General features: G+C 46.3%; 2 protein-coding genes across 4 annotated transcripts; one reads left to right on the top strand and one right to left on the bottom strand.

Annotated features, from left to right (window-relative positions):
• Positions 1–49,167: 49,167 nt before the first annotated feature.
• Positions 49,168–95,968, bottom strand: LOC142584812 (centrosomal protein 43-like). 2 transcript variants are annotated; one of them, XM_075695088.1, is made up of 8 exons: positions 95,841–95,968; positions 82,300–82,491; positions 65,645–65,755; positions 61,768–61,871; positions 55,521–55,597; positions 54,349–54,385; positions 51,069–51,159; positions 49,168–49,551 (listed from the first exon to the last, which is right to left on the bottom strand). In XM_075695088.1, the coding sequence occupies exons 1-8, from the start codon at positions 95,901–95,903 to the stop codon at positions 49,471–49,473; spliced, it is 756 nt and encodes a 251-aa protein (XP_075551203.1). In that variant the 5' UTR covers positions 95,904–95,968; the 3' UTR covers positions 49,168–49,470. The 2 variants fall into 2 exon arrangements, with proteins under 2 accessions (XP_075551203.1, XP_075551202.1); XM_075695087.1 differs by lacking the exon at positions 95,841–95,968 and adding an exon at positions 86,956–87,076.
• Positions 95,969–96,444: 476 nt separating this feature from the next.
• LOC142584811 (uncharacterized) lies at positions 96,445–132,298 on the top strand. 2 transcript variants are annotated; one of them, XM_075695085.1, is made up of 10 exons: positions 96,445–96,693; positions 97,281–97,450; positions 99,678–99,872; positions 102,130–102,357; positions 111,739–112,108; positions 114,012–114,179; positions 114,418–115,784; positions 124,817–125,008; positions 127,896–128,162; positions 129,387–132,298. In XM_075695085.1, the coding sequence occupies exons 2-10, from the start codon at positions 97,355–97,357 to the stop codon at positions 129,513–129,515; spliced, it is 3,012 nt and encodes a 1,003-aa protein (XP_075551200.1). In that variant the 5' UTR covers positions 96,445–96,693; positions 97,281–97,354; the 3' UTR covers positions 129,516–132,298. The 2 variants fall into 2 exon arrangements, with proteins under 2 accessions (XP_075551200.1, XP_075551201.1); XM_075695086.1 differs by lacking the exon at positions 102,130–102,357.
• Positions 132,299–142,918: the final 10,620 nt, after the last annotated feature.

Raw genomic sequence — 142,918 nt, 5'->3', positions numbered from 1 at the left:
GATCCTTCATGCCATGTCACGCCAACGGTGGCGCCAGCTTTTTCAGTGGTGAAACTCGCCCCCAATATTATGGTGAATTCAACCAGGTTTATTAAATGTTTGACGCGAAGAGATGCAGATGACCAATGCATTTCTACGTAAATTTAAGGGTACATAAACATACAGGGTGTTTTTTTTTTGCTGCACCAAATTTTTTGAGATCGGCTATGGCAGATAGCACAGTCCTCACCCTTGATCTAAATTACTCGATGAGGCGGCCATTACTTTTACGAGAAATAAAAAATGTTCAATTGAAAAATTAACGTAATTATGCTAATTAGCTTTTTATTTAAACACATTAGGTCACATATTTCAATCTACGAATTGTAGCCGCTGAGTTCGCACGGCGTACCCACTTGGAAGGAATTCTCTGGACAGCACGCACGTACCACTTGCGAGATATTAATTTTCTAAGTGTCCGATGAAATGCATTCGCGTTCAAAGATCCTTGACTGCTTCTCAAGCATCCCGACAATTGCAGCGTATGTAACCGTAATGTTTACCGGAAAACGCTGGCGGCGAACGCTATGCACGAAGGCTGGCTTTCTCTTAGAAACGCGGTCAGGCCCCGCACACTCTCAAGTTCAACAAATGGCCACAGAGGGCGAAAAATCAATCGAGGCGCGTTTCAGCGTAAGCGCGCAAGTGGAGCTACTGTAATTTGGTCGAATACTTTAATTTGTGCTTTCTCTGCTAGGGGCGCTGAACATGCTGAATGTTTTACTTTACACAAACCATTGACATAAACAATCGAGGTGTCTAAGGATGCTTTTTTACCTCAGGCAAATAGGCAGTTGATTTTTTTTTAAATTTGATTGTTGAAGCTGCTTTTTAGTCATAGCGTCAAGGTTTTTGTACTTGATTAACCACCGACAGCCGACAGCCTATTGGTATCGATGTGTTTTCCTGGCCGTTGGCGTTCGAATACTACGGCGGTAAAACATTTTCGAAAGCATGCTGGTTTCGTCTGCGAGTCACTACATAGACTTGCTGTAAAGAGGTCTACTCTTGGCAAAAAATAGTACCTCATTTTGTTTAGGCGTTGATTATCATAATGAATGCGGCGGAGGTGGAGGGAGTACGCTTGAAGGTACGTTTTTATGCCGTTGATCTCCATAACACCGTAAGTACGCAAACCGATGTCACAGAACACTCGATGCATCATTGTGTGTTCTCCGTCATCGCTTGTTTGCTGTACGCCTACTAATTCTTCATTTCTTCTTCAAGTGTTGTATTCTCCTTTTGTCCTTGTTCTCTTGTGCTTTACTTACAGTATGTCGTTCCGTCAGCTGTAATGCGCATTTGCAAAACCAATACCTTTGATAAGACGCAGTGGTTATCATAATTTCACTTCACATGTATTAAGCTGGCACATATGGTTCAGATACAGATACCTGTATGCGGACTTGCACGACGTTGATGCGGAGATTAGGATAATTATGACACCCGTAAGGAAGAGGCAGCTGACGGCCGTAAGCTGTTGCGTTCTTTCCGCCAAACTACCCGGCCTGGTAGTGCTGTAAAGATGCTGTATAAAAGTGACACGCGGTGACAGGGAAATTATTATACTTAGCAGCCGACCATACGTTTTGTAGCTTAGGTCTTCTTTCTTGTGCGTTTGTGCTACCCTTATTAATGAGCCATTTCTTGACTATGTTCTTGACTATGTAACCGCGTTTGTGTGGATGCGTAGACGTGTGCTTTTTGTTGTACTTGTAAACTGCAAATAAAATATTTTCAGGCTTACTCAATCTTTGGTGTCGTGAGCGTTTATTCCAGTCGAGGCCATCGTGCCACCTGGAAACCGCATTCTGTCAGTAGCCCTACACGAAATGCAACAGCTGGAGCGCGGCGGCACAACTCGGGGTAACGGCGGCGTAATAAACGAAAAACCGCTCGGGATGCCCTTAAAAGTCAGTTGAGGGTGTGCCTTAACTCGATATGACTCAGTGCTACATGTATTCTGCTGCGCCTCGATCATGCTCCCGCCAGTTTGGTTGCTGTGTGGCAAACGTAGCGCCTACATGCATATGTAGGCGTTACGTTTGCCACACAGCAACTAAACTCGCGGGAGCACGATCAAGGCGCAGCAGCCAGAAACCCAGTGAAGCCACAGAACACCTGGTAAACTGTGCAAAACCCCGTTTCCGTTTCCTGTTGTACAGCGCCACCCGTGGTCGCATACTTTAGTTCACGACGCCACCGCTACGCTTATTTCCGTAGCACTGTGGAAGGTACAGTTTCCCTTCTCTAAGTTTGTATAGGTGTTCTGTGACGCGGTCTCTTGCGTGGGCCGCGATGGATGGATGGATGTTATGGGCGCCCCCTTTGGAACGGGGCGGTGGGTTGCGCCACCAAGCTCTTGCTATTATACTGGCTAATGTCCTACCTAGGTTAAACAATAAAAAAACAGGATGAACTCCCACAACCAAATTTTCTTATCCCCTATTGCGAACTGTGCTTTCTTTTGTACGTCTCCGTTTTTTTTTTGTCGTTTCCCTACTTTTATTCCACCAATCCTCCAATCGCCTTTTACTAATCCCTATTGCGGAGATGTTTACTTTTCCTCTGCTGTCGCTGAAACCAAGGGCTTCAAGGAGGCCAGTGGTGCCTAAATCGACCGCAGGGTAGACGTCTGCACATTCTAATAAAACACGCTCCATAGTTTCCCTAGCTTTACCGCAGCAAGCACATGCTTCTTCTTCCTTCTTATATCTAAGGCTTCCAGATCTCGCTTCGAAAAGGAATGATCGAACTTCCCTTTCAGTTATCATAAATTATTTCTATCCTGATTCCGTTTTTCCCTCTTAAGTAGTTACTCATGGCAGGTTTCTTTTCCATTGCCGCCACCCATGAGATTATTTCAGCCTCTCTGACTTTCCGCTTGACTTTCTTTGTTGCTGTGTTGCCCACCCTACAGGCCGCATACTTGCTGGTAAGCTTCCTAGTTCTCTTCCTCCACTGTGAATCAATGTTTTTCCTATACACATACCTCAACACTCTCCCAACCCATTTACTTTCTTCCATATTCCTCTGTCGTTCTTCATACTCAATTTTACTGCGAGCTTACCTCACTTCAAAACTAGTCCAGTCCATATCACCCTGCATAGCTTCATTTGTAGTCTTCCCGTGAGCTCCCAATGCGAGGCGACCCCCTGACCTTTGGTTCCCATCGAGTCCCGATTGTACCCCTGATTTAAAGCAAACAACCACATTTCCAAAAGTAAGTCGTGGAACCATTACACCTTTCCACATACCTCAGAGCACCTCGTACCTATTGTATCCCTATAGTGCTCTGTCAATGGCTCTGTGCTTCATTATGGCTGCCATTTCTCTTCCCCTTCACTGTTATTGTTTTTTTCCTGTGTTTCCATATATCTATTGCTTTCGTTTATCCATATACTAAGGTATTTATATTCTGTTATCCGAGGTATTTCTTGACCCTGTATCACCACTGTCTGTCCACTGTTTTCATTGAATACCATAACATCTGATTTTCTAACACTAAATTTCGAACCTAAATTGTTGCCTTCCTGTCCGCAGATATTAGCCGCACGTTACAAATCACTTTGCTTGTTAGCTAGCAACACAATGTCGTTCGCATAAAATAAACCTGGTAGCTGCTGCTCTACTACTGTACCTGCCTTTTTGTATGAGAGATTAAAGCCGATATTACTTCTAGCACCCTCTCCATCCTCACCATGTACATAATACACAGCAGTGAGTATAAAGGGCACCCCTGCCTCAGTCCCTTGGGCCAAGCCAAAATTGACCACTGGCAGGCAGACGCAATTCGCCGTAATAAACCTGTATGAGGTACTGTGATCCCGTGTGTAAGGAGGACGTCTTGCATAGGAGTCGCGATGTAGTGACCGTCGGGCACTGGTGGGGATGACACCACGTCAACGTAAGTCAGTGCCGAAGGTTGCAAGCGAACGAAGTCGACGGAACTGAGGCGAGTGGGGTGTGGTTCAGTGGGATCCAGAACAGGCAGGGCAAGGCGGAGAGTACTGGCGGAACAATCGATGAGAGCAGAATGTGCGGAGAGGAAGTCTAAGCCGAGGATGATGTCGTGGGGACAGTGGGCGATGACTGTGAATAGCACGATAGTGGAGCGATCGGCGAAGGAGACGCGGGCGGCATATATACCAATTACGAGGGCTGTTCCGCCATCGGCAACACGGACAACAGGCGTAGTGGCGGGCGTGATTATTTTCTTCACCCGGTTACGAAGGTCAGCGCTCATTACCGACAAATGCGCCCCAGTGTCTATAAAAGCAGACACAGAAACACCGTCGACTTGCACGTCAAGAAGGTTCAGATCAGTGGGCAACGTCAGTAGAGGATTTGGCGGCGTAGTGTAGAGTCACTGGAAAAAAGCGTAGGGAGCAATGCAGCGTCACCTCGAGGCGCTGCATCGTCTAGTTTTCCGGCTGGGAGCGGCGTCCGAAGGGAGTCGGCGAATAGGAGCGACGGGGCTGGGGAGAGCGAGATTGTCGTCGTGGCGAAGGCGAACGAGAATAGGGGCGGTTCGGCGCAGGAGAATCAGTGGCGGCATTATCGGAGCGTGCGGTATAGGGACGAGAAGGGCCACCTGGGGGGGGGGGGCGAAAGTAGGCAGTATAAGTAGACCGGGTCGGGGAACTCCAGCGACTGCGACAGTGCCGAGAAATGTGCCCGATTTGACGGCAGTGAAAACAAATGGGCTTGTCGTCAGCAGTGCGCCATTCAGATGGGTTGCTGAAACGTGGTGGGTAATAAGATGCGGGACGGGGCTGAAATGAAGAAGCCGGGTGGGTATCAGCGCGATGGGCCGAGCAGATGGTGTGAAGACCCATGCTTGCTAACTCCTGGCGGACAACTGCCTGGATCGGTGAGACCGTGACTGCAGATGTGTTGGTGGGACTGGAGTCGAAGGCAGCCGGATAGGCGGCCTCGATCTCACGCCGGACGATCCTGGTAACATCGGCAGTGTTGTTGGGACGAGGAGCGTCGGCACAGGAAGATGTCGCTGGGGTGTTGGGCAGACGGGCAAACTGCTGGTCAATACGTCGGCTTTTGGCGAGTTCCAGGCGGCGGCACTCTTTTATAACAGCATCCACCGTCGCTACGTTGTTGCAAACGAGCAAGTTGAAGGCGTCATCGGCAATGCCTTTGAGGATGTGGGAAACCTTGTCTGACTCAGTCATGTGGGCGTCAACTTTGCGGCACAGAGCCAAGACGTCCTGAATGTACGTGACATAGGGCTCTGTTGACGTCTGCACACGGCCGGAAAGCGCCTTCTGCGCGGCAAGTAGGTGACCGTAGGGGTTGCCGAACAAGTCTCGAAGCTGTGTCTTAAGTGAATCCCAACTGGTGAGCTCATCTTCGTGCGTGCGATACCAAACTCTAGGTGTGCCACCGAGGTAAAAGACTACGTTGGCGAGCATAATAGTAGGGTCCCACCGGTTATTGCGGCTGACGTGTTCATACAGGCTGATCCAGTCATCGACGTCTTCCCCATCTTTGCCTGAGAATACGCCAGGATCACGGGGAGCGGGGAGAGTGATGTAGGTCGTCGAAGTGGCAGCAGGTGTCGGAGCCGGCGGAGTCGGGTTGTCGTCGCCGGGAGCCATGAAGGAAGGCTCGACGTACCGTCCACTGCGAAGCTCCGTGACGAGGTACAGGGGACGTCCACCTCCACCAGATATGTTACGTAGGAAGACACCGACGAGAAGCTATTTACAAGTATATTTACAAGGCAATACGCTTCGCTTGGCCAAGAGGCAACAGCCCGCGCTAGCTTCTAATCGTCGTCGTCGTCTTCACACTGCTCGCCTTTCGTGGTCGCACATATTGTGCCGTAGCAATATGACGGTAGTCTACACAGAAGCGCCATGTGCCGTCCTTCTTAACCAACACCACAGGTAACGCCCAGGGACTTGAAGAAGGCTCCATGATGTTTTTCTCTAGCATTTTGTTCACTTCACTTTGAATTACTCGGCGTTCCGACGCAGAAACTCGATACGGTCGTCGGTGAATAGGCGTAGCATCGCCAGTAAGAATCCGATGCTTGACCACCAGCGTCCGGCCTAAAGGGCGATCGTCGAAGTCGAAAATATCTCGGTAGGACGATAATACTTGGCAAAGCTCTTCAGCCTGCGCAGAGGACAGGTCCGTCGCAACCATTTTCTTTATGTTGGGATCGGTGCCCGAGGCTGGCGCGAGGGGCCTGCGAAGCTCGCAAGAACCATCGGTTGATAACGCTGCCACATGTTGGTCGCCGAGACAATCAACGTTGGCAAGACAAATACCTTGCGGTAGAATTTGCTTTGCCAATCCAAAGTTAAAGACAGGTATGCGAGTGCGGTTCGCAGTAATATTAAGTATAGTGTGAGGCACGGTAACGTCATAATGTAGTGAAATGTCGGGCCGAGGAGTGACGACGTACGTACTCGCCATCAGGAACTGGTGGGGAAGACGACAGTTCAATAAAGGCTAGTGATTTTGGCGGCAGGCGAAGAAAGCCGGTGGGGCCTAAGCGGCACTGGGATGCGCCAGAAGGTTCTGCGAGAATCGGCAACTCAAGGCGAAGGGTACTGGAAGAGCAGTCAATAAGAGCAGAATGCGCGGAGAGAAAGTCGAGGCCGAGAGTTAGGTCGTGGGGGCAATGAGTAATCACGGTGAAGAGGACAGGGGTGTGGCGGCCGGCAGTGCTGCCTCGTGCCGTACACATGCCGATGATAGGCACAGTACCGCCATCCGCAACGCGGACGACGCGTGCCGAAGCTGGGGTGAGGAGCGTTTTGAGTCGTCGTCGGAAGGCAGCACTCATAATAGAAAGATGTGCGCCTGTATCGATGAGTGCAGTGACAGGATAGCCGTCAACGTCTAGAAGGTTTCGGTTAGTAGGTAACGTGAGCAGAGGATTTGAGGGCAGGGTCGACAACGCAGCTTCACCTCCAGAAGCTGCAGTGCCTAGTTTTCCGGCTGGGTCCGGGAGGCGATAGGCGGCGAAAAGAAGCGGCGGGGTTGGGGCGAACGAGACTGATGGCGTCGAGGTGAGGGCGAGCGGCTGTAGCGAATGTTCGGAGCAGGGGCATCAGTAACAGTGGGTTCATGGCGGGTGGCATAGGGAACAGAAGGTCCAAAAGTGCGGAAATAAGTGGCGGCGTATGTCCGAAGAGGTGGTGGCCATCGGTTGCGGCAGTGACGAGCGACGTGGCCGATGCGACAGCAGTGGAAGCAGATTGGCCTGTCATCAGGGGTACGCCATTCGGACGGGTTGCGGCGAGATGTGGCAGAAAAAAACTGCCGCGGACGAGGAGGGCCGCTAGATAACTGGGGAACGTTGGGTTGAGACGTTGAACACACGGAGTTCAGACCATTGTTCTCAAATTCCTGTCTGACTACGGCCTGAATCATCGCAATCGTGGTTGCTGGCGGATCGGGAGGCGTCGCGGCGAAAGCTGGCGAACAGGCGGCCTCGAGCTCGCGGCGAACAATACGGGTGACGTCGTCCCAGGTAGTAGCCTGACGTGGTCGACCCTCACATGTCGACGTAGCAGCAGTGTTGGGTAGCCGCGTGATGTGGTGTGTGATACGGCGGCTCTTAGCCTGTTCAAGGCGACGGTATTCTTTAATGATGGCGTCGATTGTCGAGACGCTCCCGAAAACAAGCAAATTTAAAGCGTCGTCGGCGATGCCTTTTAGGACATGTGACACTTTATCAGCTTCAGACATTGCGTCGTCAGCTTTTCGGCATAGTGCCAAGACGTCGAGGATGTATGAAACGTACGGCTCTGTAGATGTCTGGACACGAGACGGAAGAGCCTTTCTCGCGGCCACCTCGCGGCCAATGGGGTCGCCGAACAGTTCCCTGAGCTTTTCTTTGAAATTGTCCCAACTGGTTATCTCGTCGTCATGCGTCTGGTGCCACACGCGTGGGGTGCCGCCGAGATAAAAGATGACATTGGCGAGCATAATGGTTGGGTCCCACCTGTTATTAGCGCTGGCATGTTCGTATAGCTTGATCCATTCGTCAACGTCCTGTCCCTCCAGGCCAGAGAACACACCAGGGTCGCGATGTTGGGCAACCGTGACGACGGGAGCAGTTGGACAAGCCGAAGCCGTTGCCGAGGTGGTCTCGTCACCGGGAGGCATGGTGACAAGCTCGATGTACCGACCACTCCGGAGTTCCGTGGCGAGGACGGGGATCGCTCACCTCTACCAGAATGTTACGTGTAGAATGACACAGACGGAAGAGGCTATTTACAAGCTATTTACACTGGACTGGAGCCAGAGCGCCAGGCCGACATTTTCTCGCGCCAAGGGCACAGACCCACTTCGTCGTCGTTCTCACGGCGGCTCGTCTTTCGGGTATCTACGGATAATGTCGTAATAATATAAATAATCGCGCATTGCTGGAAGTAGTAGAGCGATGTTATGCGTGAGAAAAGACGTGCCGTCCTATTTAATACAGTCGAGCCATTTAGACATACCGGAGTTCGTAGCATGCAAGATATCTTTTTAGAAACACGAGTGTCTCAGTGATCAGTCTTTATCTACAATGTTCTAACAAAATATCAGTAGACAGCTTGGTGAATGTGTTTGGTATCGCAAACTCGCACGTGCTGGTTTGTGGGGACTTCAACGCACATAACGTCATCTGGGGCAGTGAATATAATGATTCTCGCGGAAGCGTTATAGAGTCTGCTGCAGAAAAAGGTAATCTAATCGTGTTAAATGACAGCTCTCCCAACGTTCTTCCGGGGGTTTCGTTACTCAAGCTGTATAGGTGTTACGCTCTGCTCACAAAACCTTCTTGATGGCGTTGAATGGTCAACAGACATATAAACGCGCGGTAGTAATCATTTTCCGATCCTGGTAAAACATCGTCTCATACGGAGTGAAGGGACCCGGCGCTACTCAATATATACTAATTGGCAAAGTTTTCGTCACTAAGTAACTCATTGGGCGAAAATCCGAACTTTCAAAGTTTTGCAAGTATATTCTGTAAGTCTTACAAGATCTGCACAAAGCAAGTCATTGTTCCAAATGAATACGCTGCAGTTGACGGGGAATATGAATGTCTAAGAGCAATTAGAAGACGCGCAGAACGTGCTTACCACCGCAGTGGAAAGCTGGATGACTACAAGATGGCACAGAAAGTCCAGTCAACTTCGCGCAGACAATTACAAAAATTAGGTACGAGAAAATGTCGAGAATATACTGCCCGTCGTTTTCTCCGTTTGCTCCAGTTCCTAGAATATGGTCAGTTGTCCGACGTTTTAGTGGTGCAGTTACCAAGAGCCAATTCTGTCAACTTATATCCAGACCAGGAATTCCGTTTACTTGCCTACAATTTACAAGTTCGACAACACTAGCAGAACAGAAGGTTCGTGTGTGCTTTATGCCACATCTTTAACTTGACTCTGAGTTTAGTTTAAATGAATTGAAATGTGCTCTTTCGTCATGACGTACAAAGACAACCGCAGGCCCAGATGGTGTTACGTATGTGATGTTAAAGAACCTTGGTCCAGCAGGAAGAATGGCTCTTTTGGAGATATTTAATGATATCTGGATAAGAGAGACTCTTCCGGATTCATGGAACTTCGCTCGGGTAATTCTAGTAATGAAGCCAGGAAAGACTCCCCTTTGTCTAGACTCCTACTGACCGGTGTCTCAAAAGCTATTTTTTCAAACTAATGGAGAAGATGATAGGCAGTCGACTGCAATGGTTATGTGAACACACAAATGTCTTTTCCAGCTACATGACCGGTTTTCGACAAAATCGGCGTACAATGGCTGCAGTATTAGACATTGCCACATGCGTAGAACATGAACGAATTTGTGGAAATCTGACAGTAGCAGCATTCTTAGACATTCAAAGAGCATTCGATACTGTAAGTCACATACACGTCCTTGCTGATATGTTAGAGCTTGGTCTACACGGTCGAACACTGCGAGGGGTATCAACTTTCTTGAAAGATAGACAAATATTTATGGAAGCAATCGAAGGAAAGGGTAATTATCACAGCATCACGCACGGCGTTCCACAGGGTAGTGTTCTCAGTCCGTTTTTATTCAACTGTATCATGGCAGCCTTGCCACAGAAACTCCCGTCTGGTCTACAGCATTCCCTGTACGCAGATATGACATCTGCATATGGGCCTCTGGATCTCATATACAAGACATTCAAACAAAGCTGCAAGAGAGTCTTGATAGTATCGACACCTTTTTAAAAGAAAGAGGCATGAGTCTTTCATACGCAAAGAGAGCCGTACTTACTTTCACTAGACGACAGCTGAATAATTTTTAACTTACGCTTTATGGGCAAACTTTGATGTTTGTGAAAGAGCATAAATTTCTTTGAGTTATTCTTGACCGCCGGCTGACATATTCATCACACATCCGTGCAATTGAAAAGCAGACCAATGCTGTAATAAACGTACCTCGGTGACTCGCTGGCACAACGTGCGGGGCATCAGTCTCTTCACTGCTACAAGTTCATAACGCACTCATAAAACAAAAAATTGCTTACTCGGCACCTATTCTCCATGGCTTATCGCAAACTTCTGAATAACGTCTTTAACGTTTACTGGCAAGGGGGCTGCGAGTGTGTCTTGGGGTTCCGTAGGCTACCTCGAGTCCTTTGGTAATTGCTGAAGCTCGTCACCCACCATTTCCAGTCATTTGAACGGTTGAAACATGCCGACATATTTATCGCATCTTAACCCAACACGAGAAGCATCCGTTAAACCTCGCGCTTACCGAAACAAAAGCAAAATTCACGATGTTGTTCGAGTTGTTGAATCGTATTGTTGTCGCCGCCGTCGTCCCCTCTGTCTTCTCCGAATAGCCGGGGTTAACCATTGTATATCTTCCGCGCATCATTTTCAACACAGGTGCGCCGCTCGTAGCTTCATAGCACGTATCACGGAACTTCTACGTAGGCCTCTTTTGCGTGACGTAGCTCAAGGGGAGAGGGTCAGCCAGAGGGCATTAAGTTCTCTAGAGGGTGTTGGCTGCGCTCCCAGCCGGAGAGTGACGTCGACCGCGCAAGTGCGCTACGTACATCGCCATGCTGTGACGTCACTTGCAGTGACACGTATCTTCGAGAATTAATCAATGGAAACGTCAGTTATTTGTTTGATATGTTACTTCAATAGACGAATTAAAGTTCAGAGAAATAATGAGACATACGAACCGAATGCCTACGAGCTCGAGTTCAGGAGCGAAACGCCATAGCCACTAAATAAACCACCGCGCCGGCTTTTCTTCCTTTAAGCGTGGATTGAAAAAAAAAATATTGAACACTGCTTACGCGCCAACGATCAGAATATGGAATATGTAAACAAGACTCTTTTTGGCGTTCGAGACCCCAACCGAGACCCCGTACCAATTAATCCGCATTATGTGTATACGCGAGGAAGCCGCAAACATGAACGGAATGTTGCGCTGTGTTTTCTTTTTCTGTAAGTGTACTTTACATAACTCTGAGAACAGGGCGCCGTATGGGGCAGATATGTTTTATTTGTTTAAAGTGGCAAGCAGCGAGCTTACAGTTCTTTCTTTTTTGTCCTCTATTTGTTTCACATTTTTAAAATTTTTGTTCTCCAACGTAAAACATTTGTTCTCCAAAGAGAGAGAAACGAAGAGGGAAAGGTAGGGAGGTTAACCAAGAACATGCCCGGTTGACTATCCTACACTTGGAAAGGGGAGAAGGGAAGAACACATAAGGAAAAAAAATAAAAAAAATAATAGTCATTCACAGTCAGTCGCAAAGGAATCTTCACTGTCACAAGCGTTCATACAATGCGGTGTCCTTCAAGAAACGCAGAAGGGCCTTTTGTAGCCTTTTTCTCCAAGGGAATTACAATAAGATAGTAGATTGAAAGCCGACACTGCGGCCGCAATGACCGCGTAATCACCGCGCGGCATAAGAAAACAAGAAATGCATTTATTCTTAATACATAAATACAAGTCATATGGAATATCATTTGAGTGGTTCGATCGCTAATACCAGCCCGCGATGTAGTACGAACGACTCCGCCGAGCAGTACCGCCAGCAGTTTTCAACGGTGCGACCTTGATGTGGCAAAATGATGACGATGGCAATGAGTTATTGGCATCCCCTTTGAAACGGGATGGTGAAAAATAGTCGCCTAGCCTGCGTGACTTAAGCAGGTGCTATGCAAGTTTTTCAGTCTAGCGTTTTTGCATACATATCCTTAATATATCTTTTTTTTCGTCCTGAAAACTTTTCCATCTACTTTGTACCGCTACCTATGCCTGTAACGTATCCGGTCGTATCAATCTCTTCCCTGCCCTTTTTCCACAAATACCCTCAACGTTTCTTGCTCATTTCGATTGCTGACCGGTTGATGCTTCCGTCCAATTTATATCCAAGCGCTTCTGTAAGGTGCACGTTACCTTAAACGTGCCTCACTGGTTGTATCCCTTCACATTCCATTGGGATGTGCTGAATGGTCTACGTTTTTTCGCTGTAGCATACACGTGTCTCATCTTCTTGCGAATATTTGCTTCGGTATGTTTTTTATCCTTCAGCAACCAGCTCGAGCCTCAAATAGCAAGGCAGTGCCCTTTGTGTTATCGTACAGATTTTTCATTCTAATTTATTTATTTATTTTCGTGTAAACATCCATTGTCTAGATCCTTTGTTTCCATTGCTTGCATCCGATTCGCTGTCTCTGTTTTTCTCACTATATTTTTGATGACTCCAAGTTGTTTATTTCCACTTTCAATTACCCTGTACTTGGTTGTCAACTTTCTTTACCTCTCTTCCATCAGAAAGAAAAAAAAACTTCCACAAAGCTTCTTGAATTATTAAACAGAAAATCAGATATCCACCCTGATATTCCCTTCATTAATTACTTCTCTCCACCTTGCGGGTCTTTACAGAACTATTACGTCTAACTCTTGCCTTTGCTTCGAGTTGTTGACAAATTCGACTTCGCCCTACCATCTGCTAGCCACCTGGTTAGCGCAGATGCCCAGGTAGCACACAAAGTCTTGAAAACGTCGTATTAAGGGATTCAACGTCTGAAACGGGTTTTTGACCAAAATCGACGCATCAAAGACGTTCCAAACAAGATAGCTTAAAAACGAGGGGTGAATACGTTTTGATAACGTTGGAAGCCAGACAGCTTAAAAACGAGGGGTGAATACGTTTTGCAAACGACTCAAAACGCCACCGCCACGCCACGGCGCGTCAGCCTCTTTAGCGGCTTCTACAATATTCAACAACCCATCAACGCGATCCAACCTTGCGCAAGGTGGCGATACCGTCGTCAAATCATGTGACCAAGGTGGCCACGTGATTCGTGATGCCGAGCAGCCGGGCGAGCCGGGGCATAGTCGCGTCGTCATGGCGTCGTCACGTCACCGCACTCGCATTGCGCTGTGGTGTGTTTGCGGCTGTTCTGAACGTGCTGCCACTGCCCTTTGCTATGTAAGTGTTGCAGTGTTTTGCTGTCAAGGAAACGATATTCTGTGATCAGTTTGGGTTGTACGATATGTTTGTGTGGTTTTAATTTGGAAATCAGTAGTGTTTTCAATTGTTATGTGATCAAGGCGGCCACGTTATTCGTGAAGCCGGGCATAGTTACGTTATCGCACTCGCATGGCACTATGGTCTGTTTGCGACTGTTCTGAATGTGCTGCCGCTGCCCTTTGTCATGTAAGTGTTGCAGGGTTTTGCCGTCAAGAAAACGACGTTCTGTGATTAGTTTGGTTTGTGCGATCTGTTTGTGTAGTTTAATTTGGAAATCAGTAGTGTTTTCAATTGGAGGGCGCGGAGTGGAGGGCACTAATCAGCTCTTCAAGTTCATTGTCATGTTATGTGAGGCGCCTTTTCACTGACGCTGTAATTAAGGCGTTAAGGGCAGTGTAAGGACGAAAGTTAGAGGGACGAAATCGTGCCTGTGTGTCCCTAGCGTCGGGGTCGGCCGCTATGCGTGATCCTAACAAGAAAGCATTTTGCAGAATGCGAAGAAAGGCGGCAAAATTTCTGTCTGTGCGCACCTTGCCGATCTCCGCAATAGAGCCATCATCGTGGTATTTTAGTCTCCCGTTTAGCAAGAGTGTTGCAGACAAGGGAACTGGTTCAAACAGGCTTTTTTTTAATGATTCACTACTAGTGCGGTATCCCAAAAGGTGAGGTCAAGTGCTCACCCTATTTTCTTCCCTCGCGCTACAGCGCACTGACAGAATTTTGCGTGCACCATACCGTGCTTTTATCGTTTGCGCTTCAGGTTCTCGATTGTGTTTTCGCCCCCTTTACCCACGTGATGGGTATTTCATGGTATTACCGTGTACCACATGTGTCCATATATTGTGTCCAATATATGAAACGGCCAAATTCGATTTTATTTGACGCCTCAAATGGTAGTAATGTATTGAGTCCCTTGTAGCTTTGTGCTTGTTATCAATTTTACTATTTGGCGAATGGATACAGCATGTACGCTGCATAACTCGCTTGTGCATACTGCATACGTGAGTCGAGTACGCCCTTGGTATAAAATAACTTGTATGCTTTAGGTAGTACGATTGTTTGCAGTTTGGGACATGTGTCGGAATGTACGCTGTGCGCCCTTCGCGCTTTACGGCGGCCTGCCGAGTTCGTGCGGGTGCCATGTGTGCGCATGGAGTTGGCGAAGCGCTCTCGCAGTTTTTTTTGTATATATATACATGTGTTCTGTTCGCGCGCTTCGCACAACAGGGCATGTCGCAGTTCTTTGTCCTTGTGCAACACATTTTCCTAGCGTACGTCTGTGCATTATTTGGTACCGGTTTCACACGGGGCTCTTTTAGCCGCTATCCAGTCCGTTACAAATCGAATTTCTCGGTCGTGATGGCTCCTCTGCGCAAGCTACGAGAGTGAGCCAGTCGCATCGATAATTTCGATCCGGATCGGGCTTGATCGCGATCGAGAGTGGTCGTGTGACACCGGTTTTACACATGGCTCCCACATAGGGAACACTTTAAGTTCAACGCTACTGAGTGAAGAGCAAGTGCATATATATGCCAGTGGTGGTATGTGGGCAAGTCTTTCTGGTGAAGTCAATACTTGTGCATTCAAAACATTTCAATTACCAGCGTAGTGCATCAATGTGTCTACTTCGACAAAATGGAGCACCAGTGCAGATATCTGAGCATACCTGTCCAGGGCAGCAAGTGTGTCTACATTGAAACCACTACCAGCATGTGCGGCCGTTCTATTTCCAGCAGCGGGACTGCACAATAATCAGTAGGGTGCTCTCAAGCTGTTTATCTATGAAGCTCTGCCTGGACTGTGTGCCAAATATTTTTGGACGTGAAAGTGGGGGTGAATTGGTAAACATCAGTGGAACTGTGCCTGGACTTTGTGGCAAATGTTTTTGAATGTGAAAGTGTGAGTGAACTGGCAAAGAATTTGCTCTGGGCTACATGTGTTAAACGTTTTTCTCATTCAGAGTGCTTTTTTTTACTTTAGGAGACTGGAGATATGCGCAAAGTGTGACATGTCAGTGTGCTAATTAATGTATTTGCTGGTTTGCAAATTATTCGTTGCAACTTTATTTTTGCCAGAGAGGTACAACTTTGCCTCTTGTAAAGGGCTTTTTAGATAAAACACTTACTATTTATTATGACCATTGCTTCCTTTGTTACACAAATGCAGCTTCCAGTGCATTCCAGTTTATTTCCATGTTTATGTAAGTTTCTAATATGAGGCTTGCATATTCATTTCTCACATTCTGGAGTGGCAAGATGCAGCATTACTGTCTCATCGTTCGCTGTACTACAGTAGTGTTCACTTGTTACACTGAATCCCCCGTTTAAGTATTCTGTACTAATTTCACTTTATTGCTTTTTTGTTGTATGGTTATTTTTTCTCACCATTACCTTCTTTAATATATCCTAAAGGCAATATTTCCAATTTTGCATTGTTCCCATTTTTTTTTATTTCTGTCACAGGATTGTTTTATGATGGTATGCGGTGGTATTTCTTTTTGTGCTCTTTTCAAGCTTCTAGATGATTGGTAACATTGCTTGGAGGCAGTTACCATCCTATTCATACTCTTGCATTTTTCAGTCTACTTCTTCCATTCGCTCCGATGTCACTTCTGCATAACTCTAGTCCATCTAATAGCACGTGCACTTTACTATGATAAATTAGACACTTTAGTACACTCCAGGTTTTTCTGTTCATTTTTGTATGTGTACTTGGAATTTTGTTTATGTGCTAGTGAATGTTCACTTTCGAGTTCATTACGAATCCTTTCTGCGACTTTTGTCATTGTTAATGTACTTTTATTTCTATTTGCATTTCTCACACAGTTTGTTCGAACCTTGCATAAGCATTACATTTTAATAAAGGGTTCTTGCTTTGTCACAATGTTCTCATTTCATGCACTCTTGGCATGAAGGGCTTGGTCTGGCCACCTGCCAAGACGTGGCCATTTGTTCTTTGCAGGATGTCATTCCAATTGTAGTTGTAAGCATCGTAGCTTACTAAAGGCGGTATTAAGGATTTATTATACCTAACATGCTCATTTTCGTGCGACTTGGTAGAGGATGCGCCGGCCATGCGGGGAACAGTGCTTGGCACTGCGCCATGGCTCTTACAGTCAACACCGACGCTTCTACTCATCTGGGGCGCGATTGGAGATCGTTGTTCGAAACGTCCGATCAGTTTCACCTCACGCGATTGGCCTAGGCCGTGCCAACGGGTGCGGCTGACGACGTCTGCGCGGCATAGGCCAGTCGCGTGAGGCGAAACTAAACGCGTGTTTTGAACAACGATGTCTCATCGCGCCCGTCACCCGCGAAAATTAGCTTCAGATGATCGTAAACCTTTCAAGACCGCTTCTAGACCAGCTTTTTGATAACGTCCTAAAAACGTTTAGAAATTGGTTACGAATAGTTTTGGCAAAGGGATTACTTGTGTCTTTCCCGATCCTATTTCTAGACCAGCTTTTCGAATACGTCTTGCAGACCTGTTCTAGATCGTCTCAAGAAAGTAATTAAGCCGGACATTAGCAGAGATATCCGACGTTTTCCCGCCGAAGTTCTCTCATTCGTGTCTTCTTTAACCCGTTTTTATCGTCTTGGATAAACGCTACGAAAACGTTACGTATCTCTTTTGTGCTACCTGGGTGGTAGAACGGCTGCCCTGGAAAGGCGGTGGTCCCGGGTTCGAGTCCCGGACCAGGACGACTTTTCTTCAACTGCGAGGCTTTTCTTTCGAGGAACCCGCATGGGTTTCCTTTGTAGCCATTGCTACGAACGGGTGGATGTCTGATTTTACCTTTATTAATTACCTCTCCGCCTTGGGGGTTTTCGGAGAACTATTACGTCAGAGCTTCTTGAAGTGACTTGAAAAGCGTGTAGACAACTTGGTGTATTATGAAATGTTGGATAAATATTGTATTTGTGGCAAGAGGTTTTTTTTAAAACGTTTTCAAGACGTACACCTCGAAGAGAATATATTTGAAGATTGTCATTTTTGACCGTGAATACATTCTTGCACATTGCATTGTGTATTTAAGCTTATATAATTTGTAAACAGGTTCAGGAAGGTTAATTTGGCTTCTAAAAGGATGTATTGCTTTGATTCTCCACACAGAGCTAAGCGCACGCATTTAAATGTCAAAGTAGAATTCAGGAATTGCATGAATATGGCCAGCTATAGGAGGTGAAAATAAGGGAAACAAATGACGTGTAATTACGGCAGGGAAAGAAATTCTACGTTTTCCATGCTATGATGTGGCCGTACAAAGAACAGAGCGCTTTTGACATTCTTCTTGTTGATATATGTGTAGAGGCTGGTCATTTTCTGACAATCATTGTAACATATATGTACCTGAGCAGAACAAACTGATGGACCATTGCTGATTTTGCATTGCGAGATGTGTAGTGTAAGAGCGGCCCGCAAGCGTCAAGCAAGTCCGGGAAGCCGGGACATCTACTGCGGCGAAGCCAACCCTGGTGCGAGGCGATCGGCGTAACTCTATGGGAAGCATTTTTTTTTAATTGATTGCTGAGCAATGCTTCGTCTTTCGCAAATTGAACTTTAAGCACTTAATCTTGACAAAGTTTTGGCGTTATATGCTGCGTCTAGTTTAATTCCGCTGGCTGGATTTCTTTCCTGGGACTAATTTGTAGACCCGCTTAAAATGCAGGTGGCGATTTTCAAAATGATGATTCCAGCGCAAGAATTAATCCGCTAATTGCACTCTAAAGGAATATGCTGTATATATCCGGGTACATCTGAGTCGAACTTGTTTTTATTTAGCTGGCTGACGTTTTTTCCCTGGAGTGCTTTTGTTCGTCTACTATGCGGAGAAGTAGCACTACAGGGGCAAAAGATTCGTCCATCGTTGAATTGTCGGGAAAGGGTTTGTCTAACGTGTTAAAACTCATAGCCTTGAAAGTGCTGCTATGATGAACATTTGCGTCCTGACGCATAAGGACAACTGACACTGTCAGGTTCTGCAAGAATCAGCGGAAGGAATGGCTTTTGGAGCGGCATTGAAGCATTAAGCCCGGCTGCGCGCGCCATTTATTCTAAAGTTTCGGCACATGGTAAAATGTTTTATTTGGTATTTAGAAAGATAAACATAACGTTCCAGCTTAACCCAAGAAACATCAGTAATTGCACATAATTAATAAGCAATTAACTGAGTCATCACGTAATACAGCTAACTAGTGATTATCACTAGTGATTATCAGTATTTCTATGCTGTCTGCTATACAGCCATAAAAAGAAAACTTTAAAATGACACCCATTCATAGAAGTGACAATCAGTGAATAAAGACAACCACTGTCACACTAAACAAAACGATCCGGGATCACTAGTGACTCACTCCTACCATCTCTTAGTTATCACATCTTATTCGCCATTTTTATGACTTTTCACTTGATACCTATGACGCTACCCCGTATAAAAGTGTGAGGACATTAAACGGAACGTATCATTAGTGCTTACCAATGACTCGGCATCATCAATCATCAATTGCGGTAACCAAAAATACTCATTTAATGACTGTATGATTGATATTGATGACGACGTGCACGAAAGAAGGCTACCACTGATACTAAACAAAGTGATTCGTGATCACCCGTGACTAAATACTATCATCTCCGAGTTATAATTCAATCACTGTTTATGAGACTTTTGATTTGACATCCAATACACTATACTGTACAAAAAAACCCGAGAACATCCAAGCGGGCGTATCACTAGTTATCACTAATGAATGGGTGTTATTAGTTAGTGGTAACAAAATGAATACATGTGTAATCACCTTTTGATTGATACCATTGATGAGGTGTACGAATGAAGGCGACCAATGTCATACTGAACAAAGCGATGACGACCACTACTTTATTCAACCTTACCATCTCCTAGTCATTATAAACGAATGATCGTTTGCACCTCTTTTCATATGATATCCATGACTATGAGCTGTGAAACTACAAGAACATCGAACTGAGCGTGTCACTTGTGATGGCTAATGACTCTGCGTAATCAGTCAGCAGCGGTAACCGAAGAAATACTCAGCACAATGCGTTGGCGGGCTAGTTGGTGCGAATCCATAAATACTTTGTTCAGCGCAAAACGACAGGCACAAGAAAGACGACAGGACAAGGCGCCTTGTCCTGTCGTCTTTCTTGTGGCTGTCGTTTTGCGCTGAACAAAGTATTCATGAAGAAATACTCATTTAATAAATTTTTTATTGACATCAATGACGACTTGTACTGAGAGTTACCATGGTACCAGTAAAATAAATGATTAATTTCACTCTGACTTAATCATACCAGTTCTCAGTAAACATAGTTTGATCACTCGCTTTATGAAATTTCATTTGATATGCATGACATTAGGGTGTGGAAAACAGAGAGAACTTAGAATAGTATGTCAGCAACTAGTGATCACTAGTGACTATAGCCAAATAAATTAGCTCTCTGGTGCAGTTGCTCAGTTAATGACTCAATAATTGACAGTGTGATTACTGACGGGTTTTCATGACAACGCTCTCGATTGGTGGGTACATATAGCCTAGTGGGATAAGTTATTTCTACTCGCTGATGACCAAAGGCTGCTTAACGAGTGCGTAGTGATCACTGAATCACTAACATGTTTCGGTTGAGAGCCACGACGACATCGGGCATGCGTCATTCTCTCTGTTGGGAATCTCATGCTAACATTTTCTCGTAATTGTTTACTCGAATTGGCATCTGTCTGCCCCTCTCTCTCAGACACAGAAAATATAAAGAAAGACCGAAAAAAAAAGCTCCGAACGTTGTCCTTAATCACCCGGGAGGAAATCTACTGCTCTTCCATCTTGCTCTTTATTTTTTAACAAAGGGTGCCAATTGCAAACGTTCTAACAAAACCTTGCGTGCCTCGGAATTCGCATGTTCTTCAAGGGTGTTCTGCTATGATTAAAATCACTGGAGCTGGGAATAAATCGGCTGGCGTATAGATCAATTTGAGTGGGAAAACCTGTAGCTTGCATAAGCCAAACGAAGTGCAGTTGCAAAATCCCCCCTCAGTAATACAGCCATGTGAAAGTGATTCACATGGTTGCGCAAACGTCTGCGATTTCGTTTCAAGGGTTTACCCTGAAGGCATTCATACTACTAACAGTAGCAACTACACCTAGATGTTGTTAATCACAATGATTGAGGGGAAATTAAAAGCTGCAGAAAATCTGAGAACTGTCTGTTAATGCGTAAGCATTGTTTCGCTTGGCTGTGACTTCGTTTTTGTTTAGTTTTGCTCACTCGCTTTGCCGAGCTTATGCGCGCCACCTTTGGCCTTTGGGGCGGCAAAGCATGCTCACCCGTTAGTAGGCAATTGTCCAGTTTTCTCGCCGCATCCAACCCCTTCAATGCAATTGTGCCAATTGAGCCGGAACGTCAGGCACGAGCGCGCCTCGACGGAGCATCAGCTGTCGGGGAACACCAGCTGTCGCAGTAGCGCATGAGGCGTGGCGTGAAGGGAGATTGCATCGCCGCGAAGCCACGCCACCCTGAGCACGGCCGCGCGACCAGCTACGTCGCGCCGCGGACAATAGACGGGCGTGTCTCGGCCGAGTTTACAGTTGCGACCGCTTTTCTTGGTGAGGGCGCCACTGCTCGGGGATGCTTTCGCGACTTCGCGCCGGGGCTAAGCGGGCATTGGTTCTCGCGTCAGAACGTGTTTGCCTCGTGCGATATACATTAGTCTTGTGCTTTTTCGCGTGCGCGTGTCTGAGCAAGTTTGCCTGTGCTTGCTGTGCTTTGTTAAGGCTCTTCGGTGTGCGTGTGTGCCGTAGCCAGCCTCGTTCATGTGGCGCGATGCCGCGCAATTGTTGTGTGCCACTCTGCGAGACAAATGCCAAAAAGGACCCAACTGTGAAATGTCGCGAGTTCCCCTGCGACTTGGAGCGTCGAGAAGCGTGGCTAAAAAATATCGCTCGCCATGGAGTGTCGGGAAAAAGAAGCAAGTGGGAATCGCGCGATAGGTCTCTGGTACGTTCCCTGCACTTTACAGAAAGTTACTATAAAAAAGACACGAAACTTAGGGTCCTGCTTCCGAATGCGGTATCAGCCGTGTTTTGCAAATATCCACAGTACCTGCAAAAAGACAATGTGCACCCCAAAAACCCCATCGAAGAAACTCTACTGATCACACAGTAGTTGAGGCAAGCGATAATTGCGGCAGCTCAGGAGACGGCCCCAACATCGAAAGTGCCTTGCAGTTTCTCAGCGACGAGGTGGGAGCTCTAGTTCCAGAGACTGCCTTAGAATCATGCTCTGAGCGTAGTTTTTCTGTTGACCAGGCCTGCCAAACTACATTAAATATTGTGGACGTCCTAGAACAGTCAAAGCAAGCAGTCAAGAGACTGAAAAAAAAAAAAGTTGCCCGTCAAGGAGAAGAGTTGAAAAAATTGCAGTCCGAACGGGACGAAATGAAAAACCGCCTCTTAGTTTATGAAAATAACGAAATTCAGCCCTTTGCTCAAGTAGTACAAAGAGAGGAAAAAGGAGACAAAGCTGCTGTTTTTATCAGCAACCAAGTGGCCCCTTCAGGGGAAAAAAACCTGCCTACAATGAGAGAATCCTGCGGGAATGTGTTTTATAGAAAGCGTGCTCAAACAAAGGGTATGAGCATGTTCGAAGCAGAGGCCTTTTGAAGCTTCGTTAAAAGGGGCGCACTCCTCAGATAACCTCTAGCATCACTCAATATGCTTCGTTTTCGTGAGAAACAATCTGATTGATGATTATTTGCAATGATAGGCGTTTTTATTTCATCTAAGTTAGTTTGCATTACTTAGGAAACTCGGTACAAGTTCTCCCTATGTAAAGTCGCGTACGTGTTCACGAAAAGTGAATAAGAGTACTGATAGATTTCTTCAAGCAGAACCTATCGATGGAAGTGTATCACGCGGTCGTGCATCGTACGGGCAACCGTCACGGATAGCGTTGAGGCGTATTCTAGAACAGATTTCCACCCCTGTGATAATCTGTTGGCGTTTGTGGTGTAATCAGCACTTCCAATGACGACTTAAAAGATTTTGTCTGCCATTTCCAAATATAAAACGCGTTATTTACGCCTTGACTGGAGTGGAAACCGCGCGTGCCGACGCAGCTGCGAAGGCGCTCTCTATCTGCAGCCATCCCCGAGCAGTGGCGCCGCAGCGGGCGCACGGAGAACTATGCCCGAGACGCCGTTCAGGCGCGACGCAGCGGGCCGCACCCAGTGCCTTCGGATAGAGCGGCCGTGGCCCGAGTATCGGCCTCGCAAGCCTACGTTATGCGCGCGTTCCTTGTCCGCACAAGCTCTCACCGGCGTTCGGCCTTGTCATGCGTCTCGACGCGTTCGCTTGCCCGCGAGGTGTTCATGTCTCTGAAGGACGCTCAGCAACGTTCAAGTGAACATTGGGCCCCACCCAAAAATCTAAAGTTAGCCCACACCCAAATTTAAGTAGGTCCACCCCCGAATTTCAATTTGGCCAAACTCCACATTTCAGCGGTGCCAACCCCAAATTTCAAGTAGGCCCACCCCGAAACTCAAGTTGACCCACCCCTAAATTTCAGCTGGGCCACCCCCCACCCAAAAACTTCAAGTTGACCCACCCCTAAATTGAAGTTGGCCCACATGCAGTTTCAAGTTGGCCCACCCCAAATTTGAGTTACCCACCTCCATATTTCAAGTTGGCCCACATCCAAACTTCAGTTGGCCGACCTCAAAATTTCAAATTAACTAAACCCCAAATTTTAAGTTGACCGACCCCCAGATTTTATTTGGCCCACCCCTACTATAAAGTTTCCCCATGCATGTTCCAAGGACTCCTATGTATCTCTATGAGACCAATCCCATTCTTCTTTTTTTCATTTTTTGCTTTAAATTGTTCCTTATCGCTTAAAAGCCACCAATAAACTCCATTTACACTATCACAATAATGAAATGTATTTGCAAATTACGGATTTTTTGCGCGGATACAAGGCACTGCACTTTTTGCGCAACAGGGCTGGGGAGCTCGCCAAAGTATGCTTACGCATTAAAAGGCACTACCATTAAAAGGCGAGAGGGAACAACTTTTCTCGCGCCGTAACGCAGCAAGTGCTTCAAGCAATGACAGTGCAGTCTGCAGCATGCGACCAGCCGAATAACGGGCGGCGGCGGAGGGGGGTGGTCTTACTTGGACGTGGCGAGAGGCGCACGCCGTATCGTTTTTATCGCCTGTGTTTTGCTTTATGCCACAAGCTTGTTTATTCACGTGAATGCTTCCGAAAGTTTTTAAAGTAAACAGCTCTGTTAGCCTATAGCTTTATCTCATTTGGTGAAGTCACGGCGGAAGTTAGCCTGCCGATTTGATGCGTTATTAGCTGCGATTATAGTTCACGTTAAAGATCGACTATTTGTGCAAATGTGTGCCGAAAATTTGATAAATTTCAAAACGATAGCTGTCGCCTTGTGTATCCTATGAGTACATTGCTATGCTGTTGCTTCTGCGAAGGGTAGCGAAACCCAATGGGGGCTGCCGTTGCAATGCGAGGGTTATTGAGTACGACGGAGATTGGCGCCGAAAATTTAATGGACGCTTAATTTTACATTGATAGCAGTGTACTACGACGTCACCAAACTCGGCGAATTTTAACGTTTGCATTTCGAAAGCCATTACAGCGAAGGTTTACTTCAAAGACTCGTATGGCGGGTAGAGGCGCCGGCGGGTTTTAAAGCGCCCTGTCGCGGCCCATACGCAATAACTGTTGCAGACGACAACGGTCCGTCCGCGCGGCACGGAGTAAAAAAAGCTCGCCCGCTTTCAGTGCGATTCGCGCAGACCCGGTGCGCGGCATTCCGTCATCCTCAGAGATCCTGCAGATAAGTTATTGCGTGGCGATGATGATGAGCGTATATACTGCTCCAGTGCACAACATAATGCAAGACCGCTGCTCCGGCCGAAGCGTTCTAAAGTGCCTAGTAAGCATGCGCTACTGACTGTTGCAATGGTGGGAACGCGCCTTTGCCGATACCGATGGCACAAGAGCTGAAGATTATGCGGTTTTACGAGCCAAAACCACTATCTGATTATGAGGAACGCCGTAGAGGCGGGCTCCGCGGAATAATTTGGACCGCCCGGGGTTGCTATTGCTATTATGGCGCCGAGGCTTTTGTTACTATAATGACTGGCAGAATAAGCAATGCAGTTGTTTGAGTGCAACGCTTCTACGTCGCAAATTTTTTGCTTCCCCCATTTTCACCAGATGATACACGAAACGGGAGGGCGGTCGCCCGGGTTGTAGACGTCACATACGTATATAACGCTTAACGAGCGGGCCAACGATCACTTGCTGCATGAGTTAGCAGTATTAAATGCGCTATAGAAATTCAAAAGGTAACTTCGCCGTCACATGTGGCCCGCCAATAAGTGAGTTTATTTGTATGCATCAGGTTTGCGAAAACGCAAGGAGCTCTTGTCTCGGTCGTAGGACTTGCACATAGATCTTAACAAAGGTTAAAAATGACACAGATATGTGGATTTAGTGCAAATCGTCGTTATACGCTTACGGATGTGTGGCGCTGTTTTGTTTTATATGAAGTTAATTACTCTTACGAATAGGTAGCTCGCAGCAAGCGTAAAAAATGTGTCGGCTAACTTTACCTAAAGCAAAGCACAATGACGGTGAGGAAGAAAGGTCATCTTGCTTGTATATTCGAAATTTTAGCTGAGCTGCGCCAGGTTGTTTCGCATTCTTAAACTGTTTCTGCTTAACAGAGGCATCTCTTGGACTCCTGGAAGCAGGGCTAAATACAGAGGGATGAATGGCGCCTCTTAGCTGATTGAATAACTGTTTACCTGGATTTCACGTAGCCTAGCCTCTAAGGCCATTGGCCTGGGTGAAATTAGCCACGCCAGTTGATATAGATTATTCTGGAATTGCCAATACATGCAGCTTGTATTCTAATGGTGCAGTATGAATTTGGTGTTGGTATGAATTTGGTATTGTTGTTGGGCTGCTAAGCACGAGGTCGCGGGATCGAATCCCGGCCACGGCTGCCGCATTTCGATGGGGGCGAAATGCGAAAACACCCGTGTACTTAGATTTAGGTGCACGTTAATGATACCCAGGTGGTCTAAATTTCCAGAGTCCCCCACTACGGCGTGCCTCATAATCAGAAAGTGGTTTTGGCACGTAAAACCTCAAGAAAAAAAATATGAATTTTATGGGTAAAAATGAAAAGTCGGAAACTTTCCATATTTGAGCCCCAGTGCGACATGGTATAAGCGACATCAGCCGCACCCGTATTAAGTACCTAATTATGATGTGTGTATTGACTTGCATATTGTATTGACTTGACTTATATATTTCCCGAAGTAAAATATCGGTGGTAGTTGTTGGCTGATTTTACCGATCCGACTATGCACAGCGGGCAATCGGGGATGCTGTATAGTCGAGGGCACGGAATAATTTTGATCTGGGGTTTCTTAACGTTCATTACACCGTAAAGATACAAGTGCCTGTAGGTTTCCTTAAAAGATAAGAAAAAAAACGACCGTAGTAGCCGGTTTTCAACCCACGACCTCATACAAAGCAGCAAACCACGTAGCCACCTTGTCAACGCGGTTTGTTTCGCGAGTTTTAAATTGGTCGGGTGCATCTACAGGGCGTCCAGCAAACTTTAGCCAGAGTTTAAAATATGCCGATGCACTCTGAGACGACGCGATTAAATCCATGCTGGAGCACGTCGCACTATATTAAAGCGAAGCTTTCTTTGCCACTTCCTTCGACTTTCCCACGGCTGCTACTGCTGTGGGCTGCTGTGGGCTACTGCTGTCGCGCACACTGCTTCGGGGGGTGGTTCAGATGACAGGCGTGAATAAGAGAGGAAAGGCGAAAGGAGAAACTCGTTTTCAGTCCACCGCGTCGAATATGCGCAATGCCCTCTGGAGCTCCCTGGCCGTCGCCACGTTAGCCGATTGACAGCTCTAATTATTCGTGACTCCCCTCAGAAGCATTGCAGAAACTGCAATGCTTCCCTTTATACTAAGGTGCGAGTCCAGACATAGAAGGGGCGTAGGCAGAACTGTAGAGAGGAGGTAGGAGAAGAGGCAGTTTCTATACAAGGGAGGGAGGGGGAGGTGACGTGAGAAGACAAGAAAATCCTACTACAGCGATAGCGGGGAAACAGGATAAGCTTAAGTTCAAGGTACGGTACAGTACGTTGCTGCTATTTCTGAAAAATAAACGCCATGCAAATGTGCCAAGTGAGCAACTTACGCCGGGCGTGCAGAAGCATAGCCGCATTAATTAAAGCGCACCGCAGCGTCCAGGAGACACTCCGGAAGCGGTCGACCGTCAAATCAACACTACTGTGCCCGCCGCGTTAGCTATGCGGCTATGCAATTGCTAGAGGTCGTGGATTTGATCCCAAACGCGGCAGCCGCATTTAGACGGGGGCGAAATAGAAAACGCGCGTGCACTTAGATTTTGGGACACGTTAAAGAACATCACGGTGTCAAAATTAATCTGGAGTCCGCCACTACGGTTCGCCTCATAATCCGATTGTGGTTTTGGCACGTACAGCCCCATAATACAATTCAAGTTTAATACTTCTGCCACAATGCGATGTGCCATGTGAGGAAATGGCAACACTCAACCCTCTCAGAGGTTATAAAATATGGCGCACAACAACGCCTCAAGCAAACACCTCTCCCTGTGTGTATTGTGTACTACGCAGACAAACAGCAGTGGTGCACGCGAGGTAACGTTTACCATCAACTCGCCACTCTCGTGTTAGACGAAACGTTCAAGAAATCATGCTTTAGCCGTCAGCATTACCGCTAATTATCGTCAATCAAAGCATCCAGCACAGAAAGCTTCACTTACATAAATTCCCACAGTGCGTGGGATCTGCATAATGTTTTAGTATTCTGTTTGATTGCATAATTAGTCAAGGTCAATTTACGAACTTCTGAAGCAAGAAAATTAGGCAAACGTTCAAATTAGAAAGTTGTACAGAGGTTTGCAAAACGTCCCATCAAACAGTTTCCAACTTTCTATCTATTAAATATTAGTTGTTTTACGCTTACTATGGTTACCCGCGAAATCAAAAGAAAGAAATACAACCGCACATTCCCTCTTGTGCGCCGTGCTCCCAAACGCTCCGCGTGCAAGCGAACATAGCAATGTGTGTCACAGCTATGCGTCGCATGAAAATCCGGCTCTGAAACCATGTTGATATGGGGATAAAAAGTTTTAGATGGCTCATATCAGGTTGGCGTAAATGATATGCTCTAAAGATTTACGACACACGCTTGTCAGTGAAATGGGTCTATAGTACGAGGTCAAGTTTTTCTCCGCTTTTACAGATGGGTATAACATTCACGCACATCCACTCAGAAGGCAATGCACCTTGTTCAAAGGACGTTGTAAATAGTGTAGTTAAAAAGGGGGCAATAGAGGTAGTGCAGCTCTTTAGGATGAAGTTGGAGATACTATCTGGACCAGAGGCTGAGTGGGCATAATGAAATTATTCTCGAGTATGTTTCCCCAGAGAAATCGGTTATTCTTATACTTTAAACCTTCATGTAGTGTCGTGCTCACATGTGCATCCACTCAATAAGCAGCTTGTATATTATAAACCGTTGCTGTCAGTTATCCCACAAAAAAAAGGAAAATGTGCCGCATTAAAACTCTCGGAGAAGTAAAAGAAGAGGCGAACAAAACGGCATAGGCGTGGAGAAAGATTATCTACATCGACGGAGAACAGACGAGCTTCAGGATAGACACTGGAGCAGATGTAAATGCAGTGCCGCCTGGAATAGTGACTTCTTTGAAAACTGTTACGCCAACCACGATAAAACTGTATGGCGCCGGGGGACATCCGTGTTAAGAACGGCCCAGCTGAGGTGCAAGTTTTGCCAGCCAGTTGCGACAGCGGCGGCAACCTTTTCTTGGAACGCCATCGTTACGCTCTAGCCACGTCGCCATTGTGACTGAATGCGTTCGGCGGACCAACTATTGTTACCGAACCCACCAACGCCGATCTGTTCTGCTATGAGCGGGGGAGTTGCCGCGGGAACGTCGACGAAGGCCCCTTCCCACGCGCCGTCCAAGACGCAAGACAATGGGCACTGGCGGTGCGCTGCGGGAGCCAGCTCGGGGAATTAAAGGCGCCTTTCCTGACACAAGCCCTGAGTTCTACGAAGTCCGTCTGACGTCGGCTCCGGACCGTGAACCTGGCGCAAGGAAGTGTGTGTGTGAGTGTGCGTGTGTAAACCGTCCCGCAGAGAGGCGACTTGTTTACGATGAGTGGACGAACGTTTCCGTCACCTTGGGATCGAGGGGGGACCGAGTGTTTATAAACCGCTCTTGTGCGGCTGCTCAGTGTACTTTTTTAAGCAGTCATGTTAGATTGATGCACTTTCTCAAGCAGTCATGTTAGACTGATGTACTTTCTCTCGCAGTCAAGCTAGACTGATGAACTGCATGTAGATACTGACACGTGTACTTATCTTTATCGGGCGACCACGTTTCGCCGCTTAACAAATGTAATCGCACAGCGAGGGAAGCGCCTGCATGTATCCGACGTTTCTGGAAAGTTATCGATGCTTCTACCCGGATGTCTGTTGTCGCCGAACCTTGTGTTATCTGATTCCATCGCGTAACGCGAATGGTGTAGAACATTGTGGAAGGCACGCGGGTCCGAACGATTAGTCTGGAACATTCGACGACTGCTCTATAAAAGCCGACGCGCTTGACCCGCTGATCAGATTTCCGACGATCGCCGACCGTGTTCGCCGCTATCGTTGTGCTATAAGTGTAGCCTGTTTTGTGGGCACAGGTTCGCCCAATAAAAGCTAGTTTTGTATTCCACCGTACTGCTTCTTTCTTCACCGTCACTACCACGTGACAATACTGTAAATAAACCCATATTCCTCGTTCTCGATGAGAAGCAGTCCTTCCCTTCATTAACGTCCTCAGCGTGGATAAGTTGGACGACGGCATGGGCCAGCTACCTTCTAATTCATGCCGGACTTCATTCTTGACAACGGGTTACGAGTGATGGGATTGAGCCCCCAATCCTGACAGCCGCTAAAAGTACTAGGTAATCTAAACGCTGTGCTTAGTTGTGGCGAAACCAGCTTCCGTGGTGACAATGTGGAAGGCACGCCTTGGACGCCGAGCAAGTTTGGGTTTGAAGCTTGTGCAACTTCTACAACCGGTCACTGAAGATCGACGAGAGTGTGTGTAGAGCGATGTTCCCTGAACTATTCACTGGTCTTGGCGAAATGCAGGGAGGATACCAGATCAAACTTAATGCTGATACCAGTCCTGTATCCGTCGGTGCCTATAGGCGGAGTGTTCTTATTTTCCCGAGGGAGGGGGCCAGACCAGCTATATATATATATATATATATATATATATATATTCGGTAATTGCAATTCATTACCTAACTCGAGAAGTACTGTCCTAATTTTCAAAGTGTCAATGTCAATGAGGCATTTGTAGGCACCCCAATTCCGAACCAGACATTGAGCGACCACTGGTACTGGTGCCGATTGCTCTTTACCCAGTGTAGATTGAGTTTCTTTGTGTGCGTGTGCGTGTGCGCGTGTGCGCGTGTGTGCGTGCGTGTGCGTGCGTGTGTGCGTGCGTGCGTATGCGTGCGTGTGTATGCGTGCGTGCGTAAGCGCGCGTGTGCGTGTGCGTTTCTTGCACTTGAAGAAACTTCACGTGACCTCGAAGAACTGAGCGCGGAAGTGATGTCGTTATGTGAGTATATACAACACCTCATAGTAGGAGACAGATCCATTTCACAGCCTGAGTCCTTTCGCTGGTGTAATCTTCCGCATATTTCGTCCGTCCTTACGGTGGTGTAATTCCGCAATTGTCGCATATACTTGGCTATCACGAATGCAGCTTGGCCTTTTCGGTGAAACTGCAGCTTCTCTCTCTCTGTCTCATTGCGAGTCGGAGTATAACCCAGGTAGCACACAATGTCTTGAAAACGTCGTATTGAGGGATTCAACGTCTGAAACGGATTTTTGACCAAAATCGACGCATCAAAGACGTTCCAAACAAGATAGCTTAAAAACGAGGGGTGAATACGTTTTGATAACGTTGGAATCCAGGCAGCTTAAAAACAAGGGGTGAATACGTTTTGAAAACGACTCAAGGCGCCACCGCCACGCCACGGCGCGTCAGCCTCTTTAGCGGCTTCTACAATATTCAGCAATCCATCAACACGATCCAACCTTACGCAAGGTGGCGACACCGTCGTCAAATCATGTGACCAAGGTGGCCACGTGATTCGTGGTGCCGGGCAGCCGGGCGAGCCGGGCATAGTCGCGTCGTCATGGCGTCGTCGCGTTACCGCACTCGCATTGCGCTGTGATGTGTTTGCGGCTGTTCTGAATGTGCTGCCGCTGCCCTTTGCTATGTAAGTGTTGCAGTGTTTTGCTGTCAAGAAAACAATATTCTGTGATCAGTTTGGGTTGTGCGATATGTTTGTGTGGTTTTAATTTGGAACTCAGTAGTGTTTTCAATTGTTATGTGACCAAGGCGGCCACGTTATTCGTGAAGCCGGGCATAGTTGCGTTATCGCACTCGCATGGCACTATGGTCTGTTTGCGACTGTTCTGAATGTGCTGCCGCTGCCCTTTGTCATGTAAGTGTTGCAGTGCTTTGCTGTCAAGAAAACGACATTCTGTGATTAGTTTGGGTTGTGCGATGTGTTTGAGCCGGGCATAATAGCGTTATCGCACTTGCATTGCGCTGTGGTATGATAGCGGCTGTTCTGAATGTGCTGCCGCTGCCCTTTGTCATGTAAGTGTTGCAGGGTTTTGCCGTCAAGAAAACGACGTTCTGTGATTAGTTTGGGTTGTGCGATCTGTTTGTGTAGTTTAATTTGGAAATCAGTAGTGTTTTCAATTGGAGGGCGCGGAGTGGAGGGCACGTACTAATCAGCTCTTCAAGTTCATTGTCATGTTATGTGAGGCGCCTTTTCACTGACGCTGTAATTAAGGCGTTAAGGGCAGTATAAGGACGAAAGTTAGAGGGACGAAATAGTGCCTGTGTGTCCCTAGCGTCGGAGTCGGCCGCTATGCGTGATCCTAACAAGAAAGCATTTTGCAGAATGCGAAGAAAGGCGGCAAAATTTCTGTCTGTGCGCACCTTGCCGATCTCCGCAATAGAGCCGTCATCGTGGTATTTTAGTCTCCCGTTTAGCAAGAGTGTTGCAGACAAGGGAACTGGTTCAAACAGGCTTTTTTTTAATTATTCAGTACTAGTGCGGTATCCCAAAAGGTGAGGTCAAATGCTCGCCCTATTTTCTTCCCTCGCGCTACAGCGCACTGACAGAATTTTGCGTGCACCATACCGTGCTATTATCGTTTGCGCTTCAGGTTCTCGATTGTGTTTTCGCCCCCTTTACCCACGTGATGGGTATTTCATGGTCTTACCCGGTACCACATGTGTCCATATATTGTGTCCAATATATGAAACGGTGAAATTCGATTTTATTTGACGCCTCAAATGGTAGTAATGTATTGAGTCCCATGTAGCTTTGTGCTTGTTATCAATTTTACTATTTGGCGAATGGATACAGCATGTACGCTGCATAACTCGCTTGTGGATACTGCATACGTGAGTCCAGTATGCCCTTGGTATAAAATAACTTGTATGCTTTAGGTAGTACGATTGTTTGCAGTTTGGGACATGTACGCTGTGCGCCCTTCGCGCTTTACGGCTGCCTGCCGAGTTCGTGCGGGTGCCATGTGTGCGCATGGAGTTCGCGAAGCGCTCTCGCAGTTTTTTTTTTATGTATATATACATGTGTTCTGTTCGCGCGCTTCGCACAACAGGGCATGTCGCAGTTCTTTGTCCTTGTGCAACACATTTTCCTAGCGTACGTCTGTGCATTATTTGATACCGGTTTCACACGGGGCTCTTTTAGCCGCTATCCAGTCCGTTACAAATCGAATTTCTCGGTCGTGATTGGCTCCTCTGCGCAAGCTACGAGAGTGAGCCAGTCGCATCGATAATTTCGATCTGGATCGGGCTTGATCGCGATCGAGAGTGGTCGTGTGACACCGGTTTTACACATGGCTCCCACATAGGGAACACTTTTAAGTTCAATGCTACTGAGTGAAGAGCAAGTGCATATATATGCCAGTGGTGGTATGTGGGCAAGTCTTTCTGGTGAAGCCAATACTTGTGCATTCAAAACATTTCAATTACCAGCGTAGTGCATCAATATGTCTACTTCGACTAAATGGAGCACCGGTGCAGATATCTGAGCATACCTGTCCAGGGCAGCAAGTGTGTCTACATTGAAACCACTACCAGCATGTGCGGCAGTTATATTTCCAGCAGCGGGACTGCACAATTATCAGTAGGGTGCTCTCAAGCTGTTTATCTATATGAAGCTCTGCCTGGACTGTGGGCCAAATATTTTTGGACGTGAAAGTGGGGGTGAATTGGTAAACATCAGTGTAACTGTGCCTGGACTTTGTGGCAAATGTTTTTGGATGTGAAAGTGTGAGTGAACTGGCAAAGAATTTGTTCTGGGCTACATGTGTTAAACGTTTTTCTCATTCAGAGTGCGTTTTTTTACTTTAGGAGACTGGAGATGTGCTCAAAGTGTGACATGTCAGTGTGCTAATTAATGTATTTGCTGGTTTGCAAATTATTCGTTGCAACTTTGTTTTTGCCAGAGAGGTACAACTTTGCCTCTTGTAAAGGGCTTTTTAGATAAAACACTTACTATTTATTATGACCATTGCTTCCTTTGTTACACAAATGCAGCTTCTAGTGCATTCCAGTTTATTTCCATGTTTATGTAAGTTTCTAATATGAGGCTTGCATATTCATTTCTCACGTTCTGGAGTGGCAAGATGCAGCATTACTGTCTCATCGTTCGCTGTACTACAGTAGTGTTCACTTGTTACACTGAATTTCCCGTTTAAGTATTTTATACTAATTTCACTTTATTGCATTTTTGTTGTATGGTTATTTTTTCTTGCCATTACTTTCTCTGGTATATCCTAAAGGCAATATTTCAAATTTTGCATTGTTCCCATTTTTTTTATTTCTGTCACAGGATTGTTTTAGGATGGTATGCGGTGGTATTTCTTTTTGTGCTCTTTTCAAGCTTCTAGCTGATTGGTAACATTGCTTGGAGGCAGTTACCATCCGATTCATACTCTTGCATTTTTCAGTCTACTTCTTCCATTCGCTCCGATGTCACTTCTGCATAACTCTAGTCCATCTAATAGCACGTGCTCTTTACTATGATAAATTAGACTCTTTAGTTCACTCCAGGTTTTTCTGTTCATTTTGTATGTGTACTTGGAATTTTGTTCATGTGCTAGTGAATGTTCACTTTCGAGTTCATTACGATTCCTTTCTGCGACTTTTGTCATTGTTGATGTACTTTTACTTCGATTTGCATTTCTCACACAGTTTGTTCGAACCTTGCATAAGCATTACATTTTAATAAAGTGTTTTTGCTTTGTCACAATGTTCTCATTTCATGCACTCTTGGCATGAAAGGCTTGGTCTGGCCACCTGCCAAGACGTGGCCATTTGTTCTTTGCAGGATGTCATTCCCATTGTGGTTGTAAGCATCGTAGCTTACTAAAGGCGGTATAAAGGATTTATTATTCCTAACAGGCTCATTTTCGTGCGACTTGGTAGAGGATCCGCCGGCCATGCGGGGAACAGTGCTTGGCACTGCGCCATGGCTCTTACAGTCACACCGACGCTTCTACTTACTCATCTGGGGCGTGATTGGAGATCGTTGTTCGAAACGCCCGATCAATTTCACCTCACGCGATTGGCCTAGGCCGTGCCAACGGGTGCGGCTGACGACGTCTGCGCGGCATAGGCCAGTCGCGCGAGGCGAAACTAAACGCGTGTTTTGAACAACGATGTCTGATCGCGCCCGTCACCCGCGAAATTTAGCTTCAGATGATCGTAAACCTTTCAAGACCGCTTCTAGACTAGCTTTTTGATAACGTCCTAAAAACGTTTAGAACTTGGTTACGAATAGTTTTGGCAAAGGGATTACTTGTGTCTTTCCCAATCCTATTTCTAGTCCAGCTTTTCGAATAGGTCTTGCAGACCTGTTCTAGATCGTCTCAAGAAAGTAATTAAGCCGGACATTAGCAGAGATATATGACGTTTTCCCGCCGAAGTTCTCATTCGTGTCTTCTTTAACCCGTTTTTATCGTCTTGGATAAACGCTACGAAAACGTTACGTATCTCTTTTGTGCTACCTGGGTATGATCATACAAGAGAAACAAATTCACGAAAAGTATAGTCCAATGACAGTTTAAAATTCTGGTAAACAAACACAAGCGTCCAGACGCGAAATCCATTCAGGGACGGGATCATATGTAGCCACTACACTCCGGACTTGAGCAGTCTCTTCTCGGAAGATAGACCTTGTCGAGCGAGGTGGCTCGGCATGAATTCGAGCGTTCAATGTGGGACAAAAACGCCTCTAGTAAATGCGGAGTTGCCTTACAAACGTGTCGCAGAAAGCTATACTGCTGTGTATATCGGTAATTGTGAGCATGTAAATTACAGAAGTCGCAGTTAAACGCGTAGCGAAGTACGTTTCCGCTACATTTTTTCTGCATTTTCCGCACACGCAGAGCCATCTTGCGGCAAACACAGAAGACCCCCTCCTCTCAATGTACGGCGCTGCCCCGACAGGTCGCGCACCACGCGCGTATTGGGGCTGTGCGGGGATCGGTGCGAGGCGCGTCGCGGCCTGGACTCCCTCTCCCCTGCCGACGCTTCGCCGTGCTCCCTCACGGGTTGCAGAATCAAGCGTCCTTCCTTTCTTTAGATCACTATCTCTCTCTGCCCGCGTCGATCACGACGTTTGGATGGCATAGATCGTTTTCCACTCCGAGACACCGAGTTCTTTGGTTCGTTCCGCTTGCTCAGGCGCATGTTTCGTTGCCGCGCCGAACGCTGCGTTGCTCGACGCTCACCGCGTGATTGGTGGGTGCAAAGTCCGATGCGGGGCGCCTCGTAAGTGATCGCTGCGCCGTAGCGCATTGTCTTAAACCCCTTGGCGGGTCGACGGGAACGCTGTCGCGTTCCACTCTTGAAGGCGGAGCTTAAGCGTCCTCCAATTTTTGCTTTGACTTTTGAAGCGACGGTTTCTTTGCGAACTCTCCCAGACATTGCTGACCGTGGCTTCCGCTGCAGAGTGCTGCTTCTAGAGCCTTGCACGAATAGGTAAAACAAGGGCAGCCGGTATATTATGAATCTAACCTTACAGATGTACCGGTTACTGGCACCGTTCTCCTTAGAACTACGCACCTAAACGACAGACGGTGGCTAAACATTCTCGCTACAAGTACACGTTCACAACTGCATAAATCCTTCAGTGGGCCAATCCTGGATATAGTGTAGTGCTAATAACTTCGCCGATCCCGGAGATGGCGTAAGGAAAGATAATAATCCACGTTCGTATGAGTGACGTGTAAGGGTGTCTTGGCGTCTTTATTGCCGGGCAAGAAACGTAACTGTAGTATGTGCTACATGTCGCCGGCGGTGGTCGCAGCGGCCGAAGCAACGACACGAATTAAAGGCTGCCCAAACAACAAATGCTGTGGCGGCTGTCATTATAGCCACCAGTCAAACAATCAAACAAAAGAAACAAGTGCGATTGCACCTCGTAACGGCACGAAGCGACACGCTTGCACTGTTAACTTTTAGAGCGCACTCCTGGCGCACGATCCTGCGGCGAGCGTCGGCGCAAACGAGAGAATGAGCACAGCGAAGGATGAAAGAGCGAACGCGGAGCGTAGCTGGGGTATGAAAGGCGAGGAGGAACGTGCAGCGGAACCACGAGGCTCAAAGCGAAGCAGGCGGGTATGGCGAAAGAGCGAAAAGAAAAGCATAGTGCGACGACGATGGCTACGAGATGGCGCCAGAGCAGCGCGCATGGTCTGGTAGGCCTGTCTGCAATGGCTGCCGGAAATCGCGCCCACGCGTCGCCCACGCGCTGCCTCTCGCGATCTCCCGATTAGCGAGGTAGTATCGCCATACTTCGCCTCGTTTGCAACGTGCCGTACGAGACAGATTGTCCGCGCCAGACAATATATTGCGAAATGAAAACACGTATAGAGCTGCGCTCAAACTTAGCATTACGCAGTATCGTAATCACCGGTGATATTTTTCTGTTATATTCGCATTGCAGCACTATAGGCTGCAAAAATCGCTGCAGAAGCTGAGATGTCTTATAGGATTTCAATAATTGCTTAACGAAAGGTTCGCTCCACATCAATTCCAGCATGTGCGTGAAATGTGCTTTTCCCCACCTGCTGTAGAGCTGTTAGCGCGCACGGTAGCTTTCTGTCCAGAAGAGCAGTCTCCCGTGCGCGATTAGTGGTGTGCAAGGTTTGTCATATGTATTTCTCGAGTAAACAATGAAGAAGTCTATTGATCGTTACAAGAGTGCATGATTTGGCTTCTTGTAACTGCATGGCAATGAGCACTATGGTGTGCAATTTGCTTCTTTTGCCTATCAGTTGCTTGTTAAAGAACCTGTTTAGCGCAAGCATTGCATAGTGTATCATGCATATAGGCACCTATTACAGGAGGATCGGGTGCCGATGCAACAGACTGCTGCCTTTGTAAAAAAAAAATTTACGCAAACATTCCATAGCTTTACGAGCGTATTTTACGAACCGCACATGCAGGAAGTTTGCCCAATGTACCGAAGGAACCCAACGTGCTACAAAGTAGATATTCTGAAGGAATTGGGGTGTATCGTATATGTGATGCGCGGTGTAAGAGTTGAGGAGGACGTCGGGATCAAAACTTGGGAGGTTTATTTACATTATTTACGGTGAGAGTCAATTAACAGTCTTAAAGTCATTACAGGCCGGCAGCAACTCGGACGCTGCGGCCCGTGGCAAGAAGCTCGAAAGAGATGAATCAAGGAATGCTCTAGGAATGCTCTCTTGCTGCTCCCGGTCTGTGTCTTTTAAGCCCTTCGGTGTCTCGAAGACACGTCACGTTCGGCCAATGGGAGAGCCCGCTCAGGTGGCACCATTTTCGGCCAATCGGCGAGCCCGTTCAGTTGTCGTCATTTTCGGCCAATGGTAGGCGCTCGTGCGATTGTGTCACACCCGGCGAAGAGAGTCGCTGCTTGGTCCCCAATCGTCCGAGGGCTTACTTCTCCCTGCGGTCTTGCCTTGCTGAATTGCAATGTGCCGTCACAATAGGCGGATGGGGGCGACGCTGCCAGGTTTTCACGGTGTATTACAGCCGTCTTGCTTCGGGACCCACTTTACCTGCAACAGTGCCAGGCTCTCGCTTCACTTTCGGGAAGAGTCAAGCAGTGAATAGCTACACCTGCGGCACACGAGATGGGGGCCGCCAACTTGTTTGCACGTGCCGCGCCTCTGGAATGTGGTATATGTGCTTCTGCGCTTCTTAATTAGCTGCGGCGCGATTCGATGTGGTCTGGTGAACTCGAAGTAGGCTCAGGAAACGGTCCCGTATCTAACAGCGGGCAACGTTTCAAGAGCATCAGTAAAATACAGCACTCATAAAAAAATTACTTCAGAAAGTGCTCGGAAGCGCTTTTTATGTGCCTATATCAGCTGTTCCCCAGTCTCCCGAGAGCGTTAAGCGTCACACAGAGTACACGTTCGATGAAAATGAAAGCATGTTATGTGTAATTTGTGATGACAATTTAATGTTTGTTGCTTAATTGTGAGCTTCGGACATAGCGAATCCTGGTTTTCTCCCTACTTTCATGCGTTAAAATTCACTGTCGGTTACCTCAATTTATTTAATGAACAAGGAACATTGTTTGTTTTGTGAAGACAAGGCAAATTTTTTGCAACAGAACTGCTTGTTGGCCTGGTTGGTGCTTGCTAAAAGACGTGTTTTTTTGCCGTAAGTTAAAACACGCAAAAAAGCCGCCTGTGTTGTCCTTATGTGTCTTCCTTTTGTGTATGTTTTAACTTGTGGCAAAAAACATGTCTTTTAAGGAAAATGTTGTGGGTAATGTGTAGGCAAAGTGCAAAGTATGTGGGTTATTTACAGCCTTTGCAGTAAATTACATTTTCAAGCACTCCGCAGTGTTTTTACGAACGACACAGAATTTAGCGCACTGTCCTGAGAGAACTGTAATTGCCACTGAGATGGAATGTGGTAAAAATGGGGCAACAGTACAGCCAATGAGAAATGGAAATGAACTACGCTATTAAATTATAGCATCTGTAAGAAAAAAAAGTTTATTAAAAGGAAGCTTTAACTCGAGCCAAACTCCGTTTCTTACTGTTCAAATATATGTAAAATGCAGTAATGCTTTTCTGAGATAAGCCATGGGGCGAATTTAATGAAATTCGTTGCACTTAACAAAACAAAGTTAGGTTCTAGCTATTGTTGGAAGCGAGATTTTAATTCAAGGCCCGACTTTTTGCCGAAATTATCCAACATAGGCAAGATTGAAACAAATAGAATTGCGAAGTTTACGAACCAGTAAGTCTGCACCAAAAACAGATATCACAGTTTTATAAGCTGCATCCGCTAGAAAGGTATTGCAAAAGTCCATATCAATTTCGTGAACTTTAAACATACTATTAAGATCAATTGACAAAACTGTGTTATCATTTTTCATTGCCGAGTTACATAGCTGTAAACTTGATAGTTTCGTTTTCAGAAAATTTTCATTTTCAACAATTTTAAAGAAAACCATGGCCTAAATGAAAGATGTGCCTGAAACAGTCATTATATACGAACTTTTTTTCCTTTAAATGCAACAAACCTTATCAAATTTGGTGCAGTGGGTGCCGAGAAAAACAATTTCTTCTTTCTCGGAGAGGGAAATGAGTAAAAACGAAAGGAAGCAAAGGAAAGGAGCAGCAGCCTCTGCCAGGCCTCGAGCCTTTTGCTCTTGTCACCGTTTGAGTAAACATATACAGAAGAAATAAAATCTTTCTTTCTTTCTTCCATGCATTTAGATGGGAGACGCCAAGCTAATGCTTCCTCTTAAAGTGAACACTGTGGCATAGAAGTTACATAAACAGCGATAAAGTGCCTTAGAAAGGCTGGGCAACGTTTCGATAGGTATACCTATCTTTGTTAAAGGCAGCTTTGTCATTCTCGGCTGGTTACTTTCAAAGAATTAGTAGACTGACATCACGTGCGGCCGTTGTCGGCGGCAGTTGGCTGTTAGGGAAGAGACTGAAAAGTAAATGAGCGCCGTCATCTGTTGTTTCTAGGCATTGTTGTGGGAAGGACGATGTTGGAAGATGAGGGAAAGAGCTCGAGGAGGGGTGAAGCGGAGCAGAAATAAAGGGGGCCAGAGAGAGCGGGGCGGGTGTTATTGAGGTGAGGGAGAGTGTTGCAACTTAACGCATTTTCGAAGTGCGCGCACCTTTTATCGCCTCATCTGGCGATCCTTCGGGTTCGGACTATCTCTACTAACACGTGCTCCTTTCTATCTTCCTGCCACTCGGCTACTTATAAATACGCTCTACACCTTTGAATAAACGTTCATTTTGTTCTACTGACTACGCTGAGGCTTCACTGGTCTGGCGTTATTGCGAGCACGCCATGGCTATGCTACAGTGGCGACGAGGATGGACATCGCCCATGCAGTGAAAGTCGACGCTGAACCGGAACCCACGCAGAACCGAGAAACCAAGGTCATCATGGCTCACCAACTTCCCGACTTCGAAGGAGGCAAAGATAAGTGGAAGCCGTACCTTATTAAAGTAGAAGCATACTTCGAAGCGAATGCGATTGAAGACTCGACTAAGAAAAGAGCATTGCTTGTTGCTGCGTTAAATACGCATACGATCCAAGTGCTGGCAGGGAAGGTGGCTCCACGCAAGCCAAATGCATTGACGTATGAAGAAGTCGTCGAAGTTTTGAGTGAGCACTACAGTCCCAAAAGACACGAAATCACCGAAAGCTACAAGTTCTTCAGTCGTTGTCAAGCGGAGGGCGAGCCTGTTAATGAATTCCTGGTAGACATTCGCCGAATAGCTGACAATTGCAATTTTGGCAGTGCTTTGGATCGCATGCTTCGAGATCGCATTGTTTGTGGAATACGGTCAGGTGCCCTGCAGAAGCAGCTACTGGCACAGCGAGAATTAACGCTACAAGACGCTGAAGCGATGGCCCTTGCAGCTGAGGCTGCGGATAGTGATGTAAAAGAGATGATCGGACCGGCAACGACACCCGTGTTAAAAGTACAGGCGTATCGGAAAGAAACTCTAGTGGATGAGAGGAGGGCTGCCACACGTCAAGAATGCGCAAGGTGCGGTAGTACAAAACATAATGACGCGTGTTGCTCCTGGTCTAACGCTCGCTGTTACCGCTGTGGACGACGTAGTCACCTTGCAAGGAAATGTCGAAGTCGCGGGGCTAGAGAACAAGGCACGGCAAGGACAGCCCAAACTAACACCCTCTTGGGGACGGAAGCCTCAGCCGACAAGGAATCCGAAGCCACCCACATTTGGACTTTGGTATCCCAACGAAAAAGCTGTCTGGAACCGCCGATCCGCCGAACGTTTGATTGGTGCGGTGTGCAGCTGAGCATGGAAGTTGATACCGGGTCGCCCGTTTGTGTCATCCCGCGTGAACTATATTATAAGCACCGTGAGCAATGGCCGAAACTGAAACCGTCCAGTTTCAATTTATCTTGCTACACAGGACGCCTTCCAGTACTTGGGGAGCTTGCGCTCCAGGTTTGTCATAAAGGGGTGACAGTGGAGTGTGCGCTGACAGTCTTGGACTGTGCGGGACCAAGCCTCTGCGGTCGCGATTTAATCCAGCGGCTGAACAGCGCAGGCGCTCCAGTGGTTAGTTTTGTAGAGAACTCGGCGGCAACAAATGACTCGAGCGAATCCAGCGTGAACAGCATATTCAATGACTACAACGACGTGTTCTCCGAGGAACTGGGGCTAATCAAGGGTCCTCCAGCCAGCCTGCACATGAAGGAAGGCGCCGTACCCAAGTTCTGCAAGGCCAGACCCATTCCATACGCGCTACGCGAGCGTCACTCGAGCTAGACCGTTTAGTTTCTGTGGGCGTGCTGTCGCCGGTGGCACACTCTGAATGGGCAACGCCCATAGTCGTAGTGCTTAAGAAAGACGGCGCAGTAAGAATCTGCGGCGATTTCAAGGCCACAGTAAATCCAGCGTGTGCAACTGAGCAATACCCATTGCCAATCATTGAGGATATGTTTGCCCGATTACACGATGGGGACTATTTCAGCACTTTGGATTTACGGGATGCATACAATCAAGTGGCGCTAAACGATAACGCGAAGAAAGTTTGCGTCATTAATACGCCAAAAGGGCTATTTTGCTACAATCGACTTCCTTTCGGTATAGCCTCAGCGCCCGCAATATTCCAAAGGAAAATGGATGAGGTATTGGCTGGCCTTCCAGGAGCACAGGCTTATCTTGACGATGTGCTCATTTCCGAAAAAGCGAGTGACGGCGGCGAAAGGCTGACAAACGTCTTACAGCGCTTCCGAGAGCGCGGTGTAAAGCTAAGGTTCGATAAATGCAACTTGCGCAGCCCAGCAGTAACTTATCTAGGCCATCGGATCGATCGTGATGGGCTTCATCCGACAGAAAAAAACCTTGACGCTATCATGAAGGCACCGAGCCCCTGTAATGTCAGTGAGCTTCGTTCATTCTTGGGTATGATTACTTTTTACGCGCGGTTTCTGCCGAACATGTCAACCACACTTGGCCCATTGTATCAACTGCTTGAAAAGAACGCACGCTGGCAATGGAAACAGCCGCAAGAGCACGCGTTTGATCTTGCCAAGCAAAGCCTTAAAACAGCCAAGGTTCTAGTTCATTTCGACCCTTCGAAGGAACTTAAACTTGAGTGTGACGCGTCTCCGTACGGTGTGGGAGCTGTCTTGTTTCACACGACCGGTAACGTTCACAGGCCCATTGGGTTCCGCTCGCGAACATTAACGCAGGCGGAGCGCAACTATTCGCAGCTCGAGCGAGAGGCACTGGCACTGGTATTCGGCGTCACGAAATTCCGCGACTACCTTCTAGGTCGGGAATTTACCTTAGTGACTGACCACCAGCCATTGTTGGGCCTGCTGAAATCGGACAAGCAGACGCCCACAATGGCCGCCGCACGGATACAACGTTGGGCACTCCACCTGGGGGCCTACCGCTACCGGCTACAGTATGCACCAGGACGACAGATGCTGAACGCTGACGCCCTCAGCCGACTTCCGCAAAGATCTTCGGAATCTGACGATGACGGTGAGCCGCCCGAATATGTGCTGTCGCTAAACCAGCTGAACAATGGCACCATAACAACGCGTGAGCTGAAAGCATTAACGGCTTTTGACCCTGTCCTGGTCGAGGTCAAACGGTACATATTACATGGGTGGCCCAGAAACGCAAACGGAATGGCCCGGGCCGTACTGCCGTTTTTTGACCGCAAGCTCGAATTATCCGTAGCACATGAACTGGTGTACTGGGGTAATAGGGTCATAATACCGACTGAAGCTAGGGAGCGAGTGCTGCATCTTCTACATGAAACGCACCAGGGTTCACCGGCAAGAAATCTGTCGCTCGTTCTTTGTTCTGGTGGCCAGGCCTCGACAAAAATATTGAAGAAGTGTCTGCACAATGCCAGTACTGTGTGCAAAATCTGCCGATGCCAACTGCAGCTCCCGTCGTTAACTGGCCTGAAACAGGCGAAAGGTGGTCCCGTATTCACATTGACTACGCGGGTCCGATCTGCGGAAAAATGATACTCGTAGTAGTAGACGCACACACCAAATGGCTCGAAGCAATACCTTTGTCACATGCCTCAACGCAGACTACCATTGACTGTCTGCGTGGCATTTTCAGCAGGTTTGGAATACCGCGCACGATCGTTTCTGACAACGGGACCCCATTTGCCAGTCAAGACTTCGCGTTGTTCGTGGCAAACAACAACATTGTGCACCTTCGATGCGCTCCATACCATCCCCAGTCTAATGGTGCGGCGGAAAGGGCAGTGCGAACGATAAAAGATGGTCTTCGAAAAATGACGAAAGGAAAACTGGAAGAGAACCTAGTACGGTTGCTATTTAACTACCGGAGGACTCCGCGAAAATCGGGTAAATCCCCAGCAGAGCTCCTTTTGGGCTATCAAATACGCTCACGCTTGGACACATGCTTTCCTCCAGCACTTGCAGGGCCAAAAGAGGACCAAGATGACTGGCTGCCGCTACCTGCAAGTGAAGTGTATACCCGCAATTACGGTGTGGGGAGCAAGTGGACGCCCGGTCATGTGAAGGCGACGTCGGGAGCGAGAATGGTGACCGTGGAAACATCAGACGGAGTCATCCAGCGGCACGTGGACCAGGTCCGCCCTCGACAGGAAGTACCAGGCGTCAAACCGACAGTAACTACAACCACCACACATCGCAGTGAGCCGGACCAAGCAACACAACTACAGCATCCGGAAACGGTGAATCCGGATGAAGGCATAACCGCTCGGCGCATTCCAAATGGCACCCGTTCTCCAGACTTTGCGGCACCAGATATTCCAGTGGCCCCGTTGCATACAGGTGTCGCCCAACAAACTCTGAGACTCTCAACGAGAGAACGCAAGCCAGTGCAACGCTTTCATTTCTGAGGATGAAGGAATGTTGCAACTTAACGCATTTTCGAAGTGCGCGCACCTTTTATCGCCTCATCTGGCGATCCTTCGGGTTCGGACTATCTCTACTAACACGTGCTCCTTTCTATCTTCCTGCCACTCGGCTACTTATAAATACGCTCTACACCTTTGAATAAACGTTCGTTTTGTTCTACTGACTACGCTGAGGCTTCACTGGTCTGGTGTTATTGCGAGCACGCCATGGCTATGCTACAGAGAGCATGGGAAGCTATCAGAGAATTGGACAGACGTACGCCGCCTACGACATCTACGGTTTCTGCCCAGTTCTCGGAACGCTTACCATCCTCTCTCTCCTTTCAAAAACCTTTGTGCCCCGCTCTCACAGTCCTTTTTTCCTCATGTTGCTTCCCACCTCCCCACTCTCTCTCCCTCGTCTTCCAACACCGTCCTTCCTGCAACGACGCATAACGGCTACCAAAATTTCAAACACCACAACGGATCTTGCTTGACTTCTCAGACATGACATGCTCGCGCTATGTCGCAATTTCGCAACAAACATGGCAGCCATGAACAAAGAGTTGTCACCCGTCTCCTTGATGTCATGCGATTTTAAAGCGAACTTTAATCTTTGGAACATCTAACAGGTTTTGATATTGCATTGGTTGGACTGTGGAAATCGGTTCGCTGATGGTGTCAGCCCACTGAGGTGGTCACTATAAGCCGCGGCAGAGTGGACGCGAAAGCTCCGCTTCACACCGGCGGTGTGAAGGTATTGCCGATACGGCACGAAACCGTATCTTTGGTTGCCAATTTCTAAATTGAACAAAACCTTCAATTTTTTTTATTTGCAATTTATTTTTTCCAACAGCCCGATAATCCGGAAATTTTCACGGTCCTTTTTGTGTAAGTAAAATCGGTCAGCAGCTGTAGGTACTTATTTGCTTAAAGGGACGAATTTCCTTAGAACAAAATTTCATTATGAAGGAGTAAAGTATCGATCTTGCCGACTTGATTGAGGTGTAACTGTATATCCATTATGCTGCCAGTCTTGGGTGAACGAAACTTCGTTGCTTTTTCAGCAGCTGCATTTACATCAATACAACAATGACATACTGCATTGCAGGCGGTAGCTAGAAATTTATTTCGGAGGGGGGGGGGGGGGGGAGGTGTTCTCCGCGGACTACCACTCCGCCCCCTCCTTCATCTCGTTCTCTATGTGTGCGTGTGTGCACGTGCATATGCGTGTGGAGGTTGTACACCATGCAAACTCCTAGTACTCCCCGGACAAGAATGCTTTAACAAGGAAGCAAGTTTTTGCGTTGCCGAAACAACACTTCGCTTAACTTCTGATGAAAGTTTTTCATTGCCAAGGCATGCAGCCACTTCGCATCACATTATGCTATCATCGTTATGCCATTTTAAAAATGGTGATATTAAAAAAAAAAGAATTTCGTTTATGAATTGATGCATTTATATAATACAGGATGTCTTTTTTTAGCTGCACCAATTTTTTTTAAAGATTGCCTATGACAGATAGCACAATTCTAACCCTTGATCTAAATTACTCAATGAGGCGGCCATTACTTCTACGAGAAATCGAAATGATCAATTGAATAGTTAACGTAATTACTCATTAAATTTTTAATTATTTACATCACATATCTCAATCTACGAATTATAGCCACTGAGTTCTCATGGCATAGCCACTTCATAAGAGTCCTCTGGACCCCCAGCACCAGTTCCGATATATTAATTTTCAATGTGTCCGACGAAATGCACTGGCGTTCCAGTTACTTTTAAAAGAAACCGCGGTTTTATGCATTGCAGCACAAAAGGAACTGAAACACCAATGCATTTCGATGGACACTGAAAATTATCATCTCGGAACTGGTGCCGTCCAAAGAATTCGTTTCAAGTGGATACTCCGTGTGAACCCAGTGCCTATACTGATTTGTAGATTGAAATATGTGGTGTCAAGTAAGTAATTAAACAGTTAATTAGTACAATTACAATAATTATTCAATTGAACATTTTGATTTCTTGTAGAAGTAATGGTCGCTTCATCAAGTAATTTAGATCAAGGGTTCGAGTTATGCTATCTGCCATAGGTAATCTTTAGCCTATCACTCAATCACGCTTTCAGTGTGGTGGGCACAATATATTATTCTAGATTTAAAAATACAGGAATGAAGCTTTGCGCTAGAACTTTGATAGTATCATATGATGCAAGTTTCGCTCTTTCGGTCACCTGCTGTCCGACTTGTTTGAAGAGATGTTTGGAAGTAACTTGCAATCATGGTATTGTAGCCATCACACGACACATGCTATCTGATCACACCCAGGAATTGATGAGGCAGACAGTCCGAAGCAAAATAAGAAAATTAAGTGTCAGTAGCTCCGAGAGATCTGAAAGTGTCAAGTTTCCTGACACCTGTCCATTCTGAAAATTGCCGAGATGTTTAGTTAGGATGGGCTCTCCGCAACAGGCAGCACATGTTACAAGAAGGAAGGTGAGCCGCAGCTAAGCGACTGGCCATGGCCATCTGTGTTGAGCAATCGGACAGTGACGAGATGCTCTCCCTATGTCCATAATTATCCGCCAACTTCTTTCTTGGCCCTTTTATCACCCCATTCCTCATATCCATCACACCACTCCCCTTCCTAAAATACTTTTCCGTTAGTCACCGTCATACTCTTCACCATTCACCAGGTTGTTGAACGGCGCGGCACCCCCTAACATTCCTATATATCTGTTTCTGCGTGCACTTTGAGGTCACTCACCTACCTGTCCTCCCAGCTGTTTGTTGTGGTGGTTTCTCAGCTTCCCCGATTCAGCACCACCATCCTTGATATAATTTGCTGTGCACAAATCAGCATTCGGTAGGTATTTCTTTCTTGTCCCATTTTTTCTGCCCGTTTCCATTCTTACCAGCGTGTACAAACTAGCCTAACCATGAGCACTGCAAGCCTTTCTCAAGTTTATTAACATAATGAAAGGCAGAGACAAGGGAAAGAAAAAGAAGAAACAAAAGTATGGGGGGGGGGGGCAGGTGGTGCTTATTATGCATTTTCTAGACAAGCAAATGGCAATGTTTTCGGAATGCTTTTCTTCTGTACAGCGTGGTCGATGACTCAGTCAAATACCAGAAATAAGCTCTTCAATGACATGAACGCCTTGTTGGAAGCAGCAATGTATCCAAGTTTTATGCACATGCTCGTCCCATCTTTATCTGTATGCGGAATTTTTAGCACTGATCCTCCCAGTGTTCTCTGCATGGGAGAGGGGATAACCACAACACCCCCCCTCATTTCGGACTGCCACTAGCCTCTCCTTGCTCTCACATTCAAGCTTTCCCTTTCATCCATGTTCCTCTTTCGGAGCCCACCTCCTGAAACTTTCTGTTCCGTGGGAAAGGGAAAGAGAGGGAGGCTCGACCCCCCCTCCTTTGATTATGCCAATGATCGCAGGCTTGCATGTTTTTACATGGGCTGTGGCTTAGCCCAATGTAAATGCTCAACAATTGGGAGCCTGAAGTTGCTTGCCAAACAAACCAAACTTCGTATGTACACTGAAATGCAAACTGTGAGATAAAAAGATTTTGTCATCTGTGCCAAAAAATATTCATACTGGAACTGGATACTGGAAATATTCATACTGGGAGTCGTCTAAGTATGTGTAAGCATTGTGCTATTTGCTCATCTCCATGCAGCCTGGTGTCATTATCATTGTTATAAAACTTGATCCGACCAGCATAAACGTTTATCAACCCTATTGGACTAGATCCGGCTCCTATGAACCTTAATTGGTTGTTATCAACCTTACCGGATCGACCTAAGCCTTATCAACCTTTATTGATCAGTACCAACCTTACTGCAATCTATCCGTTCTATATCAACCTTTATGTGTCCTTAACAGCCTTATTGGACATGATCTGACCCTTATCAACTCTTACAAGCCTTTATCAACCTTATTGGACTTGATCCGACCCTTATCACTCCTTATCGCTGCTTATTAACCTTATAAGAATTGCTCCGACCTTTATAAGCCTTTAGTGCTCTTTAGCACTTTATCCATCTGCGTCGAACCATTATCAACCGTCATGAGACCCATGTAACCCCTCATGACTTCTTATTACCCTTATCAATTTATTGACTGCTCATCTGTGTGTGTAGCGCAATGTCAAGCGCATAAGCCCTCAGAGGTCGGTGGCATTTCAGACGGTGAAGGAATGCCCCAACAGAAGGCACATCCTGTGACCACCGAAACACATAGAGGATGTGGCGTGTTTGGCATCAAATTTTCGCAAAATTGAAATTTTCCTGATGTCTACAATGCTCCAAGTCGGCTCTACATGTGGTCCTATAGATGGCTTCTATTCCACCATCACCAAATCTTTCAACAAAGCCTTCATAGAAACTGTTCTCCTTTGACATTTGTTTTGTACCACTGGTACAACACATTCATATGGTTCAGGTGTATTCACGTTCTACAAGAGTGGGTGTTTAGCCCAATGAGTAAGACACTTGGCTTCTGAGCGTGGGGTTGTGGGTTCGAAAATGACCACCGCCAAGATTTTTCCTTTCGAATTTATTTTGTCTTATACATTCATTTCTTTATAGCGATTCATCTTGTATGAGGGAGGGATTGGTTTCCTCATTGGGTAGGTATAGATATGCTTACGCATATCCGGAGTCAGTCTACCAGCACTACAGTGCGCCAATTAGGAAGCACAGAGCAGTTGTTCTGGATTCCTTCTCGTCCTGTATTCATCCATAGGTATCATGTATAACTGCCGCACAGCACAAATTGACACAGCCACCATGAAATATATACAGGTTACAGCATAGGCGTAACAAGCACCACTGCCAATGGCAGAAATTTTGTGTGTGATATGCAAAGCAAGTGACACTTTGCTCAAGTATTAAGTGGATGACTTGATCATATACAGCGTCACCCAAACTTGCAGCATGACTGACGGTAGTGCAACAGGACACTCCTCATGCAATAAATTGAAACTATTTAATCAGCACCAGCTTCAAGCACAAGCAGCTTCTTGAAATGGTGCAGACACAAACTGGTTGCTGCAAAGGCAATTGGTCGGTTGACGAAAGTCCTAGCGATGTAAGACCACTGCGGCCAAGTGTGAAATCTTGCAACTTTTTTATGCAACACAGAGCATGTACGTTCCTACAAAATAGTTTTTCATGGTGCTCATGGAGAGGAGAAAAAGCATGAAACTTGGATGCAACCCGTGAGGACCAAACACTGCTCTCTCGCAAGCAAGCTGCAGTCCCAACCAGCGCCGTCAGTGGGCTGGCTCAGCGTAGTCACAGCCCTCCACGTCGCTTGCCCGGGAAACTGTCAGATCGAATGTGCGATCATCAGCCTGCAAATAAACATGTGGCTCCTTATGCAATTTCAGGAAAGCACCACGAAGTACAGTTAAACCCGAACTTGCCAACAAATTATTCTCTATATCAACCGTGCAAAATTCACCGATGTAAAGTAACTCCTTCATAAAGAACTGGACATTGGATATATCAAACTTGGGGTGTTCAAGACTGTTTTTATGGCATGGATGCAGCGATGAGAGGATGAATTTTTACTGTTTTTTTTTGCCATGCCTATTTTCCAAGCATGCTAGCAAGAATATGTGTATGCGGCAAGGAGAAGCAGTCTAAGGGGGGATGCTAGGCTGAAGGGCCAGCTTTTGAACTGTTTAACCGATCTTAATGAAATTTTAAGGATGATTTACCTTCTTGTCATTAGAACAAATAATAAATTCATCCCCATGGTGCAAACAGAATAGTAGTTGTAGTTATCATATTGAGCTCCACTGTTTAGTGTACACTGTCAGCTTAAGAAAACTGTAATTTCAAAAATAATAGACATGTTCATTTTGTTTGAATACGTCTCGGTGGCCTATAGTGCAGGATAAGGGTAGCGATTTGCTTTTTCTATGCCACTTCAGCAAAAATCCCATCACTTGAAAACCAAGTTTGTTCTTTTGTGTTGTTGCCACATGTCAAATGATGTATCTGATATTTTCATTGCGATAGCAAAATGTAGAAACCTAAAAAGTACCTTTATTTTGTTTCTCACAAAAAATTTACTACAGGAAGCACATAAAAAGCAACTTTGGCAAAGCCATTCAGCTTCTTTCATGCTATGCAGCTGTATTTTGACACCAGTCTTCACAAGTGCTTCCAATAGTTGAGCGTCTGCCTCGTATAAGGGAAGCACTAGGATTGAATCCCAGTGCTGCTGGGAACCCAACGGTCTTTTTCTAATGGATAGAGATGTCACCTAGCCCAACGCTCTGATTTTTCATAAGGGCTCCTAAATTCAAAAGGGGGCCCTATTGAGATTTGAAAGGTCTCTGGGTGGCCCTTGTCCTACCAATAATGCTGAAACAGTCAACCATCCGTCGCTGCTGTGGGAGGCAGACTACTGCTGCTGCTGTGTAGGCACTGGTAAAAATGGTATAAACACGCTTCCAGCCCCGTCCTTGGTGAATGGGAGAACTCCACGCTTGGGAAGGTAACCCACCTTATGAGAAATTGCCGGAATGAAATCGGCAGCAATCCTTTTAAGTTCTTTGGTCTTTTGTTTTGTCTTGGTTCTTTGCACAGCAAGCACAGTGGTCTGCGCGAACCTCTTCCAAGCAAAGCCGTGGAAAGCCGTGTGCCTGGCTGGGGGCCCCTCGTACCCCTCTTACAAAAACCGGTGGACGTCTGGCGGAGGGGATCGAACCCCGCACCTCCCACAGCCGAGCCGGGCGACCAACCCCTAGCTCTGGCCGCCAGCCACTCCACAGCCATCCACCACGTGTGAAATAGCCGCACCGTCTGCCCTTCCGTGCTTGTGGCCCCCTGCAATGCTGATTTGGAATTTTATCCTTACCGTGGTGGACAGGCTGCTGTCGTCCATGCGAGAGAGCTCCTCCTCGACACTCTCCTCCGAACCACTGTGGTCAGTCTTTCGGGAGGCCGTACTGCACACGCAAGCGCCACAGCTCTATGAATGGGAGTGCAGTCGAATGAAAGGTGAGCGGTAAAAGCATGGAGGAGCTTGCTTCTGGTAACCATTGTTGTTAGCAGCCACACTGTATTAACCAATGCCAACTTTACCTTGCCTTGAGCACTCAGGTAAAATATCCAATATACAGGAGGGTGATAGCTAATCATGACAGTTTATTGCGCTAAGACAGAGGCTGACATGAAACAAGAGGACAGCAAATTGACACGTTCAGGAGGATGTCAGTTTCATTTAGCTCTGCTTTATTTAAACAATCCTAATGAGAAAAAAATTTAATTTCACTCTATACAGAAAAAGTTGAAGAAGGTACTCAAAAAACACAGTTTCATGCTAAGAATGCTACAGCAAAAATTTCATACTGCATTTGTTGAACCAGCATGAGAAAAATGGGTAGGTATGGGTTTACCTAACACTTGGCATAGCTTTGTTAGAGGGGCAATGACCATGACTACCTTACTATTCTCAGTTGATTATTTTAACTGAGTAGGTGGTACAATATGGGTATACACACGAAAAAAAAAACTGGCTTTTCATTGCACATTTGAACTGTGCTTGAAATTCATTCACTTGCACGCTAAAAAGCAGCAGCAAACTGCTGAGATGCACATGCGAAAATGAAACAACGCATGGTGACCATGCCATATTTCCGGCTCTCGCCAACCACTTCCGATGCTTGCAGTCATAAAAGCATGGCATACAAGCAGCATTAAGCAAGCAAGCAGCATTACGTGATGGGCTTTTGTTACTCCAAGGGAGCCATCTTCAGGGGTGCAACTCATTTTGTCGCCGCTCACTATTGTCTGAGTACTGTACAGTTTAACTGCAATATAAAATAAATTCAAAAAGGAATTTAGGTTACATGCAGAGCCTCATATTAGCCAAAGAAGTGGATGGTAGGAAAGATAAGAGTAAAACTTCAATGCATAGTTACCGTATTTACTCACATAATAGATGCACTTGTGTAATGAACGCAGCCCCCACTTTTCCAATGAAGAAGTGTGTTTAATTATTTTTCTCACATAATGATAGCACCCTGAACTTGCTGCCATGAAGTAGGTGACACACAGTACCATTCGGCGTCTGATATGGCATTCGGCGGGTGATGTTGCGTCTGATGCCTTGTCGGATGCCGAATTGTATTGTGTCTCCTACTTTTATTGCAATGGTAATTATGTGGACACTCCAGGCGCATTTTTGCCGTCGTCGCCGAGCGCCGCTTAGTGTAGGTGTGAGTGAAAGCACGTGAGGGAAGCCGACGATCCCGGCTCTATCTCGCGCGCCACCTTTTGCCGCCTAAAAGGGGGGGCAGTGGTGTTGTACTCTGGCAACAACTGTGTACAGCACACAACTGCGCCTGAGGGCCACTGGCGTGCAACAATGGAAAGCAGGAAGGAAACACGCTGCTTTCTGTCGTGCGCATGGCACCGGAGGGAGGGGAGGGAGTGAAAGGATGCACGGCGCTTTACTCCGGCAGCCAGCAACTGCGCATTATTCGGCTGCGGCGCACCCTATCTTCAAGGCAATCTGCGTCGGGGGCTGAGTTGATGGCGGCTCATACCTTTGTGCGTGCTGCATTCTCGCCAATCAGTTAGCGTTGAAGCGAATGTTAGTATGCTTATACGGCGGATAAAACTACTATCCTTACTTTGTGTAGCTGTCTACACATTTGCTATCGCAATCAATGGTTCGCATCTCGGGCAAAACTGACTTTTTTGGAGGTTGGCGTGGAAAAAAAAGATACCGCTTAAAATTTTACCCCGCATAATGAACGCACACCCCAACTTTGCGCATATATTTCGGGAACAAAAGTGCGTTCATTACACGAGTAAATGCGGTATGTATTCGCAGTGAGTAGTTATGTGTCAATATATAGCGTCCACCAATTTTGGCACTGCCATAAATAATGAGCAGCAAGAGAGATCATTTTCTTTTCAATCGCCTATTTTAAATAAGTCAGAACAGTCGTTGCAAGAACAGCTTTGATTGTTTACACAAAGTGTTTTACCTGTGGCTAAACCTACCGGCGGGTAAAAAAAAGTTTTCCCCCCTTACTCAACATCAAGTCGCCGAATGAAAAAAGGTAAGTAGTTTTACAGAAGCACTTGTCAGTTATCACTCAATAACTTACTCTGCTATGACCACTTACTGTTTCTTGTACTATGCTCAACTGTGTGTAAATTTGCCCCAAGGTAGAATGCTATGTGCAAGCTGCCCATGTTCACATAGTATATTGCTAACTAAATCAGAGAACCAAAAGAGCCCTGTCACAGCTAAAGGAGCGTTCGTGCGAAACATATGAATATATAAATTCAAGGAGGATTCAAGGATTTTAAGGTGTCCAAAAGCCAAAATTTAAGGAGCTTAAAGCACATTTTATTCATGCACACCTACAGAGCGTTTCTGTGAAGACAATATGAAGCATTTAAACATAACTATTCCGAAATAAGAGGACAATTCCTTCAGAGACACTTGATCTGGCTTCGTCTAGCACCATGATGGTAGTGCAATTTAAACAGACCTGTTGTCAGTGGCTGTAGACAAGCCAGACTGCTATTGCTCAGCAAGAGTCTCTAAAAAATATATTTATAGAATGTTTTCCCGATATATAGTGTCCTCAGCACAGTACCAATGCAGTTTGCCATTTTTAAATTTCAGAAGTTGCCTCAATCTCGAGTACTTAGGCATTCAAGGAGCGCATTTCTATTCAAGGATTTTTAAGGACCGACCCTTGAATTTCCTTATTCAGATTCAAGGGTTTCAAGGATTTCACGGACACGAGGTCGCGGGATCGAATCCCGGCCACGGCGCCCGCATTTCGAAGGGGGCGAAATGCAAAAGCAACCGTGTACTTAGATTTAGGTGCACGTTAAAGAACCCCAGGTGGTCGAAATTTCCGGAGTCCTCCACTACGGTGTGCCTCATAACCAGAAAGTGGTTTTGGCACGTAAAACCCCATAATTTAATTTAATTAATTTTAAGGATTTCACGGACGCATACAAACTCTGTAAAGAAGACTTTTCTTCTTTTCTTTTCACAGTTCTAGCAATTATAGAAACACCAAAGCAAGCGCACCAGGTATCAATGACACCAAGGTTTAGAGTTTTTCCTGGTTCTATTATGTTATACTAAGGGCAAGGTAGCTTACCTCTGAAGTGAATGGGACTCTGCTTCAGGGTGAGGCACTGTTACAGGAAAAACAGAAGCGCACAAGACAGACAAGCCCCTGTTAATCAAACTCCAGCAGTCAAATTTCGTAGCACTATTTCTGGTGTAACGGTAATGTCAGCCTCGTCACTGCAAGACAGTACAGAGGGCGAAAGAAGGGCAAATAACAGGCTATACAGTTGACTTACGTTAATTCAACCCTGACAAGACCTTAGAAACTGATTTAATTATCTGGCAGGTCAAACTAAACAACATGCAGAAAAAATGCCAAAACACCCCACTGATTCATTTGGCAGTATGTGTCCTATTCTAACACACTCCCGAATCAAACACGCGCCCACTTTCTATGTGTCCAAAGTAGAAAAATAAAGCAGAAATGACATTAAAGCTCCTAAACGGAGTAGGAACCTAGTGCACACCCAATTTTTAGCTAGAAAAACTGTTGCACAATGGCGGCCGGTTTCCTAAAGTCAGCTTTGTCACACGGTGATCCATATGCAATACATCCAAGTTATGCGGTAAAGCATATGGCCGTTGCGAAGGCAGTTTTGGTTTCTTGTCTGATGGCATGGTGCTGGCAATCTTCGGCCCAATTTTCTTTAAACACAAGGTATGCACGCACTAAAATCAGGTAAACACCATAATCAGACATTGTGAGCTACATTTATTGCTTGAAAATCTTCCTAGGGCAGGCTGAAAATAGGCATTTTTGGCGAGAGACGATATGCACTCGACACATTCATTGCTCCCTAAGCTCTGCCAAGACAGACCCTGCCATTAAAAGGGCTGCTGTTGCGATCCCTATAGGGGTCAGGTGCATTCGTGCGTGCGTGCATACTGATTGGTCATGTTCGAATTCTCCGGTGAAGGCAAATTTTAGGATCGAAATAACAAAATTTTGGGCCCATAGAAATGCAAGGATGCCAGCTGTGATCGAATTAACCGGAGTCAAATTAACAGTCATCACTGTATTATATAGTCAACTTCTGTTACATAAATCTACCCGAACTGGCATTAGAAGGTACTCCCGCTGGCATTACAGTAAGGGTACCTACTTCCACTGTAATGCCACTAATGGCAATGCGGGTAGTAACAAGCAAGCAAACAAATAAAATAAGGTTAACCAATATTCTGACGCAACAAGGGGCTCACCTTGTGGTTCTAGACTGGGGAGCACCTTAGGACCCGAGAGAGGAGGAAGCCGGCTGCCTCCACGGGAAGTGCCATCTCTGGCAGAAGAGTGAAGGCGTTGCATGTGTAGGCGGCCACATTACTCAGCTATCATGACTTATCACCAGTTCACAAGAATAGACAGCTAGGAGTGCTAGCAAGTTCGCGTTAAGGAAAGCAGTGTTTTGTGTACAACACATCGAGACCTGATTGAGTGATTGATTGATTTGATAATATTGGAAATGTCGGAAACTTTCACCATCTGGCTTTACCACAATATTTGAACTGTCTAATAAACATACGAAAATGAGATGAAAAGATTAGCAAATAAGAACACACACTCGCACACACAAACACACACAATGTCAAGCATTTGGCAACAGTGTGCTTGAGTCCAGGGACAATGTAGTTGGAGTGACTACACAATTGGTACTGCGTGCACATGACTGGTCAGGCAAAGAAAACAATGGAGTATACAAAGTAAGAATCGATCACAAATGTAATGACTGTTACACAATGAATACACCAATTGTGAGCAAATACAAGACTAACAAATTATGGCCGAATCCATCTCACGATGACTGCCGATGGTAAAGCAATTAGCATTCAAGCAGTGCAACAACACATTGTATGGCTGAAGTCCTGTTTATTTGGAAGCAATAGTGGTGTTTCTGAGACTTCTGCTGCTCAGACTGCCTTCGCTATTGGCTGACTTTGCTCCGACACTTGCTTGCCAAGGTCACCCATGAGCATGATGGCATGACGCGACGACGACGACAGTAAGACGACTACGCAATGACAATGATAGAATGATGAAGGGATGATGCCGATGAAGCAACAAAGGCGGTATGATGGCGATGACGGCAGTATGACAACATATGCATGGCATCGACTGTCTGATAACAATGGCGTGATAACAGAGGCATAATTGTGATTGAACGACGACAGCTGGATTATGATAGAATGGCGATGAAGGGATGGTGAAGGCTATAGATAACTATGGTATGACATTTCTGAACTGATGATGATGGCAAAATGACAATGTGATGACAACGGCATGACGACAATGGTATGCAATGACTGTATGACGATGACGGCGTGATGAGATTGGGATGAAGTTAGAATGATGACGATGGCATGACAACGGCATGAGGACCATTCGATAACAAGCAAGTATGGCGACGATGGCGTGACGATGACAGCATCATCAGTAACAGCAACACATTCAACACGGACAAGCTAATCAGACAGCAACGAGTCTTGTGAGCTGCTGCCATGACGGTGTTACTGCAACAACGACCACATAACTGTGGATGTGGCATGCAGCAGTTTTGGTAAATCCAAACTGTAACGAAAAAATCGCTCAAGTGGGGGTTAGGGTCAGATTGTTTTTTACCTTTCATGAAATCCTGAATTGCTGTTTGCAGAACCCTCTGGCCAAAAATAAGACAAACTTGGCAGTGCACACATCTCTGGTTCGGCATCGCTTGCCTGGAGCCACTTAGTGAAAGGATAGAGTGTCGTCCACACTTTCTTGTGGAAGCCGAATAGGAGGCCTTTCATGTTCTAGAAGTGGCAATCTCCTCTTGCCAATAAAATAATGAATGGCCGCTTGCTGTGACACACACCTTGCTCATCTTTACTCCATGGAGTATACTGCCCTTCAGAATCAATGTGTTTATTTGGCAGCATCTGCCTGAACAGTGCTATATCGTCAGCACTGAATATGACTATTTCTGAAGGCGCAAGTATCTGCAACTGGGCAACTAGAGTGGTAAAGACTATCTGCCCTACAAAGACTCATCTTGCCCCGAGCTAGATAAACCCTTCAAGTCATGCGAAGTAAGGAAAGCCCTCGAGAATCTAAATTACAGGTCGACCCCTGGTCCTGATGGCATCCATAATCGGGCCCTCAGAAACCTGGATGACAGCTCCATAGAATGGTTGACAGAGGGGATCAATGGAATATGGGAATGAGGGGTTGTCCTGGAGTCCTGGAAAATGGCCTCAGTCATCCTAATTCCAAAGCCTGGAAGACCCCCGAGTCTCTTAAACCTCAGACCCATTTCACTCACGTCCTGTGTGGGGAAAGTGGCGGAACATGTCATACACAATTGCATTTCCAAGCACATCGAGAAACAAGGATTTTTTCCGTACAGCATGATCAACTTTCGTCCAACCCTGGCAACGCAGGACGTGGTGAAGCTCGTCAAGTGTCAAATCATTGACAACACCACAAGAGATATAAGAGGCACCCTAGGCTTAGACCTGGAGAAGGCCATAGACAATGTATTCCATGCTCACAATCTGAACTCCATCTCGGAGCTTAATTTGGGAGATGCCTTTCACAGATACATAAGCTCGTTCCTCAGGGATCGCAAGGCCACGCTCAAAACCGGTGACCTCAAGTCCGACAATTTCAGTTTGGGCCCCAGAGGCACGCCACATGGAGCAGTAGTCTCACCACTGCTTTTTAACATCGCCATGAAGAAACTATCGCAAAGGCTCTCCAACACAGAAGAGATCAATCATACGCTCTATGCTGATGACATCACAATCTGGTGCACCGGAGGAAGCGAAGGAGATGTTGAATTGGGCTTACAGGAGGCTGTAGATCAGACAGAGATGTACCTGGAAAATACGGGGCTTAGATGCTCCCCGAGCAAGTCTGAGCTCCTCCTCTACAGGCCAGTCAGGAGAGTTCCCCAAACCTAGAGGCTGGAAACCATTGTCCGAAATAGACATCCAACTTTACACTAAAAGCGGCTGTACAATACGGTGCTCAACAAGCTCACAGCCAAGACTGAGAACATGATCAGACTCATCAAAAGAGTCCTGAATAGGCATGGAGGGCTTCAGGAAGAGAACCTCCCCAAGTTATTTCACGCCTTCCTCATGAGTCATGTAGTTTATGTGGCAGCCATACACAAATGGTATAACTCCGAGAAGAAACGGTTAAATGCGCTCATCAGAAAAAGCATCAAAAAAGTGCTGGGCATTCTGTTACGGGTGAGCATGGACCACCTTATGCAACTAGGAGCGCACAACACACTGGACGAGATAATCGAGGTTCAGGAGTCAGCCCAACTGGCCCGTCTGTCCTGTACCCGGCTGGAAAGAAGATCATGACAGTTCTTGGGATCAACCCTATCCTCATGGAAGAGTGGAAATATAAAATCTCAGAAGATCAAAGGAACAACATACGAATCACACCATTTCCCCGTAATGTTCATCCTCAACACAACGTAGGCAGACGCAGGGCAAGAGCCCTCACCCTCATCAAACGTACCAAAGACGATTCCCACTTGGCATGTTCTGTCGACACAGCCCAATATGGACAGTCGTCTAACTTTGCCATTGCCCTCATTGATCGCAACAGACAGATAGTGAATGCGGCTTCCCTGAAGTCCTCAACACCAAGCATAGTAGAGCAGGCTGCAGTAGCTATACAACTATTAGATAACAGCAGATCACAAATCTTCACTGATCTGAGTCGGCGGTCAGGGCTTTCACTTCAGGTTCCATCGCTAAGGAGGCTCACAAGATTCTCAAGAACAAGGTAATCTCTCCGCACACCATCACGTGGTTTCCAGCGCACCTCCAACCCCCAGCTTGACTCCTTCCCCAATCTCAATGACATCGCCCACTCCCAACCGCACGCACTAACCCACCACGTGGCAGCAGGGTCGAGCTCAGATTTCGGGGTTCTCAAGTTTTGGGGTACTCTCACTAATTTCAACGAAATCACTAAGCACTATCACCTGGGTAGGAGGACTTATCCTCCCCCTCATAGGAAACAGGCGAGACCTCTGCTGTCCACTTTATGCATGCTTCAGACTAAGTCCTATCCAAACCTGGCCCTTTTCCATACGATCACTCCAGAAGCTTCTAGCCCTACTTGCCCCGACTGTGGGGCTGTTAAGCAATGTCAAACACATGCTCTGGCGATGCCCCTCGTTACAGGGTCCCAATCGCATCATGGAAGAAGAATGGAGCTCTGCCATCCAGAGCGCGGAACTTTCACAGCAGGGGGCTGTCCAGAGAGCCCATGATGCGGCGGTTAGGCTCAGTCTACCAGTCGACACGTGGGAGCGGCCTGCAGCTCTGCCCTAGGGCAAAGCTTCTCAGGACCTTGTAAATAAAGTTCTTTGTCTGCCTGTCTGTCTGATGGTGCATGAAGTGATTGTGGCTCCGATAGGAGAGGAACACTTGCAGGGGCATGGCACATCATTATATTTATTGAATCTGGCATTAATGGGAGTTTATGTATTACTTATTTGGTTTGATAGAAGCATATTTATTTATTTAGTTTGATATGCACATAGTGCAACCCTATACTTTAGTGTGAGTTTTGTAAGGGGGTGTTATCACTGTTTGATGTAGACAAATAACTTTATATACCTGGGCTTTATACAGTAAATGCTCATTATAATGAAATGACAGAGACGGAGAAAAAATTCCACATATGTGGCAATTCAATAAAAGTGACTACTCCATAAAAGCTAAAGAAGTAGAACTGAAATAGCACAACTCCACGACCATCTAAACCGGGTGTCAGGCTGTGCATTTTCAATCACAATCAAGTCAAATTGGGATTGAATTTCTCGGTCGTGATTACCTCCTTTGCAGAAGCTGCGGGAAGGAGCCAATAGGGTATAGGTTCGGGTGACTTTGGGTATGCCGGGCAAGCGGAAGGCAGCATAGAGCAAAATTTGTCTGTTCCATCACGCCCTACTTCAGACACTATGATTCGGAAACCACTACAATCAGACAGCGCAATGGCTGCGGGGCAATGGCTGCGGGGCTATGGCGCTGTCAGGTGCAGCTTGGAGGAGAAGGGTGCGCCGACGGAGAGGGTCACTTGCTCGGTGCGAATAAGCCCCCTGAATACAACTAAAGGTAGCAACATTCTTGTATCTTGCCACCTGAACCAGCAAGCAAGGGCAGGTGAGGAGGTCTGGGGCTTATCCGCGTCTCCCTGTTGGTGGAGCAGAATCCTGTGGTTGCACTCGCGCTGGTTCTGTGGAAAGAAGCATGCGTGCTTCCGCATGCTGCTGGCCACACCCTCATTATCTTGCATATTTTGTTTTTTACTTGCGCCGGGACCACGACTGTTGCTCTTAATCGCAGTGCATAGGCGCAACGGCGAATCTAGCAATTGTGACGATCGGCATGCTGTGAAACAAGATCACCACAATCAATAAAGAACAAAGTGAGAGGGCGAGCGCAGGGGCAATCAGTGTGTGGCGAGGAGAGCCCAGGAGAGGAGGAACGTCGCTACCTCTAGTTTATTCAAGGGGATTGGGCACCAAAGGCGCTGAGCGCCGCTGTGAGTGCGTACGAGCTCGGCACAACATGGAGGAAAAGAATGTGCAGGCGCCACGATGGCGTAGCTGGCAACAGAGAGGATCGTTCGCTTACCTGGCGCAGAAGGGTTCACTCGGCGCAAAAGGCGCCAAGCGCCACCGTGAGTGTGCACACACACCTCTTGATGGTTCACTCTAAGCAGAGCAGCTTATCGGTACAATTCAAGTAGTCTGGCTTAAGGTGCATGCTTTTGAGTTGGGACTGCGTGAAATTTTGAATAAAGCTATAACTTGTGCAAAGCAGTTTTGTTATAACGAGGGTTCACTGTATATCCGAGATTGACTGCTTAGCTAACCGACAGAAAAGCCAAAGCGAAAATTAATGTGAAGAAATTGCTGTTCCAGCAGCTCTGGTCACGTAAGCATACAAAGTTCCAAACACCGCTGGGTTTTCTTGAAATTTTGTAAATGTCCAAACATTGCGGCACACCGCGATTGGGCCCTCTCTCTCACACCTATGGAATCTAAATTATCTAAGGCTAGCTACACGACTTTGGGGCATGCAAACAGCTACCAGATGACTTGCGATCAAAATTCACGCACTTAGGGCAGTGAACTTAGCAATCTGAGATGTCACAGCTGCCTACTAATGCCTACTAATACGCAGAATTCACAGTAGAAGACTTTGATATATTATGAAAACTACACTAAAAATATTTTTCTAACCATTTTCTTTTTATTTTGTAATTAAGACGTGCAACATATACATTTGTGACATCAAAGAAAAAAACTTGGACCTGAAAGGGTTTCCAAAACAGACAACTGTGCTCAGTGCCTAGAAAATTGACGGAAGCATTTGATTTAATGATCTAAAGTCCACCACCAAGATGCTGATAAATTCATCAAAAAAAAGAGAATCTTACAGTGCAAACTCTGGAGGTGTGTCCTTTGCTGGAACGGTATCAGCGGACTTGTTCTGCGTCACTGGTTCAGGCGGCCTGACTTTGGAATCGCTTGCTTCGGGACTCTGCAAGACCAGAATGATGCTGCAGCATTCGTAAACCCCAGCAGGGGTGCCTGCATTTCTGTAACAACCCCACCTGTGTGAGCGGCGGCTTTCGCAGTTGGCAGTGATACAATGTTAGCCAACTGCAACACATATTGTCAAATGCAATACAAAATGCTTCGTACTTACTAGAAGATTCATATCCCAGGTAGCCAAGATTATAGACTGTGCCCTTCGTTACGGGACCACGATCACCTCACCATGGAAGAAGAATGGGAGGAGGCGCTCAAGAACTCTAACCTTGCCGCTCAGCTACGGGCCGTTCAGAGGGCCCGCAACGTGGCGGTCAGGCACGGCCTGCCCGTCCCGACGTGGGAGAGACCCGTAGCGGCTCCTCCCTCATAAGGGAGTTTCGGAGTCGCTCCTCATGACCTCAATAAAGTTCACTGCTTGCCTAATATACAGTGTTTCTTATTGCTCACCTTGAGGAACTTTGGAACACGAAGACCCATCAATTACAGTTAAGCTCGACATAATGAAGCATATAACATTTTATAACTTTTTGTCCACAGAAAACCGTGTATATTAAACCTCAATATAACAAAGTGTGTTAATACATGATTTAAATATAACAAAACTTCACTGCCGCTGTGAAGGAATACCAAAGCAACAAATGACACTTGCCATGGATGCACATGGTCAAAAGGCTGAATTACATGCAGTTAATTCAAATGCACCTCTCAAATCATGCACTGCACTACAGAGAGCCACTGCTAAAGAGGAGCAGCACATCAGCAAGATATGCTCACACACTCACTGTCACTTGTCTCACTGTCACATTCTGTATAAAGCCGCATGCTGTGAGCACGAGAGAGTGTAGAGAAAGATGGTGGCGTGATGCGTGCCGTTTTCCCACAAAGGGGGTCAAGTGATCTGTACCGGTCATGGCTGCACGTGGCTGTCAGCACTGCTCAGCAAGTATGCAGCCCGGCCACCCTATTTTGGAGGTAATCTGTTCCATGTCTTGCTGTGCGTTTAGTTCTGGAGGTCGTGTAGTCTCGAGATTCAGGGACATGTTGAAGCGAGAGACAGACGAAGCGTTCCCTCTCATGTGCCTGTATTTGTTGTCCCACAGCGGGTAACACTGTTAATTGTGGTGGCAGAGCGGACGCGAAAGTGTCGCAGGCTTTGCTTCGTACCCCCAATGTGAGCATGTCGTTGACACAGCAGGAGACTGTACCTGTGGTCATTCACTCTTAATTTCAACACAATAGATCTTTTTTTAATGGAAATTAGTTTTATTTCTGCGTGCCCAATAACTTAGAACATTTTACAGACCCTTCTATGTAAAAGAAACCCGTCAGTGACTGTACTTACTTCAATACAGTTAGGCCACAATATAATGAAGACAGTAAAATCAAAAATTTTTTTTCATGTGCATTCGACCTGATGGAACTGACGCAAATCATCAAATTGTCTGGCAGGTCGAATTAAGCAACACACAGAAAAAACGTCAAAACACATCACTGATTCATCTTGCAGTATTTGCCCGATTCAAACACGTCCCCAAATCAAATGCGCCGGCTATTTTTATGTGCCAGCAGTAGCAAAATAACATAGAAATGACATTAAAGCTCCTAAACAAAGTATAAACCCGATTTTTTGGCAAGAAACATTGTTGCACATCAGCAGCCGGTTTTCTAAAGTCAGCTTCGTCACGCGGTATTTAAAGTCAGCTTCGCCTCAGTACATCTGTATTACGCGGCAAAGCATGCAAACGTTACGAAGGTGGTTTCGGGTTCGGGTCCGATTGCGCGACCTCAGCAATTTTTAGCCCAATTTTCTTTCAAAAAAAAAAACAAAGTCGTGTGTTCGAATCGGGTAAATACTGTAATCAAGCATTGTGATCTAATTTACTGCTTGAAGATCTTGCTAGGGCGGGCCGAAAATGGGTGTTTTTAACAAGAGATCATGTGCGCTCAACGCATTCTTTGTTCCCTAAGTTCCACCGAGACAGACGCTGCCACTAGAGGGGTCGCCATCGGGGTCACCATGGGGGTTCGGCACACGCGTGCTGCCTGGTCAAGCTCAAATTATCTGGTGAATGCCAATTTTAGAAACAAAATAACAAAACCTTGGCCCATAGAAATGTATGGGTGCCGGCCAGGATGAAATTAAACGAGAAATTGAATTGATGGAAGTCTACTGAATTGAACTTCGATCATTTATGCAAACAAGTACACTTGCCAATGAATTATTTTACGTGGAAGGGGCTGTAATATTCTCCGAACTATCAGGCAACAGGAAAAGGCAAATTCGAATAAGAAAGAGTATAGTTGTTTAGTTGAATTTGAGTCGGCGACAAAAGCGGTTTCACGCCATGACGACGATACCTTCCCATTGGCAGTACGCAGCGAAGCTAGCCACACCTTAGCGTCCACACCGCCCCTGTGGCTGATAATGTCCCCCACAGTGAGACGACACTATCATGAAAAGCGCCAGCAGCAGGGAGTGAATACTTTGTCTGCCTCTCGCTTCAACGTGTCTCCGAAATTCAAGGTTATGCAAACTCCAGCACTAAACGCGCGGGAAGACAGCGCATGACGCCGTGCCATCTCAGTTCGTCCATTCTTTGCACGCAAGGCAGGTTACCTCTAAAACAGGGAGCGCAGGCTGCGTATGCGCTTGCCACGCTGACAGCCATGCGCTGCCACAGACGTGATAACAAAGGAGACGCACGCCAACCTGCCACCCACTCTATTTCAACCCCCCACCCCCTTACCGCCCTCATTGGCACTTTATTGTGTTACCGCGAGCTTGCTCCCCTCCCCCCCTTTCCCCTTGAAAACGTACGAAGACAGCTTTTGTCAAGCTGCCATCCTTCTTGGCTAACCCTCGCACATTTTCACTCACACCTAAAGCCTACAGCACATAGGGCGCAATAGAATCTTATCAAACTTGGACTTTACACAGAACATGATGCCGCCTATGCTTCGGCTGTTACTCTTAGCTGCGTGACACATAACTTGAGAGATGCGTAAGCAAGCAGCCGCATGTAATTCAACTATTTGACCACCTGTGTCAACGGAAATTACCATTTATTGTCTCGGTATTCCTTTTCAGTGGCAGTGAAAGTTCCTTATATTGAAATTGTGCATCAACCCACTTCGTTATACTGATGTTCTAAATACATGGTGTCTTATGGACAAGGCGTAATAAAAAGTTCATTACTTCGTTATATCAAGAATTTATTTATATTGAAGTTTTTTATATTGAGGTTAAAATAATGAAGTAAAGTGACAATATTACCAACTTCCTTATATCATTGTTTGACTGTACTGTAATATCACTAAATGCTGCCTCGGTAAACAAAATGATCATCCTATTGTCATGTGAATGAGGTGCCACCAAAATGGGACATAAATAATTATATAAACATAAGGGGCAGAAACTTGAAGGCTAAAAAAGAAGCTCAGCAGGAAGTTCCGGATCATGCAATGAGTGACAGAACAGAGAATGATATGTGCAACATCATTAATGTTCGCTGCAACTTCGTCTTGCAGCCAACATCAAAATATAGGCCAACAATGATGACGAATATATGTAATTAAGCAAAGTACTGGTTTGGGATAGTTGGCAACTCATTGTTACAGCACTCATTCCTGTCACTTTCTTTGTCCTTGCCTTTTGCTTGTCCTGTTAATCTGTTACAATGAATATATGTAAGCCAGTGGACAGCCTTTGTCATTCTAGTTGTCAAGAGAAGCAAGCAACACTTCTACACGCACACATACCTCTGACGTTGCTGGTGGGTGTAGAGGATGAAGCAGCTGTAAGAGCAATGGACCCTCCCGCTGCTCCAGCCCAAGTCGACTGCACAGCTCCCCTCGGCTGAGTGGCTCTGCCTGCAGGTGAAGGGGGCAAGCAACCTGCTTAGCAACTAGTCAGCAACCTGCCTCACTGCGTTTGCTAGAAAATAGGCAAGTCACTGGAAGAAAGAGCCCCAAGGAACTCGCCCAATCACTGAGTAGGCGCCGCTAGTATGTAGTTATTCTGTTCCTGCATTCAGTTTCGTACCATATCATGAAGATTCGCATTAGGTACATGTGGATGTTGTTTTTCCTTCGAAAAAGAAACGTGCAACACATGTTCACCTATTCAGATAAGGGTTGAGGGCAGGACTATGCTTCAGAACACTGAATGTTCGATCAAGCACAATTCCAGGTTTACACCTTGTTGTGCTGGCAATGTGTACAAAGAGCTACTTTCTTGTGGTAAAGTCTGCATTGGCCAGACCAGGCAGTGCATCAAGGTACGCCTCAAAGAACACCACACTTCATTACAGGGTACACCTAGCTCTCATCTATCTAGTCACTGTCCACTTGTGGTCGCATACTGCTTCTTGACAGTATTGCTACCATTGTGAGGGACAGGGAGCAGCCAATGTGCAAGATAGCTGAGGCTCTTCATATCCTTAAGCATTCGCACGAATGAGTAAGTCAGCCCTCATTCACTCTAACACAGAATTAACTACACTTTTTAAATCAGGTTTAATCACATGAGAGGTGTGTGGTACTGTTGTACAGGATTTTGGTTTTAGTTTGAGTTTTTCCTGCTTTGGTACAATTTGTATATATTAACCACGAGCTTGCATTAAAGCTTCAGTTGACAGACAGTGCCTGCGATCATCTCTTCTTTTTTGTCTTTGTCTATTGTTGCGCTGATGGATCATGAAGCTGTTTATTACAGTGCTAGCTGTTACATAGTTTTCTGAGCTCCTGACAAGCAGTCACCATGACACTTAACCCAAAGACGCTCTAAGCACTTCTTTTTTAGCTCATCCTGCAGAAAGTTCTGGAGATTTCTGATTAGGGTGTTTTGAATTTGCTAGCTTAATGTGTCCTCCTTCTAAAACATTCAATGATTGCTCATTACAGGCTCTTTAACAGTCCCCCTGACACTTCCTAGCTTTGGATCTCTCTGTTTATTGACACTGCTGCATGTACTTTTATCCAAAACTGACACTGTTCATTAATAAAGGGCTTAAAGCACTCATTAGTTAAAGTCAAGCTGCTATAGATGCCTCCTGACTGTTTTAATCACACTGCCCCTTAGATCTCTGGGACTGGCTCACATGGCCTATTGGTGAAAGAAAAAATTCCGAGGACACCTAAATACTTCTTAAGAGTTGTAAATGTGAAAGCATTAATGTCCAGTTGAACACTGCTCAGGGGTCCTTTGAGTTATGAACTTCATACGGGCACACGAGTGAACCGAGATGTTTGGCACATTTTGATTTGGCCTTACCGAGACACAGTTCGAATGCAGGCGAAAGTTTGCGCGGACAAAGAATGTGCGAATAACACAGGCTTCCAAGAGCGAGGTTGATCTGTCATCGTGGTGATGCCCTCTCCCTCGCACAACACCTGGCATGCTACTGTGGCAGCAGGTGTTCCCTTTTGCTCGCTCTGCTCGACCTCAAGGCACACTTGTGCTGTAGCATCACAGCCAATGGGAATTTAGGTGCTGTTTCGCCGCTGCAGGTGCTGGACAACCGCTGTTTCACTCAATGAGCCATTTGATGCTTTCGCATAAAAAAAAAGGGGAACCAAGTTCGATGCTAAAGACAAGATCGATGAACACAGTGGCTCAAATGATATGATGATTAAATGTTGATTATATCTCTCTATTCTGTCTCTTTTTCACGTTAATTAAGCTGATAGGCCATTCAAAAGTTCTTTTTTTCTAGCAATTTTTTTTTGTTTTTTACATTTTATGTATGCCCAGATATTCAGCAACATGTTGAAAAAAAAATCATCGTCCTATCATCATTAGTTTGGGAGTTACAGTAAGTTTTCCAACACATACCCTCATATTGCAAAACCAAAAAAATCAGTAATATTTTTTTAATATAAATATTATTTAAAATGCTTTTTTTTTTTCATTTTATGTTGTCGCTGAGCAGCCACCTGAACAAAAGGAGACGTTACTGCATCTCACAGGGACTCCAGCTATGAAGCTGGTGCATTTTAGGCCTCTGTGTAATTTTGACATCTTTTACATGGTTAGTAGACTTATTTACATTTTTTCTGAAAACAAGACTTTCCTCCCCCTCATGTTAAACAAACTTTGATAAATTTTCTTTTGATAGAAAATTTGATATGAAATTTTTCACACTCATTCCTCACATAAAGATATGTGCAACAAACTAGAGCAAAAGAAATTGATGCAATATTTTTGCATTTACAGCTCATCTTGCAAATAAATTTCTTCAAAATTGGAAATTTTTTTCACTTTGGTTAGTTTTTCAAACATCACTTTCTAAATATTCATCACAACACATTTATCCTAGTTCATTGCACAGGTCTCCCACTTAGCTACATAAATGCCAAAGCTTTACTCAATTCAGCAATTCATGAGTTATTTATCACTGCTGGTGTGACTAGCACTTTTGCCACATTTTACGAGAAAAATTACCTGCCAAAAAGTAAAATGAGCCATTTTCTGCATTTTACATAGTTGAACAAGCTAAATAAATGCTCAATTAGAAAAAATAGCTATTTAAATCCTAACTCCCAATTTAAAGAAAACATTTTTTTTGTGTGTAGCCTACCACCTTAAGTCACTTCGTATCTTATTTGTATCATACTTGACGTGCAATTATGTCAACCTTGACACTTGGCTGACTTTTCTTTTACCAAGAGGCCAAGTGGGGCATTCCAGGAGGTAGCGCAGTCTAAGGTGCAAGGTGGTTAATTTTAGACTATATGGGTGCTAATTATGCCCATAGTGTTAATTTTACTATCCTGCTACACTTTATCACCTTTTGTGGACACCAGTGAAGCTGCCTTCCACACACAATTGCCTGGCATAGCTTAGACCAAATGAACTCGTTTCATTTCTCATAACTGCACCTTTGCCTCAGCAAATCTGTATCTAAGGTGGTGCACCCTTTACAGGGGTACAGTGCAATGTGGCTAATTTTCGACTATATTGCCGCTAATCACACATACAATTAACTTTACCTACTCTACGACTAAGTCTTACTTCTTGACTCATTGAGACCTACATTTTGATACTTCTTGCAACTCGCTATGATGCTCTAGATGTGTGAAAGGGCCATTTTTTCTTCTGAAAGTGCTTACAAGTTACCTAGATACGCCAAATCAGTGTAAAGTAAGCTAAGACTCTTCAAAAGAAAAATAATGAAAAAAGAAGGATAGGCTTCAAGTTCCTACGCTACCTCCTAATGACAAATGTTTATTTTTTCCACGGAAAGTTAGCCCCGCAAAATGTAGATGGCGCTGTGGTGCCTCCACGAGCCACCATTACAAGATGTGTGGGCTTCTACCGCTACCATGCATACATATATATTGGCCCTACACCATGCGTGATCTGGGTAGTATCTTGTTTGCACCAAGTTGCCGGTCCGAGTGGGGAGATCAATCAATCACGTCCTGGGCTAGTTCACCGTGCGGCTAATTATGCGCTCCACGCTGAAACGCCAAGTACAGCTGCACGAAATCACGGTTTCACCGGTGGTCGGTTCGCAATATACACTGCAAGGTGTTTGAACCCGCCACCTCCCATCTTCGATATTGTTGATAAGAGCATGGTGGTGTTGGAGAGTTAGGTTCAATAGATGGGAGCCAGCTGCAGTTCAGTTGTTACAAACATATGCTGTGTATTGGCAATTAAAAGCACCCAGCCACATTCAATTTTGGGCAGCTTCTGCAGCAATTAATGCCTGGAAGGCGGTTTGAAAGGGATATCTCGTATTGTGCACAAATTATAAATGTCCATAGCGGCCCTGGAAGCAACATTTGAGTATCACGCTCTCTTCTACAGTCATGCTAAGATGGTCAAGCACTTTTTGTATGGTTGCATGAGAGTTCGCCACCATTGTGATTGTGCAAGTGAGAAGTGTTTGTTGAGTGACAGCTCTATTGTCGTTTCATAGTATGTTGGGTGATTTAAAGGTGGTGCAGCCAGGAAAGGTGATCAGGGCAAAAGTTTTCTGCAAAGCGGTCATGTCTGGCTTGCAGGGGACCAGTTGCATGTATTGATTGTGGGCTAAAAGCCGTGGCTTCAGAGCCAGTGGCCAGATGAGGCTTTCAGAGATCACACAGAGTGCGGGAGACATGCAAAGGTCAACCCTTACTGTCCAGAGCCCAGACCAACTGAAACCCAGCTTCCTGATCGCCACGCCCCGTTGCCAGGCTCACTGCGCCTGGCCCGGGTACACGAGCCCTGCTCCAATGATGATGGATGCAGCATCACTGTGCCGCCATGCAGCCGGCATCCTTATACTGGCCCCTCCCCTGCGGATCACAGATCCATGTCGAGGGAAATGAGGTCCTCCAAGGGTGCTTGGGGGACCGGTGAAGCCAGTGCCTCTGCACACGGCGGATGCTCCTGATGTGCATCTAAGACCTTGTGACGAGAAAGGTGGGAGCGCAGGGACCAGAGTAAAGCAATAGTGGCCTCCATGGTGCCGGGAACCGGCGGCTGAAGGCCAGGATTGTAAAGCGCAGCTGCAGCGAGCCGGGCCCGGTGGAAAGATCCTGCATGATGAGCGCATTGGGAGATCTTCAGCATGCAGTATAAGGGGCAGAGGATGCAGGCTTCCTCTGGTGTATAGACAGGAGGCTGCTCAGATGAATAGTGCTCGGAGAGGAGAAGGCCCCAGAACGGCTCGGGAACCAGCTCCGGTGAGTCTCCGATGAGTGGCCGTGGCTGCAGCTCCCAAGGCAGTCGCAAGGCCCAGCCAATAGATGCGTTCGTGGAATCAAGGGCGGCCCAGGTGGCGACGGTGTGGCAGCCAGCGGGCAATGACCGGCGAGCAGGATGGGGGCAGTAGGGCACGTATCAGTCATGGAACCGATGATGCTGGCGGAGCGAGCGTGGAGAGTGGGACATCTGTAGTATGTGCAGCGCATTACATACGAATGCTGGCATGGCAATGCTATTATGAAACTTCATGTGTCGGGCTTGATATCTTGCAGCTTCAGTGTTGAACAAGCCAGCAAAAGGGGGGTCACGAGAGTACCACGAGTGTTAAGAGGGGGGCGAAACATAGCGTTTGAGCTGAGAGACATGTATTGGTCCAACTAAGGTGCCAGTTGTGGTATCTTTCAAGCAGTAAAGTTAATTACCAAGCTTGCGTAAAGTAGCATATGGACCATGCCATCGAGGTGCTAAGGATGCTGAAAAACCTTTAGCCAAGATGGTCAAATGATGCGTACAACGTAATACTAAGTCACCTGGTTTGTACTGAACGTCACAGCATTGTGAGTTATATCGACATGTTTGCTCGAGCCGAGCGTTATGCAATTGCTCACAAGCAGCAGTGATAGCGGTTGTAAACCGCTTATGTCATGCATTCATGAAATGGCAGGTATCGGAATAGGACGGATATGATGGTACCAAGGTATGGGTTAGTGGAAATGAAATTTCGCTGCCAAAGTTCAGATGTGCAGGTGTAGAACCAGTGGATTTGCTGACCATGGTATGTGTCGCCAATGCCATTTCTGAGAGCTTGGTATCCCATTCCATATGATCAGTGCAATGTGCGGTTCTTTTCCTAGAAACAGTGCCAGGTGAAGTGGTATACACTGAATATATGCTACGGGGAAGTGTCTTTTAACCTCAACTTACGTTTCGCAACATTCTAGAAAGACATGCTGAACACTGAGTGTCTTCCCACATCTGCTACAGATTGGACGTTCACCGCCAGTCAACAAAAAACTATGAGTACCATAAGTGTGCCCTGTTCTGAGACAACAGAATAGGACATCACTTTGTATGTACTTGGTCAGTGATGGCCAGTATCCTAAATCTGGCTTAACTACATGGAGTTTATTCAGGATTTCAGCGTCCCACTTAGGCTGACAGTAGGTTCTCAGTTTTTTCCGTAAGTATGGCTTTAGGTCTGATACTGGAACAGCTGCAGACATGTTGCAAGCTTTCATGTCTAAGGACGTAGCAATTCGGTCTGCCAGGACATTACCCTCAATACCTCTGTGTCCAGGGACCCAGCATACCATTACATGTTGACCAGAGGCATAAATAGTACAGAGGAGAGAGAAATGATCCACAATTGCTGGATTTCTGTGGTTGCAGCATGACATAAATGCTTTTACAAAGCTTAATGAACCTGTGTATATGACCACTTTATGTAGTTTTAACTGTTTCATGTGTTTCACAGCCGACCATAGAGCATACGCCTCTGCTGTAAAAATGCTTGTGTGAGGGTGGAGAACATTGGACCAAAACAGGAGAAGACATCGAGAAGACAGCGCCAAATGTACCGTGAAGTAAGTGCACGCAAAGGGTATAAGACAACCCACTTCATAAAGTGGTCGGTAACCACTAATAAGTAGCGGTTGCCCCGCGAAATATGGGGGAAAGGACCCATTACGCATGAGACTCTTAATCTCAGGGTCATGGGTTCGAGCCCCACGTCAGGTACCAAATGTGGGCTCAGGTCTTGGCTTCAGAGCCAGTGGCCGGCTGAGGCTCTGAGAGACAACACAGAGTGCGAGAGACATGCAAAGGACAACCTTTACTGTACAGAGCCCAGACAATTTGAGACCTAGCTTCCTGATCGCCGCTCCTCGTGTCGGGATTGCTACGCGTGGCGCAGGTGCATGAGCCCCACTCCGATGATGATGATGGCAGCACTGGTGTGCCGCATTGCAACCGGCATCCCCACATGATGCAGTGCCCTTCCTTTTGCGTCTGATGCCTTTGCAGTTCCATTGCTAGATGACACTGTTAGCATTGTGAGGTTGTGTAGTGACACAGCAAGTTAAGGATTAGTCAAAGGAGCTACGATTGGTTTGTTTGTATCATTGGGCTTCATTTTGTGCACTAGGTCGTAGTTTCTGTTACGTGTCGTGAGTGTTTAAGCATTCTGTGTTAAAGGGCTCCTTACCAGGTTTTAGCATCTCTGAAAACCATGCAGTGGCAATCACATCTGCAAAATATCAAGTGGCTGCACGACATGAAAACAGCTAATATTTCAAACAGAAGCCCAAACACACTTTCTGCTGAGGGAGCCCCATTTCCCGCCAGAAGACGCACTTGTCTGCAATGTCAACGATTATGGCATGTGACCTTGGTAAATTGTCCAATGCAGGAAACACAATACCACTGCTGGTAAGCCACTAGGAATGCACTGTGCAGCAGAGAGGAAGAACAAAAAGAAAGAAAGAAAAGTGGGGATTGTGACGTAAATGTGACGTGGTCATTTGGCTCCTGTATGGGAGAACGAAGGAAAAGAAAGACCCTTGTGGATGCTAGTCAAGGCAGAAGGAGAGAGTGTTCATGCTTGCAGTGAAGTTTGCCTCCTGGAAGAATGGCAATGTGACATTTCAATTTTGCCTATCTCCTTTACCATAGAACAAATCTGCAAAATTTTTGTGATAAGGCACTTTCTAGACTTACAGTATATAACTAAATTTTGCAATGGGGTGCAGTGAGGGACCCTTTAAAGGGGCTGTGAATGACCCCTTGGGCTTAGTTAAATAGCATAGTCCGAGGGGTAGCATACACTGCTGTGAACTTCTCAGCCAAGTTTTGCTATGGTACGTGGTGCGTAGAAGTCGCAAGTGGATCGCGAAGTCACCTTTCTATCAAACGCTGTCTTTTCCCATGTGTAACTGCTACTGGTAGCTGCAGTCAGCTACATAGCATAGATACCGCGGCCACCGCATCGTGCCGCCATGAGTCCACTGCCTAAGTGCACTGCGGCTTGCACAAGACGGCCACGTTTGGCTTATGTTTAGCGTGTCATAGGCACCAAAATCGGAAGTCATAACGTCTACATTCACATCAAAAATAAAATCTGGACTGCATGCCACATTGACAATTAGAAGGCAGAACATTGTGGGCCCGCCTCACTGCGCTGTAGCTTTAGCAAGGCAATGAAGAAGGAACGAGGGCACAGTGGAAGCAATGTTCGATTGCCAATAACTCTGCTTTCACTGAACACATTGAAGTACTTTTTGTGGCAAAGTATTTCTGAAATAGCCTATTTTTACTTAAAATGCCTTTCTCCACTTCGATAAAGAGTGGTTTAGTGGCATAACTTTTTAAGGCTTCCATGAGTCTGGAAAATTTGTGGACAGTGTTGCCAGGAGTTTCTCAGCAAGCTGCTTCTTCAGGTCTTCTTGTTGACTAGCTGTGGGGTTCATCAGGGGTTCATTCCACATCTGTGGTTAGTTCAACACCCAAGAAAAGTAGGAAGATACCTATAAAGAAAGGTTCCAGACAAGGAGACACAATCTTTCCAATGCTATTCACTGCGTGCTTGGAAAAAGTATTCAAGCTATTAAACTGGGCAGGTTTAGGAGTAAGGATCGATGGTGATTACTTCAGCAAGCTTCGGTTTGCCGATGACATTGTTCGATTCAGCAACACTGCAGACGAGTTACAACAAATGATTGAGGACCTTAAAGGGCCCCTCACCAGGTCTGGCCATATTGAGCTGACATGCGCAGAACACACACTCGCAAACATACAGCGATAATGATTGTGACTGCAAAGTATTACACCGCTACGTGCCACAGAAAGACCTGAAATTTCAAACCGAATGCCGTTTTTCCTTCTCGCAGCCACCACGCTCCAAGCCGGACGGTGACATAGTCGTGTCCCGCCTACGTAGTTGTGTCCGCAGTGTGACGTCGCTCGTGGTGACACGTGACTTCAAGAATTATTCAAGACAACATCTGTTATCTATGCGATCTGTTGCTTGAATTGACGAACTGAAGTTTAGAGAAATAATAAAACACACAAATGTAATGTCTGTGTGTTTTTTGTTTCACTTCGCACCGAAGCAAGAGAGATGTACTTCTGCTTCGTCTGCTTGTTCCCACGATCGTGCGGTCACGTGTGCAGCTACCGAAACTGTGCCATTTCCTACCATGTTCCAGTGTGTGATCACTCTATGCGATCCGCCTGTTCTGTCTCAGTATTCGTGTAGCAGTGAATTATACCGCTAGGCATGTTTCTTTGTGCACTCAAAATCGTGCGCTGCGCAAACGAGACAACAGCTTGTGCGCGATGCCATTGGTGGAAATGCGTAGTGCCAAAAAAAAAAAAAAGGCGAGGAGCAAAAAAAGAAAGGAAGTGAAGGCGAGGCCTGTGGCGTATACCTCACGCAATCTCCGAGGTCCGGTATAGGAGAACGCAGGGAAGGAATTTCACTTGCAGAGGCTCGACAGAGCGAGTGGAGAGAGCGTCTTGCTTGGCAGTGGAGCCTGCCTGCTGAAATCATGGGTTCGCGGCACTGAAATATTTCGATACTTTTCTATTAATTCGCCGATTTGAAAAATTCTTGTGGCAGAATTCTCCCTAGAAGACACATGACAACTTCCAGCTTATAACCAAAATTTGATATGGGGTATGGTGAGGGACCCTTTAAGAGGGAGAGTGTAAGAGTGGGGTTGAAGATTAATTTGAGAAGACAAAGATAATGATGAATAACCAGGCAAGGGAACAAGAGTTCAGGATCGCAAGTCAGCCGTTACAGTCTGTGAAAGAGTACATTTACCTAGGTCAACTAATCACAGGGGACCTGGACCATGAAAAGGAAATTCACAGAAGAATAAAAATGGGTTGGATCGCATACGGCAGACATTGTGAGCGCCTGACTGGAAGCTTACCGTTATCATTGAAAAGGAAGGTATACAATCATTGCATTTTACCGGTGCTGACATATAGGGCAGAGACTTGGAGATTGACAAAGAAGCTTGAGAACAAGTTAAGGATCGCGCAAAGAGCGATGGAACGAAGAATGCTAGGCATAACTTAAAGAGACAGAAAGAGAGCGGTTTGTATCAGAGAGCAAATGGGTATAGACAATATTCTAATTGACATTACGAGAAAAAAAATGGCACTGGGCAGGTCATGTAATGTGAATATTAGATAACCGTTGGACCATTAGGGTGACAGAATGGGTGCCGAGAGAAGGGAAGTGCAGTAGAGGACTGCAGAAGACTAGGTGGTGCGGAAAATTAGGAAATTTGTGGGTGATAGTTGGAATCGGTTGGCGCAGGGCCGGGGTAATTGGAGATCGCAGGTGCCTTCGTTCTGCAGTGGACATAAAATCGGCTGATAATGATGATGATGATTTCCACATCTATAAGGATAACGTTTCCCTTAAGACCCTGCTCCAGCTTGATAATTCTTTAGCTAGTGCAAAGGCGCACTCGAATTTTAATTGAACACTATAGTAGCTTGTGTGCTGAGTGGGTTTTAGTGTGGACGTGTTATTTTGAGGCAGTTGAGACATAGTAGGGCTACGCCTGCTACCCTGAGTGAGAAAGGAAGCCGAACTCACCAGTGGGGGTGCTGTGTGACACGCTTGCCCTGGCGGTTCCTTCTTGGTCAGGAGCTGGGTGTTTGTGGGTGTGTTCAGGGCTTGGGCATAGCTCTTTGCCTCGAGTGCTGAAAGGGATGCTTGTCGCTTGGTCGAGTTACCCAGGAGGCTTTCCAATTTATCATGGGTTGGTGCACTGGTCGTAGGGAACCCGGTGCGAGCTCTAGGGTGCTATACCAAATCTTCAGTCCCACTGTCACATACTCTGCCTTCGTGAGATGTGGCAGTCGCTTTGAAGTGAGTTGGTAAGTGGTCAGTCGGGCCCGTTACAGTTCCGTTGTCTTGGCGAGGCCATTATGACTGTCCTGTGTGGGTAGCCTATTACGGTGCTTCACTGCATCTCTGTGGAGATATTCTGCTAGTTGCTAGAGAGGGGAGTTGGGGGTCATTTGCCATGCATATTTCTCCACAATTAAAACAGTGAACCTCGCTTTCATGAGGTATGCAGTTGGGACGGCCGTAGGGTAGTGTTGTACTGCATGCATACCAGTGTGCAAATTTGTGGGAATTGAGGCACACGTCCACACAGTGTCCTGTAACCATCCAGCTTGCGCAATGCACCAATTTAAGTTGATGTTGGTGAGTCCCAGTGGCCCATAGCCCCAGTTGAACTTGTTCTGGAGCTGCGACCACCAAGCAACACAAAAGTGCTTTCAAATCCTTGTTGGCTGACGAGCAAAGGGGACGGTGTTCGAGTAGTGCCTGTGAGGACAGTGGCCAATCATCCAGACATTGCAATACATTGGAGAGTGTTCCGTCTTTATGACTGAAATTGATAACAGAAGCAAAATAAATGCTTGATGCTTTCTTCGCTGCCACAGACATCGCACGCAGCGCTGTCAGTAATTTCAATCAATCATCGACGACCTGTGTGAACACCTTCGGCTTAGTGGAGCCCTTCAAGTGAATTCACCAAATCTTTCCTTCCTCTCTCCCTCTCTCTCACCTTTCCATTTTCCTTTTCCCATCCCCCTGTGTAGGATAGCCAGCCAGACACTTTTTTGATTAGCATCTCCGCCATCTCCCTTTCTTGCTCCCATTTCAGAGCTGTGAGGTCATGCCCTGTGAGGAGCATTGTTTCTGAGTGTCCTAGACTGCGTACTGCAACAAGTGACCTAGCGTCGAGTGCTAGGTCATGCACCACACACCTGGCACTGCGAGAATCGGCTGCCACATATGCAATCACTTCGTGCTGATGGCTGTCAAGCATGAACGTTGTGAGGCTTACAAGCTTCTTTACAGTCATTTCTTGGCAGCTCGATGCAGTTGTTAAGTTGGTTGTGAGTTGTACTTGAAAGCTAACACCACTAGCTTTTAAAGGGGTGAGCTTAGCAGTCATGCCAAGTTTAGTGGAGATATTGAAGATGGAAAACTTGCTGAGGTCTATCTGAATTCCAAGGTGAATTACCACTGTTTGCAGTTTGCGTAGTTTGGGGGTAGCGTCAGTGAGTTCAAATTCTGCGTCTTCTGTGGCACCTTGCTATGCTGTTTCTCTTCCTCCAAGGTGATCGAGGAGCAGCTGCCAACGTGGATGTTGCCATGTTGGTTGGCCTCCAGTAATGGGATCCAAAAGTGTTGGGCCCCACTGTAAGCGTTCCTCTCCCAAAATTTCTGGTCATAAGAAGATGGTATGGAATTGTGGACGAAAAAACACTTAGCCATTGCAAAAAGAGCACTGTTGGAGGCAGGAGGCTAGCTGCACAGATGTACAATGCCTTAGTGACAGCAGGTCGTAGTTCATCTTTGCAGTCTCTCAAAGTGGCTGTTAGGCATGTGTCCTCTCAACATGCACAAGCGGTATTCTAATGCTGCTAGATATTGGTCTATTATTCACAAGGCATCATCTTAGATTCTGAACACACTTCTGTTTTTTTTTTACACTTCCAGAACGCTATATAAGCACTGCTGTACGACCAGCGTAAGGTGAAATGTGAACAACAGCAAAAACTAAACAAAGCACCAGTTATGCATGAGTACACTTGAATACGACATGAAATCTCTCCACAGCTGTGTTCCTAAATCTTAAATGTAAACTTTGGAACATGAATTAAGCAAGAAGAATAAAGGGAACCAAGACGCTTGAATTTTTTCATTAGCCGCAGCCATATGAAGCAAATGGACAATGCAGCCAGGGAAACCTTAGAAAGAACTGTTAGCTTTTCAAAAAAATTTTAATGTATAAGTAACAAGGAAAAAGCTATTGAAAACGGAGGAAAAGACAACTTACCACAGGTTTGAGCCAAACTCACATCTTCCGCATTACATGTGTGGTGTTTTACCATTAAAGGAGCATGGGCACAAAAAGCTTGTGCCCTGCATTTCTTTCTTTTCTTCTTTACGTCGCTGATGGCTCCAGAATTATGGCAAGATGCCCGAATTCCTTGAGAGCACAACAAATAATTATTTACCTACAGAATCGTCTATATGACTCATTCAAAAACTGCACCACATGCAGTGTGGCATGAGCTGTGAAAAAATAAAGGAAACTGTTCACATCATTGAAAAAGGAGGTGGCTGTCACGTATTATAATAGACAACCTAAGAGCACACCAGTCAGCATGGTGCGGTAGCTGAAGGCCATAGAATGACCATGTCACTGAAAGCTGCCAAACTGACCCTTAAAGTTGTGCACTTGTCTTCGAAATGCAGGGGAACCTACTCTCCTTTCTTGCCAAATTGAGTGCTCCACGGACTCGGCTTTCAGCAGCATGGTCGTGGTGTTTGCACAAACATTGGTGGTGTCTGGTGCCACATAACCACATCAGGTTTCAGATCCTAACTGCCGTATTCAAGAACGCAACTTAAGCTGAAGCCCATGCTTGACTTGATCTGAGTGATGCCTGCCGTGAACATGCTCAGGACGTTCATTGCGTTTCTTCTGGTGTGTTCACGACAGGCGTCATTTAAATCAAATCAAGCATGGGCTTCAACTTAAGCTGTGTTCTTGAATACGGGGGTTAACAGTCTCCTTTTTCTCACAGTTGAAGCTTTGCTTCACAGGTCACGCATTTTGAACTGGTCTCATTAAAAAGTAACATAATTGAGTATTCGTTGTGCTCTCAAAGAACAGGGGCTCCAAAGCACAATTACTGGGTCAACAGCTACCCAATAAAAGATACTATATTAAAAAAATTATTCTGTCATTACTCTTTTAACCTTTTAACCACCACATAAACAGGAATATAAGTAGAGATAGTTTGTTAAAAAGGTAGATTAAAGTCACCCTCGTTTTCAGCAGAATGCGAGTAGCCTGGTAACATATGGCGTGCATGCTGGCGAATGCGTAGCCAATGCCATATCCATATCCAAATGCAATTGCTGGCATTCTTTTTCTTACTTGTCACTGTGCCTCTTGTGCGCACTCTTCCGAGTGACCTTTGTGTAGTTTTCTTTTCTTTTTTTTTTTGTTGTTGTTGTCTGGTGTGCGATGAGTAGTGGCACACAAAGACAGTTCTCACTGGTGTTTTCAGCAGTGTTCAAGACTGAAGTTGTATGCTTTGCTGAAGCGAACGGCAACACAGCCACTCAGCGCCAGATTGGCATTTCTGATAAAAAGAGTGCAATATTGGCAGGCACCTAAAAAGGCATGAAACCCACAAAAATATAACCATTTCATGGGTGTCGTACATTGAATTCACAGCTCGCGGACGCAAATGCAGATTTTGCGTGCACTCGCTGCTGGTGGCAGAGCAGTCGATCCGCTGCAAAAGTGCACCACTGTTGTGAAAGTAAACGCATTCCAGCAATTTTTTTGTTGTTGTTGCTTTCTTATTTCTCTCTCTCTCTCTCTCTCTTTTTTTTTTAAGGGGAGGGGTTGACCTGTTACTCCCAATCGACCTATAGACCTTCTTTTCATGGGTGCCACCATATTGCATAGGAAGTGGTGCCATTGATGTCGTCGGCCTGCTGACTTAGGCGAACGCTTCGCATTGTATGCCAAGTATACACTTGGTGGCAGTTTCTGATGGTTCTTTTCACACCTGCATGGTCGTTTTAGTATGACAAGGAGTCTTTTGCGTGGAGAATGGTTCGTGGAGAATGGTTCGTGGAGAATGGTTTGGTGAGATCTACAAAAGGGTTTTAAGTCGGCATAGCCGTAGTTTCTGTGGGCGTTGAGGCGGATGGAGCACCCAGCACGATGTGCGCGCACATGTTTGAGCCTACACTCAGCCTCTGAGATCAGTCGTGTATTTCTGAAAGTTCGTTTCACGAGTGTGACCTTACTGCAACATTGTCACTCTAATTCTAATCTATGTTTTAGCAGGAATGAGTAGTTAAGAAACATACACTCTAGCATCCAAAGCAATGGTAGATGCTGGGTTATAGTTTATATGCTTGTTTTATACCGCATGGTGTTATTGCAGCATTAGCCCAGCATTTTCTTTTCTTCAGCGAGAAATTGCGACCAAATTGATTGATTGGCAAGACAAGCGTACCGATTCAGACTTTATAGAAGCCATAAAAGAATGAAAACCGATTTCTTTTTGTTTGGTCTTGTTTGCCCCATCGTCTATGACGCACTCACTTGTTTTAGAGAAATTGTGTCCTCACAAATAGCTGTCACATTCTTCTTATGCAATCCTTTTTGGATACCACTGTTTTACACAGCTTTTTTGCCCTGTAAAACGAAATGCTAATGCCAAAATGCTAAGCTTATATGTATCACGCTAGTTTACTAATGGCAGCGATCGCAGTCTTGAGCAACGCCATCAGCCTCATACATGAGACTAACATATACATAGCATAGTGATTTCAAGTCTACTATGATTTCAAACCTAACAATGCCAGTTGCTTATGCAAATATTTTATGACGATTGGCACTTCATGGTTGCATGTTTTAGTTCCCACACCAAGCAATCAGACAGTGAGATGACTTTCTAATTCCCACTGGCAGTTCACAGACGCCACTGCCCCTCGTTGAGTGAAATTGACACATAAAACATAGTTCACAGCATGTGCACACGCTGCAGCTAATGATTCACTTTGCATGTTTGCGCAGCCGAGAAATATTTCCACATACTGTAGTCACTGCTGTACCGAAAGGCTACAAAGTGGTTCCCAGAGGACTTTGTATGAGCTCACATCATGCAAATTTCTTGGAGAACAAGCTAAAACTCCTCCAAATTGTTTCGCAGCATGCGACGGCAACACATTTAAGCAGCACTACACCGGTTTGTACAAGCCAGAGAGTAGAAAAGGCTCGCGGCACGCCCTTTCCTTCTCACTCGATGGAAAGGTCTATATTCCGGTTTATACAGTGCCGCGACGGCTATTCTCCAATCAACTTTTCTGGATATTTTTGTACAAGATTAGGCCTGCGCGTCTTAGCTAGCACCACTCATGGCTATGACAACATATGTGGAACGCCCTTTCTGTCACAGGCGTCGCATAGTATGCTGACTTGGGAGCACGCAACTCGCCAATAAACCTTCGTGTGATGCCTTATGGCATCAAGGCGGACGAAGGCGAGGCCCTCGCTAAATAAGGGAAACCAAGGGGCTAGACTTTGTTAGATAAAACCATATGAGGAGAGCAGGCAATGAAGCCAAGTAAACCATAAGGGAAAATAATTTTTCAATATTAAAATGTAAGAATAATAAGGAAAATGGAAATGAAAGTGGAAAAATAACTATTGTTCCACAAGTGCAGGCAAAGCTGGAAACACATGAAAGCATTCTCATTCTCAGCATTTGAATTTATGCTGACAGCACATGAGCCAGCTTGTCACGCTCGCTATGACTGGTGTGACGAAATATTTTGATATACAGAGGCTGCCTTATGGAGAAGTGAAAGCCTGGAAGCACAGATGACATAAAACATCTGCGAGAACAAGAAAAAGAAAGAACAAAAATACACTGCATGTGGCCGATATTTCTTCTTTCATTGGCGAGGTTGATTGGTAGAATGCCAGTGAATGACACCATAACGCACTTTCAAATAATGGCCCCATAACATGTGATGATAAAAGGCTTTAGGACCAAGCAGCAGGTGTCCCTCATGCTTCAGTCACTGCGGGCAGCTGCCACAGTGACTTCCCATGCCAGTGTCACCGCAATGAGTACTTACCAGCGGTGCCTCAGGTTCCAGGACACTGAGGGTGAACTTGAGGTTGCAAGAGTGCAGGAAGTCGTGCACGAGTGAGGCCGCCAGCCGACCCTCATCAGTGGCAAGGACACTCGACTCGTCGGCCGATTTCTCGAAAGGCTTGATGCCTTCCTGTTCGTCGAGGGCCAGATACACGCTGGCCCGCAGCTCAGCCTGCAATGGTACGCCGCACAGAGTTTGCCTTCGACTATTGGCCTGTTCAGCTCACGGAGTGCTGGTTCAAGGATTCCCGAGGATTACTTAAAGGGGCCACTTAGAGAGAAAAGTAGTGTGATCTGTATTAGTAAATTAACTCCTACAAATGAATAAACGCCACTCTTACTGTGAGAGGAGAAAAAGGATGCAAAAACAAAAGATGGGTGGCAACGCCTCTCAAAAATTTTCGCCCCAGCTCGCTATGACGTCATAGATGGTGTCTGCTCAGACCTAGTTATATTTTTTCATCAGTAAGGAGGGACAACATTGTATTCTAAAAAAGCTAAAGAATGAAATTAGCAACTTTTGATCACTTTTACTGAGCCCCACAAGGGCCTGGACATAAAAATACTTTGGGATCTGTGACGTCACACTGACATTCAGCGCTAGGCAGGTGGCACAAAAATAAAAAAAATTGAACTCTGCCTTTTACTTTCTCTTCTAATAATCAACATATTACCGCAAATTTAATGTAAATAGTGTATTGAAATAATATCTTATGTTCGGTGTTTTTCTTTAGCGCCTCTTGAAAAACAAGAAACTGACAGTATGCTGTGCAAAGTTACAAAAGCACATAGTTTTCGTGAATAACAACAACAGCATGTTATGGGGTCGTGCAGTGTCCAAAAAACACCGAACACTTCACTGGCCATTGCTTCCAGCATCAACTATCTCATACCAATGCCAATGACTCGCTCGGAGTTGGCCCTCAAATATCCATGCCTCCGATGCTCAAGATTCAATTCAGTGGAAAAACCTTGGCTTTTTCTGTGCATTTCAACTTATACTCGGCAAGTTACACCTTGGTCTAAAACCAGCTGCAACATTGCAATCCACCAAAAGTATGGCCCCTGAGACCATGGCACAATGCCCTGTTGCAACAGTGCAAAGCCACAATCTGAGAGGCCATGCAAAGCTCACACAGAGCTTTTTTGCAGCGTTACAAAGCTGGACAATGCTTAATAAATATCTAATAATTGCAAAGCACATCCCAATTCATTTACTACTACGAGAAATCCATGGTACAATGCAGTTGTCCCTACATCGATTTTTCGCGCTTTTTAAAGCATTGTACCGCGAGTTTCCATTACTCTGATAGAGCTGCTTGTTAAGGGATGGGAGGCTTGTAACATGGGCACTTCCCATTGCAATGAGGCTAAAAAATATTTCTGATTATTGTTTCCTCCAGGTGTTTTGTCAGAATAAAGAGGCCTGTTCTGCTAAGCCCGAAAGTAACAGCTTTCACATTTTTTTTTGCTGCTGGTTTCGAGGGGGAGTGGGGGATGATCAGCAAGCACGTCAACCTGATACATACTTCTTTCCCAGGGTGTGTACCATGTTGGCACTTTCAGGGTTTCCAACTCAGCTTTTGTCCCACTTGCTTATTTTGTTGAAGCTTTTGAGACAAAGAGGTCGACAGCAAGCAGGCGGTGTACCATCTTGGATGAAACCACCCATCAATCAAGCTAGACCCTTCTTAGCTTTGTTGAGCTAGACCTTTTTCAGCTTTATTAAGCGTTTGTTCCTTGCACTAGGCATCAAGTTCTTTAATATTTTGCCATGTGCAGAATGAAGACTTAAAGGTGCCAGTCAGCATTTGTATTTTCTGGCCTGTACGTGTCTATACCATTTTCATTATGTAAACTAAACACCTAACTCAAGCCAACAGCTTACCAAACCATTATCAAGAGCAAAACGGAAAGACATCATGTACTGAGGGTTTTAACTACAATACAAAGTGTAAGTGGTTCTTGGATGACGTGGCTTTAGATCGCAGGCACTATTCTTAGCCGTGATGTGGCATGAGGCGACCTTGCCAACCACATTCATAAAAGCCTTTGTCACACATACGGTGACACGAACGACACATTCTTTTATTGTCTCACCATCTCAAGCTCCTGCTTACTGGTGCACAAAATGCTGGCTCTCGCCTCTGCCTACAAAATTTGCGTATTATTTGATTTTGCTGACGTAGGCGTTTGCACATTACGGCTCTCTCAGCCTGCGCCACTCACACCTATTTGATGAATGAGTGATGTGTGTTGGCTTCCAATTGACTACTGTTGTCGAATTTTTCCATGAATTTTATTTGTTTCCAAGTTACATTGAACTGTGAATAGGTGCCATCCAAATCCACACCCCAGTGATGGTTGCCTCCGAGTAACAAAAACAGATCTCAAAGACTACTTTTGCCAACTGCATGTGCTGGAAGCAATTGTGAAGCCAGAAACATGTTATATATGCCCTGTTCTGGACATCAACCATTGCTGCTCTGAAGCTATTAACAAAAGATTGAAAACACCTTTACGTAAGTGTATGGTTTCTGAAAAGTGTGCAGAAGCTTTTCCTTTTTTTCGGACCACTGTGCACTTAAAAGGGCTAGGCTAGTCCTTCTGAAACACACATTCTGAGCATTTCTAGAGCAAAACGGTGCCAGCTTTCATGAAAATCAATAACCGAGATCACAATCACACAGCTTGTGTGCATACATGGAGTATGTGACAATGTGCATGATGCTGTAACTCAGCTGAAAATGACAGAACCACAGAAGGGCTAAAAGCCTCACATGTATGCAGTTTTACATCTTGTGGTTCACTAGCTATCATGGCCCTCACTGCGAACTTTGTGCCACGTCTGAAAATAAACTTCCAAAGTAACCAGAACAAGTCGTGAGACATGTGGGGATTATGGAACACTGCGTTTTCTGATACATGCTGTAAAAGACAAAGAGGGCAAGCATCTTTTTTTTCTGTGCAGGGAGCCAGACCACTTCCTGCTGGAGGAGTGACCTCTGGCAAACAGGTCGCAAATATAGACCATTACGTGGTTTCTGAGCCCTGCCCTGAGCAAGAGAACATGGCACGGATAGAATACTAGAAGCTTTCTTGAATGGCGCGACTGTGCCTCTGTGCCTGTAGCCTTATAACAACCTGTAGCGGCAGCACAACAGCCGATAACTACTGAAGATTATTCCACCGGTGAAGCACGTCGCGCACTTGTCTGAAACGAGCGGCTGGCGCCTGGCCAGGCGCATGGTAAAGATCTGCCGTGTGTAGAGGTACGGTTTGCTAGATGCGTTCAATAGTTAGCAATGGCAATGGGGTCGCTACGAGCAGCACTTCACGCGCCATGCGTGATAAGGCGCAGGATGCATCGGTTAGCACACTGCCCTTATATCCTAGTTTTTTGTAGATTGGGTGCCGAGTTCACAGGGCCTGAAAGGCATCAGGAGAGCGACAACTGCCAGCCGTGACTAGATTATAGGTCTCTGATTCTCTTTATTGACGTTTTCTCCTCACCATGCATCTCAGCCAAACATTTAGCTTCATTACTAGCTTTCTTCAGCCTGAATTTTACCGTTGTGCAGTAAATGCTGTTTTGGAAAAAGTGTTTTTTTGTTCCGTTTGCTGCATTTGCCTTCGTGCTGCCGAAGTCAGTCCATGTCGGGTGAGGGCCCAGGACCCCGGGCAAGGATCAGAGGCTTGAATATAGAAGCCAGACTACTAATGGCAATTAACGTGGGGCCCAACCCCACGACACTGAAACTAGGCGGTTGCATGCTTTACCAACTGACCATGAAGCAGCAACATTTGACTGCACGACCACGTTTGTGGGACAACAACGAAATCACAGGACAACATAGGAACAGGTTGGATTAGCAATCTACAATGGCTAGATTGAGGCACAGCCACAATTATTATTATTCGATATGAACACCCATATATAATGGAAAATAATGGGCACAACACCTGCCTACTCTTTAGGAAGGAGGGAACAGAAACAGACGTTGATGATAGGAAGAAGGAAACGGGAAATAAGTAAGATGATGACAGGGCACAAATGACCAATTGCACAGCAGGACAAGATAGAATCTAATGGCGCTTGTCCGTCTCTCGTTCTCGCACGCTCCACGTTCAGTCCCCACAGCACGCACGCACACACAATGACGTTAGACGAGAACCGAATAGCAAAAGGAACGCAACACATGTATGAAAGCTAAACACACGTATGAAGCCACCCGATCTAACCCGCCGAGGTGGCTCAGTGGCTATGACACTCTGTTATCCAGCACGAGGTCGATAGCCAGATTCCGGCCAGCGGCGCGCGGAATGCATGAACGCTCAAAGCAGGCCTAGATGGTCAACATAAATCCAAAGCCTCAGACAACGACGACTCTCACAGTCCACGGCGAGTCCCGTCACTGAAGTATGACGCTTAGCTGCAAGCAAGTTCTTCCAAACAAAGCAATCACTTCCACACCTTATTCGATTGCAACTGAAAAGTTTGAGACGCTGCTAGGTTACGTAAAGCTAAACTACCGTAACACACACACACACACGCACACACATGAACCAAGTGACAACAGCCACCGTCTGTTCTACTGTGAACATAATGAAGTGACACTAAAAGTGATCATATTACCTTTATTCGGTTGATGACCCCTTTATTTTCAAGTGTTTCGAGCAGCAAGTCTCGAAGCTCCATGTCTTCGTCCGCCGCCATTTTCAAACAAGAAGAGTCGTGGCGCGCTTTGTGCTGTTATCACCGTTATCCACGTCATATGCTAATGCAAGTTCTCGTTTCACACATAACAGTATTTTAATCGTTTTGCGCATACTTTCTGCGTACATATTTATTCCCATCTTTGGGTACCATCTAAGGTACCGAATCACTCGTAGCCATCGCGCGGGAGTTTTGAAATCCACTAACTTCCGAAGTCCCACCCAGAGCGGCGGCCTGCCGAGTCCGGTTACACTTTAGTTACTTGCCAAATTCCACAGGCGGTATAATCATGCTGTGTTTATGTATAAATGGAGTGTGAAATCAAAAAAAAAAAGAAGAAGAAGAAAAGATGGTCTGCGCTGGCACTTCCCTAGAGACCTCTTGATTAACATAATAGAATAAAAGGGGGTTCTGTGAGCAGTGCGCGTAGTCAGAACAACTCAATTATTCACTAATTGAACGTCCGGGACTAAAACACTCACAATTTCTTCTTTTAAAGGTTCGTGCATGATAGCTGCACTTTCAGCTGCACGTGTACTAGGGAAGGATACATATCATCTTTGTTATACATCAGTCACTTACAGTTTCAGAACTTTAATGATGTTGTAAGCTGCACTGTTCTTACTCAAATTTCATAAAGAATACCATTACTTGGCCTGTATTGTTCAATTCAAGACTTTGAATAGTTGTTTGCCTGGTTCCCCTCAACTGTTGTAAACCAACCCTTTCACGACTCCCGACAAAGTAACATTTAGACAATCCTCATGTGCACGTCTAAAGGAACCATGGACATTATGTAGGATAATTGTAAAATGTAAAAAGAAATGTAAAATGTAAAACAAAAATAAATGTCAGATAAATGTAAATAAATGTAGATGTAAAATAAAAAAAGGTGCCAACGTATGCAGACACCACTGTCATCCTTGAGTTAGTTATTGCACGAAGCAGTCAACTAGGTATAACAGCCTTTACTAATTTTATTCAAATGCAAGTAAAAAGAAGACATATCCACATGTCATGGGTGCAATGTACATGACAACAGCTCAATTACGGCAGCTTGCTAATTGACATCTAATACAGCAATGTGCTCTTTTTACGAGAAAAATGCTGAGAATGACTGCTGTGCTGCAAATATGGCAGTGCATCCCTTGGCTTTAATTAGCCTTTTGTTTTGTGACCGCGTGTGACTATAGCGGTAACCCTATATGGTCTCCTGAAGCTGTTGTAATTTATGCAAGAGTGACTCTGTGCTCGGTGGCGTGCTAGGCAAAGCAGATTTAAGAGCCTCGCATGTGAGCAATTGCAAGCCTGCAACTGAGTGAAAGGTGGCAGGCAAATTGTGCAAATATAATTTTCAGTTCACTGACTTTCTATATGCCATATCTTACCTCCATCAGCCTGCTAATGAGAACAATTAGAGTACACTTTGAGCGTAGCACTATAGCACAATGTTAAAGATATGCAAACTCAGTTTCTTGGGACGTTGCTGCTCTATGCAGTAAAAAGAACAGAGAATGCATGCTGACACAGCTCTTGATGTTATGAAGAGTAGAGACTTAATTAGGAATTTTGGTTGTTAATGTTAAAATAAGAACAGCGCAAGAGACAGATCGAGACAAACGAAGAAAGACACACACAGCACTGTGAGCCTTTCTTCGTTTGTACCCGTCTCTCATGCTGTTGTTATTTTAACCTTGAAGTCAAGACAGGGTACCATGCACTGAGGAGCAGCAGATACAGATTGAGGCTAAGCGCAGTGTACCAGCAAATCAAGACATGGATGAGTGATGAAAGATGCTGAACATTCAATATGGCACAGGTTGTTGCACCAAGCATGAGAGAATCACAGGCCTGGGATGCACTTCAGGACGGAACAAGAACAAAACGAGTAAGATATGATATGTATAAGCACACACAAGTGTTCCTTGCGGCCTTTCAGCGCGTGCAGAGCCGTTCTCTTTAAAAAGTGTAGCAGGGCCCTAGCACATTTGTATGTGCAAATTACTAATTAGTTATGCTTTCTGGCAGTTTGGTAATTTAACAATTACTTCGTTTACTCGTTAACACTCAGTGCAATTCAATAGCTTTTTCAGTAATTAAGGGCGCTATAACGTAAAGCTATACCGAACTTTTCTATTCCAATTCTGTAATAAACCCTCCACGATTGATAAAAAAATGTTCGGACCACCCCCACTTCGCCTGTCTATCAAGCGACGTCACAAAAACGGCGAAAACGCCCCATTTGATATGATATCTGCACGCTGATTATGCATGGTTAGACCAAACGAAAGAAACACAATTATTTCTGATTTGATGCCTTTTTTCCCATAACCCTCTGCTGTTGGTCAAGTGTTCTTGGACTGCACTCACTTCACCTGGCTGTCATGCGACATCATAAAGCCGCGAAAACTCACCGCGTCAAAGTGACGTGTACAAGTTCAAGGTGCAATAATATGCCAAACAAAACTGATTTTTTTTCTGAATAGCCGGGCAATGCCCCGTTCTAAAAGGAATACAAGATGGCTACTCGCCAATCGCTCTGGCACTGGTAAGTCGGAGCTGCCGGGGTACATGGATTTAGTTGCATGTAACAAAGCTTTTTGCGTGGCTGTATAACGTTATCGAGCGCTTTTGGAACATATACGGCATTGCTTTGCCAACTCTTAGGATCCATTTTAGTGGAGTTTTTAACCTTCCGGTTAGCCGCCGCAGTGTTTCACCAGCCACCGCAAGCTAAGCAAGGGAAAACGGACCAATCACAGACGGTGGCACCGCCCTTCTCATCCGGTTAACTGCTTTCACTGTGCTGGCTCAGCCCCATCAAACCCGCTCCATTTGAGTGTGCTCCTCGCCTCGTGGCAGCCAATTAGATAAGAAAAACTGCTCGATGAAGACAATGCTATTCACTCTGAAAGCAAAATAAGTGTCCTCCTATAAACAAGGACTACGTTTCATTGGGCTTTTGAAACAATGCTGCAGGTTACCACCCGATGCTTGCGTTGGTGGTTACGTGAATGTGACATCAGGAGACTGGAATAAAAGCAGATTGGAATAGTTTCATGTTATAGGGCCCTAATTTACTCGTAGCAGTTATATTTTTGACGAAACAGACTATAACAGGCAACACAGCTTTGGGCACTGAAATTTGGTGGGAACTACAGTGTCCAGAAGGATGAAAACATGTACATGGGCTACTGGCTACCTGCTTCCCACAAATCAGCGAACTGCAGCTATGCCTTCATCACTTGAACATGGAACATGCACACTTGTCTGGGATGCCCCACCTCTCAGCTTTTCTGTTGTTAATAAATTTATCTCTTTCTCTCATGGAAGCATTTTTAAGTGGCCTTCATAGGCACCCAGAGCGGCTGCTTACTTCTTTGGTTAGTGCAGTCTATGACTTTGCTGATGTAGAGAGATGCTTTTTGCTGTTAAATGCATATGTTTCATTCTATTTGACATACTATATGTGACTCATATACACATATTTTTTTTATTGTAACACATGAATAGTATTATTAGGGCTGAATAACATGCAGCTTTATATCAATTTACATTACAGATTTGGCCACCTTGCGAAGGAACGTGAACGTTTGCTGGTGTCCTTTGCAATTAGGTTCAAACAGTACTAATATGGATTGACAGCGATGGCCACTTTGAACGCTGATGCTAGGAAATCAACTATGAACAATCTTTAAGTTTCTTTTTTTGCCTTATTGTAAGCACCTTCCCAGCGATAATGAAGCGCCAAGTTTCACAAAGGACATAGATCCTGGCGCCGTGGCTTGAGTAATTATACACAGTCTTGTGGGCAAGGTGGTCTTATGTTACAGCACAGCCTTTCTCTGCAGCGCGCATATAGAGAGAGTCTACATTGCCACTGCAGATGTCTTCGCAAGAAAACAAGGGAAGATTACGGGAGAAAATTTATAAAAGCAATTCTTAGTGAACATAAACCTATGAAGGGCTGCAGAGGGCACAATTAAAAAGCCGGTGCAGGTCATTCTACTTACTGTATTTGTGAAATGTTAACAAAAGTGGCAAGGAAAGTTACTTTTTCGTAATTGCTCAATTACTTTTATGGGATGGTAATTGGTAACCATAACTGATTACATTTTTCAAAGTAATTGTTATCAATTACGTTTTTTTTTTCTGTAAAGTGTGCAAGTCTGGGCTCCAGTGACTTTCTGTGTGGATGGCAGTCAAGTCCCAAGGTTCCAATAACCCTTCTTCCGTGAGTGCTCTGTCACCAAATCAAATTAGGGCAGCATGCAGACTGTTTTGATGTGATTAGTATCATTAAAATACTTCACACACTTTTCGGGATGTTTTCATGTTCCCGTGTCTGTCTTCTCGCCAACTAGGGTCACTGGACAGCCCACAGTCCAGTTGGTAGTGTGTTGGCCTGCTGCGCTGCGAGAACCATGTTCGAAACCAACCGTTGGACTAACTTGGGTCATTGGGTACGTGACTGGTTGTGTTCCGCTCTTCAACGAGCCCCTTTCCCACCAATTTTGGTAACTGGGTGTGGGTCACCAAGTATTTACTGCTCTCCTACGAACCACATGTATGCCAACTTGGGTCATTGGGACTTTTCAATAACAAAAAAATCCTTCCCAATTCCTCCAGTGCACAGTGCAATTTGCCTTGTGCCATATTTATTAAGACAATCTTGTAGGAATGTGCATTCGGACGTGCATCATGCACGAACTTCATGGCAGGGCTGCCAGATGGCGCAGTGTGTCTGGAGGGATGTGCAAGAGAGGACTTATGCACGACGTGCTTCGGCAGTGACAATAAGGCACGTCATTACATTACGTCAATGTTAATTGCATTAATGTCAACATTCGTTGCAAGGTGGTTTCTGCTGGAACTTTCTGATCATCAAAGAAAGAGCAGCAACAGAGGAGGTGTTTGATGGTCTCGTCACCGCCACAAAAGTGACACGACACGCTGTCAATCACACAAATAGAAAAACTGTAGGTTTTTGTAAACATGACAGCCAGCCAAGAGCAACAAAGTCAAGTTGTGGTTGCTTAGCGTGGTTACTTAACGGCTATGGCGTTGCGGTGTTAAGCAGGAGGTCACAGATTCAAATCTCAGCCAGGGTGGCAGCATTTCGATGGGGGCGAAATGCAAAAACGCCTGTGTGCTTTGCATTGGGTGCACGTTAAAGGTCTTCAGGTGGTCAAAATTTCTGGAGTCCCGAACTACTGTGTGCCTCACAATCAGATCATGGTTTTGACACGTAAAGCCTCAAAATTAGATCATGGTTTTGGCACGTAAAGCCCTATAATTAAAATAATAATAATGATAAAGCTCTCGCCTGCTTTCCAACTGCGTCTTGGTAAGGCCAAATCAAAACGGGCCAAGCATCTCAAGACGCCTGCTTGCTCATGAGGAGTTTATAATTTGAAGGACCACTTTGCAGCGTTCAATTGGACATTAATGCTTTTTATTTTATACACTCGCACGTGGCACCACCTCCTGCACATTGGCTGCACTGTCCCGTGCCAAATGACACATGCACTACGCACACCTTTAGTCAACCAGAGCCACGTAGCTGCCATGGCATTGGGGAAGCATGCTCGTCTCGCACCATGGAGGACCAGGTGCTATTCCCACCCAGACCATAATTTTCCAAATTTTATTTTCAAAGTCATTGATTTACCTTGTTTACAAGAACCCCCTGGGAAATTTGGCATCATTCCGAGTATTTTGTCATTTTTTTACTCTTTGCACCATCAGCCATTTTTGGTACCAGCGCTCGGTGGTGACGCCGACGGATTTTTGCATAATGGGGCATATGCTTTCGCATCAATAAAGGTGTGCCTTGCAAGAGACCAGCAGGCGGCAGTTGAAAGCTGTACGCAAGTGGCCGTCGATGTAGGGTTGCAGCAACGTGGTTAGGAATATGCCATCATCTGTTCACTATTTTTAGCCATGCTCTGTTTCACAGTGTTGCGAGGCAGAAGCTGCAAATGTTGACAGTGCCTTTTAATTCCTTGTGTGCAAGCCCCTTATGTAATGGCATGCTACAGAATCAGCAGGATGGTTAACTGTCCACAAATATAGCTACATCCGCTAGTTGCCACCAAGCTCGTATACAATGGCAAGTAACCCATTTGTTGTTTATGCAGACGGTCATGTTGCAGTGAACAGTCAACGTGACAGATGACCTCACATCTTTGTCAGATAGGCAAATGCTACATTCCTTTCAGTGAGTGTGCTTTTGTTTCACCAAGTGCCATTTTGTGTGGCTGAGTTATGCGTGGCAGAACAGTGTCATTCAAAGCTTACAGCAATAAAAATTAGGCGCAACAAAGCACTTCAAATGACTACTAGCATTTGGAAAGGGGTCATGAATGTTGCATTTTTTATTGTATAAAAAGACAAACCTCAAATAGTGTTCACAGAAACCCCTTGTACAGTGACACCTTTGCCCATCTGGGCAAGTTTCTGACTTGCTGCAACGCATACAGGCCAAAGACATGATAACGGCAGCTGATGGAAGCATTGAAGGCACAAAATATTTTTTTGACTGAAACAAAGGCTTCGGCTATTCATGCAAATACACGAAACGCTGTTTCCTGTATACCCTTGACCATTCAGATTGAGGAGGCCGGACAAAGTGAAGCGGACACTAAATGCAGACACCATTGCATTTCTTCTACAGTGACTATGCCACTAACATCAAATGACAATGGTGTCGGACCACTGAAGTGGATGTATGGATGGAATAACTTTACTGAAAGGTCCTGCGAGCTACGGGGCGCAAGGCCCCATAGAGCGGGCTACTCCCATGTTGGGAGCGGGAGTTTTAACTCCTTGGCCGCATCGTGGGCTCGCTGGATGGCCCAGAGCTGCTCTGCCAGGTCTGTGCTGCGTAATGCTTCTTGTAGCCTGGCGGAGTCTTGACTCTTGTTTGCGTGGGTCCGACCGCACGGCCAGAGCAAGTATGTACGTCTAGTGTGCTAAGGCAATTTTCGCAATACGATGTTGTGTATAGCTCAGGCATGTAGTGATGTAGTCTGTTCTGCGTGGGGTACGTGTTGGTTTGAAGCGTTCTGAACGTGAGGACTTGAGGCCTGGTGAGCTTATTGTGAGGTGTGCTGTACATTCTGCGGTCTAGATAAAAGTGCTTTGTGATCTTGTTGTATGTGGGGGGAGGGTCCCGATTCTTGTTCGGATGGTCACGACTAAAATAGGTGGCATCGCGGAGGGTTAGGTCTCGTGCACTCCTGTGAGCCATCTCATTGAGATTGAGAGGGGCATCCTCGATTTCTCCGAGGTGTGCTGGGAACCAGCAGATGGTGTGATGCTGCAGCAGTGCGGATGTATTGACTATTTGTAGTGCTTGTATTGCAACGGCTCCTTTCTGAAAGGCTTTGACGGCCGAGCGTGAATCGCTGTAGACGTGGGTGGTGGTCGGGTCTGTGAGCGCAAGTGCGATGGCGACCTGGTCTGCTATCTCAGACTTGTAGGTCTTGATTGTGAGAGCATTTGCGACTTGACCTTGCTTATTGACCGTGGTGACAACGAACGCCTTCCCGAACGGGTACCGTGACGCAGCACCACTGAAGTGATCAAATTGGAATAGTGGGAGCCCTCCGACGACCACAGTACCTCTCGCATCTACGGCACTTGGACTACTGTGACACTGTTGTTTTCGTGCTGTAGGGGTGATGCAGTGCCTTTAGCGAAGCATGCCAACCTTCGAAATTTAAAAATTTGTGAAAATCTCAGGAACATGACAGGCAGCCCCCAAGTCGAGAACCATACAATAGGTTTCTGGAGTTGGCAGCTATGCTCTTAACAGTGTTGTGGGGATGTGAGCTGTATTTTGTGGTCAAGCAGCACTTATAGTCACATGACAAAGGTGGAAGGTAGTGCAAGGTGGTAACTCAAGGCCAAACTAAGCACAGTGCAAAGGAATAAGGTTACAAAAATAAAAACAGACATCCACGGAGCTGTGTGTGTCTATCTGTGCCTCTGCTTTCTATGCAGTGTTTAGTTTTGTAAAGTCACATGATTTCCTTTCTGGAGAGTGGCACACCCAAGTTGTCATTGTCTGTCAACACAGAGTGCTGTGATGATACTGGGACAGCTGCTGGTGGCACTTGTCACAGAGACAAGGACATAATTTTGTGTTGTTCAGCTGCACCTCCGCAGAAACTCAAAGATCTCGGCAGATGCGCCAAGGTTCTGAAGTAAACAAACAGCGAACCGAATTTAACCCAGCATTGCGGCTGTTGCAGCGACAGTATACATTATTCTGCGGTGGCATCACTATGACTTTACTACGTGCCGTGTTGAATGTGAACACGAACACTACTGTAATCTTTTTGTTCCTCGGAATCTCCCTTTTTTTTTTTTTGTCCGTTTTAAGCAACGCTAGCACGAAACGTACCGGTTGACATACGCACCCACGCCCAGTTTGAAACTGAACCAACGGGCCCTAATGGTCACCAGCTGCCGTGCGTATTCAAGCACGCCATCGCAGGCAGCTGCTTGTGAGCTTAAACCGAATAAGAAAGAAAGTGACTTTCTTTTTTCGTCTCGTAAATTGCCTCCCCCTCCCGCTTCTTGCACGGTGTTCTTATCTGCAATGCAGAGGAAAGTTGCATCCTTGCTTTTCACTCGCGACGAGTTGGGAACGACGACCTTTGAACGAGGCAAAGTCCGCATTTCGTTTCCGGCGACAAAACAGCAGCGGCGTTCAAAAAACGTTTACATGTAGCTCACATGCAATCTTGGCAAACTTAAGGTAACCGGCCGCGAAACAGCCGTAAATTAAAATTCACCGTCTTGATTTTGTGCACTGCGGCTGCACAAGGCGCGATCTTGGCACTCAAGCGTTGGCTCATCACGAGAACTATCTACCACACGAAATCGCAAAAAAATTCCGCTGACCGCGGTACACTGTCACCGCGGCTGCTTTCAACGTACGCCATTTCTAGTGTACAATGATGATGATGGCACCATGATCCGCGCAGTTCCTTGCAAGTGGCAATGATTGATTGAATCATATGAGCCCCATCGTCTATGCACCTCACATAACATTGAAACCGTGCCGACCGCTTCTTTCTTTAATTGGGGCGCGATGCGGGCACGTGCTAAAGCTGTCAAATGTTGTATGCATGGCAGATATGTTTACGCGCTTGTAACGTTAAATAGCCTGACGAGAATTTTCGCTTCACTTCGTTGCTACATTAAGCATATCAGCTTCTCAAAGCGCCCGACTGGGTCCTCAAAACACGCGTTTTGTTCTCGAAATGTACAACGCTAAATACCGATTGCAAGCTCACTCGTCTGCTTCCAGTATTACGGCTTCTATTGGCTCAGACCATGGCTAGCTAGAGCTCTACTTTTTAGGAGCGCATTCAGCGTGCGTGAAAAGGACGCAAGCCGCGGAAGCTGCCGCCAGCAGGAGCGCGCACGTAACACGTTGCGCTGTGCACGGAAGTGGACAGCAAGAGCGTGTGCGGAAGGTGGCCGCTGTTTGTGTTCTGGGGCGTCGAGGAGGTTTCTTCATGGCGTTGGATTCAAAAGTGGATTAAGTGGCCGAAAGCGTTTCCGAAACACAGGGCCGCCGGCGGACGTTTCTTCGACCACCGGATTTATCGTCTCGCAAAAGAGTGTCCCCTGGTCTTTCAAGTGAGTCGGATGACACGAGCGCGCTTGGCGTGCGCGGTAACGGTACCGTCTCGTTCGGTTCGTAGCACGTTAAGCCTAAGTTGTGCATAGTTAGGCTTACGCGTTCGGTTGATCGCCGAACTTGGGAAGGGTCCCGTCGCGTAACCTACCGGCGGCGTTAGTCCGCGCTCTCATCCGGCGCCACGACGTCGGTTAGCGGTCAGAGTGATCCGAGACCGTTCAGCGGGCGCAGCGCTTGCGTGCCGTCGCCGACAGCACCGTTCCGAGCGTAGAGTCTGTTTTGCGCGAATTTTGCCGCCATTTCCGTGCTTGCCAAGCGCAATCACGCGGCTCCGTCGAAAAACGTTGCGCCATCGAGGTCGCTTGTGATGCAGTGTTTTGAGCACAAAACGTGTACGTCGATTTCGCACTGGTGCGGATTCGGCGATGTTGATGGCTCGTCGGGCTCTAGCGTTCCGAACGTTGGTGCGCCGCCGCGTCGGTTTGTTTACGGTGCGTTTTGTTTTGTGCTTGTTTCGCGCCCCTGGCGTGATGCGGTGGCAGCTGCGTGATAAGCGTCGCGACATGTGTGTGTGTTGTTCCGACAGGCGCGGTGCCCCAACCTATGAGGATTTGCGCCTGAGGGCCAAAATCGGAGGAGGAAGCCAGCAGCAGCAGCAGGATGCCTCGCAGGACAGCGCGAACCGCCGCCGCAAAGCAGGACGCCGAGGCGCCGGCAGCCGAGGACGGCAAGTCGGACGAGACCCCCGCTGCTACGGTGAGTGAGGGAGCTTCCGGCAACCCTGGCGGCGTTGGGAGTGTCGCCTCCGCCATGCGGCGCTGGCGTCGCCTGCGTGCGCGCACGCGCGCGAATTTGAAATTGTCAGGTGGTGGTAGTGGTTTCATTTTGACTGTGCGGATCGGGATGTCAGTGGTTCTGCGGTATATATATTATTCTACACGGGTAAAGAAGTGAGCGTAGTCAGTGTTGTTGACCGTTGGGGCTGAAACGTGGCAACATGGAAACCTTAAGCAATAGTTTTGTACCAATTTGCAGATTTCATACCGCACGCACATGCAAAAACCAAATAAAGTTTTAAGTCAAGCTTCATAGCAATGGAGAAGCAAACAAGATTGACATGTGTTAAGGATGTTCGAAAAAGGTAATGGCCTTGTTCTAATAAGGTTTGCCTATTTGTAGTAAAGCTTTGGAAGTGAAGATAAGCAGGTCATGTGAGGGACTTAAAGTAGGAGCACTAGAGCAGCAGATGGGAGATAGTTTGGGATATCCGTTATACCCCTCTCACACGGGCTCTCTGAAGTCTTGAACAAAAACTCCCGATAAGGAGTTTTGCCCGCAGACACACGACAGAGAGTGATCTCTTTTTCAAAAGTGGTCTATTCTGGAAACCGAGTTTGTCAATCTCTTTTACGGCCGAAAACGAGTAGCCTTGGAACCAGTGGGCACCAGCAATTATATATTTAAAAAAATAAGCAAATGCATATTTCTCTGTTACCTAGGTCCATTGTAAAAAATTATTTTATGTCTCGCAGAAGGTGCAGTAAACCCAGCAATGCTAATTATCTTCTGTACTCTCATAAGCAGGTCGAACGGGTCGCGGATGTCATGTGATGATGCTTATGGAGGCACGCTGCGTGGACGAGAAAAATTGTGCGTGGCATTGTGAGTATTGGTGGCCAACGCTGACGAAACAGCCCTGGGCACACGCAGAAAGCACCCTATGGTGGGAACGCTGCAGCCAATGCGATGAAAGCCCAATGTTGCCAGACAAACTGGGGCACTTTACTAGTCCTGCAAATGCTCTTTGAAGGACGAGAATAAATCTTTGCTATCACTTTCCTTAATCTGTCGTTAAACTGTTGTAAAAATGTGTAATAGAACAACTTTTCACTTATATTTTGAGATAGATCACTTTAATATGGCTGATTTTTTTTCTTTCGAACCCCAGCGCGACGCTTTCGGTAGCGTGTCCAGAAGGAAACACTAAAAAGAGATTGTCGGTGCCGTGTATCTGCTGTGCAATGCCTCTTCATTAAACATTCTTTCAGGTTGGTAAAAGACCGCTTACGTAAACGAGTTTTTGCATGCTTGTGTGACAAAGGTATTACAGGGTGGACGTCCCCGGGCGATTCCAGTGGCTTGAGAAGTAAACCTCCAGACCCACTGTGCACCTGCGCAGCTGCTAGATTGTCTGGTTTCTTAATATTTGCTTGGGAATCGCTGTGGAGCGTCATTTGAAGAACAGGGATTGGATCAATCAAATGGGTTGGCTTCTGTCCACTGTCTTGACTTAGAGGAACGTGTGGAACATAAGTACAAGTTGACCATAGGGGCTGTATTCTGGGAGGCCTACTTTCGAACGATTCTATTCATTGATCGGCACTCCGATATTGAGGCGTGCACCTTCGTGCTCCGGTGTGGATATCTCATTTTCCCTTTACTGATTACTTCTCTTCACCTTGTGGCTTTCTGCAGAACTATTACTTCAAACTCTTGCCTTTGCTTAGATTTGTTGACAAGACTTTGCCCTGCCATCTGCTAGGCCCCTGGTTAGCTCAGATGGTAGAGCGGCTACCCCAGGAAGGCAGTTGTCCGGGGTTCGAGTCCTGCACCAGAACAAATTTTTCTTCAACTGTGAGGCTTTTCTTTAGAGGAAGCCGTACGGGTTTCTTTCACAGCAATTGCTATGATTGGGTGGATGTCTCGTTTTCCCTTTAACAGGCCAGTGATGTAGGGAAAGATAATGGGAAATGGAAAGAATTGGAGATATGTGTGCAGTAGGTCTGTGGCATGCCGCTGCTCTACACCCACCAAGGGAAACGAAAACCGGACAAAGTACGTGGCTTCGTGATTTATTATTTGTAACACCATGGAATTAATGGCATCATGGTTTTTAAGCCAGTGGCTGTACTATCTATTGCAAAAAAATAGCACAATACTGGAACTCTGTTTTAGCAGCTGCGACATGTTGGCCTGTGTGCAGGAAGGGGCCCCACGACGATCTAGCCGACGTGCAGCTGCAAGGCCTGCCGAATATGCAGCCGCTGCCACCGGAGGGCGCACACGTCGCAGCTCCACGGCTGCCCAGACGGCAGCGTCTACGGCCGAGGGCCACCGCAGCTCGCCAGTCGAGTCGCCTGCCACACGTGTCAAGAGCGCCCGCCGTACGTCGGGGCCGGTGAGTGTGCCGTAGATTTTAATGGGCTTTAAAGGCCGACTGCAAACGAGATTTCGCTTTGGCTAAATTGGTTATAAAGGAGCAGTGCATACTACAAGCAACCTTGGCAAAACTGCAGGGCTGGTAACATTCCTAATTTTCGTAATTAGCAGCCTTTAAATAACACCTAAGCAGACTACATGTGTACCTGGTAGTTGGCAGACATGGTGCAAGAAGTCCCAGCGTGTCGCCTCAGATTTTCTATCCTGCTGTGGGTGCCATCTAATCTTGGAAGTCGTGCCGAGAAGTTGCACGTTTTGAGCTGTGCGTCACTTCCGGTGAGTGGTAATGGCTACTTCAAAATATTTTTTAAAATTTTCAGTTTTGTTATCAAAAACGTCTATAATTGTGAGCCTTTCAGGATGCACCTACTCGTATTTCAAATGTTAAATTTTGCATGGAGGCTGCTGTTTACCTGCACTGTCTGAAAGTAAGGCTCTCCTTACGTCTCCCAAGATTTTATTGCAGATGGCCTTTAACCATGCCGTTATTTGCAGGTACCATCCTTTGAAACTGAACAGTCTAGTGTTCAGTTTAGCTAGCTAGTACTAGCAAGTGTTTGTTCATTCTGGAAATGTTCCACAAACCTTCTACAGGATAGTACTGTGGGAGCTGACAGGTGCTGCCTGGGCTCTCATTTAATTACCATCTCTTACCCACAGTGCCATTTAGGCATTACAAACACATGTGGCAAAGTGAAACAAACTAGAACACTGTGTCTTAACCACTTTGTAAAAAACAAAACAAAAAACGAACAAACAAATGTAATACATCGGAATAGGCAATGCTCATTTCCAATTTAAAAAAGTTTAAGGGCGTGCCTGTGGTAAAGCAAAAATGGCATCATGCACAATACAAGTGCACTATTCGAATATACGTAGGGATCTATACACATTACAAGAAAAGTATCAGCTGCAGACGAAGTTAGAAATAAAGAAAATTTATTTTAAAGAGCAGCTTCAAAAGTTTTGTTATCAACTATGCTAACAACTGTAGCAGGCAGCCGATTCTATTCACAAATAGTCTTGGGGAGAAAAAAGTACTTCTGAAAAGGTTTGTTCTGTTATTATATTCCCTCACCTTGACCTCATAATCTGTTCGGCTGGATATATAATGTTCCCATCCTGTGATGGAATTGCATGCTGGCGTGAATTTCTAAAGAAGGCCGTGCTTGTGATGCTGTGACAGCCTAAATCGACAGCGAAAATCATGCTGAGTTACATGCTGATCATGCTGATGTACATGCCGAGTATCGCGACAGAGCCCATGCAAGTTTTGAAAGGCCGTTATGGGCTCCCCACGCTTTAAAAGTTTCTTGGAAAAGAACCTGTCATTTTCAATATATGTATATACATCTTTCTCGCGACCTGGAACAAATGCAACTTGTGTGTGCTTACTGTGGCGGCTCTATTTGTGGAAGCTTGGCACTTTTTTCTTTTTTTTTCGAACAGCTTGCTGGCGCATACAGGAGGTAGTGATACCTGGCAGATCACGAATCCGAGGTGGCTGATGTAGCACGCAGTCACTGTACTGAGTTGACACACTATGTTGAGGATGCATATGCCAGCTGTGCTTGAAGGTGGTCCTGCCTTTCATTGTGATTTTCTCGGTGACCAAGTCATCTTATGGTTCATGACGCTGACACCTTCTTGAGATCATAATTTGCCTAGTTTGTAGTTAGTTCCAGTATTTGCAGCTACTGTGGGCGATATTACTGCTGGTGAATTTTGTTGTTGTGGGAATCAACGGAAAATCACGAAGGCCTACTAGGCCATGCTTTATAGAAAATCGGCACATTAAAAGAATCAAGAAACACAAAAGGCAACATTAGTGAAGCTTACATGGCAAGACTAGGGCTATGTAATGCTCAGTATTTATTTCCGTACTCTCAGTGCCACGTGGGGCATTACAAAGAGGAATGGATATAACATACAGCAGAGATGGCATTTTTAAAGAATGATGGGCTACGATTGCTGTCAATAGAGTCAACGTCAGTCTTGTGAGCATAGGCATTTTTAAAGCAAAGTAAAACATAGAACTGGAATGCTGCCTCTTCTGTGAAATCGTTGCAGCAGTTGCCGACAGTGTCTCGGAAAGTCCCGCTTTTAACTAGGGAAATGACAGTCAGCTGCTGATGATGGAACGGTGGTTGCATTGTACTGGAACGTGGACCAACACAAGTCGTCCGGGGGGGTTGCCTGCTGGTGTGGGGGCACAGGTGAACTACGAGGAGAGTGATGGTGCGGAGGGTGAGGAAGAGGACGAGTACCGCGCGGAGGAGGAGAGCGAGAACGAGTCCAACTCTGGCGACGGCACCCGCAAGCAGCGCTCCGGTGGCAGCCGCGCAGGAGGAGGAGGACGGGGCGCAGGACGGCCGGCACGGGGCCAGGCTGCACCCACGACGGGCCGCAGGGGTCGGCGGGCTGCCAAGAAGGACGAAGACGAGGTGGGCACCGTTGCTGCAGGCCAGAGCATGACGTTGCTGCTCTGCTCATAAGCCGGCAGAATAAGAGGATACTCATTCGCGCACCAATATTTTCGTAGGCCGTGTACTCACTCGTGCACTCGCACTTGTCGGCAATCACTCGTGTTCCTATTCATGCTCACCACCACTCGCATGTGCTCAGTTGGTTCTGCTCACACTTACTGGCACACACTCACTGGTGCTTGCTCGCATGCGTACTCACGTATAGACCCTTTGCATAGCGATCCCATGGGCTCGCTCCCATCGATAATCATGTCCGCTTACATCCTTCGTCACTCATGAACATTCTATGTCACGCCAGTGAAATGTGTATCGAGTAGTAGAAGCCGGTGTACTCGTGAGTGAGTATACCGACCTATGGTGTTGATTTATTTTGTTTATATATCTACAGTTACTGACAGAGTTCTTGGACATAGAATGGACTGCAAAAGTGTACAAAAGAATCGGGTAGTCTGAAAAAATAAATGCTACGAGGCGATATTGAATTCGTTCCTTCAATATTTCTAGTAGTACTGCAAACTCTTGACAGACTTCTTTGGGGAAATACAGTCGACTATCGTTATAATGGACCCTGATAATACGTCAAAAAATGTCTGTTCTATCTGAAGTATGTAATATCTGAAACTCCTAACTTCCGAAACATTCGTTGCGATGTCTAGAAACCTTATTGCAAAAATGAGTGACGAACGTCCAAAGTAAAAAACAAAAGTCGCAGTTTTGCCCGAAAGGCGAAGCATCGATTGCGGTGGCAAATTGAACAAGATAAGCGCGGCAGCAGCAACGGGCGAACTGACCTTCATGGTGTCTCCCGCTTCAACGCGAACTATGCATCGAAAGCACAGCGCATGCGAAGCTACCGGCACTGGGTGCACTTTGTCCATATATTAGATTGCTTTGAAGATGAGCTCGCGCAGGGGCGCACTTTGTTCACATCGCAGGTCGCTTTCAAGATAAGGCGGCCATGCAGCAGCTGCCAGAGTAGAATGCCCCTCTCTCGTGCCCTCCCACCTCGCACGCGAAAGAAGACAGCGTGTTTCCACCCCTAAAGACCCTGAAAGTTTGTAAAGTAGCGACACTCTTTGAAGAATGCTGCCTCCGCCTCGCACTGCCTGGCTTCGGTAACATTCGGTAAGAGCGGATGTGGTGGCGGGTGACAGGTTGTCGCGGCAAGGTGGCCTCCAATGTGTTTAGACCAGTAAACCTCTTTAGTGGTTGGGCACATGAGATCACGGGCTAGACTGGTGGCCGGAAGCCGAGATTGGCGACAAGTTGGCAACTACTACGAACGCTTTTGCAAAGTTTGCTTTTGCACCTTCTGGCCAGAATGGCAAAAGCTCGTGTGTAGGCAGAAAGCTCCAAACTGAATTCGCGCATCACAGCCTAATCTGATACAGTCGCACAAAGGTCAGGCGACGCCCATCGAGCTATACAGCGAGCGAGAGCACCGCACCTGTGATGCACTGGCCATCGCGGTATTTCAGGTAGGCGGTGTATCAATGAAGCACGGCACAGGGCAAAAGTACGTAAATATTTCATACCGCCGGCATTGCAAAAAGCATTAAAATCATTTTTGGACTGCCTGCGCTATCATATTGTCCCGTAGTAGTGATGGTGAAGAAAGCCGTAAAACTGGGAATGACTAAACTAGCATTTTATTGGGCTAAGCTATGCCCTCAAAAAGGCTACACTCAGAGAACAGCGATAGTGGCGAACACAGTCGGCAATGGTCAAAAAATCTGATCTGCTGGTTAAGTGCGTTGGCTTTTATACACGAGTCATCAGAGGTTCCAGTGTAATCGATGGTGAAGTGCGCTGGCTTTTATACATGAGTCATCAAAGGTTCCAGTGTAATCGATGGTGCCCATGTGTCTTCCAGAAAGTTCTACACATTTTGCATCACACATGCAATCAGATTACACAAGCTTTGGTGATAACAAAGCCATCGATAACATTAGAGAATGTTCCGATACGTGCGGGCGCGCCCCGCGCTGAGCGATAACATTTGTTAGACGGTGAAAAGCGCTCACCTGTAAAAATGTGTTGGCGACTATTTCATCAAGTTTGTCACTTGGTAATTTCACATTCAGAAAAAGTCCCGACGCAAAGACAAACCCATCTTGTAACCTAGGTCATTGTATAGTATGCCAGCCTGCAAGCCTGGCAGAGCTGATAGCACATGCGCTACTGCCCTCTCGGCTGACGTTTCCCCACAATAGGCTGCGTCAATTGGGGATTTCAGGGGGGGAGAGGTCTGTCTAGAATCGCGTATTTGTATGAACGCTATATTAACCTACTGAGCATGAAATGTGATGATGAACATCTCGGAACGGAAGCGTTCTTGAAGAATAAAACAAAATCAAGTTGACCTCGAATTGATCACTCAAGTTTTTAATATACACCTATAAACCAAATCTCAATATAATAATAATAAAAAAACGTATTAGCCGGCTCTACTCGTTCGAAAAAGTTCTGTATACCAAAGCAGACGAACTACTTATGCACACAACTATTTTCGCAGATAGCATTAATTTTGTAAAGATTATCTGTGTTTGGAGGACTTATATGATCTGGCAATAACGGTGTTGCATCAATGCAAACATGTGAAAAAATTAAAATTGTCAGTTCCATTTAGAAAGGTAACGAAGGAGAGTGTGCCTATTACCGTATTTACACGATTGTAAGTCGACTCGAATGTAAGTTGACCCCCCATATCGCTTGACCGGAAAAAATAATATTAAGAGAGCATACCCGAGGGCGCATTCGATAACGAAAATTTATTAGTAGCTGACATGGTCACTGGACTACTTGTCTTCGGTAGTGCTGCCATCATCATTGTTGCTGCGGTCCCGCAGCCCGTCGTGGTCCAGCAAAATTTCAAATTTGGCAAACGACCGCACCAGGACATCTTGCAGAACAGCAGCCCACGCCAAATGCACCCAACCACACGCAGCCGTCAGGGAGGCTCTTTTGACAGGTCCAGTTGGCGTAATTTCGCATTCTTCTGCCGCCAGCCACTCGTACTCACGGCGGAGCAGAACCTTAAAATTAAGGCGAAGGTCCGGGCTTGTTTCATGACCACGTCGCACTTCAATGGCAGGGACCGATCACGCATTTCAGCGACGTACGCCGCAAGCTTAGGCTACAGTTCTGGAAAGCGTCCAGACTTCTGCACGTGGGAAATTTCTCACTTGCCGTCACAGGGTGAAAATTTCGCTTCGCTGCAGTGGCCACTCTCGCACCACCCGTTTAGAAACATCGAAACTGCGGCCCGCTGCGCAGTGATTTGTTTCTTCAGCGTAAAGGATGGCAGCCCTCTTGAACACTGCTGTGAACGAGTGCCGAACGATTAGTGGGCCTACAGCACTCGTGATGACTGGGGAAGCATAGAAGTGGCACGTAGGCGGCAGTCAAGTGCAACGCGTCAAAAAGTTAGTCAAACCAATACCAATGCCTTTAAACAGAGAAAGAGAGACCCGCGAGCGATGTCTGCTCTTCCATGAACTACCGATACTCCCCGCAAGCGCCGCCGTTCTGAGGGTGCCGCAGCAAATGGGAACAGCGGCACTTCCATCAACTATTGACACCCCCATGAGTGTTGGATGCACTGTAAGACTCTCAAAAATGTTGAAAAACCCTTCGGAAAAGCGAACAAACACGCGGGATAGCGAAAAGCTACGGGTAGTGCCATAGAGCAAACATAAAATTGTAACTACGTTGTAGCTCTTGTTAGAATCGCTTTTTTTGGCAGGGCCATGTTTTGGTTTCGATTGTAAGTCGACCCCCCCAACTTCAGACTTTCAAATTTAATAAAAGGGGTCGACTTACAATCGTGTAAATGCGGTACATTAGGCTCGGCTGTATTATCAACGTCCCTTTTCTTTATACAGTGCTCCCTCTTAAAGGATACATTTATAGCAGTGTGATCACAATGAAGGTTATCAAAATGCATCCAAAGTCTGCATGTAGCACTTAGTACTTCTGTGCTTTTCTAAGCCACTGAAGTGGCCTTTTTAAGTGCATCTTAGGACACCACCAATTTGTCACAGGGCGTAGTAAAGACTTCAATGAAGGGGGAGGGGAAGAGGGGTCATTGTTTGGGTTTGCATTGAGTTTATGTATCTGCGACCTCTTATTGCCTTCACATGGCTTGCCATTGGAAAAGCTGCCCATAATTTGTAATCACTTTGATAAACCTGCTCCAAAAGTCCATTTTACTGCTCTGAAATGAATTATGGCTGTTCCAGAAGCTGCTCCAAGATGTCATAGACCAGTAGCATAACTGTTGGAGCGATCTGGGTCAGAAATCTGGTTGTTTCGTACGCTTTCACAGATTGGTTCAGCAGTTTCGTCATCAAGTGGTCCTCATTCAGCTCACTATATTGAAATGCTTGGGAAAACTTGATGCTTCGATTACGTCGGGGTGAAAGATTGCCCTATCTCAACAAGCAAAGTGGCTCAGTGAGAGCAAGTTTAAAGTGTCATGTCCACAAATGTGTATGCTAATGTCTCTGGCCATGGATGCAAAGAGAAAGCAGTAAGGGTACGTGGTTTGAATTCAAATACTGTTGGGACTGAACATCTATCTGCTCTGTTCATAGCACTCCAAGGTACAGGCTTGCCTTTGGGCCTTCAGTATCAGCGTAGTCTTCCATTTATGCACCACGGATTGGCTGGAGCAGTGGGATTGGTTGAGACAGTTCCATAGCATTGAGAATTTGCAGCGGACTGGCCGCTGATGATAACAGTGCAATGGTGTGGTGATTCATGGCCTTGTGCGATACAGTCAGAAACTGTGGCACGGTTTGCCACACTTCCCACAGCTGCGTGAGGGCTTTGTTGTTTAGCTTGCTAGTAAGCATATGGGAAGTTTCTAAAGCTGATTGTAATGTTACATCCTGTCCACTTGTCAACTCCTGGCCTCACCTCAGAAATACAGTGAAACCTCGTTAAACCATAGTTGGCTGGAGCTCAGAAAAAGTATGTACTAAACGGTAGGGCTGCTTAACCGAAATAGCATGAGACCACCTACTTACCTGTCAAAAACGGAACTCAGAGAGTGCGTTGAAAGGGGAAAAGACATGCAGTAATTATTCACTTCACGCGACAAAAGTGTTATTATTGTTTGATGCTGCGGCGGCCTAGCAGCGACGACAGTGGCCTCAAACTTACTGAAGCTCGGAGCCAACTTTTCAGCCAGCCCCCTCTTCTCGGCAAACACTCGCATGGCAAATTCCTCCTTGGCGTTACATATTCTCCGTGCACGTGCACGGGAACGCTGCAGAAGTCGCTGGGCGCCTTTTTCATTGTGGGGTGCTGTTCTCGTCGAGACAATTGCATTAATGAGGCTGACGTAATGCGCAGCTTCTGCCGCTGTCGGGCCTGAATTGCCTGTGCTGTCACTTTCCATGTTGTCCTCATCACTGTCGTTAGGCGACGCTTCGACAACAACAGAGGCAACGATGGAAAAAAGTCAAACTTTGTAGCCGGCATCTCTTCGCGGTTGCAGCAGCGCTGCCGAGCAACTTCTTCGCATTCCAAATGCCACATGCCGTAGTCACCACTAGATCCCTGTCGCATGCCAGCACCAACCTCATCGTGTTACGTTCGATAGCACGAATGATGTCTAATTTTTCTTCTGTGCTGAGCACCCGGTGTCTTTTTTTATCCGAGCTTCAGCATGGCGCGAGCCCTTGCTAGCATGACGCTACAGCGCTTTCTGGCACGGCACGGCACCGAAATGATGTTGATGTTGATGTGGCTTCGCGCTCAAACACACAGGGCACTTGGAGGCCGTTGTTCTGATCTCTAAGGCTTGTTGCTCTGCTGGGCCGCCTGATGGAGATGACTCACCGCCGTGATTGCACGACAAAAAGTGGGAACACTATGTGTTAACCGACGCATACGCAATAAGCTGGTACGGTTTATGCGGATACAAAACACATTATACTTAATGGCCGCTGAGTTGGGGATTTTACTTTACTACTTTTAAAACGAAACTACTGTTTAAGCGGGTACGGTTTAACGAGGTTTTATTGTAGCTAGCCTCTTATCAGAATATCGCCTGCATTAGGAACAACCTGTCAGTGTGCCTGCAATTCCTGTAGTAACATAAGCGTGCCTTTGCTGCTTATGTTAATGCCTTGAAAGAATGAAGGCAAAAACAGGCTCAACGGTGCCTTGCAGTTGTTTAAAGTGACACTAAAGGCAAGTATTAAATCAAGCTAAAGTGGCATATCAATGCATGACGACACCTAAGACCTCAATATTATTGCGAACAAAGCTTTAGTAATAAAGAAATTGAGGTAAATGCAGGACACAATTTGCAACTCACCAGAGACATTCGAGTACTAGCACGATGACGAAGGCACTTGTGTCATTTCTGTTACTAGTACTCAACTTCCGGTAATAAAAAGATAATTGCATTGCAATATAGGATAGAAGAAAATGCTATTTGTCCAGTTCTATTTGATGTTTAGAAAAATCAACTCGTTGACTTTACCCTTGACAACGGTGCAAGTGGTTGAAAGGTTTCGTTTTCGCTCGACTCTGCATCGCCCACGCTTTGTGTCCCAGTAGTTCGTTATCAGTGCTGCGCTGGTTTTGCTGGCTCGCGAAGCTCCCACAAAATGCCATTAGCAGAGATTCCCACGTCTCTGTGATGTTGCGGGACGCCCAAACGGTCTACGCCACTCGAGCAAAAGCAACTGCAGTGGCAAATCCAGTGCTCTATCTTGGCTCAGTTTCTCCATGGCCACGCGTTTGCGTTTGCCTGTCTTTAGGGTGCCGTTTGACACCCAGACGGCTGTTAAGGGCAGAGGAAGCGTGTGCAGCATCACCGCACCCCCGCTCAGGGGCAGGTGATTTGAATTGCACTAATGGTATCTGCACCCTTTAGACGTGATTTTTTCGAAGTCTTTTCATGGCACAAAACAAGTGCTGTGAGGTTTCTCGAATGGTATTTTAGCAGTCCACGTTCACTTAATATTTACCTTTAGTGCCCCATTAAGGGCTGGAAAACCAAGGTTTCTGTGCTTCTGGGGCCGTATTCTGAAACGTTCGCCTTCCGCAATAGTTTCGCTGCCGCGATAGTCACATTCAATGAATCAAGCGGCTGCTTACCCGTGACGTCAGCATGCACTATCAACACGCGCTCTCGAATGCTTTACATCGCATGAGAGAACGCACCGTGCGAGTGTAGAGTGGTACGGGTTTGTTGTTTTCAAGTGTAGGGGCCGAAGTACGGGTTCTGCACATTGACTATGGTTGGCTACGGCCGCTTTAGGTAAAATAAATTGAAAAAGGTAGTGTGAAATGTTTTATTTTAGATGAATCAACAAATATCGCTGCAAAACAATGGGTGTGAGATCCCATCAAAACTACTACTATAAACTGCCACCTCTCCTCTCTACTACACTCCACCACCAACCGAATGTCAAAAGACTGGTTCGTCTGTTCAATACATGTCGAGAGCACCCATCGGCATCTTGACGTTAAAATGACGTAGGCTGGAACTACTTACTAGATGGCACTGTTTATTTTCTGGTTTTGCTAAAACTGCCAATTCGCGTGTGCTGTTGACAGAGGCGTGGCCGAGGCAATAGTTTAACAGAAGGCGGATGTTTCAGAATATGGGCTCGTTGAGAGGAGCAACATAGACGATTTGCAGCTTCATACCTGAAGCGACGGGCAGCAACGTAGCAGTTCCAGTGCTCGATCTAAAACCTTTCCTGCATATGAAGTTGAAAGAATACTGGCAACAAGACTGGGATAAAGAAACGCAGTATGAACTGTGCTTGGTAAACCCCCAAATAGGTAACTGGGTCAGTGGAAAGAAAGCAAGGCAAACGGATGTGGCATCCATTTAACTGAGAATAGGGCACACATTTGGGACGCATTCTTACCTTCTCACAGGTAATGAACCCCCCACCTGCAGCAGTTGTGGGGGAAAGGCTCACTGTAGTACATACATGTCCTAATAAAATTTATGCACTTAGAAACTCGCAGAAAGAAATAATTTCCCAAAATTTACAAGTGTACTCCACTACATCCTTGTTATTCCTCGGAAGAGAACCACTCTTTAAACAAGCATAGTGATGGCATTCCTTAGAGATGTTGGCACTCTGCATATTATATCTACACAGGACTACTAACTAATATGACATGCTTGCAGCTCTCTCTTTTACATGGAAGGGAGGGATTGCTATGGTCTCTCAGTTGTTGCAGGTCTCACTGCACCTGCTTCAGCGGGTGTGTGACTATTGGGGAGGCCAAGTGATATCCTCCAGCCTTGCATAAATAGACAGCAACTCAGACTGTTGCATGATCATTTACAGGCCCTCTTCTCATCTTCTCTGAACACTGTCGACTCTTAAACATTTAACGCCTCACTGTGTACATGCTCGCACTTTTATTGCTTAGTTTTTAGGCATTTTGTGGTAGTTTTGTGCCAATATACAGCCATGCTACATACACCATATTGCATAGCACCATCTCACAGCATAACATTGTTCAGGCGCCCTTTGGTCACAGTTGGCCCTTGCGCCATTAAAGCACCACAAATCATTATAAAGTTGTTGCCAGGCTCTTCATTGGGCTTGATGCCATGACAGACCTCGCAAGAACTCCCAAATTTGTGAGCAGGGTGCTTTGTAGCCATTTGTTGGCACATCTGCAACTACAAGTCAATGAATAGGCACAGTCCTTTGTTTATTACAGTTTTGCTCAAGGGGCGAAGCAGTGTCAGCGACGGCAAGCAAGCGAGACCTGTGCTGCTGCACAGCGTAAGCGGTACCCGCAGGCTGCCAGACCACATGAGTATGTCTGACACAATGGGGAGTGCATAGGTGTCAAAAACTCTTTTTAGAGCTCCGGCAGCATTGCGCGCAAGGGCCCATGCTCATGTTCAAAGGTGAGCAGACACGCAAAAATGGTGTGAGCCACTGCGGCACCAACGAACGGTTGCGCTGGTAGATTACCTTCAAGCAAGTGCCTGGACAGCTGTCACCCATACATGCCGACTGAGTTTGACCGCCAGACACTTCCAATCAACACCATCTTCACTACCCTTACAGGAGTCCAGGCTGCCCGCCATGTTATTTATGGAGCTACTCGGTGAGGAAACAAATCATACCTAAATATCCTCATTGCAACAAATATTCATCCTCAAGATAACGATTCGTTTAATAAAGCATACCTTTCTATGTCTACTTTCCTAATAATATTAGATGTACATAAAATGGCAAAGTATCGCCTCATCGCAGATTATTTGCATGATGATGAGTGATGGTCCTGTGATTTGGGGGATGGAGCAGGGGTTTTCATGCTGTGGTGATGGACTTGCAGGAGGAGGAGGAAGAGGAAGTTGTGACACCCCGGCGGAGAGGCCGCAAGCCGGCAGCCGAGCTGCGCAAGGCACCTGCCGCTGAGGAGCGCCCCAAGCGCAGCGCTCGGAGCACACGGGGCAGCCGTGCCTCTGCAACAGCCGCCGCCGAGGAGGAGGAGGAAGAGGAGGAGGAGAAGGCGCCTGCCCCGAGCCGACGGAGGGGCGCCAAGCGGGGTGCCCAGCAGTCGGAGCCGCAGTCCAAACGGCGCAAGACCCAGAAGGGAGCCGACAAGGAAGAGGAGGAAGAGGAGGATGAGGGTGAGGGTGAACAGGATGAAGAGCCCATGGAGACCGCTGAAGAGGACAAGGCTGAAAAGGAGTCAACCTCTGGTGAGTGTGCACCGGTCTTTTAATCCTCTGTCAGCTGTTTTCTTTCTTTCTTTCTTTTTTTTCCAACTTCCACCTGCTTTCAACCTCTGCCGGTTTTTCTTTATGTGTAAGTTCAGCAGGCATGCTACATAGATGAATTGTTTACCTGGTTCCTTGTAGCTTTCATTCAAGTCGGAATACATCAAGTTTATGAAACCTCAATATAAATAATTTCACTAAGCGGAGTATTTAACTTCTTTTCCATAGCATAGCATGTATTTAAGCCGCAATATAATGGAACTGTATTTCTGCACGATTTCAAATAACTAATTTACATTAGCGCCACGGAGGAATATCGAGATACTAAATGGAAACTTCGCAGATGCATATGATCGAATGGCTGAATTACAAGTGGCTGCTTGCAAACGTGTGCTGTGCAATGAAGAGCGTCCGCTTAAGCGGAGGAGCATCATGTTTCATAGAAAGTCTGAGCGCAATAAGATCCTATCATGCCCTGCGTTATGTGTGTAAGGAAAACCCATCGGTTGCTGTACTTATTTGCATGAAATGCCAAATTTCAATGGAACAAAATTTTGATATAACAAAGCAAATTTCCGATTTCACCAACTTCGTTCTGTCCAGCTATAACTGTCTATCTCTGCCTTTCAAAATGCAGACAGATCTGCCGCACTGATTCATCACAAATTGACCAAACACTGAGACACATGCTCCACCTGGTGTCATAAATTTAACATACAATACATTCTATGTACAGTAGAACCTTGTTCATTTGTTTAGGGAGAGAAAATGAGATGGAAACATACTAACCTGTAAAATTTATGATCCGATGGCACTAAAAAATTTGGCGGGCTCAACTGTAGCCGACATCTACGCAATGCGACGTGTTGCGCAAATTATTGCAGCAAGAGGTGCCATCACATGCCATACTGGTGGGGCCTGAATGACCTAAGACCCGTGTTGTCGTTTTTGCGGATTCAACAAGATTACGTTTGCGCTCTTCGAACTTTGCTTGTGTCAGCGGATATCATGGGCAGAGAATTTTGGTGGGATGAAGCGCATTTTGTGATTTTCCTTGTTTAAACACTGCAATGGGAAATCGAAATCAAGCTGGTGGGCAACACCGGGACACAATGTCACTAGAAGACATGCTTTGTCATTTTCGTGTTGTGTAGTGTTTAAAAACAGTGACAGGGAACCAGAACGAAATCGAGGTGGTGGGTGAGAGCCAGAATACGGTGCCGCCCGAGCGAAACATCGCAGCAATGAGTTTTGATTATTGCCTGTTAAAAATATGCAGTAGGCTTCCAATGGCACCATGCCACTCACTATGAAAAGGGTATGTGAGGATGCTTATTACAATAAAATTGTAATATTGTAAATTATTGTATTACAATAAATTGTAATTACAATAAATAGCTGTGAATGGCGATATGCGACAACATGCGTGGAGATTTGCTGGTACTGGAAGAGGAAACTAACTGCACAATAGCATTTTCACATGAGATTGACACTTGAGTGCGGGAGGGACGCTGCTATGGCAGGCCCCTGCTGCACTTGATCGTGAGTACCTCATGCCTTTTCTTCACATAGGATCCAGTGCCCAGGGCACGTATCACACAGTTTGGCTGCACACTGAGCTGTTGTGCTGAAAGACCAAATGAAGTGCAACTGTATTGGGCCATTTTTTGTGTTCTCAGTCCTGAACGTTGACTCCGGGAAATCGTGTGAAGTGGGACCGTGTCAACAGAGTTCTACAGTAATCGGAGCATGTGGGCATTTCATGTTTATTTGGAGTTTGGGAAATTGGAGTTGGCTCAGAGCTAAGGCTTTCTCCTCTTGAATGTACACAGTTAAGCAGGCCTTGGTGTCGTCTGTCGTGAACCAATGTCAATGTGCCATGCAGAGGCAGCAAAGGAAGAAGACGGAGCTGCTGAGTCGATGGAGCAAGGCGAGGAGGCGGAGGACGCGGAGGAGGCAAAAAACAAGGAGGCGAAAAACAAGGAGGCCAAGCCACCTGCTGCCGTGGCACCCAAGTCCCAGGACGGCGCAAAGCCGGTGGAAAAAGAAAAGGGTGAGCCTGGTAGAGTGTGTTGTGGGGCGGCATGGTGCATGAGTTTAAGCCCAGCAATGTGGCACAAACTGGGCACGACGACGACTCATGTGCTGTCTCTATGGTCATTTCCCGTGTTTGTGAGGTTCTTTGTTTTTAGGCAAAGAGCACACAGTTGATGTAGCGGAGGGTTGCAAAAATAGGGAACTAAACCTAACAGTCAGTTCACACGCCTTTTTGTCGGATTTCACACTTGCAGAAGCTGCATCCAGCAGTCCTGAAAAGAAGAGCTCTGAGAAAGCCACCACTGACGCGCGCAGCCCCGAAAAGGTAGCATCTGAAAAGCCATCTCCCGAGAAACAAAGTCCAGAAAAGGAAGTCTTGGAAAAGCCAAGCGTTGAAAAGGCAAGCCCAGAAAAGGTCATCTCTGTAAAGCCAAGTCCTGTAAAGCCAAGTCCTGTAAAGCCAAGTCCTGTAAAGCCGACTCCTGAAAAGCCAAGTCCCGAAAAGCAGAGCACCGAAAAGCCGACCCAGCCAAGTCTGGGAAAGCCAGCTGTAGAGAAGGCGAGTCCAGAGAAGGCAACCACTGAAAAGCCTCTGGCTGCAGCGCCGAGTCCCTCAAAGCCAACCGCTGAAAAGCCTGCAGCTACAGTGCCGAGTCCCGCAAAGCCAAGCACTGAAAAGCCCGCGGCTGCAGTGCCAAGTCCCGCAAAGCCCAGCGTTGAAAAGCCGAGCGCTGAAAGGCCGAGCCCTGAAAAACCAAGTTCTGAGAAGCCAAGTGCTGCAAAGCCTAGCACCGAGAGACCAAGTGCTGAGAGACCAAGTGCCGAGAGACCAAGTGCTGAGAAACCAAGCCCTGAGAAGGCAAGCGTCCAAAAGCCAACACCAGAAAAGCCTGGCCCTGAGAACCTGAGTGCTGTAAAGGCAGCGACCCCTGCCAAGCCGGATGCCGAGAAGTCGAGTCCCGTCAGGCCGGTTCCCGACAGGGCCCCCCTTCCGAAACCAAGTCCCGAAAAGCCGAGCTTCGAGAAGCCTAGCCCTGAAAAGCAGCCAAGCGTTGAAAACAAGCCGAGCGCTACAAATTTGAGCAATGTTCATGCAGCAGGTCCCGAGAAGGTGGCTCCTGCAAGGCCGGCATCCAGCCCGGAGAAACCAAGTAGTGCGCCAGCGAGAAGTGTGGACGTAACTATGACGCCTGTGGAACCAGCGAAGCCAGCTGCGATGGCCCCTTCGTCGTCCGTGACGGTTCCACCATCCCAGACTACTCCTGCGCCAAAGCCAGCGCATCCTCTACCCCCGGCTCCTGCACCGGCCGTCACAATGCCCACATTGGGACTAGCTGTGCCTAGAGAGAACGGGGATGTGGGATCGCAGCGTGGGGTGTTTTCGGTGTCTTGGCTGGACCTAATGGCGGAGCCGAATGTGGAGCGCGCCCTGCGTGCAGCGCAGGACGTGGACGTCCTAGCCCTGCAGGGAGTGGACGCGGTCCACTGGGGACCCTTGGTAGCCCAGCTGCCCGAGGGATGCGAGCTGCTGCGGGGCACCGGGCTGGCGCTGGTTGTTCGGCGGTCGGCATTCCGGGTGCTTGGCCACAGCAGCCACACCTTGCAGAGCCTGGTCGCCAAGGTGAGTGGTGGCTGCTTGGCCATTTCTTTGCTTCTGTCCCCGAAAATGCGCCGTGTTCGTTCAGCATTGATGTGGTAATTATTGCAGGGTTTGTACACCTTGAAGTCCTTGACAGGGTTTGTGCGGGTCCTTGAACCCCTTGAAAACCCTTGAATTTGAAAAGGTAGTTTTCAATGCCTTGAAAGTCCTAGAATTTTCTGAAATCCTTGAAAATTCTTGAATTTCTTAAATTTTAATTCTTAACCTTCTAGCGATTGTGTATGCAAAAATTTTAACCCTCCTGAATTTCCGCTGCAATTTTCTTTAAAATATGGTGCAAGTATCTAAAAAGTAAGCATGTGCCTATCGGACGCTTGTGAACGTCTGGCCATGATGACATTGGCTTGTCCACCATTTTCTGTTTGCTTTCCAGTTGAGCAGAGAAATGGTGGTTGCTTTGTGTGCAGTTTGCGTGGTTGAATCGGGCCATTTTGTGCGTGTTTAGCGCTTGCGTGTGCGGTTGTATCGTCACATTTTGTGTGCGTGTAGCGCTCATGTGCATGCGCAGTTGTATTGCAACATTTAGTGCACATGTAGTGCTTATGTGTATGGCGGTATCGTGACATTTTGTGCACGTGCAGCAAAGTGTGTGCCAATAAACGTGCGTGCCAACAATGCCTGGAAAATGCGAATTTCAGCAGTCGTGGCTGAATGACAACTAGCAAGAGTGGCTTGCACCGGACATGTCAAATCCACACAAGGCAAAATGCAAAGTTTGCTGTAAGTGCTTGGCATCACTGTCATGGGGGGAGCCAGCACTAAAAAGCCACCTAAAAAGTTAAAAGCACAGAGAGCACACGCAAGCTGCCAGGAGTAGCTGCATGATAAGGAGCTTCCTGACAATCTTGGAATGTCAACCAAATGAATCACACCCAGCTCCGTCACAGTCGTCAAACTTGATGGAGGCATGCAAGAAGCAAGAACTTATGATGGACGCAGAAATTTTGTGGACATTGAAGGTTTAACATCGCACTATTCATATCATTTGTCATCACGGGTGAATAAATTGTTTAACAGGATGTTTACAGACAGTCAGGTGGCACAAGCTTTCACATGTGGAGAGCAGAAGTCCGCATGTATCATGTGCCACGGTTTTAGGTCATTCTTTCTGTCCTCTCTGGAGCAGGAGATGGAGAGCAGCAACTAGTACGTCGTCTTTTTCGACGAGTCTCCAAATGAGAACTGCCAGCAAAAGCAAATGGACGTTCATTTCAGGTACTGGGATGTATCACAGTCTGTCACTGTACGCTACTTCACATCTGTGTCTATGGTGCCATGCCACGGCTGAAGACCTGCAAGACAAACTACTTGATGCCTTAGAACCACTTTCATTACATAATATTGTGCAGATATCAGTCAATGGGCCCAATGTGACTCTGAAGACATACAAAGGCCTGCCAGAGCACCTACGTAATTATCAGGTGAGGTGCTTAGACTTGGGCTGCTGTAGCTTGCACACTCTGCCTAATGCCTACAAGGCAGCCTTTACAATAAGCAAATGGAGGTTGGACATTTCGCTCTCAAGTGTGAGCAGGTTGTTTCTTGATGCACCTGCCTGGATAGAAGACTGCAGCTGTCACTGGACAAACTCTGTTTCCTTTCAAGTTCTGTGCACATCGGTGGATTGAGAACGTCCCGGTGATAGAGCAGGTTCTGCTTCTCAGGCCTGATGTCAGAGTACATGGAAGCGGCAAGAAGCAAGGAAGTGAACCTTTTCAGGTGTGCTTCTTTCCAGAATCTTTTTGACTTCTGCTGTGACCTCAAGCTGAGCTTGCACTTGCTATTGCAATGGCCCTCCAGCCATTTCTGAAACACTTTCAGACAGATAAGCCATTTATGTTCTTTTTGGCAAAGGGCCTTGAGAATATTGTCAGAAAACTGCTGACAAAGTTTCTCAAGTACTCTGTTCTTCACTGGGAATCACTGGCCTCCTGAAGATCGACTTTGAAAATTTTAAAGAACCATGTGCCACTTGAGAAAATAGATGTTGGTCACACAGCCGAGAAGCTTCTTAAAAGCCACAAAGTCAGTGTGATAGCTGCATTTGCATTTTGCTTGCAGTGCAAGCAGTTTCTTCTAAGTGTCACAAAAAAGATCCTGGAGAAGAGCCGCTGCAATATCCCGTCGTGAGAAGCCTCTCTTCATTAGACTCCAGGCAGATGTCGTCGAAGCCAGATGAGTGTCTGGAAGGCTTAAAGAAAGGTCTGGATGCACTCATTTCAGCAGAGAGAATCCATGAGCATTCAAGGAATACTGTGCTTGCACAGTTCATTGAGCTGTTTCAGGAGTGCGAACATGAGTTGCACCTATTTGAAAGCAGCTTGCATACATTTGACAAGCTTTTCTATGAATTTCTAAATGTTGGCTCAGGATATGTTGAGCTTTGGAGTGTTTTAAAACTCCTGCTTACATTTAGTCATGGCCAAGCAAGCGTAGAGAAAGGATTCAGCTTGAATCGCCAGGTTTCAGTAGAAAACATGAAAGATGTGTCTCACATTTCACAGCGCATTATCTGTGATGCTGTACACATAGCAGGGAGCAATTTCAATGGGCCCATCATAAAGAAATTGAGAGCATCAGTGGCTTCTGCAAGGAGCCAATACTGTGCCTTTTTGGAGACACAGAAAAAGCAGGAGCATAAAGATGCAAAACAGAGGAAGAAACAGTGCATTGATGGAGGGGTTGAAACTCTTAGGAGGTAGAAAAAGAAACTAGAAGCCCCTGTTTCAGAAATGACCATTTCAGCAGACTCGTATGCAGAAAAAGCGGAGGCAACCAGTGACCTGACTTTTATCATGGAAGTCAAACAGTCTAAGGAAGACTGCAAGCAGCAGGAGATCTTGGACATTGACATAAAAATTCAGAAGCAACATGAGGCCACCTAAGGACTGAGGGAGTGTTTGTTGCTTGGTTGAGCTTCTTTAGCGAATAAATGTTTGCATTTTGTAACACTGAAAGTGGTAATCCGTGTAACTCCGTGTAACGAACAATGATGAAAAATGGTCGAAAAAGGTAATATCGCTGGAGCCATCATTTTGTCCGAAAACAAGTCCCCTTGTTGAAACTTTGGCTCCAGCAACATTACCCTTTTTCAGTGACTTCTGATTTCAAGCCTCTGTCTACCCTTGAACATGTCTCATTCGGATTTCTAGCAGACAATGTGGTCCTTGAAAATCCACACAGGACCTTGAAAGTAATTGGAAACACTTGAATTTTTGTCATGTGCACCAGCATGAGCCCTGCCTTGAAAACTCTTGAATTCAGAAAAATAAATTCAAGGGCCCTAAATCATCTTGAAACTCATCGTGCTCCTTGTATTCCATGAAAATTGCGGTTGAGGTGACTTTTGATCATTTAAAGTAACAAACTCCACATAGGGGCTATGTCATGGGCACTGCCTATCGGGATACAATCCCAGATTGTTTTGTTTTTAGAGTGCGGCTAACCGATTTGCGCAATGCAACACAATATGGCGTGTCTGCAGCCACCAACAACAGGCTTCTTCAAATTGCAGTTTCCACCATAGAGCTAGACAGAACCAGATCAAGCGACCAAGCCAAGCCACAATTTTTGCTTCTTCTATTTGTTTCACACTGCAGCCATCATGGCTTCATTTCCATGCCCTAATCTTTGGAAATGCATGGTGGAAAGCAAGTTTCAGGTGTTTGGCGTTAACAGAAGTATCTGGCTGAATTAAGTCGGACACCACTTACCATCGTGCCAAAAGGCAATTGACACAATTACAATGGGAAAGTCAACTTGGAAAAGCGACCTGAAGATCTTGAAGCATGTGTCCAACTCTTGCAACATAAAAGGAGGTTATTTCACTATTTTTGGTGTGTATGTATGAATAAGGTTGGTGTCCTGCTACTTGAATCTTGGTGTTTAAGAATGCCGAAGCATTCTTGAAATCCTGAAATTGTCATTGAGCAAAATGAGAACAAGGTAAAAGCGGTGGCTAGTGTTTCGACAAGTGGACTTGTCTTTTTCAAGATGACATGCTTTCCTTCGTAAAGTACATATAGGTAGGGTTCTTCTAAAGTGGAGAGGGGGTAAGCCAGAGGGGGGAGGCAACGACCGAGGGTGCGTTAGCAGTGAGGGTGCAGAATTGAAAAGAAATGTGTGCTATTCAGTGTCGGTGGAGGAATGTGGTGTAGGTCACTGGCGTAGGTCTGCTGGTGAAACGTGAGTAATGTGAGTAGCTTACTACTCACATTAACCGCCACTCATTCCTGTTCAGACTTGGCCTACTGAAACTTGCCGGCACTCACTCCCATTATAACTTTTATTTTTTAAAGAAGTACTGACACAAAAATATTTGTTCTTGTTTTGTTTTTTTCATGCAGTAAGTAGCTAATGAACCACTACTCACGGCATGAAACACCATTGGCTTCAGATCGCGATACATAATTATTTGGGATATTGTTTGCACCGACCAGTCCATGTTTCAGTTTCAGAGAGCAGCAAGATGGGCCAAAGAAGGAACGTAAATAAACAAAGCTGGGCACATGATCGCACAAAGCTGATATGCACACACCCGCACTCGCCGGCGCACGAGCTTCATGTTGCTAGTTCGTCTGCTAGCCTGCACATGCTTTGTGATGTCCTCGCCATCATCGTGGTCTTTGTCTTTGCCGTCCAGCGGTGACTATTTCATGCAGGCAGGAGTCACTGCCGTATTTGACGTGGCCGACCACTTTGGATTGGATCCACTACAAAGCAGCAACGCGGAAAGCCCAGCTAGCAACAGCTGTCGATATGCGTACGCACCGCTACTACCGTGAAACCTCGTTAAACCGTAGTTGGCTGGAGCTCGGAAAAAGTATGTACTAAACGGTAGTGCTGCCTGAAATAGCATGAGATCGCCCATTACCCGTCAGAAACGGAACTCAGAGAGAGGGCGATGAAAGCGTAAAAAAAACATGCAGTATTTATTCACTTCACACGACAAGTGTTATTTCCGTCGCTGCCGCGACAGCCTAGCTGCGACGACAGTGGCCTCAAGCTTACTGAAGCTGCGAGTCAGCTTTTCAGCCAACCTCCTCTTCTTGGCAAACACTCGCATGGCAGATTTCTCTTTGGCGTTGCACATTCTCTGTGCACGCCGGTGGTAGCGCTGCAGAAGTTGCGAGGCGTCTTTTTCATTGCGGGGTGCTGTTCTTGTCGCAACGATTGCATTAATGAGGCTGACGTAATGCGCAGCTTCTACCACTGTCGGGCCTGAATTGCCCGTGCTGTCACCTTTTGTGTCGTCCTCGTCACTGTCGCTAGTCGACATTTTGGCAACAACAGAGGCAACGACGGCAGAAAGTCTAACCTCGTAGCCGACACAGCCGACATCTCTTCGCGGTCGCAGCAGCGCTGCCGAGCAACTTCTTCGCATCCCAAATGCCACACACCGTAGTCAACAGTAGGTCGCTGTCGCGTGCCAGCGCCAACTTCTTCGTGTGATGTTCGATAGCACGAACGATATTTAATTTTTCTTCTATGCTGAGCACCCAGCATCTTTTTTTATCCGAGATTTGGCATGACGCAAGCCCTTGCTTGCATGATGCCACAATGCTCTCTGGCACGATGCTGAAATGATGTTGATGTTGATGTGCCTTCATGTGCGAATGCACAAGGCGCTTGGAGGCCATTCTGGTCTCTGAGGCTTGTTGTTCTGCCGGGCCACCCGATGGAGATGACGCACCGCCATGTTTGCACGACAAAAAGTGGAGACACTATGTGTTAACTGATACGTATACAATAAGCTGGTATGGTTTATGCGGTTACAAAACACGTTATGTTCGATGGCCGCTGAGCTGGTGATTGGACTTTACTACTTTTAAAACGAAACTACTGTTTAAGCAGGTACGGTTTAACAAGGTTTTACTGTAGTAGTACAAACCATTCGTCGAGGGCACTTTGGGAATGAAGCATATTTCGGAGCAGGACACAAGGCGGGGTAAAAGTTGGCACGGCATCAGGCTTGGCAGTACATAGACTTGGTGGAAGATTCATCGGACTGCATTAAGCTCGGCGGGTTTTGTGTATACCAACCACGCTTGAAATGAAATGAGCAAATCTGGCTGCTCATCAACGTCGGATCCGAGGCCAACGGCCCTCGCGATCCGTCCGCAGCTCCTAATAAAGCACCTGTATTCATCAACACAATCAACGTCTGCACATTTATGTCGCTCACAAGTGACGATGCGATTAGTTTCCCGATGCCATTGGTAGCAATGAGAAAACACATTAGCCAGGTGAGCTGCTTCGCAGAGATGATTGCTGCGGCAGCTGCGCTGACCTCTTGCGAGTCAAAATCACGCCAACGATTTACTGTGTTGTGCAACGTTTTATAACATGCACACTTTCGAGTTATTTCGTGTCAGAAACAAATTTTAGCCAATTTTTGTGCTTCCGTCAGCAGCAAAAGAGGTCAGTGTCACGACAAGGGAGGCAAAAAGAAGGCACCGGGGTGATCGGAGTGGTGAGAAACTTGCTCGCTGCGCCCTCCTCCACAGGAGTGCAAACTCGTGACGTAGCGTTTTATCAGTTGTTTTTCTCGGTTGTTTACAATCCTTCCTTGATGTCGACGCCGGGAGGTGCTGCGTCTTGTGGTTGGCTGTGCACCCATACATTAAAGTAGACCTTATATATGTTGTAAGCTATATTCGCCGTTTATATTTTGCAGATGATGTGTGTGTGCCCATATAAATCGATCTTACTCGTTAACTCGACTTCAAAATTTTGTGTCAGTACTCCTTTAACTTCAGGAGTATTCGCTGCGAGACATAAGGAGAATAAAAGAAGATCACATGAAAGCTTCGAACTTTGCATCGTGCAGGAAGTACAGCAATGCCTCTGCAAGCTTATTGTCCATCACCCAATGGGTGTAGCTTTCAATCTTAGTTTTATTGCCTGGATTCCAGGGCACATCTAAAGCAGGTGTCGGGCATCTGACATTGCCACAGGAGCTGAGCACTTGTGGAACGGTTCCTTGGTCGTCTTTTGTCAATCCCCAAGCCCAGGTAATGGTAACAGATGGTGTAAGGGCCACTTATGCCCATAGCCCCCTGAAGAGATACTTCCTACCTACCCTGGGTAACATCACAGGAAAGGAAGCAGACACGCAGGGGAATTAAGGTGCTTTGTGTTAGAGGTTTATTTCAGTGCTTGATGGAAAGTGCAGGGATCCGATAGAAGGGATACAGGTGCCTCAGATGAGGTAGGCGACGGAGCTAGTTGGTCTGGCCGTGTGGTTGAAGTTGTGCCAACCATGCCCCTGAACCCGCTGCCCCTCAATACCGAGACGTGAGGACTTGTGGAGCCTGTGTATTCTTAAGGTTTATAGCGGTTTCGTAACTTGCTTGAGGTCAGTGTAAACTTGCACTGTTGTGATATTGGGTACTGTGTTAGTTGACTTAATGGCATCATCTATGGCCTGTAATCTTAAGTAGTAATGGGTCAGGCCTTTCTGTCTTGTAGGTAAGGGAAAACTGAATTAGAGGATAAGGTGGGCTCACAAAGGCGACCCTTCGCCTCTAACACTCTGTCTGCGAAATGAGTGAAGTGCAAGTATGAGTTGGTGTACTTGTGAGGGAGTACGCCAACCTACAAGCAGTATTTGATTGCCAATAACTCTAATACTGCGAGGCACGTTCAGAAATTTTTCTCTTGGAAAAAACAGTTGTGAGGAGGTACCCTTTTAATGCTTGCACGTTTAACACCTAAGTTCTTTTGAGGCCCTTCCAAGGGGATGGCTAAAGAGAAACACTAAATTAGTGTAGGGAGAGGTTTACTGTTTCATAACTTCTTATTGATTCGCAGCAAGATGTTAAGGAAGAACTTCTCTTTTTAATTTGACATCTGAACTGCGATGCTTCTGACATCAGTGCAACATTACAGATTTAAACAATTACTATAAGCATGAGAAGTTTCGAAAGATTGTCAAGTTGTGACCTTGCTTGCTTTCAAATGCAGTGTAATTATTCTTCAGGGACAACTAGCCTGCAACAGACTCTCAGAATTCATTAAATCACATGTCTTGCACAATAACTAAAAGTGAAGAAAGAAGATGTTGAAGTACTTTTTCTGTTCATTATTTTGTTTCTGGCACATTTACACAAGCAGTGAAGTGGAACATAGTCATACAAGCCAGTAACTATTTGGTACTTTTTGTTTAAATGTGTTGCAGAGTGGCGGTGCTGGTGTTCTTTGAATTGTCATTAGACTTCTGGTGACCCGCCGTGGTTGCTCAGTGGCTATGGTGTTGGGCTGCTGAGCACGAGGTCGCGGGATCGAATCCCGGCCACGGCGGCCGCATTTCGATGGGGGCGAAATGCGAAAACACCCGTGTGCTTGGATTTAGGTGCACGTTAAAGAACCCCAGGTGGTCAAAATTTCCGGAGTCCTCCACTACGGCGTGCCTCATAATCAGAAAGTGGTTTTGGCACGTAAAACCCCAACTATTATTATTAGACTTCTGGTGTACTTAGATCTAAGCTAGAGCAACTCTGCTGTTAAACACCTTCAAATTCTGTACATCTAAAGAAGACAGATTTATGCCTTTGCTGATAAGTCTAAGTAAATTTCATATATTTAAGGGAAACAGAGGTTGTCCTTTTGTGCGTAAATTGCACAATATCAAATCTAGGCATGTCAGTCTGTTGTGCTTGTCGGGTAAAAACTAGCCGCCTGTTTGCTGTTCAGTGAACATGGGAGTCTTAAACAATGTGGTTGGCGGCGAGAACCTGGAAAAATGTTGTGGACAGCTTGTGTTCGGGTTGGCAATGTATACAAGAAATAAAAGAAGATATAATTGATTAGTCAGTGCAAGACCTGAAAAAGGTCTTGCGTTGAGGGTTGTTAAAAGAAAGGCCAACAGATTATTTTGATCGGTTGTGCATGCTGGGACCATCTGCCACTGCCAAACTGCAGGTTCAGTAGCTGGCAGTGCTCGACACTGTTGGTTACCGCGAAACTTGCGTGGTGCGTTACAAAAACTTCAGGATCTGGAGTCTCTGGATGAAGCAGACCGAGAAGCAGTCCAGAACCACTTGAGGCTGACGCCCGATGGCCACCTGCTCACAGTACGCCTGCAGCCGCTGCTTAGTGGCCAGTCACCGGCGGCCGACCAGCGACAGCTTGTGGTGGCTAATGCGGCACTGAGCCCTGCATCCCCGAGCATAAATGCACTGCAGGTGAGTAGCCTCGGGACATGACGAATGTGACTGCAGAGTTCATTACAACATTGGAGAGCTTTACCAGTACTCGGGTAAGCGCAACCGGACTGGGCATTGGTGCGGAGGAGCAGAGGCATAAACGTGAGCGGCCTGCACGATGCAGCCACCGTGTGGCACAGAGCTCAGGCAAACATAGAGCTTATAATTGCAGTAACCAAGTGTGGTCTACTTCGTTGCTGGGGTAAATTTTGGGCAGCAACCCAGTTATGTCGCTGCCAAAAATTTACACCAGCAGCGGAGTAGCATACTTAGTTGCTGCAATATAAGCTCTTTGTTTGCCTGTTTGAGCGCTGCGCCACATGGTGCCTACACCGTGCAGGCCGTTGACTTTCACCCTTCCACTCATCCGTTATGGCGCCCAATCAACCTACATTTACCCAAATACCGGACACACTAAAACTGTCTTTAGCTTGAGGGAAATGTGGCGGCGCCGTCTGAGTTTATATGGGTGTCCAAGGCTTGTCTCCGATCTGGATTGGCGTAAGAGATAGTCATTTTCGTACAAATAAAGCGTTCTTAGAATGAAATCATGAAAAGTCTTTGTTTACGTGTAATGCTATAATGCTTATTTTTACTGACACTTAATATAACAAGTAAGCGAAGAAAATTGATAGTTGAAACTGAAACATAGAGAATGCAGACCTTGTAGCTTGTCCTCCAACTTTGGTGGCATGCAGGTACTGTTTGCGTTCATATTATTTTCTGGAGATGTTTTGCATGAGCCTCTCACTGTATGAGCAATGGTCAGGAAAGAGCTTGACGGTCCTCCACTCTGCAGTGCACAAAGAGTGCTGTGGCAGGGTTCGTCGACTCTCCGACACTGCAGAGTAGGCTCTGGAGTCAGATTGCCAACAAACACAGGCTTATTATATTAACCCAACATGCTCGCCGCAAGACCTATAGAATATGCGTGCCCACTGCACTAGCTAACTGGTTAGCGGTCCACTAAGCGCCACAATGAGAAATTGCAGGAGCAAAGGTCCCATGTTACCCACTTGTTGGCCTGTGAGTATCTGCCACAGCGAGGAAGGGCTCCGTAGAGCAGAGTTCGGGGTAGAGGGCGCCAGGGGGCGGCCACTCGAGAGGCCAATCGGGGCGTATCTTGGCGACGTGTGCGGCTCGATGGCGCAAGGAAGAAGTGAAGAAGCACGGTTTGTGCAGGAAAGTAGCTCCAGTGCATCACCATGTCTGCCATGTTGCCGCTGAGGTGACTGTTCCTGGAAAAGTTTGGCAAATGTCTGTCACCACACGCGAGCTGGTGGTTGACGTACAGGAAGACGCCTCCAGCCCCACAAACTACAATTCAGTATAAGTTCTCATGATTGAACAAAAATAACAAAGAATAAACAGAATCTTCTGCAATGGTTCAGTAAAGAATGAACCATTATTGCAGACAGGACGCTGTTATCCAGATGATTGTCCTAAGTCATGTGGATTTCCGAGAAAGATGCCCATCCAAGCCACCTTCCAACAGCCTTTCCACGCATGAAGCAGCACATCAGGAACAGTTTTCCCCTAGCTAATTATAAGAAACTTTACATGCGTGATCGAGCATCTTGTCTCTTACAGAAAAAGAAGTGTATGGGCTCTGGCCTAGCTTGAAATGGTGCGTTAGGTGTTGGCACTGGATGTACATGCCTGTCAACTTTTACGATTTTCTTGAAAGAATTTTCTATTCATTTACAGCTTTCTTATGGTTCTTGTAATGAGGCCATTAATTTAATAACTTTCAATCTGCATCCAGTTAAGCGCAAAGTTAATTCTGAAAGACGGTACAGTTGGCATGTAATTTTTTTACGCTTTATTTTTTTCTCTGTTCAATCATTCAAACCTACACATAGCATCACTGCCCACTCCATAAAACCAATTAATAATGGCAAATGAAATTTTAGTCGCCATTACTTGTACATTTTATGAACAATTTTACAATTTCTATTTGTCTATGGCAGATCATGCTAGCTGCTGTTATTGAGTACAGCACGTCTTCACAGGATACCTACAAAGCAAAGTCTGGTAATATTTTATAAACATTCAGCATCTTCAGCAATGAAGAATTTTTTATTATTTTTCACCAAATTATTGTCGTTTCTGGCTTTAGCAGTTTAGCAGATCTGGAGCTTGTTGCTGGTGCAGTGGTTGGGGCCTTTTTCTTGGCTTGAAATGGTGTGAGCATTGTGATGTAGCCAAAGTCAACCACTCGGGTCTGCGCATAGGTTACAGCAATAGCTCTTATGGATTCTTCTAGTGTTTGTAATCGTGGTGCCCTCATTGGAACAGCCAAGTTTAACTGCCCAGTTCGCAGAGGTGGCTCTTCTGGGTGCTTCTACACTTCAACACGGTATTTGCATTGACTGTGACTACCGTATAATCAAGTGCCCACGTTGTTATACAGGTTACAGCAATAGCTGTTATTGACACCTTATTTTTTAACCACTTTGAAGGCTACCAAACAGCAAACTTGGTGCCGAGATTTTTTACTCACTTGAAAACTGGGGTGCTGAATGAGGTAAGCACAATGCATTTTTTGTGAAGACTTCAAAGGACATCAAGGGCATGTGATAAATTAAGGTAAAGTGATTGTTTGGTGTTTCGAAGTTTCCAGAGTGTCATCTACATGGCAGACGGAGCCTTCGTAAAAGAAAAACATACGTGGACATAGAACATAATTGGCACAGCGACACAAAATAAAAAAACTAATAGTGCCAGCTCTTGCAATGTAACATGATCCGTTTAATTGGTAGATTGTAGGCGACTAGTGATATTAAGAAAAAAAGTTTGATTTGATTCTTGGCGGCAGCAACGTCTTCGAGCCAGAGCTTCAGGTGATGTGGATGCTGCTGTGCAGGTGTGCTGTGTGGCACGCGAGCTGTGTCGTGAGGTGGGTGGAGGTGCCCCGGCCGGTCGTATGCTGGTGGGGCGACTGCAGCTGATGGCTGGCAGCCCAGCATACCAGCTCTTGCGGGACGGCTACCTCGACGACGACATGATTGAGGAGCTGCAACGGCACCGCAATGTGGTCTTGCCCGGACGCGAGAATGCTGCCCTTGTGAACCTGCTATGGAAGGCCTTCCAGCACCCGTCATCGAGTTTACGCAGCTGCTATGCTGCCAAGGTACAGGGGGAGGCGCCTCTTAGCCGTTGGCTTTCTTGCTTCAAAATCTTGTGGCATTGCTTCTAAGACACTTGTAGTCGGCGGCAGCTGAAGAATGCGGTGGAGAATGTCCAACTCGGTGACAATTTAGGTTCGCCACTTAGGTTCGCTCATTTTTGTGATGTCTCGGCGCAGAGCTTTTCAGTGTATTGACATTGTATTCAGGTAATGCATGAGTGTGATATGCACATGTATAAATTTATGCACCTGTTTCTAATGAAGCCTTTTGTTCAAGTTAGCACTTGTGTGTCTACATGCTTGCCTCAGTCCTAGGTTTTCAGTGTCATAATTTCTCTGGGAAACTGTTTAAGAGCATGAAGGCACACCGGGCAGGTGCGCTGTGGTTTTGTGGGCGATGCGTAAACTGAATTCTTGGGTTGTCGCTGAAAAGTGAACATTTCCTACCAGTTTTCCTGTGTAGCTTAGGTTTATGCTGATTAATATTGGGTGCACGAGGGAGGCTGCAGCTCGGAGACACTGCTCTGGCAAGAGGACGTGTCTTGTCACTTCCCTTGTTTACTCTGTTGATGAGGTTGACTCTTCGTATGGGAGCTTGTATCAGTTGATGTCAGAGATTTACTTTAGGGTGGAATTCGAGGCCATGAGCTTGCAAACACTGTTATCAGCATGGTAGCCTCATGCCTTTTGCGTAAGCGATAATAAATATATGTAGCTCCATATGACCTCAATGTAAAATGGTGGCTGGAAGTCATATAGTTGCAGCAAATCTTGTAAAGCTCCTAGAAAGTTCAAGTGAATTGTTGCTGTGTGTCATCCATGTTGTTATTTGGAAGTGTGCGACCCTACTGTACAATTATCAGTGATCTTCAGGGGAACATAGATATCTAGTACAAAGAGCTCGGATGAGTTTTCTCTGCAGGGGTAAACATGTCTAGGTGCCAACTTGATGATTAGTGGATGTGAGATACCTTCTGTATTTTGTACTACTCCATGCTTTTTTTTTTTGTGTGTGTGAAATGAAACATTTGATGAAACAATTCGACACAGAACGGTGCTGTACATTTATTGGCCCTCTTGTTTTCGTGCTGATTCTTTGCAATGCTGCCTGCTCATCAACCTTTGTGATAGAGGTTGCATCTCTTGAAGTTAACTGGCTGAAGCTTTTAGCAATCTTTCGAGCGTGTCGTCTGACTAGGCCAATCCGTCTGGTGGCATTTCTTGCAGGCGGAGGAAGGGATTCCTGCCCAGTGCCCCGCCAACTCACCGGCATGGTTCAGCTCGGAGAACCTGCGGCTGCAGCAGCCCCTCACCGAGGGCAACCACCTTGCTCGGCTGGCCTTCTGCAGCCCATGAAAGCACAGGGGAAGAGACCCCCCCCACATTTTCTTTTTCTTCTTTTTTTTTTAATTATCTAGCGTCATCCGTGGTCGGACTATTTCTTGTAGAGATGGTGGTGCCCCTCCTGCCACCCCTTCCCTCCTCTGGACAAGAACTCTCCTCCTCATCTGCAACAGCACATGCTCTTCTTCCCCTCGATCTTTGCCCCTGAAGCGCCAGTTAACCCACCCCTACTTTTGTTATTGCAACCCCAAAGTCTCCTACACTGTGGTAGGTTGGCATCTCATTTTCGTCTGTTCGTCGTTGCCAAGGGTCATCATGGCTTTGGTGCTTGGAAGGCCGCACATCTAGGCATTGCTCTTCAGCCGACTTTAAAGAGCAAGAGTTGTTGCTCTATCCTCAGAAGCTGTTAATTCAAAGCATGAAATGCAGACTCGTGACTGAAAGGGTGAAGGGGCAATCTATTTACTCGAGCAGGGGGGCTCTGCACATGTAGATGTGCAGATGGATGAATCCTGTCCCAGCAGTTGCCTTTTTTTTGGCACAGTTAGAGTGATTTGGAGCCTGTGGTTGTGGTAGACCAGCTTAACTGCATGGCTTTGCCAGTGATGGTGGACGTCTCTGTCACTGAGGGTGGATTTTTAGGTTAACCAACTAATTGCACCAACAGCCGACACATTGTGAAGGCAAGAACATTAAAATGCAGAGATCATAAGTTGCCAGCAGCACGTGGTTGTCGGGCACCCCTGAAAGCATTAAAGCCAGGGAATTGGTGCGTGGGAAAAATTTGCCACACACGACCCATTGGCAACGTCTGAACAGGGGAAGCGAATCCTACCAGCGGTGGAAGTTTTTCCGTATGATGTAGCTGCTTGCTTGAGACGGGGCAGACTTGGAACGATGATGTGGGACACTGCAGCCTGGCTCCACTCGTGCAATAGCGTGGACCGTCTTTTTGTCCGCCATGCGGACAAGGTTGCGACGTCGGCCTACTCGCGGGCGCGAGGCTAGAGTCCGTGAGAGGCCGTGCTTTTATTTTGCGAAGCGTCGACCCAGACGGCAGCTGTGGGTCCAAACCTTGGGCTCACCCACTGTTATGCCCATCAGGCCGGGCTCGCGGGGGAGATGTTCCAGCCGCCTTCACTATTTTTCTGTCCGCGTTGTGTCTTTTCCTATTGTTAACGAAACAGTTGTGTGCACGTTGCTGATTTCCATATTCACCATGTTACTTTTTTTTTTGTCCTATGTTGCAGGCCTGATTCTTCATTGTTTCGAGTGAAAGCACTCAATATTTCCGACGCATTCTTTTTTGCTCCTAGATGATGTGTTACGTGAACTTTCCTTTGTGTGATGCTTGTTTCTTGGCACGTTGGATCATTTTCTTCTGGCATGCATATTTTAATGTAGCTGTTGTTCACTGCAGCTTTCAAGCGTTGTTTACAATTATTTTGTGGTTTCCTCTGTGAATGTGGGGCGTGCAAAGGAATCAATCAAAATTGGCAGTTGTTTGTTTAGACTTCGCATCAGTACTTCTAGTCGAGCCATCGCCGGTTGCGCCGTTGCCATCTTTTTTTAAGCTAGGCAGGGTGTGCAGTGATTCGTGAAATTGCATTTCAAGAGGATTGTGACCTTGGGCTTTTGAAATTATTAGAATAATATCTGTTAAATTTCATTCTCGTGTCTGAGGGTGTTGCACACAATTCAAGGCAAATAATTGTGGTTAACAATTGTTCTCGGCCAGTGCACTGGCATGCGAAGTATACTGTGGCAAAATTAAACTTGAAGCGGGAGTTTTTGTGAATGTGAAAAGAGAGAGAGATGCATTCACGTAGCTGCACTTGGCAGTTCTTTTAGTGAGGGCATGCAATTTAATTGTGAGTGCAGTATCTGTCATGTGCTGTTTTTGTTTGAATAGTGTATGCATCATTCATTATGTTTGCACGGGAGGAGAGCTGAAAATGGCTGTAAAGATGTGATGGTTTGATGATGTCCCTGATGCTGTCTTAAAAGGTTTGAGCAAATAGCTGCAATTGACGTAGATACTATTTATATAAAAGCTTTTCACAGGGCAGTTTTTCATTTCTTCCTTACTTTTGCACTGATTGTATGCAAAGTTTTATTAGAAGTAGAACGTTAAGTTTCATAAGCATTGTGTATCTGTCAAAAAAAAAAAATTATGATGAGTGCTGCTGATTACTTTTTAGGCAAGCCATGTGACATATTTTATGCTTTGTTTTCGTAAAGTACAAACCTGGCACCTACTACGCGCATTATGTCATGAATGACTTGACCATCCGAAAATTTCATCTTTTACGGTGTGTGTGTGGTGTGTGCGTGTGGCGTGCGTGTTCCATGCCCCTGGGAACCAGTAGTCCTCACGGTGACGTGTTTTTAAAAAGAGGCTGGGTCGTGGCCTGCCTCCTCCTTCCCCGATCACGGCATCCATTCAGTTTAGTGGCTACTGACCCCCCCGACCTATCTGGCTACGAGGTGTGCGCAGTGGTTTGCATCGACCTTTCCTCGGGCTGCGCTTTTCTTCGAAAATTGCCGCATCGACTTGGCATCACTGAGCCGCACTTCCGCCCTGAAGGACGAAGCGTCCTCTGGGGTAGTGCCGCGAGTGTGTGGTGGATTGCATCACCTCCCCGGTGTTTTTGCACTTGGTGCAGCCTCCAGGTGCAACAACTAGGTGCAACCCTGGCGCTTCTCGCCCACTTGCGTGGCATTGACCTTCGACCTTTTTCCTTTGTGTGTACCGCCTGCTGTACGGAAATAAATGTGGCAGTTGTATACAAACATTGTCGAGCCTGGTCTGCTGTGCCATCTTTTTTTTTTTTTTAAAGCATTCTGCACAGTGACACATCCTGCTGTGCTCGGCCGATTAATTGGTGGAGTTTTTCATTCCAAAAGCAGTGGAGGGACACTGTAGTGGGAGACTTGTTAATTTCATAATTCCGTATTATACTCAACTTAAGAGGCATGACATACTAGTTAGTTTCGGGTTTCGTTGCATTTTGAAGGAGCCAAGGACAGCCTGTAATACTGCTGAGAACTTTATATTCATAGTGAAGGGACACTAAAGGAAAATATTAAGCCAAGTTAGACTAATAGATTAGAGGTCCATCCTTTTCTGTGTGCCAATAAAACTGCTGCCAAAACTGCTGCTGTGGCTCTATTAGCCATAGAGTTTCGTACAATTACTAGAGGGAGCTGTGGCATTAGTGTCTGCCCGAGCTGAAAGCAGGGCTGTTTAGCCAGCCTGAGAATGATGGTTAGTACGTGGAATTGCCTAAACTTCAGCCTTCTGGCTTTACAAGGGCTTTGCAACTGCAAATTGATCATTTTCAAGAACACTGCATTATAAGCACTGTTAAAGACCAACAGCAGGCTTCGAACATGGGACCTCTGGCGCAGAAGCCTAATATTGAAACTTTTATGCCACAGACACATTTCTTTACGTGGTATTTATTACGATGGATGAAATTATGTACAGGCGATATTTACAACATTGGGAGCACCAGGTGGTCGTAATGAATCACAGGTCAAGGAGCAGTACAAAGAAAATGTTAATGAAAGCAGTGCTTCCAATTGCGACAAAAAGCTTGATAGGAGAACTTGCTAACCTAATCAAAAGTGTATACCAATCTGGCTGACATTCATTTCGATCGTAAATGACTTTCAAGTGTAATAATCCAAGAGAAATGCGCTCTTGGTGAAATCATTACAGCAAAGCTGTTTACCTGAATTTGCATGAATGAGCTGTATACGTGGTCTCATGGGGGTTATCCTGGCTGGCTAACATCTGTAAACTGAACAAAAAAGATGGCGCTGCATGGTCTCGTGGGGCTGGGGAGGGGGGGTATCGGCTGGCTAACGTCCGTAAAGTGAACAAAAAAATATGAGCGAACCATAGTACGGTGCAGAGCAAAGAAAAGACGATTTCACCGCGCGCCGCACCATCTCTGAACGTCTTTCAGCAGGTTCTTATCCTTGCACGTATCAAAATTTAGTTTGCTCGCTCCGTAGTACCGGCGTAGTATCCTGTTCCGGCTTCGCGCTATTGGCTATAGTTGCTAAGCACTTACGTGCGATGAACGCAAATTCTAGATTTCCAAAAGCGAGCGACGAGAACAAGCCACTCGCGTGACAGCCCGCTTCGTCGCTCGAAGCCGTCGCACTCAAAATCGAGGCCTTGACGTTCGCGAGTCATGGCCGACTGTCGATAAATGTGTGAAATTTACATAATTTAGTGCCACTGCGCTGGAAACCAATTGAAAGCAGGTCAAGATGGTAGAATTAACTTTTTTAGTGAGTCATAATTAGAGGAATTAAATATCTCATTACTGTACAGTCACTCATGTGACCTTCGTAAAATAAATCTCGCGTTCGAATTATACGTGCAAGTTAATTATTGGCTGCAAGCATTACTAGAAGAGGGGGGGGGAAACTAAAAACGCGTCGCGTGAAACTTCCGTCAAATACGCTAGAGCCTTCACCAAATCTGTCTTCTGTAGCGATAGATTTCAGTCGGTAGTAAAAAGACACAGTAGTTGGCAACCAAGGCACACGGACCGTTCGACCGTTCGGCGTGTTCATGGAGGAAGGAAACTGAGGAGAGGCCACCGTGGGAGAGGCCCTATCTCCTCCGCGCGCTAGGAGAAAAGTGTGGAGGAAGTGACGTAGTAGGTTCTCTTTTTAGCTGATTTTTTATTTCTTTCCCGTAGCGGCCACGCCTTTCGGGCCACAATGACGGCTCTGTTTTGGTTCTGTGCGCTCACACGTGTTGCTCTGTAGGTGTCGTACCGTGGCAAATGCGCCGAGCAGGCAGGTTTCCGTGGGTCTCCGTGTTTTGCTGCGCTGCATTATCTGGACCGTGCTCTCCCGGATGTTGCTGTGGCCAGGTGGGACACGAGGAACTAAAGTTCGTGAAATGAACGCGCATGCAACGCTGTACGCAATGTACCGCGCCACGGCAATGGCAACGGACGAAGGAATATCCGCGGGAAATGTTGCCCTCTTTGGCGGAATCATGCTAACGAGCTAGCGATTGTTTAGTATTGCTGCGGAGCGAGAGGGTCCGAGTAGCACGGTTGCGCGCAGCGCGGCGTGGTTTCGCGAAAAATGTAAACAAGAGAGGAGAGCTGGCCCGATAGGCGGAGCAACGCCATGAGCAACGCCAACTTCCGGATTCACTCTAGCTTCACAAAGAGTGATGTCAGGGCCTCTCCTGAGTTTCCTTCCTCCGTGGGCGTGTTACTCCGCCAGCCTATCGCAGAAGCAAGAAATCGTCATGCGACCTTTTGAAAATGGCGTCTTACTTATTACCTTCGGAGCGTGTGCTTTTGAGTATATTCATCGGCGGAAGCGATGAGTTGTGCAACAGACATGGACAAAGTGTATGTGGAGGCTGAGCATTTTCAAAAGTCCGCGGTACAGTTAATTTTACTACTGAGCCGTTTAACTCATGAAACTTCATTGCCAACTGAAGTGAAACTTGATAATAAATAGTTGCAGTGAAGCAAGTGTTTTGTTTCAACTGAGTAAAGAATTAGGCTTTCACCATTCTACTATATAACAGACGAGTGAAAACGTATAAAAGTACGCACTAATAGTTTTATTTTTGGGGTTACCGCCTTATTGGGTAACTGGCAAAGCTTGAAGTACGAACTCTTTGCAGCCTCGCAGAGGAACAGTTGCAGGCGCTTATAAAGGCGTGGGCGGGGCTTTACTGCAGACTTAACTTGTACCGACTAAGCAAGAAAGTCCAATATATCCTAACCCCGGTATTCAAAAATGCATCTTAATTTGAAGCCCATGCTTGATTTAGACGACGCCTGTCGTCGACGCACCAAAAACGCAATGAGTGTCTTCAGCGCGTTCACACCAGGCGTCCTTTATATCAAGTCAAGCATGAGCTTCAAGTTGCATTTCTGAATACGGAGGTAAGGCTAATGTTCGTCGTCAATTCCTTGCTACAACTGCATAGAAATAAAAAAAATAGCGCAGAAACTCCTCTGGGAGCTGTCTAAGTATGCATAACCACTGTGCCATTTATTCATCTCCACTCAGCCTGGTATCGGTGTTATGAAAAGTTGATCCGGCGAGTACAAACGACAGCGCTGCGGCGACACGAACTGGTGCGGATGGCGCAGCGAAGAGCATTGATGCAAAGTACTGGCTGTGGCGGCGCCAGGTGCGCTGATGACGTTCCTATCGCTACAATCGCTGTTCCCCTGCTTTCCATCCTCGTAGAACCGTTGTTAACCGTGACCAAACGTAGTCGACCGGCGGCAGCGGACCATGCCTTGAAAGCGTTCTGCCATGCCGATAAAGGTTGCCGACTGCTGATAGCTTCGCGCGCTGTGTTCTCGCCGCTTACTTAGCGTTGAAGAGAGGCACGCGGGCCCGTATCTTGAAAGCGATCTGCGAAAGTGGCCGAGTGCGGCGTGTGCTTGGTAATTTGAAAGCATAGAGTTTCTCACTACATTACCTAGAGGGAAATCTGGCGCTGCTGTGCTGTGGTATGCATGGGAATGCCGGTATATTGTGGAATCGGATTGGCATCGTTCTCGTAGAGACAGGACACCTTGAAGACGCGCTTGGCAAGTACCGTTCCCTCTGTCACAATGATTCATTTTCTACTAGAACAGCACGTGAAAAGCTGTTTTAGCTTTATTATTACGCGAAAACATGCTTTGTTTAACTATGAGAACTTATAGCGTGTACGATTATATGTTACGTAAAAGTATCAGCGGGCCGCTAAAGTTGGAGAACAGACGACAAGGTTCGCGCGCGTTTTGAAACAGTTGGTCGTCTGTTCTTGCTTTTCTTCGCTTGGTCATGCATTGTGGGTGAGTAAAGATGTAATATGCGTGAATGGAAACATTTTATGGAGATTTTACTTTGAGAACGCGTTATTTGCGTAGCCATATCCACGTTTCAGACGAAGCCTCTTACAACACCAGCCAACACGAGCCTCGCAGACACATAGACCGTCATTCCCATGACGGCACGGTGCCCCCTTAAGTAACTCCCATAGACGGTCCCATAGAACTCCCATAGAGCTCGAGCGTACCGGAATCTTGGAAGAACGCTAACATAATCCTAATCCATAAGAAAGGGGTCGCCAAAGACTTGAAAAATTATAGACCGATCAGGTTACTGTCCGTTGCCTACAAAGTATTTACTAAGGTAATTGCAAATAGAATCAGGAACACCTTAGACTTCTGTCAACCAAAGGACCAGGCAGGATTCCGTAAAGGCTACTCAACAATAGACCATATTCACATTATCAATCAAGTGATAGAGAAATGTGCAGAATATAACCAACCCTTATATATAGCTTTCATTGATTACGAGAAAGCGTTTGATTCAGTCGAAACCTCAGCAGTCATGGAGGCATTACGGAATCAGGGTGTAGATGAGCCATATGTAAAAATACTGGAAGATATCTATAGCGGCTCCACAGCCACCGTAGTCCTCCATAAAGCAAGCAACAAAATCTCAATAAAGAAAGGCGTCAGGCAGGGAGATACGATATCTCCAATGCTATTCACAGCGTGTTTACAGAAGGTATTCAGAGACCTGGATTGGGAAGAATTGGGGATAAAAGTTAATGGAGAATACCTTAGTAACTTGCGATTCGCTGATGATATTGCCTTGCTTAGTAACTCAGGGGACCAATTGCAATGCATGCTCACTGACCTGGAGAGGCAAAGCAGAAGAGTGGGTCTAAAAATTAATATGCAGAAAACTAAAGTAGTGCTTAACAGTCTCGGGAGAGAACAGCAATTTACAATAGGCAGCGAGGCACTGGAAGTCGTAAGGGAATACATCTACTTAGGGCAGGTAGTGACGGCGGATCCGGATCATGAGACGGAAATAATCAGAAGAATAAGAATGGGCTGGAGTGCGTTTGGCAGGCAGTCCCAAATCATGAACAGCAGGTTGCCGTTATCCCTCAAGAGAAAAGTATATAATAGCGGTGTCTTAACAGTACTCACCTACGGGGCAGAAACCTGGAGGCTTACGAAAAGGGTTCTACTCAAATTGAGGACGACACAACGAGCTATGGAAAGAAGAATGATAGGTGTAACGTTAAGGGATAAGAAAAGAGCAGATTGGGTGAGGGAACAAACGCGAGTTAATGACATCTTTGTTGAAATCAAGAAAAAGAAATGGGCATGGGCAGGACATGTAATGAGGAGGGAAGATAACCGATGGTCATTAAGGGTTACGGACTGGATCCCAAGGGAAGGGAAGCGTAGCAGGGGGCGGCAGAAAGTTAGGTGGGCGGATGAGATTAAGAAGTTTGCAGGAACGGCATGGCCACAATTAGTACATGACCGGCGTTGTTGGAGAAGTATGGGAGAGGCCTTTGCCCTGCAGTGGGCCTAACCAGGCTGATGATGATGATAGACGGTGGCGCCAGATTTCCCTCTAGGTGTTATAGTGAGAAACTCTATGTTTGAAAGTACCGCCACTCTGAACTCCGCCGCCGCCGCGCGACCTCCTCGCCTCTTGCGTGCCCCCCCGCCGCCCCCCCGCAGCTTGCCCCCGTTTTTCGGCACGATTGGTCTCCCTGCCGTTGCCCTTGCAAACGCGCGGATCTTTCGTTTTACTTGTGTTTTTCATTTTCGTTCGCGCCATTTTTCTCAGCTCGGCGTAGCGAATGTTGTACACTGTCTTCTGCTCTATGTGCTTGCGCTATGCCGTGCTGTTGCGCATATAACTGCAGCATTATAAGTAAGCCTGAAGATGGTTATGCCGTTTTTATGACACCACAAGGAAAGCATGACGGCTTGCGCAAGAAGCAGTGGCTGCATAACATTGGCCGAAAGAACTTTGTTCCTACAAAGAATAGCGTTGTTTGCGAGGTGAGGCATTTTTCTTATTGCTTTTAGCAAAGCATACCGTAATGGTGCATTTTTTTTCATTCTTGCGGCTGCTCACCAGCGTTTTCGTTGCGTCGATTTGTACGTTGCATAAAAATGCGATTGTCCTCAGTATGCTTAATATTCCGCGGCGGCTCCACCACCTCGCACGTCGCCAGCTGTTGTTCAGTCGGAAACGTAGCACTATAGATTCTGCTTTCCGCTGTGAACAATTATGTGCGAAGATACAGCCTCTCGATCGCACTTTTCGCGATTGTTAGGATCCGTTGTCTGTTTTACTGAAAATTGAAATAGCGGCTTGTAGAGGAACTATTATTTCTAGCTTACGTCAAACTGTGCGTCAGTCAGATACAATGAATGCAAACCCCGAAAAAATTAGTGGCAAGTATACTCGTGGTATTCCAGGTGATGAACGCTAGCTAGTCCGAATTGCGTTTCTTTTTTTTTTTTTTAGATTTTAAGGCGAAAGCCTTTAGATCCCTGTTTGAAGGTTGCGTTGCGAACAGAAAATATCGCGTTACCCAAGGAAAGCCAGAGGCGGCCCAAAGCATGTCCACCCCTGATAAGAGAATGGTTAGCCAAGTTAATGATTCATTACGGATTGAGTTAAGATGGATTAGGGAGGATGTAGGTGGATTAAGGGTGCATGAATAAGGATTAAGGTGGATGAAGGAGGATAAAGTTGATGAAGTAAGACCGATCAGGGTGGATTAGGGTCATGAACAAGGATTAGGGAGGATGAAGGTGAACTAGTGTTGATAGAGGGGGGATTAAGACCGATTAGGATGGACTAGGCTAGATTAGGGCGTATTGAGCAGGATTAATGTGGACTAAGATGTATGATGGAGAATTAAGGTGAATTAGGGTTGTTGAAGGAGTATTACGACCGATTAGTGTGTATTAAGGTGGATGAAGGATGATTAAGGTTGTAAAGCCTACTGTAATATTAATCGTAATCCATTCTAATTCTTGGTCAGCCGTAATCCTCCTTAATCTACCTTAATCCATCTTCACCATAATCCACCTTCATACTCTCATGGACCTTAATCCACCCTAATCCTCATGCATTCACTTTAATCCTCCTGAATGCACTTTCATCGACCTTAATCCACCCTTATCCTTCATTCGTTTTAATCCACCATAATCCTACCTAATGCACCTTCATTCACCCTAATCTAGCTTCATCGACTTTAATCCTCCTTAATACACCTTAATTCTTAATCCAATCAGTAATCAATCATTACTTTGCTAATCAGAAATCATCTCTCATACACGGCTGCACATGCTTTGGTTCGCTTCCGGCCTTCCTTCGGTGACGAGATATTTTCTGTAGCTCAACGCGACCTTGAAAGATATCCAAGGCTTTCACTTAATAAGCCACACGCAATGGGATGTGCCACAAGCAATACTAGATCAGACGCATAAAGCATCTCATCATGTGGCAGAAAAATTCTCTGGAGTATACAAATCCCTTCAAATCTCCTTTTACATCCTAAAACTGGTACAGCGCAACATAGAAAGGAAGAAACAAGCCGAGCCGGCCAGATAATTTCCAGCATTGGGCCTCTTCGATTTTCGGAGTTCTGGCAGCCCGCTGGCAGCCAGCTATCGTCATATGCGAGCCGAATATGACATCGCCATTTAGACTCTCTGGCTATGAACAATTCGCGTCTGGGACTAGTGGAAATACTAGCAAAGTTTTACTATGTGTGCGATGTGACCTCACGTATTCGCTAAACCAAGTTCCTGTGCATAACAGCAACGAGTACATCTCTATAACACTGAAGCTAAAGCGCCGGATAATCTCGATCATCGGTGGCTATATTCCTCCCAGGGGAAGATTTGACTCTGAACACCTGAAACTTGTTCTTGACTCTTGCCAAGGACCTCATATTATTGTAGGCGATTTCAACGCGCACCACCATCTTTGGGGTAGTAGCATCACAAACCTTCGAGGAAGACAACTTCTTAACTTCACAAGCAGCAATGATCTTGAGATCCTGAACGATGGCTCACCAACATTTCTTCGTGGCACGACGTACAGCAGCTGTCTCGATTTAGCTATCGCTTCACGATGCCTTTCGTCTTCTGCTGCCTGGTGCACAGATGCTGAAACGTATGGCAGTGATCACCTACCTACTTATGTACAACTGAGGTGGTTTACAAGACTTCCAAGTTCTCATACGCGTCGAACTGACTGGGATGCGTTTCAGAACAAGCTAGAAGAATCTTGCAACTGTGTAATTTCACCGAAAGAGATTGAAGCGCGCATTAGAGCAGCAATGCACGCAACAACACGCATCATCGAAACTTCAAATTCAAGAACATCCGTTGACGTTATATATGAAGAGCTGCGGGCAGTCCGACGTCGCGCCGAGAGGAAATACAGGCGAACTAAATTGATATCAGACTTGAGGACGTCACGCCGTGTGCAAAAGAAAATTCAAAGATACTTAGACAAGCTCGACAGACAACGTTGGAGGTCATTTTGCACCAGCCTGGACCCAAGAAAACCGTTGTCCACAATATGGCATGTTGTACGAGCACTACCATCTCCTCCACAACAGCTACGTCCCTTCCGAGCTTTGGCTATCATCCAGACGCGCAGTGAGAAGGAAATCGCGGAAGATTTCTGTATACACCTCTCTGGATCTACAACATCGGTAGCTTCAGTGCTCAGGTGTGCTCCTCCAACAATGGACGATCGCCTCGACCTCCCATTCACGCTGCAAGAGCTACGTGCAGCGATTTCCTCCTCAAGACACTCAAGTGCGCCTGGTCCTGATGGCATTACCTATTCTACCTTGCGCCATCTAGGCCCTCGAGCGACTGAAGAGCTCCTGGCTTTTGTACAATCTCTCGTGGTCCTCGGGAACTGTGCCTGCGCATTGGAAGACAAGCAAAATTGTGGCATTATTGAAACCAGGGAAGACACCCCATGCTATGCTTTCCTACAGACCTGTGGCGCTGGCCAGTTACATAGGTAAAACCATGGAACGCATGGTTTTGACGCGCCTGGAGTGGTTTTTGGAGAAGCGTAATATATATCCAGACGCAATGACAGGTTTCCGAAAGGGTAGGTCGTCAATCGACAGCGTCATTGACCTAGTAACAACTGTTGAACATCAGAAACGTCGCCGTCGATTAACGGCTGCTGTCTTTCTAGATATCAAGGGTGCTTTTGACAACGTTCTCCATGATGCAATTTTAAATGCCCTAGAAGAATGTGGCGTCGGGGGACGTATGCATCAATGGATAGCCAGTTATCTTCAAGAGAGAACGATATTCATGACCACTCCAGACGGGGAAACAAAGAACCACCCCGTCTATCGTGGAGTGCCTCAAGGAGGTGTATTGAGCCCAACCTTATTTAATATCGTTCTCATCGGACTGGTCAAAGAACACGCAAGCGCAGTCTCGGTCTCTGTGTATGCAGACGACATCTGTATATGGACCACGAGCTTAACGCGCTTACAAGTGCAAACGAAGCTGCAGCGCGCGGTGTCAATAACGTCGACATACCTAAACAGTCGCGGACTGCAGCTCTCACCGGAAAAAAGTGCAACCATGGCATTTACACGAAAGTCAATGGCCTGCTACCCCGTTATGATTGATGGGAAGATTATACCTTCAGTAACCCACTACAAGTTTCTCGGAGTCATCATCGACCGTGACTTATCTTGGTCGAAGCACCTCTCAGGATTAAGAAAAAAGCTAGACAGCCTTACTCAGATCATTCGACATATGTCTGGAAAATCATGGGGGCCATCCAAGTCATCTCTTCTACAGCTCTACCAGGCACTTTTTGTTGGCTACTTCCGCTACAGTGCGCCTGTACTTTCTCGGGTTAGTACAACTGCTGTACGCACACTTGAAAGTGCTCAGGCTCGCGCACTGAGAATTTGCCTAGGACTACCACGATGTGCGTCTACTTGGGGCACTATTGCAGAGGCACGGTTTTCGCGGAAGACATGATAGGCTGCGTGTCGCTCTGACGTCTCGGGCCAAGATGGTTTTCGCTTCGCCCGGAGAGCGCCCACCACGCGTTCGCCACCGTCGCCATGCCAGTTTGAGCCTGGTGACACTCGGCCCTGCATCCCTCGACGAACTCCGGGCAAGGGAGGACCTGGAACTTCGTGCCACTCGCATGCTGGGCCAGTGGCTCAGTCAACGGGCCGCCACCCTCGATCTCCCTGTGGATCCCCCCCTGCCTACTACCGCTTCGAAGCCTCTCCAGGACGGCCACCCAGTACAAGAGCCCCATGCTTCGGTCCCGCTCCCCCCCCTCCGACGACGAGGACATGGATATGTCCAGTTCCCGGAAACGCGCCCGCGAGACGGAGAGCGAGGACGAGGAGCCAACCGGGCGACGTAAGCAGCCGTCGAGCTCTCCCCCCAGCCCGGAGCAGCACACAGCAGCCAGCTGCCACGTGCAGCAACCGGACCACGGCAGCGCCATTTCCCCACACTCGGGCGAAACAGCCGCCACCTCCTCTCCGCTTGCCGCCCAAGACGGAGGCCCTC

The sequence above is a fragment of the Dermacentor variabilis genome, chromosome 6, assembly GCF_050947875.1.
Source record: "Dermacentor variabilis isolate Ectoservices chromosome 6, ASM5094787v1, whole genome shotgun sequence".
NCBI classification, from domain to species: domain Eukaryota; kingdom Metazoa; phylum Arthropoda; class Arachnida; order Ixodida; family Ixodidae; genus Dermacentor; species Dermacentor variabilis.
Note: the sequence above shows the minus strand (reverse complement) of the source record. Positions and strands in the feature narration are given on the sequence as shown.

What these genes read in the sequence shown, in the direction of transcription:
- LOC142584812 (XM_075695087.1), bottom strand. Translation starts at nt 87,036, where the DNA reads ATGGCGGCGGACGAAGACATGGAGCTTCGAGACTTGCTGCTCGAAACA. An exon ending in GGGTCATCAACCGAATAAAG is followed by an intron (nt 82,492 to 86,955) that starts GTAATATGATCA and finishes GTACCATTGCAG; the next exon opens with GCTGAGCTGCGGGCCAGCGT. An exon ending in ACACCTCCAGAGTTTGCACT is followed by an intron (nt 55,598 to 61,767) that starts GTAAGATTCTCT and finishes CTCTTCTGCCAG; the next exon opens with AGATGGCACTTCCCGTGGAG.
- LOC142584811 (XM_075695085.1), top strand. Translation starts at nt 97,355, where the DNA reads ATGCCTCGCAGGACAGCGCGAACCGCCGCCGCAAAGCAGGACGCCGAG. An exon ending in CCAAGAAGGACGAAGACGAG is followed by an intron (nt 102,358 to 111,738) that starts GTGGGCACCGTT and finishes ATGGACTTGCAG; the next exon opens with GAGGAGGAGGAAGAGGAAGT. An exon ending in TGAAAAGGAGTCAACCTCTG is followed by an intron (nt 112,109 to 114,011) that starts GTGAGTGTGCAC and finishes TGTGCCATGCAG; the next exon opens with AGGCAGCAAAGGAAGAAGAC.